The sequence below is a fragment of the Phocoena phocoena genome, chromosome 6 (genome assembly GCF_963924675.1).
Source record: "Phocoena phocoena chromosome 6, mPhoPho1.1, whole genome shotgun sequence".
Classification (NCBI taxonomy): Eukaryota; Metazoa; Chordata; class Mammalia; order Artiodactyla; family Phocoenidae; genus Phocoena; species Phocoena phocoena.
The window spans coordinates 24,734,465-24,877,295 of NC_089224.1; the positions used below are offsets into that span (position 1 = coordinate 24,734,465).

Here is a 142,831-nt window from a genome sequence, read left to right on the forward strand (position 1 = left end):
CAAATAAACAACCTAATTGTACACTTAAAGGAATTAGAGAAAGAAGAACAACAATAAAAAAAAACCCTGAAGCTACAAGAAGGAAAGAAATCATAAAAATCAAACCAGAAATGAAAAAGAAACGAAGAAAACAATAGCAAAGATCAATGAAACTAAAAGCTGGTTCTTTGAGAAGATAAACAAAATTGATAAACTGGTATCCAGACTCATCCAGGAAAAAAGGGAGAAGAATCAAATCAACAGAATAAGAAATGAAAAAGGAGACGTAACAACTGACACTGCAGAAATACAAAGGATCATGAGAGACTACTACCAGCAACTATATGCCAATAAAGTGGAAGAAATGGACAAATTCTTAGAAAAGTACAACTTTCTGGAACTCAACCAGGAAGAAAGAGAAAATATAAACAGACCAATCACAAGCGCTGAAATTGAAACTGTGATTAAAAATCTTCCAAAAAACAAAAACCCAGGACCAGATGGCTTCACAGGTAAATTCTATCAAACATTTAGAGAAGATCTAACAGCTATCCTTCTCAAACTCTTCCAAAATATAGCAAGGGAGGAACACTCCCAAATTCATTCTATGAGGCCAACATCACCCTGATACCAAAACCAGGCAAAGATGTCACACACACACACAAAACTACAGACCAATATCACTGATGAACATGGAGGCAAAAATTCTCAACAAAATTCTGGTGAACAGACTCCAACAGCACAATAAAAGGATCATACACCATGATCAAGTGCACTTTATCCAGGAATGCAAGGATTGTTCAATATATGCAAATCCAATCAATGTGATATGCCATATTAAAAAAGTGAAGAATAAAAGCCATATTACCAACAGTCAGCTCTACCCACCACCAGTCCCTCCTGTCAGGGAACTTACACAAGTCTCTTAGATAATCTCATCTACCAGAGGGCAGACAGCAGAAGGAAGAAGAACAGCAATCCTGCAGACTGTGGGAAAAAACCCACATTCACAGAAAGATGGACAAGTTGAAAAGGCAGAGGGCTATGTACCAGATGAAGGAACAAGATAAAATCCCAGAAAAACAACTAAATGAAATGGAGATAGGCAACCTTCCAGAACAAGGAATTCAGAATAATGATAGTGAAGATGATCCATGACCTAGGAAAAAGGATGAAGGCAAAGATCGAGAAGATTCAAGAAATGTTTAACAAAGACATAGAATTAAAGAACAAACAAACAGAGATGAACAATACAATAACTGAAATGAAAACTACACTGGCTGGAATCAATAGCAGAATAACTGAGGCAGAAGAATGGATAAGTAACCTGGAAGACAGAATGGTGGAATTCACAGCTGTGGAACAGAATAAAGAGAAAAGAATGAAAAGAAATGAAGACAGCCTAAGAGATCTCTGAGACCACATTAAGCACAACAACATTCGCATTATAGAGAAAGAATTATATAGGGAGAAAGGCCCCAAGAAAATATTTGAAGAGATTATAGTCGAAAACTTCCCTAACATGGGAAAGAAAATAGCCATCCAAGTCCAGGAAGCACAGAAAGTCCCATACAGGATAAACACAAGGAGAAACACACCAGACACACAATAATCAAACTGGCAAAAGTTAAAGACAAAAAAAAATATTGAAAGCAGTAAGGGAAAAATGACAACATACAAGGTAACTCCCATAAGCTGATTTCTCAGCAGAAACTCTAGAAGTGAGAAGGAAGTGGAATGATTAAGTGATGAAAGGAAAGAACCTAAAACCAAGATTACTCTACCCAGCAAGGATCTCATTCAGATTCGATGGAGAAATCAAAATCTTTACAGACAAGCAAGAACTAAGAGAATGCAGCACCACCAAACCAGCTCTACAACAAATGCTAAAGGAGCTTCTCTAAGTGGGAGACACAAGAGAAGAAAAGGACATACCGAAAATCCCCAAAACAATTAAGAAAATGGTCATAGGAATATACATATTGATAATTACCTTAAACGTGAATGGATTAAATGCTCCAACCAAAAGACACAGGTTTGCTGAATGGATGCAAAAACCAGACCCATATATATGCTTTGTACAAGAGACCCACTTCAGACCTAGGGACACATACAGACTGAAAGTGAGAGGATGGGAAAAGATACTCCATGCAAATGGAAATCAAAAGAAAGCTGGAGTACCCACATGCCATAACTATAGAGAAGCCTGTGTGCAGCAATGAACAGCCTGCATTGCAATGAAAGACCTGACTGCAATGAAGACCTGACGCAACCAGAAATGAAAATAAATAAATAAATGCATACATACATACATAAAACCTTAAGAAAAAAAAGAAACCATTAGTAGCAATATTCATGTCAGACAAAATAGACTTTAAAATAAATTCTGTTACAAGAGACAAAGAAGTCACTGCATAATGATCAAGGGATAATTCAAAGAAGAAGATATAAAAATTGTAAATATATATGCAGCCAACATAGGAGCACCTCAGTATGTATGGCAAATACTAACAGCCATAAAATGAGAAATCAACACTAACACAACAATACTGGGAGATTTTAACATCCCACTTTCATCAATGGATAGATCATCCACACAGAAAATCAATAAGGAAACAAAGGCTTTAAAGGACACATTAGACCAGATGGACTTATAGAGCATTCCATCCAAAAGCAGCAGAATGCACATTCTTCTCAAGTACACATGGACCTGTCTCCAGGATTGAATAAATGCTATACCACAAAACAAGTCTCAGTAAATTTAAGAAAATTGAAATTATAGCAAGCATGTTTTCCAACTACAACACTATGAAATTAGAAATCAACTACCAGGGGAAAAAAATGCAAAAAATACAAACACCTGGAAGCTAAACAATATGCTACTAAACAAACAATGGATCACTGAGGAAATCAAAGAGGAAATCAAAAGATACCTAGAAGCAAAGGAAAACACAATGAGCCAAAACCTATGGGATACATCAAAAGCAGTTCTAAGATGGAAGTTTATGGCAATACAATCTTACCTCCAGAAATAAGAAAAGTCCCAAATAAGCAACCTAACCTTATATCAAAAGCAACTAGAGAAAGAAGGACAAACAAAACCTAAAGTTAGTAGAAGGAAAGAAATCATAAAGTCAGAGCAGAAATAAATGAAATAGAAACAAAGAAAACAATAGAAAAGGTCAATGAACTAAAAGCTGGTTCTTTTTTTTTTTTTTAAGTTTTTTTTTTTTAATTAATTAATTAATTTATTTATGGCTGTGTTGGGTCTTCGTTTCTGTGCAAGGGCTTTCTCTAGTTGTGGCAAGCGGGGGCCACTCCTCATCGTGGTGCGTGGGCCTCTCTTGTTGTGGAGCACAGGCTCCAGACACGCAGGCTCAGCAATTGTGGCTCACGGGCCCAGTTTCTCCGCGGCATGTGGGATCTTCCCAGACCAGGGCTCGAACCCGTGTCCCCTGCATTGGCAGGCAGATTCTCAACCACTGCACCACCAGGGAAGCCCTAAAAGCTGGTTCTTTGAAAGGATAAACAAAATTGATAAACCTTTAACCAGACTCATCAAAAAAAGGTGGTAAGGACTCAAATCAATAAAAGTAGACATGAAGAAGGAGAAGTTACAATAGACCCCACAGAAATACAAAGGATCATGAGAGACTACAACAAACAACTATATGCCAATAAAATCGACAACCTAGAAGAAATGGACAAATTCATAGAAAGGTACAATCTCCCAAGACTGAAACATGAAGAAATAGGAAATATGAACAGACCAGTCACAAGTACTGAAATTGAATTTGTGATTTAGAAATTCCCAAGAAACAGAAGTCCAGGCACAGATGGCTTCACAGGCAAATTCTATCAAACATTTAGAGAAAAGCTAACACATATACTTCTGAAACTATTCACAAAAACGACAGAGGAAGGAGTAGTCCCTAATTCGTTCTATGAGGCCACCATCACCCTGATACCAAAACCAGACAAATATACAACAAAAGGAGAAAATGACAGGCCAATATCACTGATGAACATAGACGCAAAAATCCTCAACAAAATCCTAGCAATCTGAATCCAACAATGCATTAAAAGGATCATACAACATGACCAATTGGGATTTATCCCAGGGATGCAAGGATTTTTCAATATTTGCAAATCAATCGCTGTAGTACATCACACAAATAAATTGAAGAATAAAAACCGTATGATCGGAGACGAGGGGAAAATGGTGGAAGAGTAAGACGCGGAGATCAACTTCCTGCCCACAGATACACCAGAAATACACCTACACGTGGAACAACTCCTACAAAACACCTACTAAACGCTGGCAGAAGAACTCCCAAAAGGCAAGAAACTCCCCACGTACCTGGGTAGGGCAAAAGAAACAAGAATAAACAGAGACAAAAGGATAGGGACAGGACCTAAACCAGCTTGAGGGAGCTGTGAAGGAAGAAAGGTTTCCATACACTAGGAAAACCCTTCGCGGGCAGTGACTGCGGGTAGCGGAGGGGGAAGCTTCGGAGCCGCGGAGGAGAGCACAGCCACAGTGGTGTGGAGGGCAAAGCAGAGAGATTCCCGCACAGAGGATCAGTGCCAACCAGGACTCACAAGCCCGAGAGGCTTGTCTGCTCATCTGCAGGGGTGGCCGGGGCTGGGAGCTGAGGCTTGGGCTTCAGTCAGAGTGCAGGGAGAGGACTGGGGTTGTTGGTGTGAACACAGCCTGCAGGGGATTACTGCACCACGGCTAGCCGGGAGGGAGTCCAGGGAAAAGTCTGGACCTGCCGAACAGGCAAGAGCCTTTTTCTTCCCTCTTTGTTTCCTGGTGCACGAAGAGAGGGAATTAAGAGCGCTGCTTAAAGGAGCTCCAGAGACGGGCGCGAGCCGTGGCTAAAAGCACGGACACCAGAGACAGGCATGAGATGCTAAGGCTGCTGCTGCCCCCACCAAGAAGCCTGTGTGGGAGCACAAGTCACTATCCATACCCCCCTTCCGGGGAGCCTCTGCAGCCCGCCACTGCCAGGGTCCCGGGATCCAGGGACAAATTAATTCCCCGGGAGAACGCACGGCGTGCCTCAGGCTGGTGCAATGTCACGCCGGCCTCTGCCGTCGCAGACCCGCCATGCAATCCGTGCCCCACCCTAAGGGAACAGTAACACTGACAAAGTCATAGTGCAGCACAAAGCATAAACACAAAGCATAAACAATTTGGAAACAAAGAACAAATTAAAACAATGATTAGTATAACTAGCTGCAATCCAGTTGCAGTAAATCACCAAGTCTACAGGAGAACCAGCTGGAGCAGCCAAATTCTGGAAGGATCAGGCAGAGAGAGAGAAAAAACCAAATGTTTCATCTTTGTTTACAAAGGTATACTTTATCAACTTTGTGTAGGTCATAACATAAGAGGAAAGGTGTGTTTTTTTCTGGAAAACAAAAATTAAAAGCCACTATATTTGCCCAAAAGTCATAAAGTTATAAATTATATTTATCAGTTCATTCAGTCCCATGTAATTAATTCCTGTTTATCCTGATGAAGTCATCAGGTGTTCCATTAGAGTTTTGTCATTTGTTACCCAGTTCAGTGGTATTATCTAAAGGCTATCAGAAATTTGTATTTGTTTTTTTAAAATAGTTCTTTTTATAAGTCTTCTTGAAGATCTTCATTTGGTAAAAGCATCAGTGTAAAATAACGCTTGTCTATAAAAGACAGAATGGTTAAAGATTTTAGTACAAGGCAATTGGCAAGAAACTTGGATATATCTGTGACACATAACTCTTTTTTAACATGTTTATTAGAGTATAATTGCTTTATAATGTGTGTTAGTTTCTGCTTTATAACAAAGTGAATCAGTTATACATATACATATGTCCCCATATCTCTTCCTTCTTGCATCTCCCTCCCTCCCATCCTCCCTATCCCACCACTCTAGGTGGTCACAAAGCACCGAGCTGATCTCCAGCTGCTATGTGGCTGCTTCCCACTAGCTATTTTACGTTTGGTAGTGTATATATGTCCATGCCACTCTGTCACTTTGTCCCAGCTTACCCTACCCCCTCCCCATATCCTCAAGTCCATTCTCTAAAAGGTCTGCATCTTTATTCCCGTCTTGTCCCTAGGTTTTTCTGACCATTTATTTTTCCTTTTCTTTTTTTTTCAGATTCGATAAATATGTGTTAGCATCTGTTATTTGTTTTTCTCTTTCTGACACACTTCACTCTGTATGACAGTCTCTAGGTCCATCCACCTCACTACAAATAACTCAGTTTCGTTCCTTTTTATGGCTGAGTAATATTCTATTGTATGTATGTGCCACATCTTCTTTATCCATTCATCTGTTGATGGACAGTGATGTTGCTTCCATTTCCTGGCTATTGTAAATAGAGCCACAATGAATATTTTGATACATTACTCTTTTGGAATTATGGTTTTCTCAGGGTATATGCCCAGTAGTGGGATTGCTGGGTCATATGGTAGTTCTATTTTTAGTTTTTTAAGGAACCTCCATACTGTTCTCCATAGTGGCTCTACCAACAGTGCAAGAGGGTTCCCTTTTCTCCACACCCTCTCCAGCATTTATTGTTTCTAGATTTTTTGATGATGGCCATTCTGTCCAGTGTGAGATGATATCTCATTGTAATTTTGATTTGCATTTCTCTAATGATTAATGATGTTGTGCATTCTTTCTTGTGTCTGTTTGCAATCTGTATATCTTCTTTGGAGAAATGTCTATTTAGGTCTTCTGCCCATTTTTGGATTGGTTTTTTTTTTTAATATCTATGAATATACCTACCTAAAGAGACAAAAGACCTGTATGCAGAAAATTATAAGACACTGATGAAAGAAATTAAAGATGATACAAATAGATGCAGAGATATACCATGTTCTTGGATTGGAAGAATCAACAATGTGAAAATGACTCTACTACACAAAGCAATCTACAGATTCAATGCAATCCTTATCAAACTACCACTGGCATTTTTCACAGAACTAGAACAAAAAATTTCACAATTTGTATGGAAACACGAAAGACCCCAAACAGCCAAAGCAATCTTGAGAACGAAAAATGGAGCTGAAGGAATCTGGCTCCCTGACTTCAGACTATACTACAAAGCTACAGTAATCAAGACAGTATGGTACTGGCACAGAAACAGAAATATAGATCAATGGAACTGGATAGAAAGCCAAGAGATAAACCCACGCACATGTGGTCACCTTATCTTTGATAAAGGAGTCAAGAATATACGGTGGAAAAAAGACAGCCTCTTCAATAAGTGGTGCTGGGAAAACTGGACAACTACATGTAAAAGAATGAAATTAGAACACTCCCTCACACTGTACACAAAAATAAATTCAAAATGGATTAAAGACCTAAATGTAAGGCCAGACACTACCAAACTCTTAGAGGAAAACATAGGCAGAACATTCTATGACATAAATCACAGCAAGATCCTTTTTGACCCACCTCCTAGAGAAATGGAAATAAAAACAAAAATAAACAAATGGGACCTAGTGAAACTTAAAAGCTTTTGCACAGCAAAGGAAACCATAAACAAGACACATAACATTTTAAGATAATAACTAGAATTATGACTGACAACATTATATCAGAGCATATCAGATTTTAGTAATTTCATGTAAGTTTTGGAATATTTATATTAATGACATTTATCCATACACTATAACCTAAGGTTCATCTCCAGTCACTTGACAATGTTTCTCAAGTAATTTAAAATACCAAATAAACCTATTTGTTTAACATTCCTCTCTGAGGTGTCTCAGGATTCCTTTGAAGCATCCCAGAGTTAGCTGCAGGCTAAAGGAAATTTAGTTAGGGAATTCCCTAGTGGTCCAGTGGTTAGGACTCCACACTTCCACTGTGGGGGGCATGGGTTCAGTCCCTGGTTGGGAAACTAAGATCTTGCATGCTTCACGGTAGGGTCAAAGAAAAAAACTTTAGTTAGATTTTGATACTTAGATCACTGTGAAACAATACTTATTCATTTAACCAAAGTCATGAAATGATTTCAAAAAACCAATACAGATCACTTAAAGGCACAGAAACTCACACAATCTGTTATCAAAAAGGAGCACTCTAAGAAACTTCTCTTAAAAGAGAGAGAAATGAAACTCCAGTCTTGTACTAGCCTACTTAATAACAAAGTTCATTCGCTAAATTAACTTCAATCTAAATTTAGTTAACCTTGACCATGATAAAACTGTTTTTCCCTCAGGGTTCCTTCCCAAACGTTTCATCACCTTCTGAATCCACATTACTTTGTCCCTTATTTTGCCATGCAAAAACAACCAGCTCTGAGACATTCTTTCTTATCCCTCAATAAAATGCAATTTCATTCCTCATACCTTCTTTACTGAAAACACACATTGTACTTTCCTACTATATACTGAAATGCTTCCTCATTATTTCTATTAGCTTTATTTTTATTTATTTTTGGCTGCGTTGGGTCTTTGTTGCTGTGCGTGAACTTTTTCTAGTTGCAGCGAGCAGGGGTTACTCTTCGTTGTTGTACACAGGCTTTTCATTGTGGTGGCTTCTCTTGTTGTGGAACATGGGCTGTAGGTGTGCAGGCTTCAGTAGTTGTGGCACATGGGCTCAGTAGTTGTGGCACATGGGCTTTGTTGCTCCGTGGCATGTGGGATCTTCCTGGACCAGGACTCAAACCCATGTCCCCTGCATTGGCAGAAGGGTTCTTAACTGCTATGCCATGAAGGAAGCCCTCTACTAGCTTCAACTTCATGTTTAAATTAGAATCCTCAACTCTTCAAAACCTTCATTTTTAGTAAAAACTAAGAAATAAGTAATTATGAACTGTTAGCATTCTGTAGATTGGTGAGCATAAATACCAGTGATAATTTCTAAAAACATTTGTTTTCTTATAGAGAACATCTCAGGGTGGTACCAAACATATTCATTGATAGTACTAAATACCTTTAGTTTCTCTGTTTAGTAAATGAAGTCTCAGTATCTTATATTATTTGGGAATGACCTAGTTATTCAATAAACTTCCATCACTTAAACTAGCACAACTCTATAACTTTAAGTTGCCAAATATCTAGAGAGATCATTTTAACTAGACATTTCTAAAATGTAATTATTTTTAAAGAGTTTACCCAAAGCTTTTATCTCATTTACATTAAAGTTTCATCAATCAAGTTGTTTTCCTTGCCACAGATATAATAAGTCTTATTTGACTTCTATTAAACCTAAAGACATGTCTACATTAATTACATCAACAAACTAACTTTAATACCAGGTGTCAAATTATATTAAATATTTCCCAGTTAACGTGAACCTGAAAGCCATTTTGGCTGGTTTCTCTTATGTTTAATTTGTAAGTGCTTACTTTTAAATTAAATTGAGCTCTTTATAACTTCAATTTTGATAATACTTTCCAGAGGTAGTGATATCTCATATATATAATGTGTACACAGACATATGAACAGGAAAAACTAAAGATCTCATGGCTTCCCTTAAAGAAAAAAACTTAGTTATGAATCAGGTATTACAATATAAACTTAGTAGTTTACAATGAACAATTGGAATATGTTAAAGTTGCTTGCTCAGATGACTAAAGTTCTATTATGTGTAAAGCTTGGCAGATGGAGCATTCAGAGTGGTTTGAATTTTAAAATGGCCACTTTGTCATTTTTTCCCCTTGGTTTCAGGTTCTGCCTAATTGAGCTAATTAAGCTCAGCCTCAGGTCCTTGTGGCCTATATTTACATTTCTGTTTTGTAGAGATTTTGCTTTTAGTTCCCCCAAAGAACTGGTCTGTCATCTAAATGATGTTAAATGATTGATTTGCCCACTATATATTATATCAGTGAGAAGATGCCTAACTAAACTGAAATTTATGAGTTCTATGTTCTAGAACTTTAAAGTTTAATTTATCATGCATTCAAAATCTTGTATATGGCATTCAGCAAAGACTTTTATGAGTTTACAAGTTAAACCTGGAGCAAAATCACTGTTTTTATTTTTATTAACCCACCCTGAATGTTTATTGCCAGTTTTTACTTATTTGTATGGCTTAGGTAACCCTATTGGTTTCCTTTAGAATGTAATTTAATTCATATTTCCTGAGGGGCAGATCTATTTGCCTTGTCTTATAATACCATGCAGAGGAAGCATTCCCCCATGAAATATGTCTATCTTGCAATATAATTAAACAAAAGAGATATAACCATCTTATATAAAGCCCATTGATATATATATATATGAATTTTTATATACTTTATCACAATCCTATCTACTTTTATACCTTTAACTTTAGCCTTCATTAGGATCCAATCAACAAGTTTTGATCTTACAGAAGGAGTTCTAGAAGTTTTTCTTTCTTTTTATTCCTTGTCCAATTTACCTATTTTTATATAAAAGGTTTGGGGATCCCCAGAAGGGGTTTGAGCCAAGGAACTCAGACCCTTGGCCTAACTATTGCCCCAAGTAATTGCTGGTCAGGTATCTCATTGTAAAATCTTTTCCAGCCCCTTAAATACATAGTTTTAAAAACTGGAGTAAATAGAGCGAACTTGTTTGACTTTTAGTATTGTGGACCAGTAGGGGGTCCCTTCTGACCCATCTAACCTTAGGTAGTGTAATATCAAAACCTTGTGTTTTAATCTCATACATGTCCATTTTATTTATTCCATTTTAAATAACCGTCTGAAGATTTATTTATTTGAGATAAGTCATTTTTAAAATTTCTATCTTGTTAGAAAAGTATCTAGACTTTCCTTACAGGTTTTTTTTTTCCTGTTAACATTAATTACTCTGTTTTTATTAGCATCCATAAGACCCATTGAGGGGAAACAAAGACAACAAATAAAGCTTCCCAAAGTGGTTTTTCTTGCTTGTTTTAATCTAAAGATATTCTTAGGTTAACCTTTAGATATACTTCTTTTTTCTACCTTTAATTTAATTTTTTAAAATATAGATACCAATAAAACAGCTGTTTATAATAAGAGCTCTCTAAAAGTTTACCTGTTTAGAAGTTTCTCCAATTTAAAGGATCCATCCATCATTTGGCTATTAATGAAATAAATATTAATAGTGATTCAAACCAATAAGATGCAAAAGTCTTTCCCATAAGAGGATGGGGGAGAATCCCTCCTTTATACGAAAGTTTGCTCCCAAAAATAGTATGGCAGAGATCAATTTTCAAAACACATACATACACAAACAGAACACCCTAAGAAGATCATCAGGTAGAACATTTACATCTCAAAGACACAGAAAGAGAAATATAAGTTCCCCCTTGAAGGCCTTCGTTTAAAGTCAGAATTTTGAAAAGATATTTTTATCAAGCCAGCTTATTAAACTTGATTTAATTTAACTTAACTGTGTATGAAATAAAAGAGGCCCCTCATTTTTAGAGTGAGGTTTCCTTTCATTTCCAACTAAGTAAGTACTTGTAAGTGTAAGTTTTGTACATACATAAACCTGACTGGGATGTTAGTTGGAGGCTGGCAATCTGTTTTCTTTTTGTTTTTCTTTGAAAACTTTTATACCCCATTCAGAGGTTGGTTTGTTGAATTACCACCACTAGTATAGCCAACTCAAGGAAAAACAACAGGCCAGTCTTCCCACTAATTACCCAGTTCAACACCACTCAGCCTTTAACTGAGCAAAGTCTTCCCAGTCTTTCAACTGAGGATAAACCACTCAATGTCTAAACTGAGTAAAACCTTCCCAGTGTCTTTCACTGAGGATAACCCACTCAGTGTCTAAACTAAGCAAAAATCTTCCCTTGTCTCTTACACTGAGGATAACCCAGGTACCTCTTCTTGACACTTGACACTTCTTGACACTAAGTTTCAAGGAAGACCTACTCCTCCAGAGAGGAGTTTAACATAACTGAATAAAACTTAAGATCATCCACCTAGGAGATCTAGGAGATCCTAGAACCCGGAAAGATTCGCCCAAATTCATGGAAGGAAGTGGATGGGCCTAAGAGGCCTCTGCTGGTACCAAGGCTCTGGATACTCATAGAGTTCAGGCAAAGGAGAGAAGTTTGCTCTGGTCCCTTCATGGTTGCCAAAACACCAGAACTGTCAACTGAAAAAAAAAGCACAACCTAAAAGTTGAGAGTTATGTTTTATTCAGCAGACATTCTTAGGACTTCAAGTCCTGAAGAGAGCCTCTCATATAAATGCTGAGAAAACTGTTCTGAAGAGGAAGGGGGGAGGCTAGAATATATAGGAGTTTTTGCAACAATACCACATAGAACAAAATGTTATTGTCAATAAAACAAAACTAGACATCTCAAGTTAAAGAATTTGTTGCTTTTCTATGTATGGGAAGATGCAAGAGTCTAGGTTCACTGAAATCATTCCCTTGATATGCACCTCAGCTATATGGGGCCAGTATCCTGAGTTTTCTCATCCTGAGTTTCCTCAGGCTGCACTATCAGGGGTGGCTGCAGTCTGATGACTGCAAGATGGTGGGCATTCCTTTTTGCCATCCTGAATTCCCTCAGAGCCCACTGTTTTGGGTGTTTGTAATTGCTGCAACATCCTTTGTTTACTGATATGGCAGGCAATATTTCATTTATCATTTTTATTAGATGAGATTAAGAATATTAATGATTTCCTGTCAAAACTTCAGCATTGTCATTTCTTTTTTTCACTGCATAATAGAATTCCTTGTAACAAGTGACCCACTTTTGTTGAAAAGATGTTTCCATACCCCATTTCTGGTCATAACTGCAGTGCTACGTGGGAAGAACAGTTCTGCTTAGAAGCCACTTACAGTTTGTAACTCAGACAGTTTTACTTCCTCAGAAACTTCACAGAATCAATAAGCAGCTTATCTAAGAATGACATTTAGTGATCTGCATATGAAATTGTGACCAGGATTGATTGCAGCATCAGGAAGTTTCCCTGCCTCTGCAGAGTTAGGCAATGCAAAGGGTGTGGAGAGGCTAGTGTCTTGGGCCTCCAACTCAACAGGTTTCTCTGGGTCCCAGTTCTGTGAGCTTCACCAGTATCTAAGGTAATAAAGGCTGTAACAGAGGACAATATGATACAGTCTAAAATATATTTGGAGTTGGCTATTTTTCCCTAGTAATCAGGCTCATTATCCAGGATTGTGGGCTTACCATCTAGCTAATATTTGTGGATGGTTAGACTGTATTTCCTAGCCACTCTCAGAAGTCAGGGCAACCAAGACTTCTGTGGAAAAGGAGGGGGACTCTACTAAGACTCTGTCTTGTCTTAAGATTTTATGAATGAAAGGAAAATTTTTCTCCTTTTATCAGACCTTGTGGAGACACTTGGAAAGTCTGGACTCCTGAGGAGGAACATGTGGTCAAAGATCTCCTTTAAATTAAAGGGAGATCCTGGGTCTAGTATGCAGAATATATAAAGAACTCTTACAGGACAGAACAGTGGCTGCCAGGGTCAAGGGGTGTGGGAAATGGGGAGAGTTTGTCAAAATGCATAAACTTCCATTTATAAGATGAGTAAATTCTGGGGATGTAATATAAAGCATGATGATACAGTTAATAATACCACTTTATGTACATGAAGTTGCTAATAGAGTAAATTTTAAATGCTCTCACCAAAAAAAGGTAATTATGTGAGGTGATGGAGATGTTAACTAATCCAGCAAAATGGCAATTATTTTGCAGTACATACAGGCATCAAATCATCACCTTAAATTTACACAATATATATGTCAATTCTGGAAAAATCATATTTTAAGAATTAAAAAAAGAAAACTTTTACAACTCAACAACAAAAAGACAAGCAACTTAATCAAAATATGGGCCAAGGACTTGGATAGACATTTCTCCAAAGAAGATTACAGCCAATAAACACTAAAAGATGCTCAACATCATTAGTTGTTAAGGAAACTCAAGTCAAAACCTCAATGAGGTACCATCTCACACCCAAGATGATAACTATGACAAAACAAAGCAAAAATAGAAAATAAGTGTTGGCAAGGATGTGGAGAAATTGAAACCTTCCTACATTGCTGGTGGAAATGTAAAAATGGTCTCACCACTGGGGAAAACAGTATGAGAGTTTCTCAAAAAGTTACACATAGAATTATGATGCAGCAATTGAACTCCTAGGTATAAAGTCAAAAGAATTGAAAAGTGTTCCAATAATTTGTACACAAATATTCATAGCAGCATTATTTATAACAATCAAAAGGTAGAGACAACCCAAATGCCCATCAAATCATGAACAGATAAATAAATGTAGGGTATATATACAATATTATTCAGTTAAAAAAAGAAGAAAATTCTGCAATATGCTACAGCACAGATGAATCTTGAGGATATTAAGCTAAGTGAAATAAACCAGTCACACACAAAAAATACTGTATGATTCCACTTACATGAGGTTCCTAGAGTAGTTAAATTGATAGAGACAGAAAGTAGAATGGTGGTTGTCAGGGACTGGGGTGAGGAAGAAGTAAGGAGTTATTGTTTAGTAGATTCAGAGTTTCAGTTTCATCTTTCATTGGGAAGATGAAAAAGTTCTGGAGATGGATGGTGGTGATGGTTGTACAGAAATGCTAAAATACTTAATGGTGCAGAACTGTAAACATAGTTAAAATGATAAAATTTTATTTCATGTATATTTTATCACAATTAAAAAAAAGAAATGAAGTATGCTACATACTACAATGTTGATGAACCTCGAAAATGTTATGACAAGTGAAAGAAGTCAATCATAAAAGGTCATATGTTGCATAATTCCATTTATATGCAATATCAAGTAGGTATATCCATAGAAACAGCAGATTTGTGATTGCCAGAAGCTGGGGAGGAGGGATTGGGGAGTGACTGCTTGATGGATATGGGGGTCTCCTTTGGTGTGATAAACAATGTTTTTGAAATAGATAGAGATGATGATTGCACAACCTTGTGAATGTTCTAAATGCCACTGAACTGTATGCTTTAAAATTGTTAATTTATGTTACGTGAATTTCACCTCAATTTTTTTTTTAATGCAGGTGAGGCACCTTCAGGGTTAGCAAAGGCCTGTAGACCAGTGTGCAGATCATGAAAAAGAGGGGGAAAAAGAGACTTTCAATGCAATGCAAGTGATGCAGGTGTACAGGCTAGGAGCTTGACCGGCCAGCCTCCCTTAATAGCACAGTTATTGACCATGTCATCCTTATCCGAAACCCTGGTTTTATTTTGTTATTTTCTTGTCATAAGTACCAGTGTTACCTGCAAGCCTATACTAATGTTTTCTTAAATACTGCAACCAATATATTACCTTCAGAACCAAAATCCTTAGAAAACCACAGCAAAGAACTGTGTGTTGCAAACAGCATCAGACTGGAGAATAGGGAGCAAGAAGTGATATGCAGCAAATGGAGCAAGAGTTGAGAGCAAGAATGCAGAGCAAAAGAGAGCTTAGGCAGCCTTCAGGAAAGACCTGTGGGACAAGCACAGTTTCAGAGGCCTGATAAAGGGCTAGACTTCCAGCATTCACTCAAGGGGGCTAGACTCTTCTTATACAGAAATTAAAGACTAGAGATGCTGAGGTAATCTGGTTTATACTGAAAAACATACAGTGCCGAGGAACAGCCAGAGAAAGAGGATTTCACCGCCCAGGGTCAGAAGAGAAGGGGTAAGGAACTGAAATAGCACCGACGAATGGGGTCAGAAGGACAAAGACAACTGATGGTTGCAAGGCAAATTTTATTATGCTACAGTTGCAGATTATATAGACTAGAAAAAGGAAGGTTGCCAGATGATGGTTTACATTATCTACAGACTGTCTCGGCTCAAGGTTAACTTCCCTGGGAGAAAACTCATAAACCCAGAATCATTCAAAATAACCTGCACGTGCAGCGGGGAGACAGCTTTGCTTGTCTCATTTTACATTCTTTCTGACCTCTGGGCCCTGGTAATTTATCTCCCATGGAATGAAACAAGGAGGGGAACAAGTAGGCAGAGTCCCTTCGAGCAGCGGTGGTATGCCTGGCATGTCCACAGCTTGCTCTCAAGGCTGACCGTTTCCCACAATACAGAAGTTTTCCTGTGAAGTGGAATTCTGGAAAAGATCATGGCCCAAAACATAATGCATGCTCCCAGGCACAGCACCTGCCAACCCTGAAAGAGTGTCAATTCTCTATCTAGGCAAGGACTCTCCCATAACACCCAGGGAAGGGAATTCACATAAAGGTCAGACCAACTTCTCCAAATCTGCCTTAACCATCCTTGTCTATTGATGGTACTTGTGGATACAGGGTGAAATCCTAAAAGTTGCAGGGAAAATGGTACAAAAAGTGTCACAACAGGAGTTTCCTGGGAAGGTTGGGGCTTGGTATAAACTGTCATTTGTTCTGGTTGGAGGCAAGTATGGGATGACAGCTTGTCCCAGCACCAGGCACATGAAACTCTCCAGTGCCTGAAACCAAGCAGGACCCTGTGGGCCCCTCATGGATACAAAAGCCTTTATGTTTCCCCCATTTCTTGTTTGTAGCAAAAGGTCTGTCAGCCTCCTAGACCTTCCCTGAGTTCCAAAGGGCAGATTCAAACAGTTACCAATTAGCGAAGTTTGGGCTTTTTGAGCATGAGCTGCCTGTTCTCTTTGCTTGGCCCTTGAAATAAAACTTTTTCTGCTCCAAATGCCGATGTTTCAGTTTGGTATCACTCCACATGGGGCACACAATCTTGGGTTTGACAACATGCCCAGGACTTCTGATGATGACTCCAAAGCACAGTTGGAGAGGCACATGAAATGCAGACTCCATGTGGATAGGTCATTGGCTTTGTTTATGGCAGTGTTCCTAGTGCTGAGAACACTATCTGGCACATAGTAGCTGAAAAAAATTATTGTATGTATCTGAATGAGTGAGAGGTAGGGAAGAGGAATTGATCTCAGCTAGAAACTAAAAGACCTCATTAAAAAAAAAAACCCCTCCTGTGTAGAAACACTAAAAAGAAAGCTCCTAAGTCAGAAAGAACCCAACTCCATCTCAACACAAAATGGGGATCATCACTGCAGTCCCTTCACTTAAGTTGTTTTGGATTGCGTTGTATGTAATACCTCTGTTTTAAGATAGAAATCTCTCAAAATTCAGATTTTTTGTCATTTAAGTCCATAAAAATTTCTCTCACACAAAAAATATAGGAATCAGAAAAATATGGCTTAAGGAGTTTTACTTTGTGTGTCCCCTTCTAGCAGTTTCTAGTATACTCCACAAGGTGCAAAAATAGTTTACTTTAAATGTTGGATAAATTCCAGCTGTGGGATTGACTGGCCACACACCATGAAGGCGAAAGTGTGACAGAATGTTCTCAGTAGGTACCAAGTGCTATGAGCATAGTACAACACCATAGGATTAGCCCTAATTTTCACATGAAGGGGATCTTCAAGGAGGTTGAGAAATTCCTTTAAATAGTATGAAGGAGCTAAGTCCTCTTTGATGTCAAAGGTGAAACTCACGCACCAGGCAGTATGGTGTGTCAGCTTCTAGCATCCAAAGATATGGGATTCTGTGTCATATTCTGCTCCAAAACATCCTCTGCTCCCTTCTCAGCCAAAATATCTATATTTTTATTATTAAACATTGTACATAGAATATTGGTAAGTCCATAAGATTTCCATGACTACATTTCTGGAAGGTAACTTGACACTGTTAATTAATTATAACTGATAACATAAGCTTATACTCAGCCAACCATTTCAGGCACTCTAAAATTGTATGTGCAGCCTTACTGATTATGTCCTTCCCCCTCCACAAAAAAAACCCAAAAATAAAAATGAAAACAAATTGAAAATAAGTTAATGCCTACCCACAGGAGAAAGATGAGTCAGTCATGATTTATGCAGACTGTGAGATATGTGGAGGCTCCCAAGAATGGGTTGGGGCCATGTTGGCTGCCCAAGGCTTGCTGTTGAAAGTGTAATGACTTCACCAGGCTTTCAGATGACTTGGTGCTTGCTTCCTTGCTGAGACCATCCTGCTCTGACCTCCAGACTGTCCCTCATGTCCTGCTCACCTTTGTCATATCACAGGATCCCAGTATCCTCATACAACGCATATCCACGTGCTCTGTTCATGTACTCTGCTTTGTTCTGTCTCAACCTTATATCCCATCCATCAAACTTTTCTTCCACAACACTTCAGAATTCAGCCGCTCACAATCCCCATTACCACGTCTCATCTGGACTCTGGCGACAGCCTCCTAAGTGGTCTCAGTGTGTCCACTCTGGCCCCTACACTCTATTCACTATACTAGAATTGGAGAAATCATTGCAAAAAAAAATCATTGTGTCGCTCTTGAAACCTTTGATGGCCTCCAGCACATTTGGACATTGACATTGCCTCATGGAGGCTACACCTCTTGGCTTCATCTTTCTCTCTATTGCTCTTAGTTATGATGCTCCAGTCACACTGGCCTTTGTCTCTCAACCACCATAAACTCATTTCCTTTCTGGGCCTTTTACAACAGGTTGTTTCTCCTGTTCTGACTGCTTGCCTCTCAGATCTCCCCATTGCTGCTTCCTCATCATCATTCTGATCTTAACTAAAATGTCTGCTTTTCAGAGAGGATACCTCAAACAACAGGCAAAACCACGCTCATAAATTCTCTACTTTATCTTTTCCATGGTAATTATCAATATCCTTAATGATCTTATTTGTTTGTTAAAATGTTTATTCCCTATCTTTTTGGCACAATATAGGCAGGACTCTGGCCTATGATTAGAACAATGCCCAGCTCACAATAGGGAATCAATACACAGAGGAAGAAAAAAAGATAACACACCAAAGTGATCAAATTGGTCTCCCTGAGCACAGAGTGGGCAGGAGAGATAAGGGGGGAAAAGGACTGTAAAATAAAAAGAAAAATGTCCATTATAAGAATGCACACATAGTGAAAAATGTTTTTCACATGCATAAAAGTGAGCATGTGTGAGTTTGCGTGTGTGCGTGTGTGTTATTAAAGAAAAAATATTTATGACACTTGTTAAAGATAGTAGGGAAGACTTTATTCAAGGGAGCTACTACAATGAGGTTTTTTTTTTATACATCTTTATTGGAGTATAATTGCTTTACAATGGTGTGTTAGTTTCTGCTTTATAACAACGTGAATCAGTTATACATATACATATGGTCTCATATCTCTTCCCTCTTGTGTCTCCCTCCCTCCCACCCTCCCTATTACACCTCTCCAGGTGGTCACAAAGCACCGAGCTGATCTCCCTGCGCTATGCGGCTGATTCCCACTAGCTATCTACCTTATGTTTGGTAGTGTATATATGTCCATGCCACTCTTTCACTTTGTCACAGCTTACCCTTCCCCCTCCCTATATCCTCAAGTCCATTCTCTAGTAGGTCTGTGTCTTTGTTCCTGTCTTATCCCTAGGTTCTTCAAGACATTTTTTTCCTTATATTCCATATATATGTGTTAGCATACGGTATTTGTATTTCTCTTTCTGACTTACTTCACTCTGAATGACAGACTCTAGGTCCATCCATCTCATTACAAATAGCTCAATTTCATTTCTTTTTAAGGCTGAGTAATATTCCATTGTATATATGTGCCACATCTTCTTTATCCATTCATCCGATGATGGGCGCTTAGGTTGTTTCCATCTCCGGGCTATTGTAAATAGAGCTGCAATGAACATTTTGGTACATGACTCTTTTTGAATTTTGATTTTAGTCACAGTTTCAATTTCAGTGCTTGTGGTTGGTCTGTTCATATTTTCTATTTCTTCCTGATTCAGTCTTGGCAGGTTGTGCATTTCTAAAAATTTGTCCATTTCTTCCAGGTTGTCCATTTTATTGGCATAGAGTTTTTTGTAGTAATCTCTCATGATCTTTTTATTTCTGCAGTGTCAGTTGTTACTTCTCCTTTTTCATTTCTAATTCTATTGGTTTGAGACTTCTTCCTTTTTTTCTTGATGAGTCTGGCTAATGGTTTATCTATTTTGTTTATCTTCTCAAAGAACCACCTTTTAGTTTTATTGATCTTTGCTATTATTTCCTTCATTTCATTTTCATTTATTTCTGATCTGATTTTTAAATTTCTTTCCTTCTGCTAACTTGGGGTTTTTTATTCTTCTTTCTCTTATTGCATTAGGTGCAAGGTTAGGTTGTTTATTCAAAATGTTTCCTGTTTCTTAAGGTAGGATTGTATTGCTATAAACTTCCCTCTAAGAACTGCTTTTGCTGTAACCCATAGGTTTTGGATTGTCGTGTTTTCATCATCATTAGTTTCTAGGTATCTTTTTATTTCCTCTTTGATTTCTTCAGTGATCACTTCGTTATTAATTAGTGTATTGTTTAGCCTCCATGTGTTTGTATTTTTTACAGATCTTTTCCTGTAATTGATAACTAGTCTCATAGTGTTGTGGTCGGAAAAGGTAGTTGATACAATTTCAATTTTCTTAAATTTACCAAGACTTGATTTGTGACCCAAGATATGATATATCCTGGAGAATGTTCCATGAGCACTTGAGAAAATTGTGTATTCTGTTGTTTTTGGATGGAATGCCCTATAAATATCAATTAAGTCCATCTTACCATGTTTAATGTATAATTTAAAGCTTGTGTTTCCTTATTTATTTTCATTTTAGATGATTTGTCCATTCGTGAAAGTGGGGTGTTAATGTCCCCTACTAGGAATGTGTTACTGTCGATTTCCCCTTTTATGGGTGTTACTATTTGCCTTATGTACTGTGGTGCTCCTATGTTGGGTGCATAAATATTTACAATTGTTATATCTTCTTCTTAGATCAATCCCTTGATCATTATGCAGTGTTCTTCTTGGTGTTATTTTAAAGTCTATATTGTCTGACCTGAGAATTGCAACTCCAGCTTTCTTTTGGTTTCCATTTGCATGGAATATCTTTTTCCATCCCCTCACTTTCTGTGTGTATGTGTCTCTAGGTCTGAAGTGGGTCTCTTGTAGACAGCATATATATGGGTTTTGTTTTTGTATCCATTCAGCCAATCTGTGCCTTTTGGTGTGAGCATTTAGTCCACTTACATTTAAGGTAATTATCGATATGTATGTTCCTATTCCCCTTTTCTTAATTGTTTTGGGTTCATTATTGTAGGTCTTTTCCTTCTCTTGTGTGTCTTGCCTAGAAAAGTTCCTTTAGCATTTGTTGTAAAGCTGGTTTGGTGGTGTTGAACTCTCTCTGCTTTTGCTTGTCTGTAAATGTTTTAATTTCTCCAGCAAATCGGAAAGAGATCCTTGCTGGGTAGAGTAATATTGGTTGTAGGTTTTTCTCCTTCATCACTTTAAATATGTCCTACCAGTCCCTTCTGGCTTGCAGAGTGTCTGCTGAAAGGTCAGCTGTTAACCTTATGGGGATTCCCTTGTGTGTTATTTGTTGTTTTTCCCTTGCTGCTTTTAATATGTTTACTTTGTATTTAATTTTTGACAGTTTAATTAATATGTGTCTTGGCATGTTTCTCCTTGGATTTATTCTGTATGGGACTCTCTGTGCTTCCTGGACTTGACTATTTCCTTTCCCATATTAGGGAAGTTTTCAACTGTAATCTCCTCAAATATTTTCTCAGTCCTTTCTTTTTCTCTTCTTCTGGAACCCCTATAATTCGAATGCTGGTGCGTTTAATGTTGTCCCAGAGGTCTCTGAGACTGTCCTCAGTTCTTTTCATTCTCTTCTCTTTATTCAGCTCTGCAGTAGTTATTTCCACTATTTTATCTTCCAGGTCACTTATCCATTCTTCTGCATCAGTTATTCTGCTATTGATCCCATATAGAATACTTTTAATTTCATTTACTGTGTTGTTCATCGTTGCTTGTTTCCTCTTTAGTTCTTCTAGGTCCTTGTTAAATGTTTCTTGCATTTTCTCTATTCTATTTCCAAGATTTTGGATCATCTTTACTATCATTATTCTGAATTCTTTTTCAGGTAGACTGCCTATTTCCTCTTCATTTGTTTAGGTCTGGTGGGTTTTTATGTTGCTCCTTCATCTGCTGTGTGTTTTTCTGTCTTCTCATTTTGCTTATCTTACTGTGTTTGGGGTCTCCTTTTTGAAAGCTGCAGTTTCATAGTTCCCGTTGTTTTTGGTGTGTGTCCCCAGTGGTTAAAGTTGGTTCAGTGTGTTGTGTAGGCTTCCTGTTGGAGGGGACTAGTGCCTGTGTTCTGGTGGATGAGGCTGGATCTTGTCTTTCTGGTGGGCAGGTCCATGTCTGGTGGTGTGTTTTGGGGTGTCTGTGGACTTATTTTGATTTTAGGCAGCTTCTCTGCTAATGGGTGGGGTTGTATTGCTGTCATGCTAGTTGTTTGGCATAGGGTGTCCAGCACTGTAGCTTACTGGTTGTTGAGTGAAGCTGGGTGTTGGTGTTGAGATGGAGATCTCTGGGAGATTTTCACCATTTTATATTACATGGAGCTGTGATGTCTCTTGTGGACCAGTGTCCTGAAGTTGGCTCTCCCACCTCAGAGGCACAGCACTGACTCCTGGCTGCAGCACCATGAGCGTTTCATCCACACTCTCAGAATAAAAGTGAGAAAAAGTAAAAAGAAAGAAAGAAAGAAAAAACGGAAGAAAGAAAGAGGATAAAGAAACTAAAATAAAGTAAGGTAAAGTAAAATAAAGTTATTAAAATAAAAAAATAATTAAGAAAAAAAATTTTTTAAGTTAAAAAAAAATAACAGATGGATAGAACCCTAGGACAAATGGTGAAAGCAAAGCTGTACTGACAAAATCTGACACAGAAGCATACACATACACACTCACAAAAAGAGGAAAAGGGGAAAAAATAATAAATCTTGCTCTCAAAGTCCACCTCCTAAATTTGGGATGATTCGTTGTCTATGCAGGTTTTCCACAGATGCAGGGTACATCAAGTTGATTGCGGAGATTTAATCCACTGCTCCTGAGGCTGCTGCAAGAGATTTCCCTTTCTCTTCTTTGTTCCCACAGCTCCCAGGGTTCGCTTTGGATGTGGCCCTGCCTCTGCCTGTAGGTCACCGGAGAGCATCTGTTCTTTACTCAGACAGGATGGGGTTAAAGGAGTCGCTGATTCGGGGGCTCTGGCTCACTCTGGCTGGGGGGAGGGAGGGGTATGGAACGCAGGGCAAGCCTGTGGCGGCAGAGGTCAGCATGACGTTGCACCAGCCTGAGGCGTGCCTTGCCTTGTCCTGGGGAAGTTGTCCCTGGATCCTGGGACCGTAGCAGTGGCGGGCTGCACAGGCTCCTGGGAGGGGATGTGTGGATAGCGCCCTGTGCTCACACACAGGCTTCTTGGTGGCAGCAGCAGCAGCCTTAGCGTCTCATGCCCATCTCTGGGGTCCGCGTTTTTAGCTGCGGCTTGCGCCTGTCTCTGGAACTCCTTTAAGCAGTGCTCTTAATTCCGTCTCGTTGCGCACCAGGATACAAAGAGGGAAGAAAAAGTCTCTTGCTTCTTCGGCAGGTCCAGACTTTTTCCTGGACTCCCTTCCAGCTAGCCATGGTGCACCCACCCCTTCAGGTTGTGTTTACACTGCAGGTTGTCTCCCTGGGCTCCGAGCCTCAGCTCCCAGCCCCACCCGACCCGGCGGGTGAGCAGACAAGCCTCTTGGGCTGGTGAGTGCTGGTCAGCACTGATCTTCTGTGCAGGAATCTCTCTGCTTTGCCCTCTGCACCCCTGTGGCTGCGCTCACCTCCACGGCTGCGAAGCTCCCCCCCTTTGCCACCCGCAGTCTCCCCCCATGAAGGGGCTTCTAGTGTGTGGAAACCTTTCCTCCTTCATGGCTCTCTCCCACTGGTGCAGGTCCCATCCCTATTCTTTTGTCTCTGTTTATTCTTTTACGCTACCCAGGTACGTGGGGAGTTTCTTGCCTTTTGAGAGGTCTGAGGTCTCCTGCCAACGTTCAGTAGGTGTTCTGTAGGAGTTGTTCCACGTGTAGATGTATTTCTGATGTATCTGTGGGAAGGAAAGTGATCTCCACGTCTTATTCTTCCGCCATCTTCCCCCTCTCAACACAAAGTATTTTTTTTCAAAAATATAAAAGTCTACAAAGAAAGAGAGGCTGTTTGGTACAAAAATAATTGTAATAAGGATAATAAAAAAGAAGTGTGCACAAGGAAAAAGGTAGCAGACACAGGGAAATTGGCCAGGAAATCTAAATTTTATATCAATAGTAATATAATCCAAGCTACCTTGGTTGACCTGCACTTCCCAAACACATACCACAGGAAGCCAGGATGAGATCAGGTTTTAGGACCTTTCCACCCATTCAACTAGAGGTGTTAAGTAATGGGGACAGATATGTGAGTTTTGAGCCAACTTTCAGAGTGCTAAAATCAAATCAGTGGAAAAAAGATCAGCTGACCAGGCTGAAGGGAGAGGCAACACTAAACCAGTGAGGCACCACAATGCTCAGCAAGTCAACAACAAAAATATGAGGGTGTTGACTGTGGCTTCAACTGGAGTTCAGATGTCCAGAATTTTCTTCCTAGGCAGTTGTCTTCATTTTTTTGCTTGTTGCCTCTTAAAGCAATATTAAACAAACAAACAAATAAAACCTATTCAACCTCACATACATTTTTAGGTTGACATTTCAATTGCTTTATCATTAGTTTACAGATACAAAGGATATATTTTCCAGGATATTGCAGACAGGATTTTAAAATTTTTTGTAAAATTCTTGCGGTCAATTTGGCCTTTTCACTTTACGGAAAATAAACACCCTTTGACTTATTTGCCAAAACTAATCATCATTGTCAAATAAGTCAGCCAAATCCAACTCACATTCTGACAGAAATGTTCTCATTTTATTGTTTAATCCAAATAAACATGGTGTTAGGAGTCTCTGTGACTGGAGACTTGACAAGAGCCTGTTGCTTAAATGAAATGTCACTCTCAGGGATGAAGCTTTCTCAAACTGTCCCCTTGTTTGGCCCTTGGAAGTATTTAAAACCAGGGTCTGTGATCAGATTTGGAATGGGTGGAGAAGCTTTAGTGAAGTGGGTGAAGGATGACTATGGAAAGGGATGTGGGAAAGAAGAATATGCAAAGCAGTGACACTTTTTGGAGCAAGGTATCTGTAGTAAAGAGTACCTGCCTAAGGTGAGAATCTGGAAATTAGGTACTTAAAACTATCAATGGCCATATAACCCCTGGAAAGTCTTCCCATAGTCTGAATAACAATAATCTAAGTTCCCTCAAGTTCAGTGTGTGCCAGGATTGAATGAACTAAAAAGTACACTATCAAGGTAGTCAATAACAGTACTAAGAAAAATTACTCCAATCTTGGAAATAAAGCAAGGAGATGCCATATCAATACATCATGCTAGAAGACAATTGTTGAAAAAGTCCATCTAAGGGTCATCTGACTCTTTAGGGAAAAGTTTGATTATTTATTTTTAACTATTTATTATTGACTAAGCCCAGATGTTTTACAGCCCTGAAAAGTTAGAAGTTATCCCATAAGAAACTGGTGAGATGGTTTTCTTTATAATGGTGGGGAAATAAGCCCAAATGTTACATTTAATTACACTATAGGACATAAAGTAGGGCTGCATCTAATTTAGCAGTCTTAATTCATTATTCCTTTTTGTTCTCATTCATTGTAACAATCAGTTTTTCAAATTCTCTTTGAACTCATTTTATGGGTTCCCTTAATAATGAGATAATGAAATATTGGCATGAGAATAATGTTTTAACATTTAGAGAATTACATGTTGACAGAAAAAGTATACACAAAGTACAAACAAGTTGCAAGGAAAATGTATGTGATACAGAAGAAGACATATGAGGAAGACCTGGTAGAGATGATACCTGAGTTGAGGGAGAAAAGGAGGCTCTTCTACACAGGAAGAGCCTCAGGTTTGGGAGCACAGTGGCATGGTTGTAGAATGTACTAGATGATCAGGCTGAGAGGTGGGAAAAAGTTATCCTGGGCCATGCATATCATGCTAATGTGTTGGAGCCTTGTCTTGCATAAAAACAGGAGACCTTGAATAATTTTTAGCAACAAAGTGACATAAGATGGATTTGTATCATAAAGACCAATTCTGTTTGAGGAGAGCATGCATAGGTGGAAATAAACCAGATAAAGACACTAAACTACTGAGAGATGAGAAGGTTATGAAGGTTATGAGAAGGTTATGGCAGTGTCAGTAGGAATGAGCAGGTACAGAATAAATAGGACACGATCATTGCTTCAATGTGGGGATGGGGAAAGAGAGATAGGAGGTGAGAAAATGCATAAGTATAAGTAACATTTGATAATTGATTATGAGGGGGTGCCAAGGAGCAGGAGGAGCTGACCCATATCAGCAATAATTAGTGCTTGAGGCATAGAATTGTATCAGGTGGCAGGAACACAAATATCTAGCATGTGAAACACATAGAAGTAGGGCAAGGGGAAAAGGCTTTAAATTTCTAACTTTTTGCATAGTTCATATACATTGTAGACTAAACTCTTTGTCTGCCTGGATTACTCAAAATTCCATCCCTCCTTATGGAATGTTTGCTTAATTGATCTGATTCTGAATCATCTCAGTATGCATAACAGCATAACTTTTGTTTTTTCAGAAGGTAAGTCACATTTGCCTTTTAGCCAAATTTGCCAAATAGAATGCTTTGCTGGATGGAATGTAAGGAATTGAAAAGATTAAGTAAGTATAGTCCTCCATGAGAAAAAAAGCCAACTAAAGTGAATCCTTTCAAACAAATATAAAAATATAGATTTGTGTATAAATTAAATGACCTAAAAGCATTGACACCTCAGTGACAATGAGCACACCCACCACCCAAATCTTGGTTTCTAAGAATCATTCTGTAATAAAAGAAACCAGAAATGGCCGATCCTAAGGCTGGGCTGAGAAAATACTAAATGAACCTGGAGCATCCTGTAGTGTCAGAAAGTAACAAAGTTCTAAAGAAAAAAAAATTCTCAAAAGGACACAGGAGAAAAACTGAAAGAGCTCCCAATGGCCAAAGATGGAACAATTTGAACAACAAAATAAATAATGATAGAATTCTAGGGTGAGGTTGACTTTTTTTCTTCTTTCAGTACTCTACAGATGTTGCTCCACTGTCTTCTACCTCGCATTGTTCCCAGTGAAAAATATGGTCTCTTTCTTAACTTTGTTCCTCTGTACATAATTGTACATAATGTGTTTCTTTACTTGGGCTGATTTTAAGATTTTCTGTTTACAATTAATTTTAAGCAATTTGATTATGACGTACTTTGGTGTTTTCTTCATGTTACTTGTGCTTATGTATTATTGAGCTTCTTGGATCTATGGCTTTATAGGTTCATTAAATTTATACAACTTTGGTCATTATTTTTTCAAATACTTTCTATGCCCCTCCCTATTCTCCTTTGGGGACTCAAACTATAAATTAGACCAGTGTGTGTGAAGTTGTCACACAGTGAGGCACTCTATTTATTTCCAATCTTTTTTTCACACGGTATTTCATTTTGCATAGCTTCTATTGCTGTTAACAAGTTCACTAATCTTTTCTGCCAGGTCTAAACTGTCATTAATCCCATACAGTGTACTTTTTATCTTAGATATTGTATTATATTACTAACTCCATTAAAAACCACACCAGCATCCCTATCAAATTACCAATGGTATATTTTACAGAACTAGAACAAAAAATCTTAAAATTTGTATGGAGACACAAAAGATACAAATAGCCAAAGCAATCTTGAGGGAAAAAAATGGAGCTGGAGGAATCAGACTCAAATATAGACTTCAAACTATACTACAAAGCTACAGCAGATTCTACAAATTGTTAAACTTGTAGAATAGGTAGGTCAAAGGAATATTTATGTAAAAATTTGCTCATATTGTCCAATTCATTACCTCCAAAAAGTTGAACTAATTTACACTTCACCAGTATTTACACCTTCACCAACTTTGAATATTATTATTCTGTTTAATCTTTGCTGTTCTTAAAATGGAAAGTGATGTTTCATTATTCTAATTTACATTTCTTTGTTTACTAATCAGAATGAATATATCTTTTTATGTTTTTTAACAGTTTGTATTTCTTATTTTGAAATTGCCCTGTTCATGATTCTTTGCTCATTTGGGGGGAAGAGAAGATTATGTGTCTTTTTAAAATTGATATATAGAACTCTTAGTAAAATACAGATACTAACCTTTTCACTGCCCTCTATGTTACATATTTTCTCCCCCAAATATATTTTATTGCTGCCTTTATTTATTATTTTTTATACTAAGGATCCAATAAAGGTTGTTTATATTTGGTTGTTAGGTACCTTTAGTTTCTTTTTAATATAGAAGAGTCTCTCAAAAATTTTTGTATGCATATAGTCTCTTACTTCTCTCTGTTGCATAGTGTTCTATAGTATGCATCTGTCGCATTAAATTTATCCAGCCATGGAGGCCTAGATTGTCTCCAACACCCTCATCCCACAGATAATGGTACAATACAAATTCCTGCCACTATCCTTTTGTGTGTTGATGTGAGAATTTCTCTGAGATACACAAGTATGGTTTGTTTGGTTGCTGAGGAATGCATATTAACATCAATAAGAATTACCTGATTTCTTTCCAGAAAGGCCTTACCAGCCTAAATTCCCACCAGCAGTAGACTACCAAGACTTGTATCTTGTTTAACCATTTACTGGCAGCAAAGCAAAGGTAAGTTTCTAAATATATCTCACTTGGTTTTATCCATATGTAAATGAAGATTAAAATGCCTACCTTATAAAGTTAAGATGAAGATGAAAGGTAATATATAAATCACTTATCACCAATCACTCACTAAATGGTAGCCAGTGTTATTATCACGTCTCTTCTGTTAGATTGTCCGCTCTTTGATAGCATGCATAAGTCTTCAGCTATTTCTGCCTGTCTCTCTTCTCCCATTCCGAATTCTCTGAGTTACAAATTGTGATGGGGGTATCCTTATTAACCTGACAATTTACTTCTAGAAGTCACAAATTGAGTAGCAAGAGTCTTGGTTCTAGCACACATTATAAAACATTTTGGTTTGGAGAAATCACATTTAAGTTGTTTATTTTATTAGATTGTGTTCAGTGAAGGACTAACTCAGCAGGCCTGGCTCACCTAAAGCCTACATATTCCAAACAAAGGTTTGGCCTGGAGGAGCTTCAAGATGGCAGAAGAGTAAGACATGGAGATCACCTTCATCTCCACAAATACATCAGAAATACATCTACATGTGGAACAACCCCTATAAAACACCTACTGAATGTTGGCAGAAGAACTCAGACCTCTCAAAAGGCAAGAAGCTCCCCACATACCTGGGTAGGGCAAAAGAAAAAGAAAAAACAGAGACAAAAGAATAGGGATGGGACCTGCACCAGTGGGAGGGAGCTGTGAAGGAGGAAAAGTTTCCACACACTAGGTAGCTGTGGGTGGCGGAGGGAGGAAACTTCAGAGCCATGGAGGAGAGCATAGCAACAGGGGTGTGGAGGGCAAAGCGGAGAGATTCCCGCACAGAGGATTGGTGCGGACCAGCACTCACCAGCTTGAGAGACTTGTCTGCTCACCCACTGGGGTGGGCGGTGGCTGGGAGCTGAGGCTCGGGCTTCGGAGGTCGGATCCCAGGGAGAGGACTGGGGTTGGCTGCATGAACATGGCCTGAAGGGGGCTAGTGTGCCACAGCTAGCCGGGAGGGAGTCCAGGAAAAGGTCTGGAGCTGCCGATGAGACAAGAGACTTTTTCTTGCCTCTTTGTTTCCTGATGCGTGAGGAGAGAGGAATAAGAACACCACTCAAAGGAGCTCCAGAGACGGGCGTGAGCCACGGCTATCAGCGCGGACCCCAGAGACGGACATGAGACACTAAGGCTGCTGCTGCAGCCACCAAGAAGCCTGTGTGCAAGCACAGGTCACTATCCACACCTCCACTCCCGGGAGCCTGTGCAGCCTGCCACTGCCAGGATGCCGTGATCCAGGGACAACTTCCCTGGGAGAACACACGGTGCGTCTCAGGCTGGTGCAAGGTCATGCCAGCCTCTGCTGCTGCAGACTCACCACGAACTCCGTACCCCTCCCTTCCCCCAGCCAGAGTGAGCCAGAGCCCCCGAATCAGCGGCTCCTTTAACCTCGTCCTGTCCGAGTGAAGAACAGACGTCCTCTGGCAACCTACATGCAGAGGCGGGGCCAAATCCAAAGCTGAACCCCAGGAGCTGTGCGAACAAAGAAGAGAAAGGGAAATTTCTTGCAGCAGCCTCAGCAGCAGCGGATTAAACCTCCACAGACAACTTGATGTACACTGCATCTGTGGAATACCTGAATAGACAACGAATCATCTCAAATTGAGGAGGTGGACTTTGAGAGCAAGATTTATTATTTTTCCCCCTTTTCCTCTTTTTGTGAGTGTGTATGTGTATGCTTCTGTGTGAGATTTTGTCTGAGATAGCTTTGCTTTCACAATTTGTCCCAGGGTTCGGTCTATCCATTTTATTTTTTATTTTCCTATTATAATTTTTAGCACTTGTTATCATTGGTGGATTTGTTTTTTGGTTTGGTTGTTCTCTTCTTTCTTTCATTTTTTCTGTTTTTAATTACTTGAAAAATTTTTAAATAATTATTTTATTCGTTCATTCTTTCTTTCTTTTCTTCCTTTTATTGTGAGCCGTGTGGATGACAGGCTCTTGGTACTCCAGCCAGGTGTCAGGGCTGAGTCTCTGAGGTGGGAGAGCCAAGTTCAAGACACTGGTCCACAAGAGACCTCCCAGCTCCACATAATATCAAACGGTGAAAATCTTCCAGATATCTCCATCTCAGTGCCAAGACTCAGCTCCACTCAACGACTAGCAAGCTACAGTACTGGACACCCTATGACAAACAACTAGCAAGACAGGAACACAACACAATCCATTAGCACAGAGGCTGCCTAAAATCATAATAAGGACACAGACACCCCAAAAGCTACCACAAGAAGTGGACCTGTCCACTGGAAAGGCAAGATCCAGCCTCATCCACCAGAACACAGGCACTAGTCCCCTCTACCAGGAAGCCAACACAACCCACTGAACCAACCTTAGCCACTGGGGACAGACACCAAAAACAATGGGAACTACGAACCTGCAGCCTGTGAAAAGCAGACCCCAAATGCAGTAAGTTAAGCAAACTGAGATGACAGAGAAACACACAGCGGATGAAGGAGCAAGGCAAAAACCCACCAGATCTAACAAATGAAGAGGGGATAGGCAGTCTACCTGAAAAAGAATTCAGAATAATGATAGTAAAGATGATCCAAAATCTCGGAAATAGAATGGACAAAATACAAGAAACGTTTAACAAGGAACTAGAAGAACTAAAGTGCAAAGAAACAGTGATGAACAACACAATAAATGAAATTAAAAATTCTCTAGAAGGGATCAATAGCAGAATAACTGAGGCAGAACGGGTAAGTGACCTGGAAGATGAAATAGTGGAAATAACTACTGCAGAGCAGAATAAAGAAAAAAGAATGAAAAGAATTGAGGACAGTCTTGATACCTCTGGGACAACATTAAATGCACCAACATTCGCATTATAGGGGTCCCAGAAGAAGAAGAGAAAAAGAAAGGGGCTGAGAAAATATTTGAAGAGATCATAGTTGAAAACTTGCCTAATGTGGGAAGGGAAATAGTTAACGAAGTCCAGGAAGCACAGAGCCCCATACAGGATAAATCCAAGGAGAAACATGCCAAGACACATATTAATCAAAGTATCAAAAATTAAATACAAAGAAAAAATATTAAAAGCAGCAAGGGAAAAAAAATAAATAACACACCCGGGAATCCCCATAAGGTTAACAGGTGATCTTTCAGCAGAAACTCTGTAAGGCAGAAGGGACTGGCAGGACATATTTAAAGTGATGAAGGAGAAAAACCTAAAACCAAGATTACTCTACCCAGCAAGGATCTCATTCAGATTTGACAGAGAAATGAAAACCTTTACAGACAAGCAAAAGCTAAGACAATTCAGCACCACCAATCCAGCTTAACAACAAATGCTAAGGGAACTGCTCTAGGCAGGAAAAACAAGAGAAGGAAAAGACCTACAATAACAAACACAAAACAATTAAGAAAATGGCAATAGGAACATACATATCAATAATTACCTTAAATGTAAATGGATTAAATGCTCCAGCTGAAAGACATAGACTGGCTGAATGGATACAAAAACAATATACGCTGTCTACAGGTGACCCACATCAGACCTAGGGACACATACAGACTGAAAGTGAGGCGATATAAAAAAATATTCCATGCAAATGGAAATCAAAAGAATTGGAGTAGCAATTCTCATATCAGACACAATGTACTTTAAAACAAAGACTATTACAAGAAACAAAGAAGGACACTACACAATGATTAAGGGATCAATCCAAGAAAAAGATATAACAATTGTAAATATTTATGCACCCAAGATAGGAGCACCTCAATACATAAGGCAAATAGTAACACCTATAAAAGGGGAAATCGACAGTAACACAATCATAGTAGGGAACTTTAACACCATACTTTCACAAATGGACAGACCATCCAAAATGAAAATAAATAAGGAAACACAAGCTTTAAATGATACATTAAACAAGATGGACTTAATTGCCATTTACAGGACATTACATCAAAAAACAACAGAGTACACATTCTTCTCAAGTGCTCATGTAACATTCTCTAGGATAGATCATACCTTGGGTCACAAATCAAGCCTTGGTAAATTTAACAAAACTGAAATTGTGAGAGGCTCGTGTACCACACAAAAAAGAAAAATATTCAACATGCATTTATGACAAAAAAAAACCCCTCCAGACAGTAGGCATTAGAGGGAACCTACCTCAACATAATAAAGGCCACATATGACAAACCCACAATCAACATTGTCCTCAATGGTGAAAAACTAAAACCATTTCCACTAAGATAAGGAACAAGACAAGGTTGCCCACTCTCACCACTATTATTTACATTGTTTTGGAAGTTTTAGCCACAGCAATCAGAGAAGAAAAAGAAACAAAAGGAATCCAAATTGGAAAAGAAGAAGTAAAGCTGCCACTGTTTGCAGATGACATGATACTCTACATAGCGAATCCTAAAGATGCTACCAGAAAACTACTAGAGCTAATCAATGAACTTGGTAAAGTAGCAGGATAGAAAATTAATGCACAGAAATCTCTAGTATTCCTATACACTAATGATGAAAAATCTGAAAGTGAAATTAAGGAAAGACTTGCATTTACCTTTGCAACAAAAAGAATAAAATACCTAGGAATAAACCTACTAAGGAGACAAAAGACTTGTATGCAGAAAACTATAAGACACTGATGAAAGAAATTAAAGATGATACAAATAGATGGAGAGATATACCATGTTCTTGGATTGGGAGAATCAACATTGTGAAAATGACTATACTACCCAAGACAATCTGCAGATTAAATGCAATACCTATCAAACTACCACTGGCATTTTTCATAGAACAAAATAGTTCACAATTTGTATGGAAACACAAAAGACCCCGAATAGCCAAAGCAATCTTGAGAAGGAGCTGGAGGAATCAGCCTCCCTGACTTCCAACTATACTACAATGCTACAGTAATCAAGACAGCATGGTAGTGGCACAAAAACAGAAATATAGATCAATGGAACAGGAATGAAAGCCCAGAGAGAAACCCATGCACATATGGCCACCTTATCATTGATAAAGGAGGCAAGAATATACAGTGGAGCAAAGAGAGCCTCTTCAATAAGTGGTGCTGGGAAAACTGGACAGTTACATCTAAAAGAATGAAATTAGAACACTCCCTAACACCATACACAAAATAAAGTCAAAATGGATTGAAGACCTAAATGTAAGGCCAGACATTATAAAATTCTTAGCGGAAAACAGAGACAGAACACTCTATGACATAAATCACAGCAAGATCCTTTTTGACCCACCTCCTAGAGTAATGGAAATAAAAACAAAAATAAACAAATGGGACCTAATGAAACTTAAAAGCTTTGCACAGAAAAGGAAACAATAAAGAAGTCAAAAAGACAACCCTCAGCATGGGAGAAAATATTTGCAAACGAAGCTACTGACAAAGGATTAATCTCCAAAACATACAAGCAGCTCATGCAGCTCAATATCAAAAAAACAAACAACCCAATCGAAAAATGGGCAGAATACCTAAATAGACATTTCTCCAAAGAAGATATATAGATTGCCAACAAACACATGAAAGAATGCTCAACATCATTAATCATTAGAGAAATGCAAATCAAAACTACAATGAGATATCATCTCACACCAGTCAGAATGGCCATCATCAAAAATGCTGGAGAGGGTTTGGAGAAAATGGAACCCTCTTGCACTGTTGGTGGGAATGTACATTGATATAGCCACTGTGCAGGACAGTATGGAGGTTCCTTGAAAACCTAAAAATAGAGCTATCATACGACCCGGCAATCCCACTACTGGGCATATACCCTGAGAAAACCATAATTCAAAAAGAGTCATGTACCACAATGTTCATTGTAGCTCTATTTACAATAGCCAGGACATGGTAACAACCTAAGTGTCCATCGGCAGATGAATGGATCAAGATGTGGCACATCTTGATACAATGGAATATTACTCAGCCATAAAAAGAAACGAAATTGAGTTATTTGTAGTGATGTGGACGGACCTAGAATTTGTTATACAGAGTGAAGTAAGTCAGAAAGAGAAAAACAAATACCATACGCTAACACATTTATATGGAATCTAAAAAAAAAGGTCATGAATCTAGGGGCAGGATGGAAACAAAGACACAGACCTACTAGAGAATGGACTTGAGGACATGGGGAGGGGAAAGTTAAGCTGAGACAAAGTGAGAGAGTGGCATGGACATAGATACACTACCATATGTAAAACCGATAGCTAGTGGGAAGCAGCCGCATAGCACAGGGAGTTCAGCTGGGTGCTTTGCGACCACCTAGAGGGGTGGGATGGTGGGGCAAGGGAGACGCAAGAGGGAAGAGATATGGGGATATATGTATATGCATAGCTGATTCACTTTGTTATAAGGCAGAAACTAACACACCCTTGTAAAGCAATTATACTCCAATATAGATGAAAAAAACACCCCAAGAAACAAAGGTTTGGCCCGTGACTATCTTCTGGGAGATAACCTCTAAGCCCTTGGAATTTCCCTATAAGCCTGATAATAATGGCTTTGTTTACCTGGGGCCTTGGAGTATGCTAGGAAGCTTATGCTAACATGTGATTTATGATGGGGTCTTTGGGCCACTTGGTATCAATATCATCCCTGGAGGGGCTGGGGACTGAGTACCTAAGGTCAGTCACTTGGTGCTCCATGCTATGTGACTGACCCCCAATAAACACCTTGGATACCAAGGCTTAGGTAAGCTTCCTGGGCTTCATGCATATTGTCACACATCATTGCTGGGGTAATTAAACGATATCCATAGCCTCCACTCAGAGAAGACAACTGGAAACTTGTTGCATGGTCTCTCCTGGACTCTGCCCTATGTGCCCTTTAACTTTTCTGATTTCAATCTGCATCCTTTCACTGTAATAAACCATACCATGAGTTTAACAGCTTTTCCTTTTCTTAATTAAAATGTTTATTAAATTATTTTTTATTAATTATTGCTCCAGCTTTATTGAGGTATAATGAATAAAAATTGAAAAAATTTATGGTGTTCAGTTGATGTTTTGATATTCATATAGACTATGAAATAGTCACTCCAACCAAGCTATTAACATATCTATCGCTTCACAGTTGCCATTTTCTTTCGTTTTTCTTTTTGTAATGAGAACACTTAGGATCAACCCTCTTAGCAAATTTCAAGAACACAATACAGTACTGATAATGACAGTCACACTGCTGTACATTAGGTCTTCAGAACTTATTTTGCATAACTGAAATTATATACTCATTGACAAACATCTCCCATTTCTCTCTTCCTCAAACCCCTGGAAACCACCATTCTACTCCACTGCTTCTAGGAGTTTGGCTATTTTAGATTCCACATGTAAGTGACATCATGCAATACTTGTCTTTCTGTATTTGGCTTATTTCATTTAGCATAATGTCCTCCAGGCTCATCCATGTTGTCACAAATGGCCATATTTACATCGTTTAAAATGATGAATTATATAATATTGCAATATACATATATATATATATCACATTTTCTTTAAACAATCATCTGAAGATAAATATTTATGTTGTTTCCATATCTTGCCAACTGTGAATAATGCTGCAATAAACATGGGAGTGCAGATATCTCTTTGAGATTCTGATTTTATTTCTTCTGGATATATACCCAGAAGTGGGATTGCTGGATCATATGGTAATTTTGTTTTTTTACTTTTGGGGAGAAGCTCTATACTGTTTTCCACATTGTCTGTACCAATTACATTCCCACCAGCAGTGTACACATGTTCACTTTTATCAAAATTCTTGCAACACTTGTTATGTTTTGTCTTTTTTATAACAGCCATTCTAACAGATTTGAGGTGGTATCTCACTGTGGTTTTGATTTGCACTTCCTTGATGATTAGTGAAGTTGAGCATCTTTTCATATACCTGTTGGTCATTTGCACGTCTTCTTTTGAGAAATGTCTATTTAGGTCTTTTGCCCATGTGGTTTCTTTTTGTTTGTTTTTTGCGGTACGTGGGCCTTTCACTGTTGTGGCCTCTCCCTTTGCGGAGCACAGGTTCTGGACGCGCAGGCTCAGCGGCCATGGCTCACGGACCCAGCCGCTCCGCGGGACGTGGGATCTTCCCAGACCTGGGCACGAACCCGTGTCCCCTGCATCGGCAGGCGGACTCTCAACTACTGTGCCACCAGGGAAGCCCTTGCCCATGTTTTAATCAGGCTATTTATTTATCTATTTGCTATTAAGTTGCATGAGTTCCATATATATTTTAGATATTAACCCCTTATTGGATATATAATTTGAAAATATTTTCTCCCATTCAGTAGGTTGCTTTTTCATTTTGTTGATTATTTCCTTTGCTGTACAAAAGCTTTATATGCAATCTCACTTGTCTAATTTTGCTTTGTAGCCTGTGCTTTTGGTGTCATATCAAAAAAATATTTGTCCAGTCAGATTTTTTCCCTGTTTTCTTTCAGTAGTTTTAGAGTTTCAGGTCTTATGTTTGAGAATTTCATCCACTTTGAGTGATGTACGGTGTTAAGACAAGGGTCCAATTTCATGGATTGCATATGGATATCCAATTTTCCAGATACCATAACACACGTATCCTTCAGTGAGTGCCATTATTTTCCTAGAGCCTAGGATGTTGAATTAAATTATGTGGAATCCCAGGTCTTTGACATTGATTAGTGCAGAATTAATTAGAAGGTAAGAATAAGGGTCTATTTAATTCCTATGGTATAACTATCAACACAATGCAATAAATAATTCATCTCCTAAAATTTACTTTTATGACTCTGCAAATCAAGGGACCAGACCTCACAGTGCCATCATCAAATATTACTTCCAGTGTTACATTTCTGGCAATGCATTTTAATTGGGATTTTCACAAACTGGTATGTATTTAGAATATAATCAAGAAAGATGACAAGTTCATCTTGGCATTTCAAACAAATGGAATTAGACATGTTTGTACAGATATAGAAGGCAGAACCAGAATCAAAGTATGGATGAAATAGTTTTTGGCTTAATAAAAAGGACATAATTCCAAAATATGACAACTATCCATAAATGGATTGGGCCTATTTAACATATCCTCTTTTCTGGCTATATTTAAGAATAGGATAGGGGACAACTGGTCTGAGGTATCGTTGGGGGAATTTCCTACTCACAATTCAAGGCTGGTGGCTTCTGAAATCCTGTCAGTTTCCTAGTGCCGACTAAAAAGCCTTCAGTCAAGGATAAGTAGCAGTAAAGTCCCTGATAGAAGGGGCAGTCTAGGTAGATGAACTGAGCTCAATACAAGAATTTCTATGTTCTTTCAGGATAAACTGATTTTGGACATCAATACGCTTTGGGAAGCAATGTCTGATCAGTGAGTGTAAATGAAGCTATAACTCAGTACACCAAGTGCTATGGACTCAAGCCCTGGAAGGGACCTAAGCCAATGGATACACAATAGCAAATCAAACAAAAATCTTTAGGATTGTACAAGACCCATTTAAAACAACAACAATAATACAAGATGCAAATCAATAGTGAAATGACTGGACTTACTCCATTCTTCAATTAAGTCCACCTGGGTCTCTTTAATAAGGAGGAAGACATAAGTTCTTCAGAGTTTCAGTGTTTGTCTTCTTTCAAATAGGCATCGAATTCTCAAACACCTAATAAAAAATATTCTGACTATATTTGTTCCCCAAATTCGTGGAGCAGGTCCTATCTATCCCATTAACTCTTTAACTAGCCAAGCCACTTTACTTTTGGAGCTTAGGTTGGCATCTGCAAAGTAGGAAGTAATATCTCACAAGGTCCTTTCCAGCCAGTAATCATAACATTTATAGAGCCACAGTTAGTGTTAGCTGATTTCTGTACATCAGCACTTTACCCAAACATGATCTGAGATTTTGAGTAATCAGTTAATATACACCGTGTTGGTACCATCAAGTAGCTCTGGATTGGAACAGGAACCTGTATGTTTCCTAAGACTGTCCTTCCTATGAATCCCACAGCCCAGGTAAGCTCTCTGTCAGCTTCTTTATAGACTTTGAAGAGGAACAGAATATCGTAGTTATAGCATACGGCACTTCCCCAGTTCGGGATTCCAGATCCCGGGGCTCTGTATCCGTGTCTGAAAGTGCCCATCCATATACTTGTTGGGGGAACCAAACCAAGACCAGAAGTGCAGTCACTAACAAAACCCCCTGCACCTGACACCCTCAGCTCCCCAGATCCGGTTCTGTCCCAGAAAAAGAAACTACTCTTGGGGGCCTTGGGAGATGACGCATTTCCGGCGTGCTGCGGAGTCCTGACGCCAAGGTGGCCCCGGAAACGTGGAGGCGGGGCCTGGGGTGGGCGGGCGCTGTTGAGGCTTTGGGCGCAGGCGACGAACTTGTGGCGGGAGCTGAGATCCGGGGCGGGGCTTCCTGCCCCTCGCCGGCTTGTGGGGAAGCGGAGCGGGGTTACCTCGGCCGCTGGAGACGCTGTTGGCAGCTTTCTGAGTTGAGTTCTGTTCGTGGCTGTGGCTTGTGCCCGCTTTTAGCTGCTCTTCTCGCCTCGTTTCTCTTGCTGCTCCGGCCTCGGCAGCGCTCACAGCCCTCGGAGTCGCCACTGGCGCCGCCGCCTGAACCGCAGGCCGCTTTGGGCCGCGGAGCCCATGAGAGCGCGGGCCCAGCCGCCGCATTTGCGGCGTAGCTGTAGTCCCGGAACACCCCCAGCCGGCGCGGGCATGGCAGCGGCATGAACGCGGAATCTCCACTGGAGAGGGAGGTGAAGGCGGCGTCGGAGCCCGAGGCGGGAGCCATGCTGGAGAAGCGCGCGGGCGCGCGGGCCGCGAGCGGCAGTTCGGTGAGCGCGGGCTCGGAGTTCGGACGCTTTACTCAGCCCGAAGCCCCAAGCCAGGGGAGGTTGGGCGGCGTCGCGGCCGGAGTCCGGGGACGCCTGATGCGGGGCTGGGGCCTGGGTCGCCTGGGGATGAGGATACACTGATCCTCCGCGTCGGCTCGAGGGGCTCTGGCTGTCGGAAAGCCTGTCCTTTTCCGTGTCAGCCAGCCGAATTCATTACTGCTAGGCTTTCCTAGCGCTGCTCATCGCTAGACAAAAATGTAGGCGACTTGGTTATTGATTCAAAAGACACCCGACGTGGGACCGTGAATATAAGTAATTTGGTTCTTTCAGAGTTCTCCATACACGTGACAGTGGATACTATTTTCATGGTGCACTTTCTGGTTTGAGCCTACTTAGAAGATGTATGGAGAACCTTTAGAACCGGCATTGGGCCCTGGACCGGGAAGCTGGCGGTGGAGGCTGGGCAGCGCCTTCCTGTTCCTTCATGGTTCTCTAGGCGGTCGCAGAAGCGGTTGGTGAGCAGGCTTTCAGAGGAAGCTGCCTATCCCAGGGCCCAACTGTAGAGCGTATTCAGGCTAATCTCTTTTAACAGTTTCACGTGAGATTCAGATGGCTTCCGAAGCAGTGGTTTAATTGGCCTGGATTCAGCAGAACAGGCTGTCAGTGGCGCTTAAGTGTCTGACGTTGGAATTCTAAGCATAGAGTGTCATTTCTCAAAGATATATTTTTTTCTTTTTTGCTCTGTTTAGGACAGGGAATATAGAAACAGTACAATGAATAGAAACTAATGCCAAGGAGACTTTTCCCAAAGAAAATAGAAATTTTAGGGAAATTAAATTATATGCAGTCGGCTTCAGATTTAATTTGCTTTTAAAGAATGCTAAATGATGTTGAAGGCCCCTTCCTGCCCAAGTGCCTTCTTATTTTTGAGAAAAAAAAATTAGGAGTTCTTCATTTCGAAGATAAGATTTCTGGAAAGTGGGAAAGTGTTTTTGGTAGGAGGAGGGAAATTCTATAGTATTGGTTTTTCTCGTTTTGTTTTTGATTACATAAAATGCAGACTTATCTTCCTGCCGACTAAGGGAAACGAAACTGCCAGTTCCTCCTCCTGTCTTTGAATTGATAGACCATAATTACCAGTGGCCAAGCTAGTAACCTGAGAGGTAGACTCCATCCTTTCCCGTCCCTTCATCCAATAAGTTAATAAGTCTAGCTAAGTTTACCAGGTAAAGATTTTAGGTTTTTTATCCTTTCTGCATTCCTGTGGTTCAGTTCCTTAGCATTTTTGACCTAGATTTTGACTATCTCTTGAGACCCTTGCTTACTTCATCATCATGCTGCTCTCCACAGTATTGATTAGTGTAATCTAACGTGTAAATATGATCATTACTGCTGTCCTTAAATATTTTCATTGGCTCTCTTTGGCTTATAGGGTAAAAAAAATAACCTGGCAGGTTGAAGCATTAAAGCATAGTGATTAGGTGAGCATGCTTGGAATCCCAGTTCCCACTTTTTATTACCTGTATAACTTTGGGCAAGTTATATAACCTCTCCACATTAATGATAGTGTTTACCTCAGAGAATTGTGAGGGTTACTACAACCTGGCACCTGGTAAGTCCTCAATAAATATTAGCTTTTAGTGTTATTATTTCTCAATATTTTAAGCATGAATGATTGCTCAGAATGTATGGTGATCCTTGTCTGATAAAAAGCATTCAGTTCTCTCCCATTTACTAATCTATAGAGGAACTAGACCCCAACCTAAAAGTTAAAGTTGCTGATTTTATATGCTTAGAACAGGAATTTTTGAGGAATGTGTACTCAAAGAAACTGAGACAGTTTATTCCCTGATTGCTTTCCCTGTGAGTTGATGGTAATTTAGGCACAGATTCCTGTCCAGTCTTTCCTTACCTCTTAAGGTGTGTCTAGTCAGTATTGATAAATTGCAGTGAATTCTGACAGTGAGTTTTAGTGCTTGCTCTACTTAGATGACTATAGCATGGGTAGGTAGCAGGGTTCAGCCACTGGTGCTTTTTGTAATGTGTGTTGCCTGGGAAAGTAGTGAATGTCTTTAATCATATATGTTCGTGTCATATGCCAGTACCCCCAAATTATACATCTTTCCTGTTTGCAGTTTCTTTCTAGTATTGCTTCCAGGTGCTACATTCTTTGGCCTCCAAGACTTGACTTCATTTTAATGTGTTGGAATTTCCTTATAGCTTGATTCTAGTGTATCCATGGTTTCAGTTTCGATGCTACTAATAAGCACAAGCAAGACTGCCCACATACAGGGAATCAGCTGAAACTTTTTTCTACCTTGTTTGGCAAAGAGATGTATTGACCTGAATAATAGAGGGAATCACATATTTATTCAAAGAGATGATTGCAATCTAGAAAAGGGAGTTTTGTATAGTAAATAAGTTCTTGTTTTATTGTCCTTTCTTTGCTCTATCCCTTCCTAATTGTGCGTGTACATACACCTTGAAATGTTGTGTCAGAATTATTTGCATTATCATTGAATGCATATCCTTTTGGAATCATTTACCTTTGAGCATCTGAAGAGAATTAAGGATTTTCTGCAAAGAAAACACAACTGAGTTTAGCATACTCTGTATTTCAGAATGTTCATTGACTCCAAAAAGCCAGTACTTAGATACCAGTTAAGATCTCTGATGTAGGGCCTCTCAGGATCAATGCCATTCTGGTGACATTTGATGTGTTTTTAGTTGATTTTCCTCAGACCGTTTCAGAGGGGCTCCTGTAAAGACTAATTTTGATTTATAAGGACAAGAGTATTATATACTTTATAGGCAAAATGGAAATAGTACTCAAGAGCAGCTTGTTACCCCCCAAAAAAGGCTAAAATGACTAGATATGTTTTGTTTGTAAAAAGGTGAAAGAGGGGATTTCCCTGGTGGTCCAGTGGTTAAGACTCCATGCTTCCACTGCAGCGGGGCACGGGTTCCATCCCTGGTCAGGGAACTAAGATCCCACATCCCACGGGTGGCACGGCCAAAAAAAAAAAGTGAGAGCGGACCTAGGGACATTTTAGGGGAATTTTTTTTTTTTTAATTAGCTTTCAATTCTTAACACTGTTAGGAATCAGTATGATCATTTTAGTAATAAAATAGTACTGGACATTAGCACAACCAAACTCTGTTAAGTAAATTATAGCAGATAAAAGAAATGAAAAGTATTTGTGAGCAGTTGATCTATCGCAATTTATAAAAGTAAATGCATTGTGCTTTCATAGCAGAAACATTTATATTTCATATTAAGAATTATGCAGATCTCTAGTCAACTTTCAAGCCTTTATCAGAACACAGACGTTGTTGCTGCTGTTATGTTGTTCTTAGGCCTAGTATAGGTAGGATTTTGTAAAACTTGCTTCTTAGGATATCTGAGCATCCTTTCCCACTGGTTTTCTTACTAGATTAAGTCTTTGAAGACAGGAACTACAGCTGTGTATCTTTTAATCTAAAATAGTCCTTTAATCTAAAATAGTCTAAAATGAATGTGTGTTAGAGAAGTAAATTAGTCTAGTTTAAACCAGTAATTATGCTTATCAATGAAATTAGCTTGTTGCTTTTATATAAGTTTTGGTTGGACTTATAAAACAGATTGGAGAGTTCTGTTTTATTCTCTGAAGAGTTTGTGTAAGATGGTAATACAGTTGTAGAACTTTATGGTTCTTCAGTTTTTTTGGCTAATGTAGTTCTAGAACAATGTAGATTTTCCGTTTGATTTTCTGTTTCTTTCTGTCAACTTTAGTAAGTTGTATTTTCCTAGGAATTTGTCCACTTCATCTAAAATTTCAAATTAATTGGCATAAAGTTGTTCCTAACAGCCTCTTAGGCTCTTTTTAATTACTGTAGGATCTTTAGTCTATTTTTTTTTTATTGCTGACATTGGTAATTTTTACCTTATCTTTAAAAAATATTCTTTAGGGTCTTCTGGATAAATATTCACGAATTTTTCAAGTGGCATTAATTTCATGTCTTATTTCTGTATTATATGAACTATATCCAGGAAAATGTTCAGTAGTAATTGTAAAAGTGCACAGCCTTCTCTGCATAACAGGAATATATACTTTTTCCACTGTCAAGGATGATGTTAGCTATACAGGTGAGATAAACATGCTTTATTACACTATGGAAGCGTCTTTTTATTCCTCATTCTCCTTCTTGCTGGTGTTTTCTCTCTCCTTTCCCCCTTCTTTCTCTTTCCTTCCTTCCCTCTCTCCCTCCTTCTAGTGTAGTGTCTCATAGAACCTTCACAAGTGGTTTATGAAATCTGAGATGTGCCCTGGGGAAAGAGGTTGTGGCGTAGCAAGGGCATTGTTATATGAAAATTGGAAGAGAAATTTGTCCTTAGTATCTGTAATCAATTATAAAAAGTAAGAGTTTTTAACCCTGCAAAAAACATCATATTTGTGAGGTTTGGTCAATTTCCTATCTAGATGCCTGACTTTTTTATATGTAGCTTTGTATTTGCTTGTCTTTTAAAAACAGCTTTATTGAAATGTAATTATAAAAACTATATATGTTTACAGTGTACAGATTTGTGTTTTGACACTTGTGAAATCGTTACTGCAATCAACATAGTGAACATATCCATCACCCCTAAAAGTTTCCTTGTGCCCATTTGTACATCTTCTATCCACCTCCACCTTCCCAGGCAAGCATTTATCTACTTTCTGTTACTATATATTAGTTTTAATTTTTTAAGGTTTTATATAAATGGGCTCATACAGAATATATTCTTTTTGGTCTGGCTTTTTTCAACTCAGATAAATTATTTTGAGATTTATTCATGTTGTATAAATCAGTAGTGCATTCTTTTTGTTGCTGAGTAGTGTTCAGTTGTATGGATGTATCAGTTTGTTTATCCATTCATCCCTTGGTGAACATTTGGTTTATCACCAGTTTTTGGCGGTTACAAATAAAGCGGCGATGAGCGTTCATGAACCAGTCTTTGTATGGAGTATACTTTATTTTCTTTTAAGTAAATAAGTGGAATGGCTGGATCATATAGTAGGTGTATTGTTTAACTTTTTAAGAAACTGCCCAGCTGTTTTGAAAATTTTTAAATTTTAATTTTGCATTGGCACTAGCACTATGAGAGTTCATCTACATCCTCATCAACACTTGGTCAGTCAATTTTAGCCCTTCTAGTAGGTCTGTAGTGGTATCTTACCATGCTTTTATTTTGCATCTCCCTATGGCTAATTATGTTCAACATCTTTCCATAAGCTTACTTGCCATTTGTATATCCTCTTGGTGAAGTGTCTGTTCGCATCTTTTGCCTACTTATTTGTTGTTGTTGGGTCGTTTATTATCTTATAATTGAGTTTTAAGAGTTCTTTATATATTGGGGTTGTAAGTCTTTTATCAGATATATGTTTGCAAATATTTTCTTCTCAGCAGAAGTTTTCATGAAATTTAATTTTATCAATATGCTCTTTAGGGATTGTGTTTTTGGTTTCATATCCAAGAAATCCTAACTCAGTATCAAAATAATTTCCTTTTATATTTTTAGAATTTTTAAAAATTTTACAATTAGGTTTATGACCCATTTTGAATTAGTTTTTTATATGGTGTACAGTATCAGTGGCATTTCTTTTTTTGCATATGGTAACGTGAATTGTTGCCTCTTCTGTTGAAAAGACTTATTCACTGAATTGCCTTTGCACCTTTGTCAAAATTCAGTTATCCATGTATGTGTCAGTCTATTCTGGATTCTTTATTTTGTTTCATTGATCTGTTTATCTTTACATCAGTACCATTCAATTGCTATTACTGGAGATTCATAGTAAGGTTTGGAACGAATAGAGTTTGTCCTACAACCTTGTTCTTCTCTTTTAAAACTGTTTTGGCTATTCTGGGTCCTTTGCATTTTAGAATTATAGAATCAGCTTGTCAATTTCTACAAAAAAGCCTGCTGATATTTTCATTGGGCTTTTGTTGATCCAGAAGATCAGTTTAGGAAGAATTGAAAACAGTATAGTCTTCTGATCCATAAATGAGGTATTTCTCCATTTATTTTAGATCTTTAATTTCTTTCAACTGTGCTTTGTAAGTTTCAACAGGTCTTTTGGGTCATTTGTCACATTTTCCCTATATCACACGTTTTAGGTGCTATTGAACATGTAAATGTAATATAAATGTAAATTATTAAGAAATTTTAAATTCACAACTGTTTGTTGCCAATATATAGAAATACAGTTGATTTAAGAAAAAATTTAAATTGTGATATAATATACAAAATTGTAAATTGTAACAAAATTTACAATTTAATTATTTTTATGTGTTTAGTTCAGTAGTGTTAAGTATATTCACATTGTTGTGCAACCAATCTCCAGAACTTTTTCATCTTCTAAAACTGAAACTCTATATCCATTAAAGAGCAACTTCCCATTTACTCCAGCTCCTGGTAACCACCATTCTGCCTTCAGTTTCTGAGTATTGACTACTCTAGATACTTCATATAAGTGGAGTCATATACATAATTTGTCATTTTCTGACTGGCTTATTTCACTTAGCATAATGTCCTCAAGACATGTTGTCTTCAAGATTGTTGAAGGCATGTATGGCATGTGTCAGGATTTCCATTTTTTTAACAAAAATAAATTATTTATTTATTTTTGGCTGCGTCAGGTCCTTGTTACTCCGCGCTTTTGGCTGCGTTGGGTCCTCATTTCTGCTCACGGGCTTTCTTTAGTTGAGGCAAGTGGGGGCTACTCTTCTTTGCGGTGCATGGCTTCTCATTACTGTGACTTCTCTTGTTGCAGAGCACGGGCTCTAGGCACGCGGTATTCAGTAGTTGTGGCACACAAGCTCTAGAGTGCAGACTCAGTAGTTGTGGTGCATGGGCTTAGTTGCTCCACGGCATGTGGGATCTTCTTGGACCAGGGCTCGAACCCATGTCCCCTGTGTTGGCAGGTGGATTCTTAACCACTGTGCCACCAGGGAAGGCCTTTTCTTCCTTTAAGGCTGAATAATATTCCATTTTCTGTATGTGCCACATTTTCTGTTTATCTTTTGATGAGCACTTAGGTTGTTTCTATCTTTTGGCTATTGTGAATAATGCCACTGAACATGAATGTACAAATATTGGGTTGACCAAAATGTTAACATATTATGGAAAAACCCGAATGGACTTTTTTGCCAACCCAATATTTCTTTGAGATCCAACTTTCAGTTCTTTTGCATATCTACCCAGAAGTGGAATTGCTAGATCATTGGATAATTCTATTTTTATTTATTTATTTATTTTTGGCAGTACGCAGGCCTCTCACTGTTGTGGCCTCTCCCGTTGCGGAGCACAGGCTCCGGACGTGCAGGCTCAGCGGCCATGGCTTATGGGCCCAGCCGCTCCGCAGCATGCGGGATCCTCCTGAGCTGGGGCATGAACCCGTGTCCCCTGCATCGGCAGGCGGACTCTCAACCACTGCGCCACCAGGGAAGCCCTATTTTTAATTTTTTAAGGAACCATTATACTGTTTCCCATAGTGGCTGCACCATTTTACATTCCCACCAACAGTGCACAAGGGTTCTAGTTTCTCAGGTGGAGAAACTCCTCATCAACACTTGTCATTTTCTTTCTTTCTTTTTTTTTTACAATACAGAATACAATTAACTTTTATTTTTTTAATAAATTTATTTATTTTATTTATTTATTTTTGACTGCATTGGGTCTTTGTTGCTGCCCATGGGCCTTCTCCACTTGTGGCGAGCAGGGGCTACTCTTCATTGCAGTGTGTGGGCCTCTCACTGCGGTGGCCTCTCCTGTTGCGGAGCACGGGCTCTAGGCACGTGGGCTTCAGTAGTTGTGGTGCATGGGCTTAGTTGCTCCACGGCATGTGGGATCTTCCTGGACCAGAGCTCGAACCCATGTCCCCTGCATTGGCAGGAGGATTCTTAACCACTGTGCCACCAGGGAAGCCCAACACTTGTCATTTTCTGTTTTGTTTTTGTTGTGGATAGTAGCCATCCTGATGTGTATGAAGTGATATCTCATTTTGATTTTGCATTTTCCTAATGATTAGCATGTTGAACATCTTCTCATATGCTTGTTTGGCCATTTGTATATTTTCATTAGAGAAATGTATATTCAAGTCCTTTGCCCATTTTGAATTGGATTATTTGGATTAACTCCTTATCAGATACATGTTTTGCAGATATTTTCTCCATAGGTTGCCTTTTCACTCTGTTGATTCTGTCCGTTGATGCACAAGTTTTAAATTTTTATAAAGTCCAGTTTATTTATTTTTACTTTTGTTGCCTGTGTGTTTTGGTGTCATTGCCAAGAAATCATTGTCAAATCTAACGTTGTGAAGCTTTTCCCCTATGTTGTCATCTAAGAGTTTTAGAGTTTTAGGTCTTATGTTTAGGTCTATTTTTTTTCCCCGCTAATCCCAAACTCCTAATTTATCCCTCCCCATAGGTCTTTGGTTTATTTTAAAAGTTTGTAATTTTGTTGAAGCTCGATATATGTTGTTTCTTTTGTTGCTTGTCATTTTGGAGTCATGTCTAAGAATCCATTACTAAATCTAAGATTTATCTCTGTGTTTTCTTCTAGGAGTTTTATGGCTTTTAGCTTAGTTCATTCATCTGTTTTGAGTTAATTTTTGTGTGTGGTGTGAGGTAGGGTTCCACCTTCATTCTTTACATGTGGAAATTGAGTTGTCTTAGCATCATTTGTTGGAGAGACTGTTCTTTGCTTATTGATTGAATGGGTTTGGCACTGTTGGCAAAAATCAGTTGGACATAGATATATGGATTTCTTTGTGGGCTTTCAGTTTTATTCAGTTGGTATATATGATAGACTCTCTCTTGCTTCTATGTCGACAAGTCGCTGGTGTTTACTGTGTACTGTGATCCTTGAGTTGGGGGTTATGTGGGGGACAAAGGGAGTAGCTTTCAACCTTATCTTTTTCCAGTTGGCAGCAGATGACCTGATTGACAAAAGCCAGATGTCCTAGTTCATCTGAACTCTTCAGGTCATGTTGAGAAAGCAGGTGGGTTGGTGAAGATTGTCCTTTGCCTTGATACACACTATCCAGGCCAGACTTCTTGGTGTGGGTAAGGGATAGGTGGGTAAGTAAAGGTCTGTGCTTTACTTTGCCTGAGACTCCTTACCACTTAACTCAGGTTGCTGCAGTCCAGGCTACCTGCCATACATATGTGCTGATTCTATTTGTGGAGAAATTCGGGCTCTCTAAGAAAGGCATTGTAAGTAATACAAGTGGTTAGTAGCACATACTCTGGAGGTATGTGACTCCCTGGATGTAATACCAGCTTTGCCACTTACTAATCACTTGAATCAGGCAAGTACTTAAGCTCTGTGCATCTGAGTTTTGTCATCTATAAAGTGGGGATAATAATAGTTCCTGTGTCAAAAGATTGTAGTGAGGATAAAATGATAGTAATGTGCTTTGATCAGGGCTTGGCATGGTGTCTATTGCTGCTGCTGTAAAAGGATAATTTTTGCCTGTGTGTATCTCAGAATCCTTTGTAATAGACTGTCCCTGACCTGTGTCCTTGTCCTTCAGAGTGTTTATTTCCATTTAAAATTTTACATTTCATGAAGTGGGAGCCGAGATAGTTTCTTCTATTGCTGCCATTGTTCCCAGCATCTAGCTGACATACAGTAGAGCTCAACAAATATGTGTTGAATGAATTGATCCCTTGGAGTTGAATTTTTTTTTTTTTTTTTGGGCTGCGCCACATAGCTTGTGGGATCTTAATTCCCAGACTAGGGATTGAACCCAGACCACGGCAGTGAAAGCGCCAAGTCCTAACCACAGGACCACCAGGGAACGCCCTGGAGTTGAATATTTTTATTGTTAAAGAATGTTGATAGAAATAGGAATATTTACAAAGACAGTTCTTGGGATCTTAGTTTGCTTTAAGTTCGTTGGTAGTTGATAAATTAAGTTTGAAAACTTGAGTGAGGGAAAAGCAGTTCTTTTACAAATATTTAATGAACGCTTGGTCTATCTTACATGATAGCCATGTCATTTATTCAACTATTTAATGTGAGACTGACAAATTTTTTTTTTTTTTTGCTGTACGTGGGCCTCTCACTGTTGTGGCCTCTCCCGTTGTGGAGCACAGGCTCCAGACGCGCAGGCTTAGCGGCCATGGCTCACGGGTCCAGCCGCTCCGCGGTATGTGGGATCCTCCCGGGCCGGGGCACGAACCTGTGTCCCCTGCATCGGCAGGTGAACTCTCAACCACTGCGCCACCAGGAAAGCCCGAGACTGACAATTTTTTTTTAAGTTTTGCAAAAAAGTCATTTCATCTGGAGAAATAAGCAGTAAAATTGTTTTTCTGACTTGCATTCCAATATTGTTAGGTAGGAGGAAGAAAAGCAAAGCCTTTAGGTATAGTCATTTATTTGCTTTTTAAAACCATTTGTGTTCTCCTCGTGTTTATATTTAAAAGCTTTCTAATAAAAAATTTATTTTTGATGGAGCATTTTACTAACCAGGTATATATGATATAAGCAGAAAGTACCATAAGTATGAATTATTAAAATATTGAGGGCTAATAGTGAAACATACTTTTCCTACATGTCTTTTATAGTAAAGCAGAGATGACTGACTGAATCTTGTGGCAATACTTTCCAACTATGGAGTACCAATTTTCAATTAGAATGTATTTTAAAATAATTTTTTTTTCTGTCCAGAAGTATGATGGAGCCAACAGTTTACATAGTTATAGACTTGGTTCCTTAAAATATCAAACTCAAATATTTCATTTTAACGTTGTGCATGACATAATAATGTATTTGATAAAGAGATTTATTATTGTACATAAGAAATCCAGGAATAGTGTGCTTAGCTTAGCAGTTTAATATCACCAAGGACCTGGTGGGCTCATTACATTCATAAGCTTCACTCTTCTCAATATGTTGGCTTTTGGTCTTTAGGATTGATCCCTTGTGGTCTCTTAAGTTCAAGTGCATTTTAACAACCCTACATTTTTAGTCTTGCCACCCCACATTTACTGTTTTTGACATTCTATTTTACATCTTTTTGTTTTGCGTATCCCTTAACTGCTTATTGCAGATATAGATGATTTTGCTACTTCTTTCTTTATACTTTCCCTACTAGCTTTATACATGGCTGATTTATCACCTTTACTGTATATTTGCCTTTACCAATGAGATTTTTCCTTTTATAATTTTCATGTTTCTAGTTGTGGCCCTTTTCTTTTTTTTTTTCCGCTTAGAAAAGTTCCTTTTAACATTTCTTGTAAAGTTGGTTTGATGGTGCTGAACTCTTAGCTTGCTTGTCTGTGAAACCTTTGATCTCTCCATCAAATCTGAATGAAATTCTTTGTTGTAGGTTTACCCCTTTCATCACTTTAAATATCATGTCCCTCCCTTCTGGTCTGCTGAGTTTATGCTGAAAAGTCATCTGATATTCATGGGAATTCCCTTGAATGTAACTTGTTGCTTTTATTCTCTCTTTAGCTTTTATTTTTGCCATTTTAATTACTGTTTATCTTGGTGTCGTTCTCTTTGGGTTGATCCTGTTTGGGATGTCTGTGATTCCTGGACCTGGAGGTCTGTGTTTCCTTTCCCCAGTTAAGGAAATTTTCAGCTATTATGTCTTAAAATATGTTTTCTCTCTCTTCTCCTTCTGGGACCCCTATAATGCAAATGTAGTATGCTTGATGTTGTTCTAAAGGTCTCTTAGGCTGTCCTCCTTTCTTTTTTTTCCTTTTGTCTGTTCTGCTACAGTGATTTCTACTGTCTTCCAGCTTGCTGATCCATTCCCTTGTATCATTCAGTTTGTTGTTGATTCCTTCTAGTGTATTTTTCATTTCACTTATTGTATTCTTTGTCTCTGTTTGGTTCTTCTTTATATTTGCTTGTTATATGTATTATATACGCACAAAAGTTTAACTCTTTGTTAAACACGAGTTTTTAACTGTAATGGAGTCCAACATAACTTTTTCTTGCATGGATGGTGACAATAGTGTTGTGTATACAAACTCATCATGAAACTAAGGGACCTAATTTTGGGGTCTATGATCTGCTTTGAGTTACTTGTTTTTTAGTGTAGCAATATATACATAACATAAAATTTATCATCTTAGACATTTTTAAGTTCATAGTTCAGTGGCATTTAAGTATATTAAAATTGTTGTGCAACCATTACCATTGTCCATCTCCAGAACTTTTCATTATCCCAAACTGAATTCGGTACCCATTAAACTATAACTCCCCAATTCCCTCTCCTCCCAGCCCCTGGCAACCACCATTTACAATCTATCTCTGTGAGTCTGACTACTCTAGGTACCTCGTATAAATTGAATTATACAGCAACTGTCCTTTTATGACTGGCTTATTTCACTTAGCATATTGTCTTCAAGGTTTATCTGTGTTGTAACATGTCAGAATGTCCTGTCTTTTGTACTGCTGAAAACTATTCCCTTGCATGCATATACCATATTTTGTTCATACATTCTCCACCAATGGACACTTGGGTGGCTTCTACCTTTTGGCTGTTGTGAATAATGCTGCTGTGAACGTGGGTGTAGATACCTCTTGGAGACCCTGCATTCAATTCTTTTGGGTATATACCCAAAAGCAGAATTGCTGGACCTCTAGGTAATTCTATTTTTAATTTTTTTTTTAGGAACCTCATACTGTTTTTCACAGTGGTTGTAGCATATTACATTCCCATTAACGGTGCACCAGGGTTCCAGTTTCTCTAAGTCTTTGTCAACATTTGTTTTTTCTGGTTTTAATTTTTTTTTTAGTCATGGCCATCCTAATGAGCACAGGTAATATCTCATTTTGCTTTTGATTTTCATTTCCCTAATGCTTAGTGATGTTCAGCGTCTTTTCATGTATTTATTTGTTCTTTGCCCAATTTTTTTTTTTGTCCTTGAGTTGTAGGATGTTTAAAAACTATACTCTGTATGTTAATTTCTTATCAGATATGTGATTTGCAAATGTTTTCTTCTATTGTCTTTTCACTCTGTTGGTAATGTCCTTTAATGCACAAAAGCTTTCTATTTTGATCAAGTCCAATTTATCTATTTTTTTATTTTGTTGCTTTTTCTTTTGGTGTTATATCCAAGAAATCATTGCCAAGTCCAGTGTCATGAAGCTTTTCCCCTGTGTTGTCATCTAAGAGTTTTATAGTTTTAGCTCTTATGTTCAGGGCTTTAATCCATTCTGAGCTAATTTTTTGTGCATGATGTAAGGTAGAAAAGGTCTACATGTGAATATCCAACTTCCCCAGCACGTTTGTTGAAGAGACTGTCCTTTCTCCATTAAATGGCCTTAGCACCCTTGTTGCAAATGATTTGACCATTATGCAAGTGTTCATTTCTGGATTCTATTATACTCCTTAGGTCTATATGTCTGTCTTTATGCCAGTACCATACTGTTTTGATTAGCTTTGTACTATGTTTTGAAATCAGGAAGTGTGAGAACTACAGTTTTGTTCTTCTTTTTCAAGATTGTTTTGGCTATTCAGGATTCCTTGAGATTCCATGTAAGATCATGATATCCTCAAACAAATAATTTTACTTCTTCCTTTCCAGTTTGGATGTCTTTTATTTCTTTTTTTCCCTAATTAGTCTGGCTAGAACTTCCACTACTGTGTTGAGTAGAAACTGTGAAAGCGGGCATCTTTTTCTTCTTCCTGGTCTTAGAGGAAAAGTTTTTTCAGCCATTGACTATTTTGACATTAGGTGTGGATTTTTCATATGTGGCCTTTATTATATTGAGATAAGATAATTTCCTTCAATGCTAGTTTTTTGGAACTTTTTTTTTTTAATCATAAAAGGGTGTTAATTTTCTCAAATGCTTTTTCTGCATCAGTTGAGATGGAGCATGTGGGTTTTCTCCCCCCTTCATTTTAATGTGGTGTATTCCATTGGTTGATTTTTATACGTGAACTATCCTTAACATTCCACGAATAAATCTCACTTGGTCATGGTGTATAACCCTTTTCATATACTGCTGCATTTGGTTTGCTGGCGTATTGTTAAGGACTGTTGCATCAACAGCATAAGGAAAATTAGTCTCTAGTTGTCTTTTCTGGTAGGGTCTTTGTCTGGTTTTATACAGGTAATGCTGTTTTCATAGAGAATGTTGATAAAATGTGGTCAGTTGTGAGAAGAGTTTGAGAGGGATTGGTGTTCTTTAAATGTTTGCTTTAAAGTGAAGCCATCAGGTTCAGGGCTTTTCTTTGTCAGGAGGTTTTTGATCACTGATTCAATCTCTTTATTAGTTCTAGATCTGTTCATATGTTCTGCTTCTTTATGATTCAGCCTTAGTAGATTCCTAGGAATTTGTCTCTTTCATCCAGTTAATCCAATTTATTGGCTTACACATGTCCAAGTACTGCCTTATAACCTTTCTTTCATTTCTGATTTTAGCAATTTAAGTCTTCCTCTATTTTTTTTTGGTTTTCCAAAGATTTGTCAATTTTTTCATATTTTCATAAATATCAACTTGATTTTGTTGATTTTCTGTGTTGCTTTTCTGTATTGCGTTTATTTCTGCTTTAATCTACTGTTTCCTTTTTCTTGCTTTGTGTTTAGTTTTCTCTTTTCTAGTTTCTTACAGGGAAAAGTTAGATTGTTGATATCAGATCTTCTGTAATAATCAGGCATTTACAGCTGTAAGTTTCTCTCTAAGCACTGCTTTAGCTGCATTTAACAAGCTTTGATATGCTGTGTTTTCCTTTTCCTTCGTCTGAAAGTTTTGTAACTTTCTTTGTGATTTCTTTTTTGACACATGGCTATTTAGGAGTATGTTGAATAATGTTCATATTTATGAATTTTGCAAATTTTCTTATGTTACTGATTCCTAGCTGCATTGTGTTCAAGAACATAGTGTGATTTTTAATTCTTTTTTTTTTTCCGGTACGCGGGCCTCTCACTGTTGTGGCCTCTTCCATTGCGGAACACAGGCCCTGGACGAGCAGGCTCAGTGGCCATGGCTCACGGGCCCAACCACTCCGCGGCATGTGGGATCTTCCCGGACCAGGGCACGAGCCTGTGTCCCCTGCATCGGCAGGCGGACTCTCAACCACTGTGCCACCAGGGAAGCCCCACCTCATTGTGGTTTTGATTTGCATTTCTCTAATGATTAATGATGTTGAGCATCCGTTCATGTGTTTGTTGGCAATCTGTATATCTTTGAAGAAATGTCTGTTTAGGTGTTCTGCCCATTTTTGGATTGCATTGTTTTTTAGATATTGAGCTGCATGAACTGCTTGTACATTTTGGAGATTAATCCTTTGTCAGTTGCTTCATTTGCAAATATTTTCTCCCATTCTGAGGGTTGTCTTTTCATCTTGTTTATGGTTTCCTTTGCTGTGCAAAGGCTTTTAAGTTTTCTTAGGTCCCATTTGTTTATTTTTGTTTTTATTTCCATTACTCTAGGAGGTAGGTCAAAAAGGATCTTGCTGTGATTTATGTCATAGAGTGTTCTGCCTGTTTTCCTCTAAGAGTTTTATAGCATCTGGCCTTATATTTAGGTCTTTGATCTGTTTTGAGTTTATTTTTGTGTATGGTGTTAGGAAGTGTTCAAATTGCATTCTTTTCCATGTAGTTGTCCAGTTTTCCCAGCACGATTTATTGAAGAGACTGTCTTTTCTCCATCGCATATTCTTGCCTACTTTGTCAAAGCTGAGGTGACCATGTGTGCATGGGTTTATCTCTGGGCATTGTATCCTGTTCCATTGATCTATATTTCTCTGTACCAGTACCATACTGTCTTGATTACTGTAGTTCTGTAGCATACTTTGAAGTCAGGGAGGCTGATTCCTCCAGCTCTGTTTTTCTTAAGATTGCATTAGCTCTTTGGGGTCTTTTCTGTTTCCATACAAATTGTGAAATTTTTTGTTCTAGTTCTGTGAAAAATGCCATTTTTAGTTTGATAGGGATTGCATTGAATCTGTAGTTTGCTTTGGGTAGTATAGTCATTTTCACAGTGTTGATTCTTCCCATTTAAAAACATGGTGCATCTCTCCATCTGTTTGTATCATCTTTAATTTCTTTCATCAGTGTCTTATAGTTCTCTGCATACAGGTCTTTTGTCTGCTTAGGTAGGTTTATTCCTAGGTATTTTATTCTTTTTGTTGCAGTGGTAATGGGAGTGTTTCCTTAATTTCTCTTTCAGATTTTTCGTTGTTAGTGTATAGGAATGCAAGAGATTTCTGTGCATTAATATTGTATTTTGCTACTCTACCAAATTCACTGATTGGCTCTAGTAGTTTTCTTGTAGCATCTTTAGGATTCTCTATGTATAGTGTCATGTCATCTGTAACAGTGACAGTTTTACTTCTTCTTTTCCAATTTGGATTCTTTTTATTTCTCTTTCTTCCCTGATTGCTGTGGCTAAAACTTCCAAAACAATGTTGAATAATAGTGGTGAGACTGGGCAACCTTGTCTTGTTCCTGATCTTAGAAGAAATGGTTTCAGTTTTTCACCATGGAGAATGATGTTGGCTCTGGGTTTGTCATATAATGGCCTTTATTGTGTTGAGGTAGGTTCCCTCTGTGCCTACTTTCTGGAGGGTTTTTATCATAAATAGGTATTGAATTTTGTCAAAAGCTTTTTCTGAATCTATTGAGATGATCATATGGTTTTTCTCTTTGAATTTGTTAATATGGTTTATTACATTGATTGATTTGTATATATTGAAGAATCCTTGCATTCCTGGGATAAAACTCGCTTGATCATGGTGTATGATCCTTTTAATGTGCTGCTAGATTCTGTTTGCTAGTATTTTGTTAAGGATTTTTGCATCTGTGTTCATCAGTGATATTGGCCTGTAGTTTTCTTTCTTTGTGACATCTTTGTCTGGTTTTGGTATCAGGGTGATGGTGGCCTTGTAGAATAAGTTTGGGAGTGCTTCTCCCTCTGCAGTATTTTGGAAGAGTTTGAGAGGGTTTGGTGTTAGCTTTTCTCTAAATGTTTAATAGAATTTGCCTGTGAAGCCATCTGATGCTGGGCTTTTGTTTGTTGGAAGATTTTTAATCACAGTTTCAATTTCAATGCTTGTTCTGTTTATACTTTCTATTTCTTCCTGGTTCTGTCTTGGAAGGTTGTGCTTTTCTAAGAAGTTGTCGATTTTTGTCCATTTTATTGGCATATAGTTGCTTGTAGTAATCTCTCATGATCCTTTGTATTTCTGCAGTGTCAGTTGTTACTTCTCCTTTTCATTTCTAATTCTGTTGATTTGAGTCTTCTCCCTGTTTTTCTTGATGAGTCTGGCTAATGGTTTAACAATTTTGCATATCTTCTCAAAGAACCAGCTTTTAGTTTTATTGATCTTTGGTATTGTTTCCTTCATTTCTGATCTGATATTTATGATTTCTTTCCTTCTGCTAAATTTGGGTTTTGTTTGTTCTTTCTCAAATTGCTTTTGGTGTAAGGTCAGGTTGTTTATTTGAGATTTTTCTTGAGGTAGGCTTGTATAGCTATCAACTTCTCTCTTAGAACTGCTTTTGCTGCATCCCATAGGTTTTGGATCATCGTGTTTTCATTGTCATTTGTTTCTAGGTATCTTTTGATTTCTTCTTTGATTTTTGTCAGTGATCTCTTGGTTACTTAGTACGAATTGTTTAGCCCCCATGTGTTTGTATTTTTTACAATTTTTTTCCTGTAATTGATATCTAGTCTCATAGTTTTCTGGTCGGAAAATATACTTGATACGATTTCAGTTTTCTTAAGTTTACCAAGGCTTGATTTGTGACCCAAGATATGATCTATTCTGGAGAATGTTCCATGAGCACTTGAGAAGAAAGTGTATTTTGTTGTTTTTGGATGGAATATCCCATAAATATCAATTAAATTCATCTTGTATAATGTGTCATTTAAAGTCTGTGTTCCCTTTTTTATTTTGTTTTGGATGATCTGTCCATTGGTGAAAGTGGGGTGTTAAAGTAACCCTACTATTATTGTGTTGCTGTCAATTTCCCCTTTAATGGCTGTTAGCATTTGACTTATGTATTGTGGTGCTCCTATGTTGGGTGCATAAATATTTACAATCGTTATATCTCCCTATTGGATTGACCCCTTGATTATCATGTAGTGCCCTTTTCTGTCTCTTGAAATAATCTTTATTTTAAAGTCTATTTTGTCTGATATGAGAATTGCTACTCCAGCTTTCTTTGATTTCCATTTGCATGGAATATCTTTTTCCATCCCCTCACTTTTAGTCTTTATGTGTCCCTAGGTCTGAAGTGGATCTCTTGTAGACAGCATATGTACAGGTCTTGTTTTTGTATCCATTCAGCTAGTCTGTGTCTTTTGGTTGGAGCATTTAATCCATTTACTTCTAAGGTAATTATCGATATGTGTGTTCCTATTACCATTTTCTTAATTGTTTTGGGTTTGTTTTTGTAGTTCTTTTCCTTTGTGTTTCCTGCCTAGAGAAGTTCCTTTAACATTTGTTGTAAAACTGGCTTGGTGGTGCTGAATTCTTTTAGCTTTTGCTTGTCTGTAAAAGTTTTAATTTCTCTGTAAAATCTGAATGAGACCCTTGCTGGGTACAGTAATCTTGGTTGTAGATTTTTCCCTTTCATCAATTTAAATATGTCCTGCCACTCCCTCTGGCTTGCAGAGTTCCTGCTGAAAGATCACCTGTTAACCTTATGGAGATTCCCTTGTATGTAGTTTTTTGCTTTTCCCTTGCTGCTTTTAATAATTTCTCTTTGTACTTAATTTTTTTTTTTTTTTTTTTTTTTTTTTTTTTTTGCGGACCTCTCACTGTTGTGGCTTCTCCCATTGCGGAGCACAGGCTCCGGATGCACAGGCTCAGCGGTCATGGCTCATGGGCCCAGCCACTCCACAGCATGTGGGATATTCCCAGACCGGGGCACGAACACGTGTCCCCTGCATCGGCAGGCAGACTCTCAACCACTGCACCACCTGGGAAGCCCCTGGATCATCTTTACTGTCATTACTCTGAATTCTTATTCAGGTAGACTGCCTATTTTCTCTTCATTTGTTTGGTCTGGTAGCTTTTTTACCTTGCTTCTTCACCTGCTGCATATTTCTCTGTCTTCTCATTTTGTTTAACTTACTGTGTTTGGGGTCGGGGTCTCCTTTTTGCAGCCTGCAGGTTCGTAGTTACCGCTGTTTTTTGTGTCTGCCCCCAGTGGGTGAGGTTGGTTCCGTGGTTTGTGTAGGCTTCCTGGTGGAGGGGACTGGTACCTGTGTTCTGGTGGGTGGGACTGGATATTGTCTTTCTGGTGGGCAGGGCTGTGTCTGGTGGTCTGTTTTGGGGTGTCTGTGAACTTCTTACAGTTTTAGGCAGCCTCTCTGCTAATGGGTGGGGTTGTGTTCCTGTCTTGCTAGTTTGGCATGGGGCATCAAGAACTGGGGCTTGCTGTCCATTGGGTGGAGCTGGGTCTTAGTATTGAGACAGAGATCTCTAGATGAGCTCTCACCAACTGACATTATGTGAGGCCAGGAGGTCGCTGGTGGTCCAGTGTCCTGGTCTTGACCTGCCACCTTGGAGGCTCAGGCCTGACACGTGGCCGGAGCACCAGGACCTCTCAACCACACTGTACTCTTGTTTCCAACACACCCTGCAGGCAGAGATACAGGAGACTGAATGATGTGGTAGGAATTCTCACCTTCTTCTGGCTTCCGTCCGGTGTCCCAGCATCTCTTACTGCAACAGCTTTGGGGCAAGTAGTGTCCAGCCACTAAAGTTGCATCCCATTCTCATCCCAGCTGTTTGGTAGGAAGAAATTGCCCTCTACCCTTCTAGGTTATTCTGGCTGGTCAAAATGGCTGAAACTCTCACCTTAAATACCATCTTCTACTAAAGATAAAAGTATCTTTTATTTTTAAAGGGTATGGGTGCTAGTGGATGAGAGAGAATGATTTAAGGTTGCACAATATAAATATCTTTGATATTGATTGTAAACAGGTCCTGTAAATAAATATGAAAGATTATACTCTTTATGAAAAAAAGTGTGCGAAGAATGAACAGACAATTCATAGAAAAATAAATATAAATTCCTAATAATCATGGAAAGAAGCTCAACCTCACTTGTAATCAGAGAAATGCAAAATAAAATGATAATCATTTTAAAAATCTAACAAAATTTTAAAAATTATTTGTAGTCTTAGAATATGGGGAAACAGGTATTTTCAAACACTATTAATGAGACAGGTTCTTTTTAAAATTTTTGGTAACTTTTAAAAAGTTTTTTTTTGTTGTTTACTTATATTCAGTTGTGAATACACTCATATATTCATCCCTCTACTCCACCAGTTGAAACAGTCTTATTTCATCTGCATTTTGTGTAAACTGGTCCTTAAGTATCAGCTGAGTTGAATCCAAGCTTTTGTTTGTTTTATTTTATTTTGGCAAGAATAATTTATAAGTGGTGTTATTTCTTGTTGTAGCACATGATGCAAGAAATAATCTTTGACTCTCTTAGTGATGTTATGAATGATCAGGTTTCAGGTGTTAGTCTGATTATTCCTTCATGAAGTACCTTGTTCACTTTTACCTAATGACTTTAACGGCCATTAATAGTTATTGCCTAGATTTACTATTTAAGTGAGCTTATTACAAAGTGTGAGGATTATATGTTAATCATTCCTTCTTCATTCATTATTGAAATTCTTAAAAAGGAGAACTTTAGCTAATCAGTATTGGGTTACCCTGAGATATGGAAAAGCAGAATAAGTGCTTCTCTCTCTCTCTCTTTTTTTTTTTTACTCCACATTTACCAATTTTCAGAATAATGGCTTAGTTTTCTAGCATCCACCAAAGATTGATGGACTTACAAATTTGCATATATGTATGTTTCAATCTGTGGCAGACATTACTCTTTTTACTCAGTCTTTGCCCAGTGAGGTTTCCTTCAGGTTGGCTCCTGAATCCTTTTGATATGACTGTAGTCTGTGATAGCATCTTTGCTTTTGGAAAGATATGTTCCAGGATCATGTACATATTTTGCCCCAAACCTGGAATCAGCTCATTGTCTAAAAAGTTCAATTTTCTTTTAGTGGGAAATGATATTTCAAGACCACAGTCTGGGCTCTAGGAGATGTTTGCTTCTGTTGGGTTGCTCATTTTTTTCTAGGTCTTTTCAGTGAATAGAATTAGGAAATCCTAACTATTTTCCTTTAAGGTAATGTGTATCATAATCTATACTGATATTTTTAAACCAGATTTAGGATTTCAAGTATTTACTTCTTTGATTTTATATTTATGTCTTTTTCTCTTACAAAGAAAATCTTGGTTCCTAGAGACAATAGCATAGTACCTTATTTACTCTGTTCTACTAGTTACATTTGAAAGTTTCAGGAAATAAAAACAATGTTATTAGTACTAACATGATTACTTTAAAACAGTTCAAGATTTTTTTGACCCTTAGAATGTAGCCTCTAAGGATGTGCATTCAAATTCTGTGTTTTAAAGCAACTAAACAACACCTTGATACACAGGTTGATTTATTTCATTTGGATTTAATTTTGTTTTAGAATTAGGTAAAGCATTTACATGGTTCCAAAGTCAAATATATAAAACAAGGTATGAAATCTTGCTACCATCTCTGTGGCCTCCATTTCTCTCCCTCCTTCCTTCTGTATGTAACTGCTTTTCTTTGGTTGCTTATTTTTCTTTCCACCTGTGTTTTGTTTTTTAATATAAGCAAATACATGTGTGTGCATAGGTACTCATATTATTTGATCATCTCTTAGATTAAAAAGTTCTGTACATTGCACCGTATTGTGTGCCTTGCTTTTTTTTTTTTTTGCCTTGCTTTTTTTTACTTAACAACATATTCTGATCATTGCTCCAAAGCAATATGTAGACATCTCCTTTTATTACTGTATAATACTCCAGTGTGTGGATTTACTATAGTCTATTCTGTCAGTACTTTACTGAATGAACCGAGTCCCTTGTGAAGGCAGAAGCACTATCAGAGTGTTCCCAAAGCCTTGTGCGTATGACACCTCATATTTTGGCCGTTTTGTCTTTGGGACAAATCCCTAAAGTGGGATTGTTTCTTTGGAGGATAAATATGTAAGTAATTTTGCTAGATGTTGCCACATTGTACCATTTTTCATCCCATTAGCAGTGTAAGAGAATATTGTGAAACTTCGGAAATTTTGCTATTCTGATAGTGAGAAATTATCTGAGTAAACCTCAGTTTTGCATTTTTCTTATTATGAATGAAGTTGTTGAAGTGCTATTTGATACCTTATTCTATGAACTGTTTGTGCTTACCTTTTGCCCATCTTACTATTGTGTTGTTAGTCTTTTTCTTCTTGATTTTTTAGAAGAATTTTATGTTAGAGATATTAGTTGATTAGCTGACGTAAGTTGAAGTGTATTTTTTTTTACCCACAGTTTGTACAGCTTTTTGATTATAATTGGTTCTTATTATAATTTAAAGTGTGTATATAACCTTTGGCGCAATTCTACTTCTAGGAATTTATCCTAGAATGCTGTACATTTGTATATATGAAAGGATATTAATTGTCCCAACAATTCCATTCCTTGGTTATAGCCAAGGGAATTGGAAATCTATGTTTCTACAAAAACTTGCACATCAGTGTTTATAGCAGCACTATTCATAATAGCCAAAGGTAGAAAAAACTCAAGTGTCAATTAAACTGATGAATGAATAAACAAAATGCAGTATATCTATACAATGGAATATTGTTTGGCCATAGAACTGAAAAATGAACATGGATGAACTTTGAAAATATTGTGCCGAATGGAAGCAGCAAGACACAATAAGCCACACGTTTTATGATTACGTTTGTGAATTCTATTTATATATGATTCTAGAATAGGCAAATCCACAGAGACAGAAGGTAGATTAGCAGTTACCAGGGGATGGGGTGAGGAGAAAATGGGGAGTGAGTGCTAATGGATATGAGATTTCTTTTTAGGTGATGGTTTTAGAACTTTGTAAATATATGAAAAACCACTGAATTGTATATTTGAAAATGGTGAATTTTATGGGATATGTATTATATCCCAATAAAAAAAATTTAATGAATATTTCCAACCTAATCATGAGAGAACATTAGACAAATTCAAACTGAAGGGCATTCTACAAAATAACTGGTGAAGTATATACCAGAACTCCTCAAAAGTGTCAAGATCATGAAAAATAAAAAATAAAAATCTTAGGAATCATCTCAGATTGGAAAAGCCTAAGGAAACACGAGACCTAAATGCAGTGTGAAATCCTGGATTAGGTCCTAAACTAGGAAAAAGAAAAAATTAGTGGGGAAAATAGTGAATTCAAATAAGATTTGTAGATTAGCTAAAGTAGTGTAGTAATGTTAGTTTCCAGGTTTGAATAATTGTACCATAGTTATTTAAGATGTTAACATTTGGGGAAGCTGGTAAGGGGTATACAAGGACTCTACTGGTTTTACAGCTTTCTATAAGTTTAAAATTATCTCAGAAAGTTTTAAAATGAAAATTATTAATTGCAACAACATTGAAAAAGTAGAAACTCCATTGATATCGATCAATATGGAATGGTTAAAATAATGCTATATTCATACAGTGGAATACCATGTAGCTATTTGTATACAGTGACATGGAAAGATATAGAATAAGGTAAAAAAAAATAATAATATTTATATTCTGTTACCATTTATATAAAAGGATGTTTTTACCTGTGAATGTACATTCATAAAAATATATGACAGATTTCTAGCATTGTGATTGCCTATGGAGAGTAGAGCATGTATATTCCCTTACTTTAAAGTTTTATGACTTTCATTTGTTCATGTAACAGTTATAATGCTTTTAAGTGTATATATTCCATAAAAAGGAATGCAGAAAAATAATAAACTCATTAGTCTTTACTGTTATATAAAACATTAGGTGGAAGAGAAGTGCTAAGTCCAAGTATGTAGTTCCCTTAATACTGCCTTTCATGTATTTGATATTTTGGTTCTTTGTATTAAAGCTCATCAGCTAACTTTTAGGAGTATATGTGCAGTGATTTCATTGGTTTGTTGCTGTGTCCTACTTTGAATGAAATCCATGGAGTACTTGTTTTGCACCATGTCTTGTTTTGATGACTAGTTACAAGCTTCTATACTATAGCCAGAGTGATGTTAAACCCCTTGTCATGTCTCCTTAGGAGAGAAGCACAGTAGGCTTAAGAGAGCTGAGACTAGGGGCTTCCCTGGTGGCACAGTGGTTGAGAGTCCACCTGCCGATGCAGGGGACACGGGTTCGTGCCCTGGTCCGGGAAGATCCCGCATGCCGCGGAGCGGCTGGGCCCGTGAGCCATGGCCACTGAGCCTGCGCGTCCAGCGCCTGTGCTCCACAACGGGAGAGGCCACAACAGTGAGAGGCCCGCGTACACACACACACACACACACACACACACACACAAAAAAAAGAGAGCTGAGACTAGAAGTTGTTTTCCTTCTTAAGCAATACAATGTAAATTCCTCATACTAAAAAAATAAAATCAGTGCTTACTGTTTCCTATGACGGGTAATATACAGTCTTTTAAACAGAATGCTATGGACAATGCCTTTTATTTACCTATAAGCTAACTTTCAGTATGCTAGGAAAATCATCACTGAGTTAAAAACTTCCTGCATTTAGCACCCTGGAGTACCCTACATGTGAGAGGAAGCTCAAAGACAAGTCTAGACCTACAACTGCTCTTGGCTCTTTCTATTTGAAGTTTATGTTTGAAAGAAATAGGTCTTAATCCATATGGATGCCTCATCATTAATCACACAGGCTTCCTTTCCTTCTGTTGAAGAGTGTGCTTTTGGGGTCCCTTACATGATTTTGAATATTCCACATGCTTATATATGTAAATGTATGTATATATACATTTTTCTTTAATTGTGGTAAAATACACATAATATAAAAATGGATAAGATGGTAAATTTTAAGTGTACAGTTCAGTAGTATTAACTATATTTGCATTGTTAATCGACAGAACATTTTCATCTTGCAAAACAAACTTATACCCACTAAACAACAATTTCCTCTTTCCTCCTACCCTGGCCTGTGGCTTTGGCATCCACCATTCTACCTTTTGTTTTTGTTTTTTTAAAAAATTTTATTTATTTTTTGGCTGCTTTGGGTCTTCACTGCTGCACACGGGCTTTCTCTAGTTGCAGCAAGCAGGGGCTACTCTTTGTTGCAGTGAGCGGGCTTCATTGCAGTGGCTTCTCTTATTGCGGAGCACGGGCTCTAGGCACGTGGGCTTCAGTAGTGGTGGCTCACGGGCTTAGTTGCTCCGCGGCATGTGGAATCTTCCTGGACAAGGGCTTTAACCCGTGTCCCCTGCATTGACAGGTGGTTTCTTAACCACTGCGCCACCAGGGAAGTCCCATACCTTTTGTTTCTACGCGTTCTTCTACTCTAGATACCACATATTAGTGGAATCAAAAAGTATTTGTTTTTTTTGTGACTGGTTTATTTCACTTAGCATAGTGTCCTCAAGGTTCATTCATGTTGTAACATGTTTCACATGCTTATATTTTAAGTCATTTGTCACCCACGTTCCCCTGCTTCCGAACACCACTGATACTGTGAAGTGTTGTTTTTTTTTTGTAGTCTAGCGTTCAAAAAATGATTTCTCAGACATTTGTGTTTGCTCTTTCTAATCACAAATGTCTATAACACATATAGTGACTACACAATCTACTCTTTTAAATAAAATAGTAAAAAATGATGTTTGTGATGAAGGGTAATCTCACACATTTTTCATTGAGTTATGTTTGGACTAAGGATGATATTGGAGAGCTACAAAAGAGACTCAAAAATAATCTTAAGAGTTTAAAATTAATCATGAGGGCAATGGGGTGGGGAGTTGTATCAGTTACTATTTGCTACATAAGAAACTACCCCAAAATTTAGTGGCTTAAAACAAATATTCTTTGGGTTAGCAGTTTGGGCTAGGCTCAGTGTGGGGTTCTTCACTGGATTTTTTTGGAGTTACTCATACTTCTTTAGTCATCTGCAGGCTTGATTGGAGTTGGATGATCTCAACTGGCCTTGCCCCTGTATCAGGCAGTTGGCAATGGCTATTCACTGGTTGGTCTGGAGGGCCTCATATGCTCTCATTCTCCTGTGCCTAGATGGTATTTCTTCATGTGGTCTAGAAGGCCTCTGGAGGCCTATGTCAGAAGTCCGTGTTGTTACTTTACCTATCTGTTGGTTAGATCAAGTTGTTAAACCACCCCAGATCTAGGGGAGTGGAGAAATAGACTGTACCTTTTGATGGAACTGACAGCACAGTCATGTTGTAAAAAGGTTTTGTGTACAGGAATGGGAGGAACCTATAGCTCATTTTTTGCAGTCTTCTACAGGAGTAATAGAATAAGATTTGTATTTTAGAATGATCACTCTGAGTGTAGTGTCAAGAAAGATTTGGAGGGGGCAGTGAAGAGGAGTCAAGGCAGGATCATCTGTGGGAGAGATGGTAATGTGAGTGTGTAAAAACATCATCACACACTTTTCATCCTCTGCTTCTAAACATCTCAAGATGTTCCATACTGATTTATAAAGAGGCAAAATGGAGAGGGGAGACATTGAACTGATCCACAGAGGCTGCACTAGATAATGTTCAACAAGAAATAATCAGTTAAGCTTTGATAAATACTTTCTAATTAGCTCATAATTTAAAGGAGAAGCCTGTGTCACTTTTTTCATTAGCATACTAGCCACCAAGAGCTTAGGAAGAGTTGGAAGGAAAGCAGATTTATTTTTGTCACCATTTCATATCCAGTTGCCCACACAAAGTTCCCATCATACCAGGGCCCGGCTGTCATGCCACATTGGTATTTGCTAGGGATGAATGATAATTCAATTGAAGTAGTTTATGTAGAGGTGAAAGAAAGTGTTTGCATTTTAGAAGAGGTGTTTGTTAATTTAAACAATTTCTCACTGACAGGTGTAAGCTTTTAATGTTTGAACAAAAGATGGGTTGTCTGTTTTTTGCAAGGTGTTAAAAATAGCATAATTATATAATGATATGTGCACACAGACAAAAGTGTGTACCTGTTTTTATATTTAATCAGCATTGCAGCCACATGGATCTCTTTTCCAGTGGTCTCCATAAATAGAGCTTGCCTGGGAAAGAAGCACTAAATCACAGAAATTGCAAATGAGAAATAGGGTGGCCCCCCTATGCTTTCTACTGTGAGTGGTTTTCAGAGGGTTTTTTTGTTTTGTTTTGTTTTGAATTCTTGTGTGCATGATGCTTGATAAACAAAATGATTTAAAAGGAATAGTTAGGCTATTTGTTGACATATTCACTCGCAGTTTGAGAGTAGTTTCTTTGCAGTGTGGGGTGGGTAACTATCAGAATTTCCACCCAAATAATTTGGAAATTATTAGTAAATGCATATAACCCATTTACTTTTTTAAAAGTTATTTTTGCCACCACTTCTTTTGTTATCATGCTGTAGATTTTGAAACAGATTACAGATATCTTCTTATTTCAAAATTTAATACATTAGCATGTGGCTCTAATGTGTGAGGATATTTTAAAAAATCTTACTTCAGTACCATTATTACAATGAGTATAAGTCTTGAGTATCATTTAATATTCCATTTTCAAATTTCCATGACTGTGTTGATGAAAAATTAATCAGTCGATCTAAGAAAGAAATGGAAAATTTTGAGCCAAATTTGAGGATTATAACTGGGAAGAGCATCTCAGAAAACTCTGAGAACTGTTTGGCCCATCAGAAGTCAAGACACAGTTATATTAAGCTTTTTTGAGACAGAGGGTTGTCCATCAAATGACATATTATTGACAGTTCACACAATCCAGATCTGAGTGCCATGTGACACCTTATCAAGAAAAGATGTTATCTTTAAGGAGTTGACTTAGGAGAATGTTGTTCTTCATGGTTGAGGGGAAATTTCTGCTGAAGGGGAAGGTTTGGTTGATGCATAATGCAGATACACAATCCACACTGGGGAGACAGGGGGTGCCAAATGGAAGAGAAAATTTTTTATGTTTAAATTTTTCTTGTCTTGGCATAAAATATGAATTTTATTTCACAGTTGACTCAATTTTTTTCCAGTTAGTTTGAGTCAAAACCCAAAGTGCACATATTGCTTTTGGTTAATATTTCTTAAATTTGTTTTAATCTATATACTGATGTAGTATATTGTTCCTCCCCTCCACCCCATACTGTTTCTTTGAGGAATATGGGTCATTTTTTTCTACATTCTGGGGTTTGCTGTTTAAAAGACCAGAGAAAAGACATCAGTATCAGAAGAGCTCCTTCTTCTATATCATGTGTATTTTGTCAAGTGCTTGTTATATAGAGAGAAGAGCTATTTGGGATACATCTCTGAACAAAACAGACAAAAAATCCTTTTCCTTCATGGCATTTACATTCCCATTCCAGGGGAGGTAGACAATAAACAGAATGAAGTTTGTTAGACATCTTCTAGAAAACAATAGAGCATAACAAGGGAATAGGGACGTGTAGGACCAGTTGGATGTGTTAGATGTGTGGCCAAGTGCAGTAGGAGCTAGGGAGGGTGGAGCAGAGGAGTAACATCTGATTTACATTTAAATGGTTGCTCTGGCTGCCCTGCAGAGGGTGAAGGAGCTAGGATGGAAAGCTACGCTGTTATTGGCACAATTACAATGGCAGTTTCTGACTCCAGTGGCTGGAACAACTGATGCAGAAGGTCTCCTCACAGGCAGAGGCTGATGAGTTGCTACCATTTCCATTCACTATTCTATTGATAAAGAACTGATGAAACTGAAACCTCACAGCTCAGATGGGATTTGAACCCACAGGCTGGGATTCGAACCCAGACTTGAACCCACTGTCTTTTAATTGAGGTCACACACCGGGTCTCAGGATTTAATGATGCTCAGGTTCTTTATGTCTTGTCACAGAAAGAATTCAGTGAGAGACAAAGTGATAGGTAAGAAGTAGATTTATTTAGAGAGATAGCACATTCCATAGACAGAATGCAGTTGTCTCGGAAAGTCAGAGCGACCTAGGGAGAAACACTGCACAGACAGAGTGTGGGCCATCTAAGAAGGCAAGAGGCCCTGAAATATGGGGTGGTTAGTTGTTAAGGGCTGGGTAATTTCATAGGCTAACGAGTGGGAGGATTATTCCAACTATTTCAGGAAAGTGATGGGGATTTCCAGAAATTGGGCCACGACCCACTTTTTGGCCTTTTGTGATTGGCCTCGGAACTGTCATGGCGCCTGTGGGTATGTCATTTAGCATGCTCATGTATTACAATGAGTGTATACTGAGATTCAAGGTCTAGTGGAAGTCGAATCTACCACCATCTTGGACCTAGTTGGTTCTAACTAGTTTATGCTGTATCCAAGGCTATGTCATTCTTTTAAAGGTTGTGCTCTACCCCCTTCCCTCCTTGTTTCAAAACATGGTTTGAAGCCTGGGTTATATTAAAGATCTTTTTTTTTAGTTGTTTGACGCTTAATTGCTTCTTTTTCTTTTAAATTTTGTAAAATGCTTTCTGTTTTTCAAATGTCTTATTTAGTGACATTTAAAACTACTTATTATTAGACATTGCAAAAATCTAGAAATTTACAAGTTTGGATTTTTAATAACAATTGTTCTTGGCCCGTTTTGAAAATTTTCAAAACTATAAAAATTAAAAGAATAGTAAAATGAATAGTCATTCCCTTCATCTAAATTCATAACAAAATTAAATTTTGTGACATTTGCTTTAGAAAGTATATATGTTCCTTTTTTTTTTTTTTTTCCAAATCATTTGACAACAAGTTGCAGTAACATTAAGGCTGTTGCAGGAAAGATAGCGAGGAGTGAGAGGATGGTCACCTCCTATCTCAGGCGAGTCCCTGGGACAGCCACCAAGTGTGGGTTCTTGGCTTTGCACGGAAAGAATTCAAGAGCAAGCCATAAAGTGAAAGAAAGTTTATTCAGGTAGAAACACACTCCATATACAGAGTGTGGGCCATCTCAGAAGGTGAGAGAGGCACCAGGGTACGGGGTTGTCAGTTTTTATAGGGGTAGGTAATTTCATAGCCTAATGAGTGGGAGGAGTATTCCAGCTATTTTGGGGAAGGGATGGGGATTTCCAGGAATTGGGCCATTTCCCACTTGTTGACCTTTTATGGTCAGCCTTGGAACTGTTATGGCACCTGTGGGTGTGTCATTTAGTGTGCTGATGTGTTACAGTGAGCATATACTGAGGCTCAAGGTCTAGTGGAAGTCGACTTGTGCGCCATCTTGAACCTAGTTGGTTCTAACCAGTTTATCGTGTCCTCAGGCCATGTCATTCTTTTAAAGGTTGTGCCCTGCCCCCTTCCTGTCTCAATGCCAAATGATTATCTAATATATAGTACATATTGAAATTTTTTCCTCTTGTCTCCTTTTTATCCAGGATCCAGTTCAGGATCCCCCATTTGTTTTCTATGACTCTTGTTTCCTTTAATTTGTACAAGTCTCCTACCTTTACTTTGGTCTTTTATGACATTGACTTTTTTTTTTTTTTTGTGGTACGTGGGCCTCTCACTGTTGTGGCCTCTCGCTTTGCGGAGCACAGGCTCCGGACGCGCAGGCTCAGTGGCCATGGCTCACGGGTCCAGCCACTCTGCGGCATGTGGGATCTTCCCGGACCGGGGCACGAACTCATGTCCCCTGCATCGGCAGGCGGACTCTCAACCACTGTGCCACCAGGGAAGCCCCAACATTGACATTTTTAAGGAGACCAGGCCAGTTGTCTTGTAGAATGTCTCATAATCTGAATTTGATCATTTCCTCATGATTAGATTCTAATTAAACCATGCAGATGTGCTTTTACCTTTTGAAGTCTTGAAAATATAAGCTTAGGAATAATGGGGATTTTGCAAAGTCTTTTGTAAGTATCACTTCCAGTTATTACAAAATGCTAGTACAGCACTTGATTTTGTAAAAACCATTGGCACAAAGAACATTAAATTGAGTGGACTTTCAGGTTTTAGCTCCAGAAGTCATAAACTGCAGAAAACTAGCAGAATAGGCACAGTTTTCAAACAAAACAGAAACAGAAAGCTGGATTTTGACACCTTGAGGTATCAAAGTGTGTTTTCAGATTTGACCTAGTCCTTATTGTTCTTCCCCCACCTCCTATAATTTTACATCATCTATGCTGCCTCTGAAGCTTTTGAGCATATGACCCCCTGCCTACCAGTCTTGTGTAGCAAGGGAAACTTCAGGCTTAGAGAGGCCAAATTGCTTAGGAACACATAATTAATGTGTTCAGACAGAATATTCAGGTCCTGGAACTCCAGTCTCTTGAAGACGCAGTTGATTTCCTACCAAAGTTCCAGTGATTTGCATTGATGGGACAAGTAGAAAGTCTCATCAATGGCACCTTCCATGATTAGGGAAGATGAAGAAATCAGAGATACCACAGAATTAAGTTTTATCTTAAATAATATAGGTAGGTCCTAAGTTTATTTTATACAGTTTGTGTGTGTGTGTGTATGTTAGATACCATTTTAGGATAATGAGTTTCTTATAGCTGTTTACTATTTTTCATAATAATTTCCTTCCTTTTTTAGCTACAAGGCTTTGGCCGACCAAGTGTACACCATGCTGCTATTGTCATCTTCCTTGAATTCTTTGCATGGGGCCTATTGACAACTCCAATGTTAACTGTAAGTATTGACAACTCCAGTGTTAACGGAACTAGGTCCTTGTTTATGAGAGCAGAGACATTGTTAAGCATATGTCCCCAGAGCTATATGTCTAGGTATGTATTTGAGAGTAGCTCTTGACAATAATTTAAGACTGTTTACTATTGGGTTGTTTCCACTGTTGTAGACTGTGAACCACCTGCAACTAAATACCTGCTTATTAAATATTCCTGGGTAGCAGGGCCACTCCCAGAATCTTGGGAGTGCTGTGAATGAACTACAGTCTGTATATCTAGGAAAATCTTTAAGAAGTCTTTAAGAAATTATTGCAAAGCTTTGTTAAAGTTTGTAACTTCCTTTGTATGGGTGTAATGACCTTTGATTTAAGAACATAGTAACAGGAGATTAGTAAGTACCGTTTAACAATGACAGTGATGAATGTAAGAATGCCCCGATTTCCGCTTTTGATAGCTGACCTACAGCCATTTCTTTGTAGAAGCCATTGAATTTCTTAGTAAGAACTTGGATGTTTGATATATAGTGTGGTTAGAGGGAAGGGAGATGCTGAAGAAAAGATTGGGGTGCAGATTTTAGGTGCCTAGTAACTACTTAACACAGTTTTAGTAAAGATATTTTTTAATTGGCCTTACAGTTCAGTTGACTTAAATTGTTTTTTAAAAATCGTTGGTTAGGGCTTCCCTGGTGGCACTGTGGTTGAGAGTCCGCTTGCCGATGCAGGGGACGCGGTTTCGTGCCCCGGTCCGCGAAGATCCCACATGCCATGGAGCGGCTGGGCCCGTGAGCCATGGCCACTGAGTCTGCGCGTCCGGAGCCTGTGCTCTGCAACGGGAGAGGCCACAACAGTGAGAGGCCTGCGTACCGCAAAAAAAAAAAAAAAAAATCTTTGGTTAACCCTTCCCAATCACCATTTTGCCTTACCAGAGAATCCCTTTGGGTTCAGATAAACTTTGTTCCCAAATTAGGTTTAGAAAATAGAGAACTTTAGAGGATGACTATTAGCCTTACATATGACTTTGCTATACCCTTTTTAAAGTTTTTAACTCTTTTGGCACAGTTAAAATTACATTTTGGATGGAACAGGTTAAAAAACTGCCTGTGTTTTTATCCTCTATTTTATTCTTTTTCATTGCATTTCCTTTTTCTTCATAATGCTTTACTGCAGGAGGTAACTGGTTATTAGTTAATGGGGGATAAGTGGTCTCCATTTTAAGTTTCATGAAATCCTGCGTGCTGTGTGAATCACAGTCTCTAGTGCCTAGGGCTGCCTGGAACACAGTTGATGCTCAACGTGTATTTTCTTTGAACAAATGTATGTGTTGTGGGCACACACATAATGTGGTGTCAGGTTATTGCTTCTCCAAGACATATTTTTAGTGTAAATATAGACACACCATGCTGCTCATTTTAATAAACTGTTATAATATTTTTTTTTTTTTTTCCGGTACGCGGGCCTCTCACTGTTGTGGCCTCTCCCGTTGCGGAGCACAGGCTCCGGACGCGTAGGCTCAGCGGCCATGGCTCACGGGCCCAGCCGCTCCGCAGCATGTGGGATCTTCCCGGACCGGGGCACGAACCCATGTCCCCTGCATCGGCAGGCGGACTCTCAACCACTGCGTCACCAGGGAAGCCCATATAAAAATAATTTTTAATTAATTTTTAATTTTTGGCCCTAGTTCTCTAAATTTTTCCCCACAGTTTCTTTAGCTTACAAAGTTAAGAGTTTCAAACTAGTATTTTTCTGATGCAACCCGTTGCCTATAATTGCTAAATGTAGAAGTAATTCTGTAATCATTCTTCATTTGGTAAGAATTCAAATTGAAATGAAGAATGTTGTAGTGTTTTTGATACCATGTGAGAAATTCTAAAACCTCCTTCCAGATGGTTAAAATCCTTGGGCCTTTTTGACCCTAGACCAGATTATCAGATCCCTTTTAAATTTAGTTAATAAGTTAATGGACTAATTAATGCACCTTCTTCCTTCTTACTGCCCAAAGCAGATAATTTTCTTAGGGTTACTGTGTCCCTGTTAGACCCTGCAGTGCAGTCTTAGAAACCAGCTTAAGTGCTGCTTACTGCCTCTTTGCAGTTTCTGAGCAATTTTGCTTCTTGCAAAGATTTGGTTAAAAAGAACATTTATGTGAGGAATACAGGTTACTAGCGTCACTCTACAGTGTCATAGAAGAAGTGTTGTTGAGTTAGTAGATGTGCTTATTCTCTTTCTCTAAGCTCTTGGTGTTGCTAAATTAAGCTAAATGTCCTTTACTTTCCTATCTCCCCCAGATTTTACACCACAGTTTAACTCTTTTTCTTTTTTGACATGGGGGGGCTGGTTCACTCCTCCTTTTGAAAAGAAAGATTTCTTTTTCCCCCCTTGCTGTAGCTAGTGGGCAGCACTCTGTCCTGTTTCCAAAGCAAGAAAATACAGTCTTGAGATGAGGATTTGGAAATACAGAACAGTACATACATATTCATATATTGTCCAATCTGACTATCTCTTCATCCTAGCATTCATTAGGACCCTCTGTTTGAAGTAGTGTAGAACAATTTCTTCTTCTTAGTCATTTTCTCTGAGATTTGTTGCCTGTCTCATGTGGCCATGTCATAGATTACAACTTTAGTTTGCTAATTAAGCACCATCAGAAAGGTCTCCACCCCTAATACACTGAAGCAAAACTGCAAAGTTGGCCTTACACAGTGACCTTAACCTTCTAGTAGTACTATTAGTTCTTCGTACATAAAAATGACCTTTCTCTTGTCTTACATCCCTGCCTGACATTCTACCCTCTACTCAAAATGTGCATCCTTTTAGAGGGCCTGATCTCATTTTAATATAAATAAAGTAATCTGATTAAATTTATTTAAAAGTCTTTAGGTATATTTAAATAGAACACTTATTTCAATAAAGATATACTTAATATTCTTGTGAGTGAAGAATTTTAGTTTTGCAATTTGCAGATTTTCTTTTATAAGCTCACCTTCCTGGAATCCTGATAGAGATTCAAGGACTCAATATTCCTTACTATACCATCTTCTGTCTGTATGGTGATCTAATAATCCAAAGAATTCTCTTTAAACACTTCCCTGCTGCATTCAGTTTTCCTATCCCTTCTTACTTACTCTCAAAATACGTTTTCATTTAACAAACATATATTCTATCTCATCAGCCCCTTATTTGCTCCACAGTCCAGCGCTTCTGCTTCCTTTGCTTTAATCAGTGTTTCCTCTTGGGAGTTGAGGTGGATGGAATGGATAGGGCTGTTTGTCAGGCATTTTGGGCATAATACACAGGCACTTTGAGGCATGATTTGCTCTGCACATGAAAAGGAAGTAAGTTCTAACTATAGTCACATGGACACTGTTTGCTTTCTGGATTCATAAGATTTTCCAGGCTCATTTTTATGGTTTTGACAGGTTCCTAATGGTGTTTTGACCAAAGTACCCAGAACCTACCATCTTGTGTGTCATATAATTATTAAAATAAGTAGCATTCACTAAAGGTATCCATAATATATGATGACAGTGTGTTAAATCTTTGCCTTCTTTTGCCAAGCTGACCGTTATGATATCATGAGTATTAATTAGACGCAGTGACCTTTGTTTGGCATTTATTTCTGACCTATTTTTGTGTGTTGTATGTTGTAATCTGTAACATGCTTTTATATCTATAAACTTGTGAATGCTTAAAAAAAAACAATGCTGATTTCCAACTTACCTAATTAATACAGTTATAAGAAGAGTTGACATGGAAATACAAGGAAACTGTTGGTGGGTCTCTTCGGCTTAAAATTTGGTATATAAAATATTTAGTGTGCATTCTGTTTTTTTCATAGATTTTTCAGCATTTTAATATGTCATTATATTGTCTGGCATCCATTGTATCTGACAGGAAGTCAGCTGTTAATAAGTATTATTGTTCTCTTGATGTCAGGGGGTCTGCAGACTATGGCCCACAGGCCTAATCTGGCCTACTGCGTGTTTTTATGTGGTCTGTATACTAAGAATGTTTTTTACATTTTTAAAAGGTTGGAAAATATCAAAAGAAGGTGTTTGGTGACACATGAAAATTATATGAAATTCAAATGTAAAATTTTGTTGGACCATGACAATGCCCATTGAACGTGACAGCTTTTGTTCTACAATGGCAGAGTTGAGTAGTTGCACCACAGACAACCTTACCTGAAATATTTACTATGTACTGTATGTTCCTTTATGGAATAAGTCTGTCAGTCCCTGATGTAAGCGGTAATTCATTTCCTTTTTCTTGCCGCTTTAGAGATTTTCTCTTTGTCTTTCAACAATTTGACTATGCTATAATGTGTCTAGGTGTGGATCTTTCTGTGTTACATTTTTTTTGGCCATGCCCCGCAGTTTGTGGGATCTTAGTTCTCTGACCAGGGATTGAACTTGCCCCCTCGGCAATGAATGCTGAGTCTTAACCACTGGACTGCTAGGGAATTCCCTTTTTGTGTTACTTTTACTTGGGGTTTGTTTGGCTTCCGGGGGTCTGTAGATTAATATTTTTTATCAAATTTGGGAAGTTTTTGGCCATTTTTTAAATATTTTTGCTCCCCTTTCTCTCCTTCTCTTTTGGGACTCTCATACTTCATAATGTTTCACAGGTCTTGGAAGCAAAGTTCATCTTTTTTTTTCCCTCAAAAATTACTGTCAGACTTTTGACTTTTGATATTACAGGAGGTCAACAAATTCTGTCCTAATAAAGCTGGACAAAACAGTCAAAAACAACCATTTCAGTGCTCTGGGATTCAAAAGCACACAACAAACTGAGAAGCATTTATTTATTAAGCTACTGAACTTCAGGCAAGAATAGTGAGTTTGCAGTTCTGAGCTATATCCTTTTGCTATAATTATAACTGTGAGTATAACAGTTTCTGAGTCCTGTGAATCCTTTTAGCAAATCTCTGAAATCCGTTCTATCATTGATGGACATTTGGGTTTACTGTGTTTGCCTATTACAAATACTGCTTTTGTGATATTTCTTGTATATGTCTTATCAGTTAAGGTGTAAACATTTTTTCTTGTTTCTTGTAATACATACCTAGGAGAAAAATTGCAGGGTTTTGTTCAATTTAGGTATATACTGCCAAAAGTTTTCCAGAGTGGTTGAATCAATTTGCCCTCCAACAAGCCAGGCTCTACATCTTCACTCACAGTTGGTGTTTCATTTTAGTCATTCTGATGGGTACAGTGTGGCCTTAATTTGCATCTTCCTAATGATCAATGAAGTTAACCCCCTTTATGTATATTTATTTGCCATGTGAATATCTGATCATATTTCTTTTCCCTCCTTGGATTGCCTTTTCACTCTCTTAATAGTGTCTTTTTATTAACAGTAGTTCATAATCTTTACATAGTTCAGTTAACTGATGTTTTTCTTATGTTTGGTTGCTTTCTTAAAATCTTGCTAAAGAAACTTTCTTCTTCCCCAGAGCTTTATTGGTTTATTTTACACACACAGATCTACCATACATCTAGAAAAAAATCACTGTATTTTATAGTGGTCAAGATTCATTTTGGTTCATATTAATATATAGTTGAACCAGCATCATTTATTTTAAAATATCTTTCTTTCCCCACTGTATGTGTCAACTTTGTCATAAAGCAGGCAGCCATATTCATATGGATTTGTTTCTAGGTTTTGTATTCTATTTGTGTATGTATCCTGTGTCGATACTATGCTGTGTTGATTTCCATAGCAATATCTTGATATCTTATATAACTTTCATAACTTGGTTCTTCTTCCTCAAGATTACCTTGGCTATTGTAGGCCTTTTCTATACCCATATACATTTTGTAGTCAGCTCTTCAATATTCACAAAATATCTTGCTGGGAATTTTGATTGTGATTGCATTACTACAGATTAATTGAGGGAGAACTGACATCTTTACACTATTGAGTCTTCTGATCTACATGGTATATTCTCCTTTTATTCAGTCTTTAAAACTTTCTCTGAATAATGTTTTAGATTTCTCAGCGCATGAATTTTTCACGAGATTTATTCCTAGGTATTTGGGTTTTGATGCTATAGTAAATAATGTAGTTTTAAAGATTAATTTTCTAATTGTTGATGGTACATAAAACAATTTGTTTTTGTGTCCTGACCTTGTGTTTAGTAATTTTTCTAGATTCACTTATTAATCCTTATAGTTTATCTGTAGGTTTTCTACACATTCATATCTTTTGTGAATAATGACAGTTTTTAACTCATTCCAATCTTTTTTATTTTCATTTCTTTTTCTTTCTTTGTTGTATTGATTATGACATCCAGTGTAAGGTTGAATAGAAGCAGTCATAGTGGGTGTCCTTATCTCATAAATGATATGATATTCTAAAATTCACCACTAAGTATGATGTTTGCTGTAGATTGTTTTTATAGACACTCGTTATCAGAGAAAGGAAGTTCCCTTCTGTTTCTGTTTTGCTTATTGTTATAATGAATGGGTGTTAACTTTTATCAGATGAAGTTTCTGCATATAACCAGATAATTAGATTTTCCCCTTTATTCTGGTAATGTGGTCAGTTATATTGATTTTTGAATATTAAGCCACCCTTGTATTCTTGTAGTAAATTCCACTCAGTTATGAGAAATATATAATTTTAAAAACTATCACTGGATATGATTTACTAGTATTTTGTTCGTGTCTTTGCAATTATGGGCACAATAGAGATTGGAGTGTAATTTTCTTTTCTTGTGATGTCCTCATCATGTTTTAGTATTAAGGTTTTGTTGGCCTTATAAAAATTAATTTGGAAAAGGTCTCCTCATTCTCTGGGAAAGTTTGAGTGAGATTGCTGATATTTCTTCTTTAAATGTTTGGAAGAATTTGGTGAGGCTGAAGTTTTTTGTTCTTTTGTTTATTTTAGCAAAGATTTTTAATAACATTTCATTTTTTTACTGAGATGTGACTATTCAGATTATGTATATTTTCTAGTGTCTGTTTTGGTAAGTTGTGTTTTTCAAAGAATTTTTTCACTAAACGTATAAGAGTCTAGTTTATTAGCAAAAAGTTCATGATATCTTCTTTCCTTTTTTTTTTTTTTTTTTTTTTTTTTTTTTTTTTTTGCGGTACGCAGGCTTCTCACCGTTGTGGCCTCTCCCGTTGCGGAGCACAGGCTCCAGACGCTCAGGCTCAGCGGCCATGGCTCACGGGCCCAGCCGCTCCGCGGTATGTGGGATCTTCCCGGACCAGGGCACGAACCCGTGTCCCCTGCATCGGCAGGTGGAGTCTCAACCACTGCGCCACCAGGGAAGCCCCTCCTTTTTTTTAAATTGAGGTCTAATTGATGTATAACATTAGTTTCAGGTTTACAACATAATGATTTGTTGTTTGTATATATTGCAGAATGATCACCACAGTAAATCTAGTCAACTTCCATCACCATACATAGTTACAAGTTTTGTGTGTGATGAGAACTTAATTTTAAGATATACCTGCTTAGCACTTTTCAAATATGCAATACAGTATTATTAACTAAAATCAGCATGCTGTACACTACATCTCTATGACTTATTTGTTTAGGGTTTTTTTTGTCTTTTTTATTATTAATTTTTATCGGAGTATAGTTGCTTTACAATGTTGCATTAGTTTCTGCTGCACAGCAAAGTGAATCAGCTCAATGTATACATATATCCCTTCTTTTTTGGATTTCCTTCCCATTTAGATCACCACAGAGCACGGAGTAGAGTTCCCTGTGCTATACAGTAGGTTCTCACTAGTTATCCATTTTATACATAGTAGTGTATATATGTCAATCCCAACCTCCCAGTTCATCCCCCCTCCCCCCTTGGTATCCATACATTTGTTCTCTACATCTGTTTCTGCTTTTCAAGTAGGTCCATCTGTGCCATTTATCTAGATTCCACATATAAGCAATATCATACGATATTTGTCTTTCTCTTTCCGACTTACTTTACTCTGTATGATGGTCTCTAGGTCCATGACTTATTTGTTTTATAATTGGAAGTTTGTACCTTTTGACCCCCTTCATTAATTTGCCTACTCCCTGCCCCCTTGCCTCTGGCAGCCACAAATCTATGAGCTTGGTTTTTTGCTTTTGTTTTTTTAGATTCTACATATAGGTGAAATTATACAGTATTTGTCTTTCTCTGTCTGACTTATTTCACTTAGCATAATGCCCTCAAGTTCCTTCCATGTTGTCACCAATAGCAAGATTCCATTCTTTTTTTTTTTTTTTTTTTTCGGTACGCGGGCCTCTCACTGTTGTGGCCTCTCCCGTTGCAGAGCATAGGCTCCAGACTCGCAGGCTCAGCGGCCATGGCTTACGGGCCTAGCCGCTCCGCGGCATGTGGGATCTTCCTGGACTGGGGCACAAACCCATGTCCCCTGCATCAGCAGGTGGACTCTCAACCACTGCGCCACCAGGGAAGCCCTCCATTCTTTTTTTATAGCCGACTAATTAATGTTCATATATATGTGTGTGTATATATACACACATACATACACACAGCACATCTTCTTCATCCATTGATGACCATTTCAGTTGCTTGCATATCTTGCCTACTGTAAATAATGACGTGATGAACACAGAGGTGCATAAATCTTTTCAAATTAGTGTTTTTGTTTTCTTCAGCTAAATACCCAGAAGTGGAATTGCTGGATCATATGGTAGTCCTATTTTTAATTTTTTGAGGAACATCCATACTGTCCTCCAGTAGTTGCTGCACCAATTTACATTCTCATCAACAGTGCACAAGGGTTCCCCTTTTCCCACATCCTCGCCAACACTTGTTATTTCTTGTCTTTTTGATAATAGCCATTCTAACAGGTGTTAGATGATATATCTCATTGTGGTTTTGATTTGCATTTCCCTGGTGATTAGTGATAGTAAGCATCTTTCATGTACCTGTTGGCCATCAGTATGTCTTCTTTGGAAAAATGTCTGTTCAGATCTTCTGCCCATTTTTTAGTCACACTGTTCTGTTTTTTGCTATTGAGTTGTATGAGTTATTTATATATTTTGGATATTAACCTATTATAGTTACATGATTTGCACATATTTTCTCCTAGTTAGTAGGTTGCCTTTTCATTTTGTTGATGGTTTCCTTTGCTGTGCGTAATCTTCATTCTTGTTATTAGTAATTTGTGTTTTTTCCCTTGGTTAATCTTATTAATAGTTTATCACTTTTACTAAGCTTTCAAAGAAGTTATTTTTGGCTTTGTTGATTTCCATTATTGAATGTTTGGATTTTATTTCATTGATTTCTCTTTTTTATTTTTATTTATTTATTTATTTTTTTGGCAGTACACGGGCCTCTTACTGTTCTGGCCTCTCCCGTTGCGGAGGACAGGCTCCAGACGCGCAGGCTCAGCGGCCATGGCTTACAGGCCCAGCCGCTCCACGGCATGTGGGATCTTCCTGGACCGGGGCATGAACCCACGTCCCCTGCATCGGCAGGCAGACTCTAAACCACTGCGCCACCAGGGAAGCCCCTGATTTCTCTTTTTTAAAACATTACCTCATTTCCTTATTTCTTTGGGTTGGTTTTGCTGTTCTTTTCCTAGCTTCTTCATAAAGAAGCTTAGAACATTGGTTTCAGCCCTTTTCTGGTTTTCAGTTATATGTATTTAAAACTAAATTCCTTTCAAGCATTAATATTGATATACATATAACTCATGAGGTTTAATTTATTGTATCTTTATTATCATTTAGTTCATTCTTTTTTCTAATATTTCTTATAACTTCTTTGAATCACGGATTATTGGAAGTATATTTTCTAATTTCTAAACATTTGGGATTTTTCTAGCTTGCGTTATTAGAGAACATATTGTGATGAATTGTTTCGGTTCTTTGAAATTTGTTGAAGTTTGCTTTATATTCTGTGTTCTTTTTTGTGCCTTCCAGTGGTTTTTTTCAACTTCTTTTGTTGAATTTTATACATATTTATATTTACAGATGAGGGGGTAGGTCAGGGATTGTGAAAACAAACGTCTTCTGGGGCTATGCAAGTGTAGTAAATGTGAGAAGTGGGGGTAAGAATGGGTTGGTGTTATTGGTGGAATACATGCTCTTTCTACTGCAGCAGCCACTATCTACTTAGCCAGTCGGTGACATGGCTGTTCAGGCCCCATGTTTTGAAATCTTCTGACTTCCTATGAAATACTAGAAAACCATATGGAGTTTGGTGAAATTTCCTGAAATCTACACATGACAGCCAGCTCACTTTGGAAAATATGAGTCAGAAAGCATATCATTTTACCAATTTGCCACCCATGTTCTAGACACCTCAGGTAGCTTATAGAGTGTCATTCTCCAGCCCAGGTGGAAATCCCTGTTCTGTAGTACCGAATGCAAGCACTGCTTGTAGGAGTTCTGGAGGTCTGGGTGCTCTGGGATTTCCTCTATAGTGCTGAAGTAGTTTCTCAAGTGATTGTAAGGCTTTGTGGCACTCTTGGCAGCCATAAGTGACCTGGGAAACTAAGTTTTGAATCCCACCCCCATTCAGTTCTGCACGTATCCCACTTACAAGCCCCACTTCAGAGAACTATGCTTGTGATTGTTATCTTGGGGACAAATATAGAGGTCAGCAGCATTGAGAGCAAGATAGCAGGGGCTTATTTTGTAACCTTTTAATGACCTATTCAGTTATGGATGTTCTTCCTCCTCCTCCAGTTCTGTTTTTTTGTTTTTTCCTTGGATTCTGAAAAATTTACTTCAAGGATCTTTTTCACCTTAACATGTGACTATTTTCTTCAACTCGTTTAGGGTTCATTTTCAGCGTTTTCCCATCTCCTCTGTATCATCCAGAAGTGTTTCACTATTCTTCCAAGTAAATAGTGAATGCTATAAATTGGTTTCATATTTTTTCTGTCATATCAGTGATACTTTAGGTAGAAGTGGAGAAGAACAGCTGTATATGTGTGTATGTTTGAATGTAATATATATACACACACAGATATTTATTAGCTTCATTGTACTGGAAGTCAATTCAGTTCTCTGAAGTTTCTAAATTTTTTTTTAAGTGATAAGCAAATGCCATTGTATTTTATGTTTACTGTATTCCTTCTCAAGAAAAAAGATAATATCTTTCTTGAAGTTTTTAGTATAGAAAGATATTTAAAATGAAAGCTTTGATCTTATCTGAGATATTTAATATACTTTTTATCATTAGGTTTACTTTATTATGGTAACAGTTATTGTCTTTTGTAGTAGAATTATATACTTTATTTTAATTTTTTTGAATTTATCATAAGTTTGGAACGTTGCTGTTTTCAGCTGCTTTATTTTGTGAACGTTTAGTCCTTAGCTTTGTAAAAAAAATTTTATTGACTTGTTTTGTTTTACGTACTTGTTTAATAAAACTTTACTATTTCTTTTTTTTTAAATAGGAAAAAGTAGGAAAGTTTTAAAAAGCACAGATTGAAAAATTTTAGAGGAACTTCCTGCATCATGGCTCTATTACCCAGAAACAGTCTCTCATACTGCCAGAAATTCCATTAGATCTTTATTTTAATGTGCAGTTCAGTAAATCCAAGTTCTGTCATTCATACATGGGTATGGTTTTGCCAAATTAAAGAGGTTATCTCTTATTCCTAGATTGTATCACCTGCATAAGTGAATGCATGTTTGGGTCATGTTGAGTGTAGAATTGTTTTAGGAGAGGTCAGAGGTCTGGAGGGTGAGGACGAAGCAGGGGGCAGCAGAGGAGAAGCATTGCTGCCCCTTTGACAGAATGAAGACAGCTCTGAAGTTATTGGTGTAGTGTTCACCAGCACTACCCCAACCCTATTGTTTCCCACTGGCAAAAACTGTGAAGAAATCCATGGGCAAAGGGGAGTTTGAAAAATATGTGTAAGCTCTCAGCCTTGGTCTGACAGAGTATAATAGGGAAAAAGTGGGGCTAAGAGACAATGGATAAATAACTGGCACACCTAGGATCAGAGAAACTTTTTTTAAAATATACTGACTCTGGTGTTTTGCTATTGTACCATATTTCGGTGGTGCATATGACAAATTATTAAACAGTTCTAATATTGATTTGTATTCCTTTTTCTTTAAAGAAAATTTCTGTATCTCTGTATCCTGTGAAATTTGTTATTCAAGGAAGATTTTTCTGAAAACTTTGATGATTTTCTGCTTGAGATATTTGGTGTCCTTCATTTACTTTTCTGTTTTTTTCAGTACAGGAAGTAGAGTTCAAATGCCACTAGCTTAGATGACAGATATTTTCTAAACCTTAAAAATTATGTGTTAGGAGATAGATTGGAAGTAATTTTTCTATGGATACATTTTAATTTCATATTTTGAAGAACCTGTGGAGATAAACTGTCTAAAGTTAGAATACAGTTGCTCTATCCTGCCCCCCTTTTTTATAATTCATAGGACTTCAGGTGCATAGAATTAGATTAATCATAACTCTTTTTTTGTGATACATAGATTTCATTGTTTCACTCATGGAATGAAACATTCATCCCCCCTTATTTTATGTTTTATCCTTCTTTGTTTTTAAAATTTATTTCTATAACATATTTTTTAAGGATGTTTGGAACACCTGTGAACCCATGCTTAACCCAACAACAATTTATTTCTGTGTCCTCTTTGCCTACTCTTTCCCTGCCTCCCCCACAAAGACAACCACAATTCTGAATTTATTTATTTATCATTTATTTGATTATTTTCTAGTTCTAGCTCACATTATTATATATATATATACACACACAAAGATATATCTATGTTATTTAATTCTGACTATTTTTGAACTTCTAAAAAAGAGTATATAACATGTATAATGTTCATGTTGTCTTCTGGGGCTTCAAGCTTTTTTTTCTATTATGTACTTTTAACACAAGTTATTTTTCTGTTCTCCTGGTAGTGAACATTTGTTTCCAGTTGTTCCATTGTCTATACAGTGCTGCTATAAACATTCTTGTACATGTCCTGGTGTTCACATGCTTGATTTTCTTTGGTGGTTAAACACTGCTGGATCATAGGTATTCAAAAGTTCAGTTTAACCAGATTTTGCTAAATTGTTTTGCAAAGTGATTATTACTAATTTAGATTTCTACCAGCAATGTATAAGAGATCCTGTGGTTCCAAATGCTGTGGTTCAGTTTCTGTCTAAAATTTGGTTTTAGAGTGGTATACTTTTTGCCTTTTAACTGGTGTATTAAGTCTACGTGAATTCAGTTACCTCATTATTTTGTTCTGTGTACCACAGTTCTCAGTTGTCATTTTATTCCTTTTTGCCTTCTTTTGCATTGAATAGTTAGGCTAATTTTTCTCCTATTATATTAGAAGTATTCTACTCTATTCCTGTCATTTTTGGTTACCATGGCATTACATGCAAACTTATCAAAGTCTAATATTAATATCTTTACTCTCATCTAGGATAATATTAGCATAAATGAGGTAAATGAATTTAACACTTCATAGTCATTTACCTCATTTATGCTAATATTATTAAGTATTTTAATTCTGTATAATTGAAAATAAAACCTATAAGACCCATTATTTTTGTTTTGTAGCATCCCTGTTCATTTATATTTACCATTTTCTTTGCTCTTTATTTTGTTTTGCATCTTGAACCTTAATTACATCTGGATTATTTTCCTTCTCCTGGAAGTATATTTTTTATATTTTATTAATTGGGGTCTATAAGTTAGTAAACTCATTACTGTAAGTTAATAACCTAGTTTTTGCTAGGTCAAAAATGTTATATTTGCCTTTGTCCTCAAAGGACATTTTAACTGGGTATAGAATTTTAGGTTGGCATTTGTTTTGTTTTTCTCATTATATTGATGATAGAATAGCATGCTCCTTGTCTGGGTTCAGTTGTTACAATTATGAAACAGTTTAAGTGTTGTTCTTTTGAAAGCAATCTGTATTTCTCTGGCTGTTTATAGGTATTTTTCTTTGGTTCTCTATAATTTTAATTGTGAATGTGGATTTCTTTTTATACTGCTTAAAAGTTGTTAGGCTGCTTTAATCTCTGCATTGATATTTGTCATTGGTTCTAGTACATTCTCAGCCATTGGCTCCTGAAATATTGTCTCTGCCTCATTCTCATTACTGGACAAGTTTAATTGTCAGACTTTCTTACTGGACCCTCTGTGTTTCTTACGTTTTCTCTTATATTCTGTCTTTTTGTCTCTCTATGCTGCATTCTGAATGAATTCTTTTGACCTACTTTTCGGTTCAGTTATTCTCTTTAAGCTGTGTCTAATGTTGTTAAACATATCCATTGAGTTTCTAATTTAAAGTTAATGCATTTTTTCTCTTCTAGAATTTCTTTTTGTTCTTTTAATCTGCTACAGAGTTTCAAGCTTGTTTTATATATCTTGCAACAAAGTAAACATGCTAATTTTAAAGTCTGTTGAGTAATCCCAAAATGTGAGGTCTTTGAGAGTCTGTTTCTGTTTTGTAGTTTTGTTTGCTTGTTGCTGTTCATGATGTCTTATTTACTTTTGTATCTGATTACCTTTGACTATGTGCTTGTCATTATATTTGAAAAATACACATACAGTTGATTTGAAGCCAAGGTGATGACCTTTTCAGAAATGATTTTAGATATTTTTCTTCCTAGACATCTGGAGGTGTTACCAATCTGGATCACTGTAATCCAAATTTAAGGCTTGAGGTTTCCTGGACTTTGTAGGTGACATGAAGCTGGGCTGCAGGTTCATACCTGAGTTTGTATAGCTGCTTGTAGTACATACTTAAAATTGTAGGTGGTTGAGGGGGTAGCCAATTTAACAGTTTATTTTTGCTACAAATGCTTTTGTAGCAAAAGCAGCTGAATGTTGGGCATAACCTTTTTAGGTTACTGCTTTATTTAGATTTCTGCCTCACTATCTTGTTACCTTTTCATAAGTCATTGTTACCTAAATTTTTTTCATTCCAGGGTTTATTTTGTTTACCTAGTCTGCCATTAACAGAGGCAGAAATCATTCCCTTTAATTTGCTTTTGAATTTTTCTTGATGTTTGTTTGCTTTTTGTAGGTTCTGCATGAAACATTTCCTCAACACACATTCCTCATGAATGGTCTCATTCAAGGTGTAAAGGTAAGAACAATTTCTGTGTGGTTCACAGTGAACCAAAGCCAGGAACCCTTAGTAGTTTAACTCTGGAAGTTTAAACGGAACATAGGGAAATGGTTACCATTAGTAAATTCTATAAATCAAAATTTTAGCTGGATTATCAAAGTCAAAATAAAATATAACCCAAATCCATAAGACACTGGTAAGAACAGTATTTTTATTAGCATGTACAGAGCAGTATAGGAAGGGTATAATTATGTGAACTTTTTTTGTTTGTTTGTTTTTGTTTTCGTTTTTGCGGTATGCGGGCCTCTCACTGCTGTGGCCTCTCCCGTTGCGGAGCACAGGCTCCGGACGCGCAGGCTCAGCGGCCATGGCTCACGGGCCCAGCCGCTCCATGGCATGTGGGATCTTCCCAGACCGGGGCACGAACCTGTGTCCCCTGCATCAGCAGGCGGACTCTCAACCACTGTGCCACCAGGGAAGCCCTATGTGAACTTTTAATTGCTGTATCAACAGAATAAAATAGGCAAGTATTAATATCTTCTTTTGAGATAGACTTTGAGATTGAAGAAGAGGAGCAATCAGGATTTAGTTGTATGTATAGTCTTTCGGCAAGGCTGGTGTTCTAGCCATAACTTTCTGAGCTCTCAACTACTTGACTTAATTAGGCTTAATTCATTGTTTAAATTTAATGTGATATTTGTCAGAAAAGCTTATAAATAGGGGTTAAAATATGATGTTATGTTCCGGTCGCAATTTGTAGTAAAGTATATGGGTATAGCATGTAATTTGTCCTTTTCAACTTAGATAATATCAACCTACTTAATTTTACTTTGTGCTGAACAGCACACTTAAAATTATACCCTAGTAATTTGCTGAATTCATAGCTTTGAGCAGCATTAATTGTCATAAATACTATTTATTCTTTGCCTATTTTCAAAAAGCATTTTGAGAATGCTTACAATAATAACATAAGTAAACCAGGGCAATTTAAACAAAGTAAAACAAGAACTTTTTAATACTCATTGAACGGAGGAATATTATCAAGAATCTGATGTGTGTTCATTTAAGCACCAGTTTGTGAGCAGTTTTTAACTACATGATGAAAAACTAAATGAGAGGGCATTGATTAAAAATACAACATAAGCTTATCCTTACAGTAGATTCTTGTGGAAGTTACCATGGATCTTTTTCTTTTGTCTTGTGGAGCTAATAAAATGTGTTTTAGTCTGGTTCTGCTAAATAAAACCAGTTAGGTCTGCACCCTAAAGTCAAGTGGCATGCTTATTACACTTTCACTTAGAGACATCCACAATATTATTCTAAAAAACCATAGAACAAAAAGTATTTGATTCAAGGGTGTGGACAAGAATTTATTTAACCTTCAATGACTATTGAACTTCAATTTATTGAACTTAAGTAAGGAGTTATGTACTTTAATGATTGGCTATTGTTTCTGGGGTGGGGATATAATAAGAGAACCCAACAGCAAAGCACAGCTCTATTAAGATATCTTAATATGGATATGCGCACAGTGGCATGAATATGGCTTTGGATTGCTTTAACATTAAATCTCTGTCTACATCTTATTAACTGTTACCTTAGTCATATAATTTAATCTCCCCTTCATTATGAAGTAATGAGAAAAATTTTAAAAACCTCTAGTAGGGTGATTATGAGGATTAAATGAGCTAGTAGATGTAAAGCTATTAGCATAGTACATTCATTCATGTGCTAAATACTCAGTAAATTTTGCAAAGAAGAGTACATAAAAAGCAAAAACTATTAGAAGGACATCTTGGTGACCATTTTTCTTACCAGTTTGGGGAAAGATTTTCTTTTTTTAGAAAAAGAATTCATAAAGGAAAAAAATTGAGTCATTTACATCAATGTTTTAACTTTAGAAAGTCAAAGCCACCATCATCAAACTGAAAATGCAAATGACAAAATGTTATTGGTAATAGAAGGAGGAATACATAAAAGCACTCACAAAGTAAAACCATAGGAAAATGACTGATATCCCAGAAGGGCAAAGAAGGGTGTAACTTGGCAGTTTACAAAAGATGTCAGTGTGAAAATAAGTTTATCACTAATAAGCAGTAAGTCCCAAATTAAATGAGATAATAGTTTTACATACACACTGGAAAAAATTTTAAACTGACAAGAACTACTTCAGTTTGTGGTAAATTGGGTCCCCGTGCACTGTTGATGACAGGATAAATATAGCTCTTCTGTAAGGCAATATTTTAAGAGTTAAAAATGTTCACATATTTTAACAAAGTAATTCCATTTCTAGAAAGTTGTTCTTATCAAATAGAGTTATTCAGAGGTTTGGATAAAGGGCTATTTGTAATAGTAAACATAGAAACTTTTTAAATGCCTTAAAATTAAAAGAATAAATATGTTGTGGGGGCTTCCCTGGTGGTGCAGTGGTTGAGAGTCCGCCTGCCGATGCTGGGGACACGGGTTTGTGCCCCGGTCCGGGAAGATCCCACATGCCGCAGAGCGGCTGGGCCCATGATCCATGGCTGCTGAGCCTGCGCGTCCGGAGCCAGTGCTCCGCAATGGGAGAGGCCACAACAGTGAGAGGCCCGCGTACCGCAAAAAAAAAAAGTAAGTTGTGGTATAGCAATATAATGTAATACAGGCATATAAAGAACATGTTTTTGAAGAACACCATGTAATGTGTGAAACAAAAAGGATATACAACTATACAGTATGGTTTCAAGTGTGTTTTGACCAAAATAAATGTAAATAAGCAGGGGGAGAAAATGATATCAAACCTGAAATTTGAAAGTATGTGGATTTTTGGATGATTTTTAATTTTCTTCTTTATGTATTTTGTTTATCTTTGTAGATTTTCTACAGTTAACTTTTACTTTTTAAGTTTACTGTCATAATGCTTGGAAGAGAAGGTTTAGATTTGGGGTGAGCATCAATTAAGGATGCAAGAGTAACCAGTTCTGTTTTGTGAATTCTCCAGTTTTAGTTTTGGAGTTGCTTGTTTTTGTTTTTGGTTATTGCAGCAGCTTTATTGAGATATAATTCACCTATCATGCAAGTCACCCACTTAAAATGTACATTCAGTGGTTTTTAATATATTCACAAAGTTGTGCAGCCATCAGCACACAATTTTAGAACATTTTCATTGCCCCTGAAAGAAATCCTGTACCGATTAGTAGTCATTTCTCATTTCCCCCTAACCTCTTCAGTGTTAAGCAAGCACAAATCTATCTTCTGTCTCTATAGATTTGTCTCTTCTGGACATTTCATGTAAATAGAGTCATACAATATGTTCTTTTGTGACTGGCTTCTCTCACAATGTTTTCAAGGTTCACCTGTGTTGTAGCACATATTAGTACTTCATTCTTTTTATGGCCAAATAATATTTTACTGTATGGATATACCACAGTTTATCCATTTATCAGTTGATAGACATTTGGGGTTGTTTCTAGTTTTTTGTTTGTTTGTTTTTGCGGTATGCGGGCCTCTCACTGCTGTGGCCTCTCCCGTTGCAGAGCACAGGCTCCAGACGCGCAGGCTCAGCGGCCATGGCTCATGGGCCCAGCCGCTCCGTGGCATGTGGGATCTTCCCAGACTGGGGCACGAACCTGTGTCCCCTGCATCGGCAGGTGGACTCTCAACCACTGCGCCACCAGGGAAGCACTGTTTCTAGTTTTTGATTATTGTGACTAATGCTGCTGTGAACATTTGTGCACAGGTTTTCATGTGGACATATGTTTTCACTTCATCCTAGGTACATGCTTAGGAGTAGAAATGCTGGGTCATATGGTAACTTGAGGTTTTTTTTAATTATGTTTTTAAATTAACTTCTTTCTTAACCCTGTTTCTGGCAAGTAATATACGTTCCTCATCTCCTAGACTTCTGACAGATGGGTGGCTGAAGCCATGGACAACAATTTCTTTTATCTCTACACTTACTCCCTTGGTGGTATCGTCAGACTTACTCACTTTCAACTCTCAAATAAATATCTTCCTCGACCTTGGGCCGGAACTTCAGACTTGTCTATCCAGTTGCCTAATTGACATCTCTATTTCCTTGCCTAATAAGTATCTCAAAGTTAACAGCTCCAAAACTAAGATCCTGGTCTTCCCCTCCAGCCTGACCAACCCACAAGTCTTCCTCATATCAGTTACTGGTCATGCCATTCTTGTTCACGCCAAAATTCCTGGAATCAGTCTTCTTTCTCTTCCATATCCCAAACCCGATCCATCAGCAAGTTCTGTGATTCTACCTTCAAAATAGAACTATAATCAAAACAGTACATGGTCTCCTTTCAGTAGAGATCATGATAAAATATAAACCAGTTTGTGGCACTCTTCTTAACCCCACCCACACCCTGTTTTCTCCTTTGGTGTCATCCCTGTTCTCTCCTCCACTTCCTGCTGACCTTGCTGCAGCCACAGCTTCCTCAGCCAGTGCTTGCCTGAGGGCTTTGCAGGTACTGTTTTTTCTGCTTGCTTTTCCCAGATTTTGGCAGGCTTCACTCCTTAACCCCTCAGCTCTTCACCCAGATGTCATTTTTCAGTGAAGCCTTCACTGACTACCATCTTGAATAATGTGTCCAGTTCTCATCACTCCCAATCCCCCTTCTCTGCTTTTTCTTCAAAGCATTATCTTACCTCTGACATGCTGTATATTTTGCTTTATCTTATCTTGTTATTATGTGTTCTCATCACCCCTCCTCTTTTAGACTGGAAGTTTCTTAAAGACATGAATTTTTGTCCACTTTGCTCATTGTTGTCCCCAGCACCTAGAACAGTTCTTGGCACATGGTAGGCACTAAGTAAATACTGTTGAAATAACGTTTCTTTCCAGTCTTTTTCTATGCATTTTTATATAGTCAAGATCCAGCTTACTCAGAGACTTTAACTGTGTATCTTTTTTTTCTTGTATCAGCGGTCACTAATTATATCATAGTAATTTCCCCATAACATTAAAACTACATAAAATACAGGCAGCCCCCTCTTGCATGTTCCAATATGCACAAATTTCAGTTACCACAGTTCGGTTATATAACATGAGTCTCCCAATTCAGCATGATTCAGAATTCCGTTACCTGGTATATTAACTGAGTAGCTGCATAAAATACAAACTGCTGCTAACTCCTCAGTCCACAAAACACTACATAAATAACAGATGCACATCATAACCAGTCACGCATTTCAAAGTGTTGGTGACCAGTCACTGTGCATCTTAGTTCATGCACATACAGCAAAACATGCCATTGTGTTGCCTCCTTGATCCAGTGAGAAACCCACATGACAGTTTACAAAAATGGATCATCGAAAGAAGGAATTGGCCAACAAGGATGAGAATGCAGTAAAGAAATAAATAATGATAATGCTGGAAGTGGGATTCATATAGAACCTCAGAGGAATTATAGAAGAACCAGCTGGTTGGAGAGACTCTAGATGTGTAGCCAAAGGAACTTAGTGAAGATAAACTTATCAGCATAAATGAGGAAAATGGTTGTGATAAAAAGGATAAAGATGTCCCAAAGGAAGTGATGCCAGCAAAAAGCTTGGACTTATATACACTACCAAACGTAAAATAGCTAGCTAGTGGGAAGCAGCCACATAGCACAGGGAGATCAGCTTGGTGCTTTGTGACCACCTGGCGGGGTGGGATAGGGAGGGTGGGAGGGAGGGAGACGTGGGAGGGAAGAGATATGGGGCCATATGTATATGTATAACTGATTCACTTTGTTATAAAGCAGAAGCTAACACACTATTGTAAAGCAATTATACTCCAATGAAGATGTTTAAAAAAATAAAAGAGGTCTCAGAGATGATATTGCATGACACTGAAAGCACAAACGATAAATGTTGGAAGCTGATCCAGACTTAAAAAGGCGTATGACAGTTTTCCGAAGCAAAGAAGATACTGTGCATCATACATTATATGCCTTACAAAGAAGACAAGCACTGTTCAAATGACTCTTGATAAGTTTTTTACAAAGAAATAAAACACTTTAATTCTTTAAATTACAGTGTACTAAATAAATACTATTGATAGTTTTACTATTTTTTTCATTTCACTAAACATGTATAACTGATAGTAAAAGTTTTCAGTGTTCTGACAAAAATTTCTAAATGTCATAGAATAAATCCGTTTTTCCCATTGATTAAAATCACTTTACATGGTTTCAGCTTGCACATTTTTTTTCAGTCCTGTACTACCATGCAAAGCAAAAACTGCCTGTATTTGAAGTGGTTATACGTATACTATTCTATTGTATGAATATGCCATAATTTATCCATTTCCTTATATAAGTGGTTTCTAATTTCAAACTACTGAAGATAATTCTGTGACAAATTATTTTTTATTTTTATTTTTTTGCGGTATGCGGGCCTCTCACTGTTGTGGCCTCTCCTGTTGTGGAGCACAGGCTCTGGACACGCAGGCTCTGCGGCCATGGCTCACGGGCCCAGCCGCTCCGTGGCATGTGGGATCTTCCCGGACCAGGGCACGAACACGTGTCCCCTGCATCAGCAGGCGGACTCTCAACCACTGCGCCACCAGGGAAGCCCCTGTAACAAATTTTTTAAAATAAATCTTTACATTTTTTATTGTTTCCCAAAAAAATAGAGTTGTAAAGGTATAACTAGTGAGTAGAAAAGTTTGGGCATTTTAAAAGATCTTGAATATATAGTACCACATTATCTCCTAGAGCAGTTGTGCCATTTCACACGTCCATCAACAGTGTGTGTATCTGTTTCACCATGCTCTAATACAAGTATTACTTTTCAGATCTTCACTAATCTGATAAGCTTGAAAATGATGTCTCAATGTAATTTTATTTCTTTGATTTCTAGTGAGGTTGGGTATTTTTACATTATTTGCTGGCTACTTTTATGAAGTGCCTTCAAGTTCTTTGTTTATTGTTTATTTTTCTAATGAGGATTGTTCAGTTCTCTATTTTTAAATGATGTACTTCATTTTATGATAATCCCCTCATTTTAATGATTATTAGTTTAAGTACCTGTTCATCTTAACAATTATAAAGGGAAAAACTCACACTTGATCCCTCTTCTCAGATTTTGAAAGTCCTACTCTCCAAACATTTTTCAATAGCAGTTTTTATTTTTATGGAATTGAAACATATGGTAGACATTGTTATGTGACTAGCAATAAGAAGTTGTGTTAGCGTTCTCCAGAGAAATAAGACCAATAGAATATATATAAAGAGGGTTATTTTAAGGAATTGGCTCACATGATTGTGGGGCTGGCAAGTCTGATATATATACGGCAGGTTGGCAGGCTGGAAACTCAAGCAGGAGTTAATGCTACAGTCCTGAGGCAGAATTCTTTCTTCTACTGGAAACCTCAGATTTTGCTCTTAAGGCCATCAGCTGATTAAACAAGACTTTCATATTATTGAGGGTAATACCCTTTACTTTAAAGCCAACTGATTGTAGATGTTAGACCACATCTACAAAATACTGTCAACAGCAACACCCACACTAGTATTTGATTAAATAACTCGGTACTATAGCCTAGCCAAACTGACACATAAAATTAACCACTAAAGTATTATAGTTTTGGCTACATTTCATTGGAAGTATAACCAGACTGAGATGCTGTGGTTTGACTTAGTAGATGAAGTCTAGGTATTACTGCTGGTTAACATGAGCAGATAGAGTGACTGTAATCATTTTTTCATGAAGACCAGCTGGTCTGATTGCCCAGTGTCTACCTTGAAACTTCTTGAAGCTTCCTTCTTTAGCATGTTTTATATTTAATACAAAACTAGATATCTTCATCAGTGTCCCAAACTAAAACTAAGTGGGCCAGATGCCCAGGGTTGATTTACACCTGGATCAATTGATATGAAGAAGATGCCTCTGTAGCATGCAGCTTTAATCTTGTCTAGCTTTGACTTCACAGCAAGGGGTGGGAAAGGCGAAAAAGTAGAAGACCCAGCAGTCCATCCCAGGGCTTGGCCACAGAAGTTCACATGCAGTGCTTCTTAGCCTAGACTTGATGGTCAAGTCTGATCAAGGAGATGGCCATGTAGATCTACCAGGACACTCATCCGGGGACATTTAATATGTTAAGAGTTTCTCTAATCCTGGGAATTGCTGCTGAGCTATCTCATCCTGCTATTTAATGAATTAAATTATGAAGCAGCGCATAGCATAAGCACACAGAGAAACTGTTGGCTGATGTTTCTAAGAATTAAAAATATAAAAATAAAAAACAAGATACCTTTAAAGTCCTCTTATAGCTACTCTTTAGGATTACTAAGTACCGAAGTGCTTTGCACGCACACACACACACACACATAGTAATTCTTGCTTAATTTGGACAGGAACTTGTCCTTTTAATATCCTTTTAATTATCTGTAAATAAAATAGTTAAAACAACCTACTTGAGAGAGATGACTTCATAAATTTTAAATAGTTTTTTATAACAAGCTGCTAATTTATCCATTTATTAAAACATGTTTAAGAGAATTCATAAGTCTAGTACTTTATATGCTTCAGGATAGAGCCACTAAAATGTCAGTAAAAAAAAAAGTGTAATAATTGGTTTGAATTATGGGCTTATGGGTTAGTCTCAGGTCCTAGAGCCACCTCACACCTGAGTTGAATCTCTCTTCTACTGCTTATGAGCCCTGAGCCTTAGGCTACTTACCCTAATATTACCCATCTCAGAAGGTAAGGCATTTGTGTGAAAGGCATAAAACAGTTTGGCATATAGGAATGCTAGCTGTTATTCTTTCTTGTAATCAATTTGAAGTAATGGCCCTACTACTTCTAAGATTAAGGGAAAGCCTGTGACAGTCTGTTTCTTTATATTTTAATTAAATTTAATTGCACTTTCATATGCTTTTCTTTCTGCTTTCAGTGGATCTTCCCTACATCCATCCCCTTTTCTCCCCTTATCGAAAGAAAACACTCCAGCCCTCTTGCCCATATTGTTCTTTCCTTGAAGTCTCAGGATTACCAGCTGTTCTTAGACCTTCATGCTTCACAAATTCCCTTTCCCGGACTTCAGTTGAACTAAAGTCATTTTGTGGATCATATTTCTCATTTGCCCCGTTAAACTGATTGTTATGCACCCTGGGAAGGGAAGCTGTGTACTGTACAGGGTCTTACTGGGTCCTAGGTCTGAAAGGTGACCCCTGTTTTAGTACGGTTATTTTATGTGAAAGGATTTGCATTTGTCAGTTATGTAAATAAAAACCACAATTCCATTAGTGTGAAATTTTCTCTTTGATGTCCTTTTAAGAAGTGAAAGAGATAAAAGTCATTATTGGTAAAATACTGTATGAAAAATCAAAGTGAATGAATATAATTTGGGGGTAAACTATGTCTATATGTTGCAGGTTCCTTGCGGCTTATAAAGGATACTTATAAAAGGATACTTGTTATAAGATGTGAACTTTTTCATGGAAAAATGAAAATTTTCAGAAGTAGTTAAATAACTGTACTTTATTCTTCATTGGTGGTACCATTGCCCCCTCAAACTCAGTTGTAAATTAATTAAAATATTTGAAGGAAAACAAAAAAAATTTTTTAGTTTTAAAACTTGTTAAGGGTATTGACCTAATTATTTTAGTCAAATGTTTGCCAACTGCATATGTTAAGGAAAACTTACACTTAAAACTTTTATGATGGCTATATAAAGTATAAAATTCATGTACTTCTGCTTCAGATGAGTTGTATTTGCTATTCTTTGTATGCTCTAAAAAGTTTATTGGATAATTGTATTTAATTGAACAATAAGCTTTAATTGCTGTTTTGTCAAATTAGAGCCTGTAAGGCCATGTCAGAATTACTGGCCAATTAATTATGCCACCTTAAAAACCTGTTGGACTGGGAAGCTAATTTACAAAAGTGACGTATTAACTGTTGGTTAATTTTGCCATCCACACCTAGGCTCCTACACACCATGTTTTATCCAGTATTCGTTGGGCCACGATAGAATGGCTTAGTAGATTCGGTCCTCATTTTTCCCGGATTTCATATTTGCAGATCTGCCTACTCGCTAAATTTATTTGTAACCCCCAAATCAATACAGTGCTTTCGTGTTCATTTATGTATGGCATAAGGAGGGAATTTGAGTTGCCCAACTGCGAGTTTCCAGCTGAGGTTGAACAAGGGGACATTCTCTTTTCTTGTTTCGGGTCTCATACTATAAACATGTTCTTTTTGCAGTCCATGTAATGCCATATATTTTGCATTTTTGTTCCTTTTGTTGACAATTTCTCTGTTTAAAATGGCCCCAAATGTAGTGCCAAAGTGTTGTCAAGTATTTCTAAATGCAGGAGGGCCTTGATGTACCTTATGGAGAAAATACTGTTAGATAAGCCTCATTCAGACATGAGTCATAGGGCTGTCAGCTGAAACTTCATTGTTAATAAATCAACAATATACATATTAAATAAGGCATCTTTAAACAGAAACACACATTAATCAATGTTATGTATTGATCAGTTAATGAAACTATGTGACCAGAGGCTTGCAAGAACCCAACCTTGTGTTTCCTCTATCAACAATGGTGCCATGTTCTCTAATTCTGTGAATAATGAGAATCAACTGTATTTGTGTTAAAGGCTAGGGCCTTGATGTCAGTCTGGTTTTAATTTTTAAACATTTTGTTCTCATTTGCAAAATTGTGCTCTGCATCTTTAGGACTGATGAAGTACTTGCCTAATCAAGGTACAAATATCCTTCTTAATCTACTGTTGTAATAATGTGGCCTGATAGGATCTAGGGCTAGATTGGGTAGTGAAGAAATAACTCTGGGACAGGAGAAAGTCTTTGATTTTTAAGAAATACAAGTTTTCCAAAGAGGCAGATATTTATTAGATTGAATTTTAGCATCTTAATAAAAATGTAGGTTCTCCCAGAGGGTATTTTCAACATCTGTTGTCACTGAGAATTTTATTTAAATAATAATTATTTAATGAATAGATTAAATTACAACTTAAATGCAGAATCTAGATAGCAGTATCTTTTATCTGTACTTGGCCTTCTCATATCCTTTGTTGTTTTTTTTTTTTTTTTAATTTTTCCGAACACGCAGGCTCAGCGGCCATGGCTCACGGGCCCAGCCGCTCTGCGGCATGTGGGATCTTCCCGGACCGGGGCACGAACCTGTGTCCCCTGCATTGGCAGGCAGACTCTCAACCACTGCGCCACCAGGGAAGCCCTCCTTTGTTTTAATGGCATGCATTCTATATCTTAAAGCATTGTATGAAATCTAAAATCAGAACTGTCCAAAAAGTTTTCCAGGGTTCTTTGTGTTTAGAGTTTTTGTTACTGTTTTTGTGGTGGTTGTTACTTCAATTGCCTTGTCCTCTTAAATTTCTTTACGTATTTTTCTTGACCAGTTCTATACTGAACTGGTATTTGATATGCCAGGAACTCAGGCATTTGATATTTTTTAATTTTATTTATTTATTTATTTATTTATGGCTGTGTTAGGTCTTCGTTTCTGTGCGAGGGCTTTCTCTAGTTGCGGCAAGTGGGAGCCACTATTCATCGCAGTGCACGGGCCTCTCACTCTCATGGCCTCTCTTGTTAAGGAACGCAGGCTCCAGATGTGCAGGCTCAGTAATTTTGGCTCACGGGCCTAGTTGCTCCGCAGCATGTGGGATCTTCCCAGACCAGGGCTCGAACCCGTGTCCCCTGCATTGGCAGGCAGATTCTCAACCACTGCGCCACCAGGGAAGCCCTGATATTTTTAGAGAATTTTAAAGCAATGTAAAAGATTTTCGTTTCTAAAATTTATGAAACTGATAGTTGCAAGTCGTGAATTTAAGCCCTGCTTCTGCAGTCGTTTAGCTCTTAGTTAAAGGAGATCATTTAACTGTCTTGATGCAAGAACAGACCAAACGCCCTGGAAATCCACTGTGGCTTATAAATTACAAGGTTTGATGCCTGGGTAGGGTTAATATTTTATTTCAGAGGAGCCAAAATGCTTTTCTCCTCAACTTGCCTGCCCTCCACTGAGTCTTCTCTCACCTCCCCTTACATCAGTTTACTGGTGGCTGATAAGGGATTAGAATCCTATTCTTCTTCTTCTCAGCCATGTGACCTTGGAAACTACTGTGAGTTGATTTGCTCTTAAAAGTTCTATTCAGTTTACCAAACCTCTTTGAAAGCCCTTATTACCAGACCCTGTGATAGGCATCCAAGGGTACAGAGAAGGAAAGAAACATTCCTCTGACCTTAATCTCAATTTCTAATCCAATAGAGAAGACAGACAATAACAAGTAATTGTAATAGAGTGTTACAGTTATAATAGAAGCAATATGTACCAGGTTGGGGGGAGGGTTGTTTGTTTTGCACCCCTCAAAAACCAGTGTGATTAATTCTGTATGAGTAGCTAAGAAAATAGATAGAGGAAGAGGTGCTCCTTGCTCGGAGTTGAGAAGAATGACTAGTAGTTTACCAGGTCCAAGTGTGGGAAGCATACAGGCACAACAAGGGCCTTTGCAATGCCTGTTGGCACAAAGGAACACGGTATTGTATATGTTCAGAAAACTAAGAAGTATTGTATATAGACAAAACATAGAGGATGTGTGTTAGGTGATAGATGTTGGAGTGTTCTATCTGTATGCTATGCTGAGGAATTTTTTAAATGTATTATGAAATTCAAATACCCAAAAGGAGAGAATAATGTAATAAACGTCCATATACTTATCACCTAGTTTCTATTTGTAGTATTTAAAAGCAAAGTTCAGACACTCATTATTTCACCTATTAAATACCTGCTAAAGAATTTCACCTCTGCACAGTGGAGAGTTTTAAACAAAGGATCAAAGAACAGAAGTCTGCAGCTCATCAAGGTTCTCTTGAGGGTATGTGGAGGACAGATTGGAGGGAACTAGGACCAGGGGCGGGAAGCAGTTAGAAAGCAGTTTAATTTAAATCCAGGCAAGAAATGCTGAAGAGTGTCACACAGCAGGGGATGGATAAAGAGAACTCATTACAAGAGAATGGTCTGAAAAATCGCCTTGGGGAGTGGAGGGATGATGGGAAAGCTTTGGACAGCTTCTTAGCAAAGATGGGAAGTGTGGGTGTTTGGTCAGGTTTATAGGGAACAGTGTGCATGTTAAATGTCGAAATAGGGAAGTCCATTTGGCTGTAGGCACAGAGCTCAGAAGAAATATTGCAAAGCTGTTCATAATGTAGGTGGTGGTGGCCATGTGTGCAGACAGAGCATGTAAAGGGAGGATGATAGCACCAACAGGGTCTGAGAGGCAAGCCTGTGGCCACCTCAAAGGGCCCTGATTTCAAAAAGGAAATAGATATGGAAGTGGCCAGCAGGCAGAGTGACTGGCAAATTGTGAGGAAGTGGTAAATGTGAGTTTCTTCCTTTGCTTATGTGTGGTGTTCTTGCTTCCCCTTAGCCTCAACTCTTTTTTCAAATCTTATGCAACTTGCATTATCTCTGTCCTAAGTTCACCAGGCAAATGGAACTTTAAATTTGATGGCAAGAAAATTTGCTTTTCTTATGGACATTTAGTATATGCATACTTATCCTGCTATCCCTATTAGTTTATCCCTTTGACAGCAGAAGGTGTGTATTCATTTGAGTGTCTTCACTTCAGTTAATTCAGAGCTTTGCACGTGATAGATATGGTATACATATTTATTAAAATGAATTAAGTGTCTGGCTCCTTTCCATACACTTGGTGTGTGTTCACGTTATGGGCCAACTGTGGGTGTATATATTTTACATCACCTCTCTTTTCCAGTTTCTCCCAGAAAATAAGCTCTTAACCCTTTCTTCCCCTCTCAAACAGCACGCTTAAAAATTTTGTTAGTTTGTTTTTTTTAATGACAGGTTATATTTAATGTTTCAAATTACTCTGTTTTGGAGCCACTGAAATGAATTGGAGCATTTAGAAATACATTTAGAAAATAAGAATTACAAGTAGTTGGGGGATCACATTATAAATCTCACCTTTGCTTCTGCTTTTTCTCCAGGGCCTGCTCTCTTTTCTGAGCGCCCCACTCATAGGTGCGCTGTCTGATGTGTGGGGAAGGAAGCCCTTTCTCCTCGGCACCGTCTTCTTCACCTGCTTCCCAATTCCACTGATGAGGATTAGTCCATGGTGAGTGGCTAGGTCCTCCATCATGACTGTCTGTTTTGGGTCACATGTGGACAGTACACCTGCAGTGTGCTTTTTAACCTTTGCAAAACAGTTGTACCTGTGTTTTCATTTGAACTCTTCGGTAATACTGAAAGCTAGTAGGCAGTTGCCATCATGCCCACTTAAGTTCTTCACTTAGGTGAAGAAATAGAAAGAAAAGATGTCTCTAAGGGCAGCTATTGTTGCCATGAGGTACGTTACAAGATTAGGTCCTAGGAGGGAACAGACAATCCCTGTACTCACTCAGTTGTGGCTCATTTGACTTTGAAAATGTGTTGTTTTTGTCAGCTCATTGCTCTAGGGCACTGACATGAACATAGTTTATATCAAAAGGCAGGAGTCACTTTTGTGTGTACTGTATTAAGACCAATAACTTATTCTAAATCATAATGTGAATTTTAATTTGATCTCATTTTTTCATGATAAATAAGGAGAGAATAGTTAGCATGTAACCAAGGCTATTTAGTTAATAAAAATGGGTTGGAATTTGCACCTGAGCAGTAACTTAGTTTTTCTGGAGTACAGAGGATGGTATTTTGGCCACAATTCCTGTTGCTGAGATGCTATTCCTATGTGAAGAACATACTTTAGAATGGAGGGTTTTTGTGTTTCAGTTTTTTGGGTTTTTTTAAAAAATTCAATTAATAGTTTCGGAGGGGGGTGCTCATGTGAAAATACTCTCATTTGATTATTTGATAGAAATTTTAGGTCAACATTTGTCATGTTCCAAATGTGTTGGCTATCTATAATGAATCATTTTATTTCCTACCAGATAAATTTTTATAAAATACTTTTTGGTATTGAGTCTTTCTGTCCAAGAACAAGTCATGCTTTTCTGATGAATTAGGGTTTTTTTTTAATGTCCTCTCAATACCTTAAAATTATTTTCTTCAGATCTTTAAATGATTTTACCTCTTCTCTTCCAGTTTTCATGCTGCTGCTTCTGCTACATGTGTAGACTAATGAATAATGTTAAATAAAAGTAATGATTATGGACCTATCTAGGACCTATCTACCTCATATATATGAAGGAAATATAATGTTTCATCATTGAGTATTAAGCTGCCTTTTGGGTTTAAAAATACTTGTTCCTATTTTATTTAGAGATTTTCTTTTTTAAAATCAAGGTTGAATGTCAAATTTTATTTGATGCCTTTTGCATCAGTGGAGATCATTTGAATTTTCTTCTTAGATCTACCAGCATGATGAAGCATATTAGTAGACTTCTAATATTGAAACATCCTTACCTCCTAGGATTAAACCCTACTTTTTGTTCTGTGAGATTCCGTTTGCTAATATTTTAACTAGATTTTTTAAGCATCTATGCATATGATAGAATTTTTTTGTCTTAATTACATTAATTTTTTAAATGCTTCCTGCTTTTGTGTATATGTATTATTCTTAGCTAAAGCTAGGAAGTTTAGAAATTTTTAATTTCTGTTCTGGCTACCTTTAAAAGTATAACTTTACTGCATACCCTCACTCTTTCATTTTTTTAAACTGCATTTACTGAAACCCCTTGAACAATGACAAAATTAGTATGTTTCTCCTTCCTCTCCATCTAGATTATAATTTTATTAGTTGTCCTCTATATCTTTAAATATACATGTATTTTTTAAATTTATTTGTTGGTTTATAGTCTTTACATGATATCTTTGGCTTTGGTTATAAAAGTGTGTATACACTACTTCTCTCATGGGTGTTTAAAATAATCTTTTTATAGGTGGTATTTTGCAATGATTTCCATGTCTGGAGTCTTCTCAGTCACGTTCTCTGTGATATTTGCCTATGTAGCTGATGTTACTCAGGAGCATGAGCGAAGTACTGCTTATGGATGGGTAAGATAATAGATTGTTTTTTAATCAGAGAAATAATGGACATTCTACTAAAAATTCACTGGAAAGTGAGATTTTATTAAAATAGTGTTAAATATTGACTTATGTAAAAGAAAATCCAAAGCAATTGAAATGAAAAAGGAGACTTATGAGAAGTTAAAAATAGCAAGATAGAAATTGCTAGTAATTTATTTTCTGGTTTTAGTGTTGGAAGATTGGCAGGATGTGTTGAGTTGTCAGTTGCAAAGTTTTTTTAAAGTTGGTTTGATTTGTTTCTTGTTAGCTAATCTCTTGAGGAAACATGACAGTAAACAAGTGCTAGGATCATAGGTCTCTGTGTACCTAATTAGAATTGGAGAGGTGATAAAACCTCAGCCATGTTAATCCATTGTTACTGTATTGCTAGTTGTGTGACTCAGGCACTTATTTGGGACATGGTACTACAGGAAAAGGACTACATTCATTCAGCAAATAATTGCTGAGTGTAAAACAAAAGTTATAGGAGAACTTTTTTGGGTAATTGACAATCATTTCTAATTTTCTTAGGCAAGATAACGGCACTGTGGTTACATAGGAGAAGAAAGACCTGTAGAAGATGGCAGGCTGAAGCCATTTAGGTCAGAGTGTCACAACTCTGAAAATTACTTAAGTGGTTCAAGGGGAAAAGATGACAGGCGAGCATTTGTGGGTATGTGTTCAGTGTGTGAACCTCTTGGGGTAATTGGGTGTGGACAGGAAAAATGTTCCCTTCTTCCCTTTTAGGTTCTTTGGCCAGCATAATAATTAAATTGACGTAAGACAGATTAACAGGAGAAAAACAAATTTAATTTCATTTGTATGGGAGTCCCACAAAGATGTGAGATACTCAAGGAAAGTCAGGCAATTGAGGCTTATATACCATCCTGAGCTAAGGAGAAAGAGGGTAGGGGTCTGGGGCTTCAAAGGGAAGGAAGACAATTCACAGGAAGATGAGAGCAAATATCTGGTAAACAAATGTTTGCCATTCCATGCAGATAAGTCTGATATAAAAAGTTATCTTTACTATTTGCTCTCTTCCTGGCATAGGCCTCCTGTCTAAATTCTTTTAGTCTGTTAAGGGAAAGGTAAAAAGCTTTTCCTGAGTCTCCTGGGTCTTAATTGCCTTCAGCTAAAAACAATCTACATGCCAAAGTGGCACATTTTGGGGTGGCTTATTCTGCTCCCCTTCAGTGTGCAGTGTGCTCTTCTCTCCACCCTCATGAAGCTGTTGTGCAAAGCAGTCGTACTTAGGAAAGATTTCAGAGAGAGAGAGAGTTCTGGAACCAAAGTGATCATGACTTAGTTCCCCTGTCTCCAGCTCAGTTCTTCATCTGTAAAATGGCAATTATAATAATGGCTGTTCGTAGGTATGTTGAGAGAAGTTAGTGAGAGGAGCGCCCTACTGAAGTGTGCCCTCAGCCAGCATGTAAGGCTTCCTGGACTTGGTCACAGGACCCAGGATTTGGCCAGTGGCTAACCTTTACATTTACCTCTACATGTCAGATGTTGAGATGACAAACCTGAAAAAAGTAAAAGAAAAAAAGCTTGCAGGCTACCTTACAGATATAGGAGGATTTATTGCCAGTTAATTATAGGATTGTCAATCAAGTCTAGCTGAAATTCTAAGAAGCATTTTGAGATCTGTTAAAGAATATATATGTATATCTTCCTTACTGAAACTCCTCCAGTAAACAAAGAAAAGTGGTATTTTCTTTCAATGGCTGCAATAATGAATTTAAGTTAATGCTCATTGAGAGACTGTTGTGGTGAAGTCATCCTTTAGATTTACTCACCGCTGTCGTATTGAGTGTTAAAGAGGGATTTTAGATAAATACACAAACTAAGCAAGTAGGCTGCTTTAAGTTTTAAGAAAGATGCAACATTTTACATAGAATTTCATGGGGCCATAGATTCTCAGAAACTCATTCAACAAATATTTATTGAGCAATGTAACTAATCAAATAAAACAATTAGGAAACCACTGCTGCTCCCTGTCCCCTTCTGATATTTGAAATTTGGTGACTAACCTTTTTATTTTCATTTCCATATTCCACATGATTAAATTGGCTCTCAGAGTATTCATTATTAAATATTTTAATAACAGATTTTTTCCCACTAAATTCCTATTGTTTCTCACTATTACTACATGTATATAATAATTATGTTTTACTTTTTGCATACTTGGAAGAAATTAAACTGATCTTTAAGTGTTATACCTGCTTCAATGGACCACTAAGGGAATGGAGGGAGGAAGATTAGGGTATTATAGGTGGGCATTAGTAGACAGAGAGATGGGAGGAGGAAATCCTGAGCACTGTAGGACCTAAACAAATTGGGCTGTGTTAGGAGGAGGGGATAGGCCTGCCCCTCTGTGTCTGAGAGCATTTGCCTTGCGGTACCATCTAAATCAAGTTATGAAGCTTTCAGGTCTTCAGATACATAGACTTGTAAATAATAATGCTCATGTCTTTTTCATGGTTTGCAAGACTTAAAGATTCTCATTAAGATTTCTGCCTTTGGTAATTTCTCCATGGCAGTGTACAAATGTTTGAATTATGGAAATACCAGAAAATAGAGCACTTCTCCCTTAGAGCAGTGTTGCAGGATACATCACATGGATGGGAAAGATGAATTTAAAAGTTTACCATGGTTTGGAGTGCATCATTTATTGATAATGAGCATTAATCTCATAATCAATCATTCTTTATCCCTCTTGTTTATATCTGAAGTAGTTACTGTATCCCCTTCAAATTTGTGGGGAGCTTAGTAAAGAAGGCAGTCATTTTCTATTCAAAACTGATGTATCGTGTATTCTTATATATTAAATTATTGTTACATAGATAATAATTTAATTCCATTGTTCTTTTTTTTTTGCGGTATGTGGGCCTCTCACTGTTGTGGTCTCTCCTGTTGCGGAGCACAGGCTCTGGACATGCAGGCTCAGTGGCCATGGCTCATGGGCCCAGCCGCTCCGCGGCATGTGGGATCCTCCTGGACCGGGGCACGAACCCGTGTCCCCTGCATCGGCAGGTGGACTCTCAACCACTGCGCCACCAGGGAAGCCCAGTTCCATTGTTCTTAATGACCAAATCTTGAGTTATTGAACAGTCTTTATCTTAGAAAATGTCCAATTGGCTAGAATAGAATTATGATAGAATTAGAAATGTCTTTGACAAATAACAAAATAAATGATTGAGTGTTTTCTTCTGTATACTCCATGATCTTTAGATTCTTTACACTTGGAATGCTGTGGAATTATAGAAGCAGTTTTAGCTGAAATTTAGGTCTAAGTCTGACTGTGCATTTTAGTGAGAAAGATTAATTTGAGAAATTGGAAAATGGCTTCCAGTTCTTGCTCATCTATGTGAACTTAAGACATATATTGTTTCTTTATTTGTACATTGAGTTGTAGAATATCTTCTCAATTTACATACAGTAATTTGATAAGGATTAAGTAGTGGAAAACTGTTATGAATAAATGAATGAATGACCCATTTTGTGCAGGTATGATGTTGTTAGTATTAGCACCTGAGGACCCTGCAGCAGTGCTTCCGTAGCACGTGAGGATGCTGCAGGAGCGCTCACATAGCTGTTTGCATGTCATTGCAATTTATAATATAAAGTTACATGATTGTCTTGATCTTCTTAAATAAAATGAAAAACCCTGAAGGGCAGGAGCTCTGTCTTCTTATTTATCTGGCACATAGTAGATGCTCAATAAATATTGAACCAGGGAATTCCTGTTCCCCAAATTAGAATTCTCTATATTCCCTTTTTTTCTCCAGAAATTTTTTTACTTTTGGCTTTTATAATATTTTTAGTATAATACTAATTTCCAATACGTTGTATTATCACATTCAGTTGGGGGGTGATAGATGAAGAAAAAATGTTATTGGCTACCCAGGAGTCATAATTTCAATCATAGATAATGATTTCTGTAGTTTCTGTTAAAATCCATTAGAAGTTTAAATAACCAACTTATTATAAATGTGCTTTTGACACTCAGTCTGGTTATAATTTGGAGACTGCCCATTTAAGCTTCTGAACATTCAGATTACATTTCAGAATAAAGGGAGCTTTCTACGTGCTTGTAGGAAAGCAGTGTGAAGAAGCTTCACATGGATTCAAGTTGCAAGGGTGATCAGTTGAGTCAGTGGTTTCTGGTATTACATGGAGGTTGGGGATGACAGCATGACAAAAGTCCCTAGCTTGGGGATTTCTCCATTTAAAAAGCTTTGACATCTCCCTCAACAAATCTTTTTGGATTTTTTGTTGTTGTTATAGCTTTTTCTAAGATTACCAGAGATTTTTCCCCCTCTCAGTGCTAATGAAATGGTGAAACAGTACATGTTTTTGGAAGATGAAATCAAGCCTAGTCTCTGAGTAATTTGTAGATTTTATCATCAACCCTGCAGAAATTTATTTCATACCTTTTTCTCTACATCCCCATTCCCCAAATAAAGAAGATTAAAACATGTATATTTTATTTATGGGGAAGGTTTTACAATTTTTATTTCTAACAAATCATTATTTTGTATTCTTGTAGCTTTCTAGAATAACTCCACTTAGTTAATAGCTTATGAACAAGTCCTTAAAACAAAATTACTTTCATTCTTTTTCATTCTTAAAAGTTGTGTGCAACACAATCCTTTTGTCTTTTTAAAGCCAGGGATGGATGGCTTTAGGTATGTACCTGTGGGAACCTGGATGAGAACAGGAATATAGCTGTGCACCTGCAGCAGATGGGACCCTGGGTGAGAGTGTGCTTTTTCCATAGGTCTCAGCCACATTTGCAGCCAGTCTGGTCAGCAGCCCAGCCATTGGAGCATACCTGTCCGCCAGTTATGGAGACAGCCTTGTTGTGCTGGTGGCCACAGTGGTGGCTCTTCTGGACATCTGCTTCATCTTATTGGCTGTTCCAGAATCTTTGCCAGAGAAAATGAGACCTCTTTCCTGGGGAGCTCAGATTTCTTGGAAACAAGCAGACCCTTTTGCGGTAAATAAAAACATGAAAACATTTACTTTCCTAAATATCTTTCTAAGCCATGCAAATAAAAGAACATTCCTGCAGCCTCAAGCATCCTAGCAGTTGTTGATCTATTTTTTTTCTCCAGTAAAAACAGAAAAAATGTATTTGCAAGTAAGGGACTGAGGTAGACTGTATACCAAGGAATATATAGAATTGCTACTTCTTAAGTCAAACGTGGTTATCCTGTGGGAAGAGACAAGAAATGTCCAGTTTATCCCTGATGAAGACTTGGGAAGGAAGGTTTTTTTTCTTTTTGCATAGTTGTTTTCATCCTTCTTTTAACAAAATAAATGAAAGTGGCCATTTGAAGCGGTTGTTTCGATTCACTTCAATTCAAAAAGGTTAAATGCATTTGGACCGACTAAAGTAGTTATTATCTAAGTTGTTAATATACACCCATGTTGAACAGAGGCTTTGAACTTGTCTTTTGCTGATTGAATAGAGTCTTTGTTTTCTCTTTTGTCATGGGGGAATCCCATTAACAACTAGAAAAAGTACTGAGAAGAATCTTCTCTCCCCACCTTCTCTGGTTTGAAATTGTTCTTGAAGAAAATATGTGCGGAAAAATATAACCAGAGATTTGATATTTGCATTCTTCCCTTAAGTTTACCTTTTAGGAAAAATACATATAAAAAAACTAACTCATGAGAAATTCTTTTCTAAAAAGCTCCCTCATTGTATGACCTGGGGACCCTGCTCATTCTGTTTGTGCTGTAATGTCAGATATCAAGAAATAGGTGTGGAGAAAAGGAAACCAGGAGTGGAGCCAGTCAGACCTCCCACCTTGTCAAGCTACACAGAGAAATTCCTCTGTGAAGTGGAACTATTGTGGCTTACTTTTCAGGGCTGTTATGAGGATTGCAGTGAATGTATATAAATTAACCAGTCTAGTGTCTGGTATATAGCAAGGTCCCAATAGACATTAGCTACTTTTGCTTTTAATTATATGAAGGTTACAGTTACGATCACCTAGAATGCACTGCAGAACTCTACACTCTGTAGACAACTTTTGGTGCACCTTTTGGTCTACTCAAATATCCTGTGTAGAGAGGAGTATAGGATTTTGGACAAGGTTGTAACATTCAAAAAGTTGTTACTGGTCAGAGAATCTTGTCGTCACTGACCCCATGGCTGGAGCATACTTTTTCGTCTACCAATTTTAAAGGCAAATTTAATGCTAACATTTAAAAATACAGAGTAAATTTATGTATAATGAAAACACTGTACTGTTTATGGCTTTAAAGGAGTTGTATTATGAATGAAAGAGAGATGAGATTTTCTTAAAAGGTTCTGGAGCAGTGTTTTTTCAGGGTCTGTTCATAGGACATTCAGGGTCTGTTTCAGGATGTGAACCAATATTGTTAACAAAGAGAGAAAGCTGTAATATTTGAAACATACCTCTGAAATTAGGACTTGTAACCTCCTTAAAGAGATGGTGTTTAAGATTTAATGTTTTAATGTTAAGGCTCAATTCCTTTTATAATCCATTCATCTTTTGTTATCCACCTTAATAGATCAAAACAGTACAGCCAATATCCCAGAATATCAGTGACATCAGTATCTATTTGCTTTTTATATGTTTCTGTTTCTGCTTATTCCTAGTCCCTGAAGAAAGTTGGAAAAGATTCTACCGTCTTACTAATCTGTATCACCGTTTTTCTTTCATACCTTCCTGAGGCTGGACAGTATTCAAGTTTTTTCCTCTATCTCAGGCAGGTGAGTAGTGAGTGCCTAGTAGCTTTTGAACATGAGGAAAACCAGAGATTGGGATCTGGCTAGAGGTATTTTGTGGGAAAACACTGTAGAGAAAAAAAATGTGTTAACTTGCTTCTAGTTATAAATGTAGGTGCTGACATATAATTAGTAGTCAGGAGACCTTTAGTGCAGTAATTTTAAAAACACAATAAAATGTTTACTGTGGAAAAAATTTCTTTGAGAGTTATACAGAAAGAGAATTAGTAAAAACAAAATTTATTAAATCTTTAATAATACCCATTAAATTTCACAGAGAGGTAAAGTTTATTTCAGAAGTGCCCTGACCCCTGGGTCTGATCACAGCCAGCTTGCTTAGCCATCTGTAGTAGGCCATAGCTCAACACCACTGTAGACTTCAAGGTGGCTCACAAACAATAACCAAAATAATCTTTTCTCCCTTCTGATTTTTCTCTTTAAAAATTTACACTTTGGGCTTCCCTGGTGGCGCAGTGGTTGAGAGTCCGCCTGCCGATGCAGGGGACGCGGGTTCGTGCCCCGGTCTGGGAAGATCCCACATGCCGCGGAGCGGCTGGGCCCGTGAGCCATGGCCGCTGAGCCTGCGCGTCCGGAGCCTGTGCTCCACAACGGGACAGGCCACAACAGTGAGAGGCCCGCGTACCGCACAAAAAAAAATTATACTTTGTCCTCCCCAAAAGGCAATTGACTTACAGCAATTAAAAAAAAAAGTTCCCTTTTCCAACTGTTGTTTTAGGTCTCTGGGATTGCTAAGACCTGAGTTGCCTTCCATTGCAATCCTGTCTTGGTCTTTTACTGATTTCACTAGAAGTCCTCCTCCTAATGGTTTACTCCACTTTGTCAGAGCAAGCCTCCTCCTAAGATAAATTCCTCTATTTTTTAGAGATATTTTTAAATAAAATTTGTTAAATTCTCCATTCTCATAGTTTTCCTGAGAGTATGAGACTATAATATTTTATATGGTGGCACGTTTAAGTAAAACTTTTTTCAAGCAGTTTTATTTTTGCTTTGCTCATTATGGTGGGTGGATGCTGGAGATTCGGACGGAAGAGTGGTGAGATAGTGTGGTTAATGTAGAAAATTATATATGCATATATTAAATTACATTAAATTTGCATTTAATATAGAAAATAATGTAGGAAAAATGGGAAAGTCCAAGGAAGAAAGTGAAAAAACATGTCTCCTTTTCAAAGTGTTCAACATAGAGTTCCCAGCAAATCTATTTCTAGGTATATAGCCAAGAGAATTGAAAACATATACCTATACAAAAACTCTTACACAAATTATTATTCATAGTAGCCAAAAAGTAGAAACAACCCATATGCCTATTAACTGATGAAATGGATCAACAAATGTGAAGTATCTATACAATGGAATGTTATTATTTGGCAGTAAAAAGCAATGAAGCACTGATACACACTACAACATGGGTGAACTTTGAAAACATTATAAGTGAAAGAAGCCAGACCATATATAGTATGATTCCATTTGTATGAAATGCTCAGAATAAATAAGTCCATAGAGATAGAAAGTAGATTACTGGCTAGGTGGTAGAGTAGGCTGGGGGAATGGGAATCCTAAGGGGTTATGATGTTTCTTTGAGGAGTGATAAGAGCTTTTAAAATTGATCATGGTGATAATTCCCAACTCTGTGAATATAAAACTAAAACCATTGAATTGTACACTTGTAATGGGTTAATTGTATGGTATTTTAATTCTGTCTCAATAAAGCTGTTTTAAAAAGTATATTTACGGGGGGTGTGGGGAAGGATGGACTGGGAGTTTGGGGTTAGTAGATGCAAACTATTACATATAGAATGGATGGACAACAGGGTCCTACTGTATAGCACAAAGAACTATATATTCAGTGTCCTGGGATAAACCGTAATGGAAAAGAATATAAAAGAGAATGTATATTATGCATAACTGAGTCACTTTGCTGTATAGCAGAAACTGATGCATTTTAAATCAACAATACTTCAATTAAAATATATATATATATTTACAAATTAGACTGAGAAATAGATTCCAATTTTTAAAAATTGCATTTGATTAGAGAGTAATAGGATATTATTAATGTCAGCAGCACTGGTTTGGGAACCAGAGGTTCTAGCTCTAACCCTTTTTATTAGCTAGTTGTGTAACTTGAAGCAAGACGGTCATTTATGAAATGTGAAGATTGTATACAATAATTTTTAAAGCTTTTTTTGGAATTTTATAAAGTTTCAATAGATAGGGCAAATAAAAACTTGATATATAAAACTTAAAAGTTTTAGTAGGCATTTCGGAGCTGCTGTTAAGGTTAAGAGGCTTAGAAATCATTACCAGCTAACTTTGGCTGCTCATTAGAATTAGAATCACCATGGAAGCTTTTTAAAACATACCTGTGTCTGGGCCCAGAGAGTCTGATTTAATTGGTCTCAAGTGGATTCCAGCATCTCATTTCTCCTCTCTCCCTTCTTCTCTTCTCCCCTTCTCTGTTGCTCACATGATTTTAATGTGCAGCCAAAGTTGAGAGCCACTGACTTTGCCAGTGAGCATACTCTGTGTTGGCAGCATCAAAAATCGAATCATTTTCTTCATGTTCTCTCCAACGCTTGATAATGTTATGTTTGTCTCTTGGTGGGTTGCAGATGGGGATGGATATGAAAAAAATAGGTAGGCCTACAATAGAAAATATTATCTTAATACTTAATATTTGTTAAATTAAGTTGTGCCACTTATAATGATTTCTTATGACAGATTTAGATATAAATTATTGGTTAAATAGGTTCAACTTTGAGCACTGCCTAATTTGCCATTGTCAAGGTTTTATGAACTTTCCTCAACTATTTTATTCTATGGCTTTAATGGAACATAACATTCCTTATTTTTATAATATCTGTATTACAAAGTGTTTTCATTTCCACAGGTCATAGGTTTTGGATCTGTTAAAATTGCAGCATTCATAGCTATGGTAGGAATTCTTTCTATTGTGGCTCAGGTGAGTGTTATTTTACTCATCCTTTTTTTTTTTAGTGTTTTTAATCTGAAGTAACTGTAGATTCATAGGAAGCTGCAAAGAAATATTCATGGAGATCTCCTGCACCACTACCTCAGTTCCCCTCCTCCTCTGCCATGGCAACATCTTGTGTCCTGTGGTACAATATCAAACCCAGTAAACTGACAATGAATACAGACCATAGAGTTATTCCATTTTTAATAGAACCTTAAGGTTATGATTTAGGAGGAATTTAACACAACTTTTCAATACTTTGTAGAGCATGTGTTGTTACCTCTAATGGATCAATTCAGCAAATAGAAATTTGCTTTTACAACCACCAGCCACAATCTAACTCCAGTATTGCAAAATTAACCAGAAAAATGTTTCAATATTATTTTAATATTGAAAAGTAATGAAGGTGAAAAGCAGAAATGAAATTTTGTAACTATTACAATCCTTGGTATCCCCAGGACTGAAGAAATGGTGGTAAGTCAGTATGTTAGGATATATGTAATGAGTAAAGAGTATTTATTAAACGTTTCCCCATCTATTATAGGACCACAAAAGACAGGGCATATGTGCTTTAAATTAATTCATTGATATGCTTAGGTGCATTCACTATATCATATGGGACTATTATGAGGCTATTTTCCTGGAACAGCTATATGCTGCTTTTAAAGCATGGTAGGCCAGGTGGAGCATTCTTCTGTGATAACTCTTTCAAAGAGAAATGAGAAGCCTGCAAAACTGCTTTGCCCAAATATTAGAATTGACAAGGCTTATAGGAATGCATCAAACCAAGGGTCTTTTATTTTTTTTAACTGTATCAGCAAATGTAAATTATGTTAAACTTTCAAGTTGCTTATGATTTTTATATTAACTCTGGTTAGTCAGTTAGCCCAGATTCACCTTTTATCCTATGCCTTTTCAGGCTATATCACCTAAGTTTTTAGTAGAGTATATATTTGTTAAAATCACATTTGTATCAGTCCAACTTTGTGAAACTGTTAACCCCCACCAAAATCCCACATACTCTGTAAATGTTCATCAGGGGTTTGCTATTCACTGGTGGTTAAATTATTGGCATTTCTCCAAAGAGACAGAGGCATTTTCTTCTCAATCACAGTAACTGTTGAACAGCTGTGATGACCTTTTGGGACGTGATAAGCACCAGATAAACAGGTTTCTGGGGAGGAGGCCGAAGGCCCTGAGCCCAGGTTAGTCTGGAAAGGCCCCGAAGTTTCACCCCTTTTGAGCTACATCAGTACTGCACGGCCTCCAAGGTCTTAGGTCAGGTGGTCTGCCATTTTGAGATTCTTGGTCACCATTAATGGGCTTCCCCACAGAACTTGCATCAGATCTTGTGCTTGTGTTCATATGATTACTCAGGATTATCCCCTTTGCTTTGCAGACGGTCTTTCTTACCATCTTGATGAGGTCATTGGGAAATAAGAACACCGTTCTCCTTGGTTTGGGTTTTCAGATGTTCCAGTTAGCCTGGTACGGTTTTGGATCTCAGGCATGGTAAGCCTCTCCCATAGATTCTTATGAACTAATAGATGTATCTTTTAGAGGAGCTCGAATTAGTTGAGTGTGATGTGAAGGAAGCAGGACTTATTTTACTGGCATAGTGTATTCAACATTTCAAAAACTGTTTAGACTTAATTTGGGGAAGGGTAGAGCTGGTAATTTAGGATTATTTGGATAGATTGCCTTCACCTCAGCAGGCTTTCAGTGAGTTGTTACTTCTTCCAACCCTCCAAAAAAAGTTTTATGCCTAATTTTTAAACACATTTGTCAATTTTTGGAGACAACACATTATAGGCAAAAACAAAACAAGAAGACAAGGAAAAATGACTGATTATGGTGGGATTTATTACTATCATTAGCTGAGTGACTTTGGACAGTGACATAACCTTTATAATACAAAGCATATGAGTTAGATGAACACTGAGATCTCCTCCAGAATCTTGTATATCCTGATCAGTTATTACTCCTAATGTATTAGATTCCCATTAAGAGGAAGGAAGGTCAAATTAAGCCCTGTGGAATAAGAAGAAATAAAAAGAAATTTGAGTGCTATTTTGTTGTGTGGCAAGTTTCCCTATGTGCTTGGCTACCAAATACTAGAGTCCATATCTCCGTTTTAGATATTTGAGTTGGTCCCCATTTTGCAGTCATAAATGGATGACACAATTTAGAAGAACTCGAAATGCTTTAGGTGATCAGTGGTTGATTCTTTTTGTTCTTGGAAATCTTAATTTCAGTCCCATGAACTTTGGTTCAGTAGCTGATTCAGTCAAACTCATGCTACCTTAGAAAGATTCTGTCGACCTAAAGGGTTTTTCCTTTTAAGTAAGGACGTGCATGTCATCCCCAAGAGAGTCTGGCCAAGCAGGTTTTAAGCCCAGTTGGGGTCTCACTTTGCTCACACTCAACGCCTAATACTGACACACATGTAGGTCCCTTTCATTGAGAAAAAAACAAAGGTCTAAAGGAAGCACACTTGGAAGTCTGCAGGATGTCATCCTGAACTTCAGGTCTCTGAAGTGTTATGTGCCACCAACTTTTTCTGTAGGTGACACACAACACTTTATTGAGGGGTAGAAAACTGAGCAGCTCAAAGACAGTATGGAGGTGTGAGCCTTTGAGAAGTACAAAGAAAACAGTGGAAAATTCGTAGTGAAAATGTGGTATTTATAGGAACAAGAAATCCTTTTGTATTTCATTGAGCTTGCATCTAAATACGGTAATAGGGAAACTAGGAAGAAGAACAGATTTGACAGAGGTAAAATAAAGAAATGAAACTTTCCCAGCCCGTGAAGTGATCAGTATAAACAGATGCATAACCTTCTAGGTTAAAAAAAAAATCCATTTTTAAAGAGGAATAAAATAAATGCAACTTAACACAAGAAAACAGAAAGCATTTAGTGCTTTTGCCATTGATTGTACTCTGAACAGCAAGCTCATTGGGGCTGGCCTGCTCCCTGACCGCAGCCTGTCCTGTCATTGCAGGATGATGTGGGCAGCAGGGACCGTGGCCGCCATGTCCAGCATCACATTTCCAGCAGTCAGTGCCCTCGTCTCTCGGAATGCAGAGTCAGATCAGCAAGGTGAGGTCACTGTTTTCCTCCTTCAACGGAGACGTACCTGCCATAAGCATGAGCAACTCTGAACCTCTCTTCACATCAACAAAGCAAGAGGTTACAGCCATGTGGTCCCTGCTCAACAATCATACCTATTTACTTTGGCAAATAGGAAAATTCTGTTTTCCTTCCTACTTTGATCTTTGATCATATTTTTGAAATCTGGACTCAGCAGGTCAGAATACTAAGACAACTATCCATTTTCTCTTTTCAGTTTTGACTCCTCTTTTATTTGTCACCGTTAGAATTTACTAGACTTTAATCGACTTTAATCATATTTTAACAGACTAGTTAGTAAAACAATGAGTTCTTTATTTAATCACTGAAATTTCTTTAATTTGGAATCACTCAAAGTCCATTACTCAATTTAGGAAATGATTCTTTGAGTGGATAAAGAAAAATAAATTGAGTAGTTCTTGATAATTGGATGCAGAGTGAGAGACAAAATTAAGATGACTGTGTAGAGTAGCACTCTGTCTAGACGCTTACTTCATCCTTCTTGTGCCTCTGGCTTCCCTATCAAGCGGTTCCTACTGCCAAAATTAGTCCTTTTCTTTCACCATCACTTAATGGCTTACCTGACTGTAGTCAGAAAGTAGTGAATTTTAGAAGAAAAAAATTTTAATGCCTTAGAGATATTTCTAAAGTTTCAATAAAAAACTAGATTGGAAAAGCTAGTTTATTCATTGCAACTATTTTTCTGCATCAGAAATTAGCCATCTTATTCATATCTACTTTTTTTTTAATCTTTTTTTTTTTTTTAACAGTAGGTCCTTGTTGGTTATCTATTTTAAATATAGCAGTATCATTTGAAGACCACAAATTCTGTGTGTTACCCTGGTTATATTAACTTAGCTGACTGCATCCTTGGGGAGGTGTTGTGCTTGAAGTAAAGGCATGAGCTATCTGTGAAGGATGGGCATTGCCTTGGCATCTAAGAGACACTATCCTGTCTCTCAGGGCATGAATTTTCTTTGACTTTTTTTATGCTTACATGTATTAATACAGATGTTTCTAAATGTTAGCATATAAACTTATTAGAACACACTGTATTAGGTTGAATTATATTTGACCATTTTTGATTTACAGAAACATTCATCTCATGATTCAAGCTAATTTTTGACCTGCCACATTAGATACCAGAGATATCTAGAAATTAGCACTTGGATTTTTCAGTAGAGGTGTACAGGGAGATGGACCTGGAGTATGGAGGTCACTGTGAGGAACAGAATCTGTCTGAAGGTGCTGGGAGCACACAGCATCAGGACCTCTGTGGACTCACACATGGGCAGGGATACAAGAGGCAAAGGGCAGATTTTTATTGTGAAAGTGCCATTAAATGAGTAGAAAAGGAAACTCTCAATCCACAGAAAAGTGTAAATTGCCTATAAATGGAGAATATTAAAACTTTTTTATTATTCCCTGATTATAGGAAGATCTGCTGTTAGGGAATTCAGCCTCAAAAGGATTTTAGAAACATCACTGTCATTTCATACCCTATAGATCATTGAGTGAGGACAACATTAAAAGGACATAGAAAACCAAGGAAACATTTGTGCAATGAATGAAAATATCATGGGTAAAGTCCCTAAAATCTCCTTTCCACAGCCCAGACTACTCAGTCCAGCAGAAGCAGTATTTCATATTAGTAAGAAAGTACTGTTAAGTCTCCAGTCTTGAGACGCTTATCTGAGAAGACTGGCTCCCTTCTCTTTTTTCTGACTTAGGAGTTGCCCAGGGTATCATAACTGGAATAAGAGGACTGTGTAATGGCCTGGGGCCAGCCCTGTATGGCTTCATATTCTACATGTTCCACGTGGAACTGACTGAGTTGGAACTGGAATTGAATTCTAACAATGCTGCCCTGCAGGTAATTTGGTAATAAGTCTAGGTTTACAATAGCAGTTGTGTCTGATTATAGCAAAATCTTCTGACCTTAAATTTGGAAAGTGTTCTTATTTTTATAATACTATTGTATTTGACAGTAGTAAGTGCTATGTTCATTGCTTCCTGGGACTAGGGAGGGATCATTTCAGTGATGTAATATCTTATGTAAAACATTTGTCTTTACTTTGTTCAGATTCTGTTTTCACCTATATAATTATTCTGATCAGAATGCTGTCCTCTGGTGAAGCTCAGGCCAGATAAAAGATGAAATGACCTAAAATTCCAGCTAGAATTTGAGCTAGAGTGCTTTTTCTACTATTTATTTGCTATTACTTCCCTCCTTCCAAGCTATATTTAATATAGATTTCTATACAAAATTGGAATTACTGTTCATGTACATAGTTCATGATCTCAGGTCACAGGGCAGGATTAGAGATAAATAACTTGTTTACATGTTTACATGTTTACATGTTTGGTTAAGCTGTTGGAAAGTTTGGTTAAGCTGTTGGAAAGTGGTGCACAAAGCAGTGATTAGTTGCCCTCCATCATATTCCAGATGCCAGGCTCTGTTAGAATTTGCTATGACACTTAATGAACATTTGCTTATGAGAAAATAACGCACTTTTCAGTGGTGTGCTTTTTTGGGGTCGTCCAGGACTAATTTTGACTAACCAAATCTTCATTTGTTTCCCACACCCATCAGGGAGCTGTCATCCCAGGCCCACCGTTTTTATTTGGGGCATGTATAGTTCTTATGTCTTTTCTGGTTGCCTTATTCATCCCTGAATACAGTAAAGGCAGTGGAATTAAAAAACATAGCAACAGCATCAGCGGCAGCCTGACCAACACAATAGAACGAGGCAGTGATGAAGACATTGAGCCACTACTGCAGGACAGCAGCATCTGGGAGCTCTCTTCCTTCGAGGAGCCTGGGAATCAATGCACTGAACTATAAACTGCAGAAACTAGAATTCTGTAGACTCCATCTCTGAGAGCCATGGAGGAGCCACACCACACTGGAGACTTCATGGTGCTGGAGGGGAGATGCTAGTGGCATGCTTCAGGCCGAGTTTGAGAAGTAACCACCTCCATCCCTCATCTCCCGCCCCTTTCTCCTCCTGTTCCTTTTCTGCCATTCTGTTTCTTTCTCTTTATATGTTAGAACAAGTTAAGGATTGAAATACTTTTCTGCAAATAATATGCAACTCTCAAAGTTATCTGGAGTCCACACTTCGAAACTCAGAAAAAGTCATCTCTGGTAGAAAGGATGACTTTCCTTTAATAACTCCAGAGTAAGAGTGACCATGTCCTTTTCAGTAGAAGGTGCAGGATTATAGGACAACTGCCTTCTCTGGCAAAATTTGAGATAAAGAATCCCATATTTTCTTCCCTCCTGTTTCTCTGAACTGTGCCCGTTTAGCCCATAGGTGTTTATGAGTGGCTGCTCAGTATCAGGGATCTATTGCCTTTGTTCAAAGGTCAAGCAAATAACTAGTCTTACTCTCCTTTCCTTATCTCTACTTCCTATTCTTGGCTAGAATGAAATTCAGCATATACACATCTGGACAGTAATAATATTGATTAGTGATAACCTTTACCGGATGAAGGAAATTTTTTTAATAAATTTAAATCATGAAGAACTAGCAATTCAGATTCCTGGGCCTAATGTTTTGGTTAGATCCAAGGTGATTTTACAGAAGAAAAACATACATCAGCCATTCTGGTGGCAACATAGAAATTGGAGGGTGCTTGTAAGAAAGTTTTCAACAATGTAAACATTCCTAGGTGAGAATGAAAGTTAGTAACTGGATACCAGTGGAGTTTATATCCAAGTTTAGACTCATGTAATGCATTCTTACTATATTTGCTCCCACCCACATCTCCTGTGTCTTACTTTTCAGTGTTTCTCATTCATCACACCCCTGCCTTAACTGCTCTATGTAGGCATTTGTTTTCAGTCAGTCTTTATTTTCATCTATGTATCTGCCACTTGAATCTCATGGGAATATGCACAGTAAATTCCTTTCTAAAATATGATGGTTTAAGAAGCTCAGTTTCAAAATAAGTGTCTTGCTAATTTTTCGAGATGTTTTATGGACAAAGAAAACTTTAGATTATATGTGTTTTCCTGCACCAGTAGGTGGACCATTAACTAGGGCCCATCTTTAACACAGCACTCCTTTGAAAGTTTTATAGGTATGAAATATATGTAGATATTCATAAGGAGTTTTAATTTTTTTTGATGGGGTGCTATGTAAATCTTGTATTTATAAATGTAATGAAGGTATTGACAGAAAAAAATATATACAACTTTTATAAAGGATTGTGTACTGACTGAATACATTTAAAAGAAAATATATTTTGAAACCTGTTCTGCTGCGAACAAAGATAACATATCTTTTTACTATGCTGTTGGTTTTTAAGTTAAGCTTCCTAATGCATAATAAATTTGCAATGGATACTTTTATGTCTTTTGTGTTTCTTTACAGTGAACAGTACCATTGATCTTTGCGTTCTCCTTTGGGTGACTTTCAACTGAAATAAGTTTTTAGTCTTTAAGCTAATGAAGAAGATATGTGTATTTTCAAAATAAGTTTCATTTCAAAATCTCCCTTCAAAAAGTTGTGATCTTCAAAAAGAGATCACAACTTTTTTTTTTTTTTTTTTAAAGCAGGGATACAAACATACTTGTACACCCATGTTTATTAGCAGCATCATTCACAGCAACCAAAAGGTGGAAGCAACCCAAGTGTCCATTGTTGGATGAATGGATAAAGAAAATATGGTATATATTATACATAAATGGAATATTATTTGGCCTTTAAAAGGAACGAAATTCTGACATATGCTACAATGTGGATGAACCTTGAAGATATTATGCTAAGTGAAATAAGGCAGTCACATGACAAATACTATATGGTTCAACTTATATGAAATATCTAGTCAAATTCATACAGAAAGTAGAATAGTGGTGGCAGGACTAAGGGGAAAGGGAAGTGGGAAGTTATTATTTAATGGGTAGAGTTTCAGTTTTGCAGGTAAAGTTCTGGAGATGGATGGTGAGGATGGTTGCACAACAATGTAAATGTACTTAATGCCACTGAACTACTTAAAAATGGTTTAAATGATCCATTTTATGTTAGGTATATTTTGCCACAATTTTTAAAAGATGCTCTCGTGGAGTCTTTGTTCTTTACTACTGCTTATCAAAATTGTAGTTTGGTTTCTTTTTTTTTTTTTTAACCCAGTATAACAAATGTCATTTTTAAAAATTAGGTAGATTTTTAAAATTGAGATAAAATTAACCATTTTAACCATTCCAAAGTGTACAATTCAGTGGTTTTTAGTTTATTCACAAGTTTGTACAGCTATTATCTAATTCCAGAACATTTCCATCATCCCAAAAGAGAAACCCCATACCCATTAGCAATCACTACCAATTCCCCCTATCCCCATCCCCTGGAAACCGGTAATATACTTTATGTCTATAGATTTGCCTATTTTGGACATTTCATATAAATGGAATCATACAGTATGTGACCTTTTGTGTCTGGCTTCTTTCACATAGCATGTTTTCAAGGTTCATCTATGTTGTAGCATGTGTCAATTTTTATTCCTTTTTAAGGCTGAATATTCCATTGTGTGGCATATACCACATTTTCTTTATTTAGTTAATTGATAATGTATCAATCAAATGTCAGTTGGCATTTGGATTGTTTCCACTTTTACGTTATTATGAATAATGCTGCTGTAAACATTCTTGTCTAAGTTTTTGTGTGAACATGTCCTCCTAGGTGTATGTCAGGGAGTAGAGTTGCTAGGTCATGTAGTAACTATGATTAGCCATCTGAGGAACTGACATAGAGCTGCACATTTTACATTCCCATCAGTAATGTAAGAGGGCTTCAATTTCTCTGTATCCTTGCCAACATTTATTATTTTCTGTTTTGTTGTTGTTTATAGACATCCTAGTGAGTTTAGAGTGGTATCTCACTGGTTTTGATTTGCATTTCCCTTATGATGATGTTGAGCATCTTTTTGTGCTTATTTGCCATTTATATCTTTTCTTTGGAGAAATGTCTATTCAAGTCCTTTGCCTATTTTTGAATCAAGATGTTTGTTCTCGTTGAGTTGTATGAGTTCTTTATATATTCTGGACACTAGACTCTTACCAGATGTATGATTTGCAAATATTTTCTCCCATTCTGTGGGTTGGCTTTTCTGTTTCTTTATGGTGTCCTTTGATGCACAAAAGTTTGTGTTAATTAGGTCCGATTTATCAGCTTTTTTTCTTTTTGGTGTTTTGTATGGTGTCATATCTAAGAATCTGTTATCAAATCCAAAGTAATGAATTTATCCGTATGTTTTCTTTTTTCACACATCTTAAAAGTTACCATTTTAACCACTTTAAAAGTACAATTCAGTGTTTTTTAGTATAGTCATAATATTGTTTAGCCATCTGTACTATCTAACTCCAAAATCTTTTCGTGTTCTTGCTGGCCATTTGAATATTCTCTTTGCAGAAATGTGTATTCAAATCCTTTGCCCATTTTTAAAATGGATTATCTTTTGTTGTTGGCTTGTAAGTGATCTTTATATATTCTGGATGTAGACTCTTATCAGATATACTGTTTATAAATACTTTCTGTCATTCTGTGGTTTTTCTTTTTACTTTCTTGATAGTGTCCTCTCATGCACAGATTTTGATAAAGTCCAGTTTATTTTTTTCTTTTGTCAGTTTTGCTTTTGGTGGCATATTTGAGAAACCATTGACTAATCCAAGGTCATGAAGGTTTACAACTATTTTTCCCTTCTAAGAGTTATATAGTTGTATCTCTTACATTTAGGTCTTTAATCCATTTGGGTAAATTTTTTGTATATGGTGTGAGATAGAAGTACTAATTTATCCTTTTTCATGTAGTTATCCAGTGCCCTATACCATTTGTGGTTGTCTTTTTTTAAAAAAAACATCTTTATTGGAGTATAATTGCTTTACAGTGGTGTGTTAGTTTCTGCTTTATAACAAAGTGAATCAGCTATACATATATCCCCATATCTCCTCCCTCTTGCGTCTCCCTCCCTCCCACCCTCCCTATCCCACCCTCCCTATCCCACCCCTCTAGGTGGACACAAAGCACCGAGCTGATCTCCCTGTGCTATGTAGCTGCTTCCCACTAGCTATTTTACATTTGGTAGTATATATAAGTCCATGCCACTCTCTCACTTCGTCCCAGCTTACCCTTACCCCTCCCCGTGTCCTCAAGTCCATTCTCTACGTCTGCGTCTTTATTCCTGTCCTGCCCCTAGGTTCTTAAGAACTTTTTCTTTTTAGATTCCATATATATCTGTTAGCATACGGTATTTGTTTTTCTCTTTCTGACTTACTTCACTCTGTATGACAGACTAGGTCCATCCACCTCACTCAATTTCATTTCTTTTTATAGCCGAGTAATATTCCATTGTATATATGTGCCACATCGTCTGTCGATGGAAACTTAGGTCACTGCCATGACCTGGCTGTTGTAAATAGTGCTACAATGAATATTGGGGTGCATATGTCTTTTTGAATTATGGTTTTCTCTGGGTTTATGCCCAGTAGTGGGATTGCTGGCTCATATAGTAATTCTATTTTTTGTTTTTCAAGGAACCTCCATACTGTTCTCCATAGTGGCTGTATCAATTTACATTCCCACCAACAGTGTAAGAGGGTTCCCTTTTCTCCACACCCTCTCCAGCATTCGTTGTTTGTAGATTTTCTGATGATGCCCATTCTAACTAAGTGTGAGGAGGTGATACCTCATTGTAGTTTTGATTTGCATTTCTCTAATGATTAATGATATTGAGCAGCTTTTCATGTGCTTCTTGGCCATCTGTATGTATTCTTCGGAGAAATGTCTATTTAGGTCTGCCCATTTTTGGATTGCGTTGTTTTTTTGATATTGAGCTGTATGAGCTGCTTGAAAACTTTGGAGATTAATCCTTTGTCAGTTGATTCGTTAGTAAATATTTTCTCCCAGTCTGAGGATTGTCTTTTCGTCTTGTTTGTAGTTTCCTTTGCTTTGCAAAAGATTTCAAGTTTCATTAGGTCCCATTTGTTTATTTTTTATTTTATTTCCATTATTCTAGAAAGTGGATCAAACAAGATCTTGCTGTGATGTATGTCAGAGTGTTCTTCTTATGTTTTCCTCTAAGAGGTTTATAGTGTCTGGTCTTACACTTAGGTCTCTAATCCATTTTGAGTTTATTTTTGTATATGGTGTTAGGGAGTGTTCTAATTTCATTCTTTTACATATACCTGGCCAGTTTTCCCAGCACCACTTATTGAAGAGACTTTCTTTTCTCCACTGTATATCCTTGCCTCCTTTGTCATAGATTAATTGAACATAGGTGCGTGGGTTTCTCTCTGGGCTTTCTGTCCTGTTCCATTGATCTGTATTTCTGTTTTTGTGCCAGTACCACATTGTCTTGATTACTGTAGCTTTGTAGTATAGTCTGAAGTCAGCGAGTCTGATTCCTCCAGTTCCATTTTTTTTCCTCATTACTGCTTTGACTATTCGGGGTCTTTTGTGTTTCCATACAAATTGTGAATTTTTTTCTTCTAGTTCTATGAAAAATACCATTGGTAGTTTGATAGGGATTGCATTCAATCTGTGGATTGCTTTGGGTAGTAGAGTCATTTTCACAATGTTGATTCTTCCGATCCAAGAAACATGGTATATCTCTCCATCTATTTGTATCATCTTCAATTTCTTTCATCAGTGTCATATAGTTTTCTGCATACAGGTCTTTTGTCTCCTTAGGTAGGTTTATTCCTAGGTATTTTATTCTTTTTGTTGCATTGGTAAATGGGAGTGTTTCCTTAATTTCTCTTTCAGATTTTCCATCATTAGTGTATTGGAATGCAGGAGGTTTCTGTGCATTAATTTTGTATCCTGCTACTTTACCAAATTCATTGATTACCTCTAGTAGATTTCTGGTAGCATCTTTAGGACTCTCTATGTATGGTATCATGTCATCTGCAAACAACAACAACTTTACTTCTCCTTTTCTGATTTGTATTCCTTTTATTTCTTTTTCTTCTCTGATTGCTGTGGCTAAAACTTCCAAAACTATTTTGAATTAGAGTGGTGAGAGTGGACAACCTTGTCTTGTTCCTGATCTTAGAGGAAATGGTTTCAATATTGCACCATTGAGAATGATGTTGGCTGTTGGTTTGTAATGTATGGCCTTATTATGTTGAGGTAAGTTCCCTCTATGCCTACTTTCTGGAGGGTTTTTATCATGAATGGGTGTTGAATTTTGTTGAAAGTTTTTTCTGCATCTATTGAGATGATCATACGGTTTTTCTGTCTCAATTTGTTAAAATGGTTTATCACATTGATTAATTTGCGTATTTTGAAGAATCCTTGCATTCCTAGGATAAACCCCACTGGATCATGGTGTATGGTCCTTTAAATGTGCTGCTAGATTCTGTTTGCTAGTATTTTGTTGAGGAATTTTGCATCTGTGTTCATCAGTGATACTGGCCTGTAGTTTTCTTTCTTTGTGACATCTTTGTCTGGTTTTGGTATCAGGGTGATGGTGGCCTTGTTGAATGAGTTTGGGAGTTTTCCTCCCTCTGCTATATTTGGGGCGAATTTGAGAAGCATAGGTGTTAGCTCTTCTCTAAATGTTTGATAGAATTTGCCTGTGAAGCCATCTGGTCCTGGGCTTTTGTTTGTTGGAAGATTTTTAATCACAATTTCAATTTCACTGCTTGTGATTCGTCTGTTTATATTTTCTATTTCTTCCTGGTTCAGTCTCGGAAAGTTGTGCTTTTCTAAGAATTTGTCCATTTCTTCCCATGTTGTGGGAAGTTCCCCTCTATTCCTAGTTTGTTGAGTGTTGTTTTTGTTGTTTGTTTTATAATAAAACGATGTTGGATTCTGTCACATGCTTTTTCTGCATTGAGATGATTGTTGGGGGGGGGTTCCTTCATTCTATTTTGTAGTGTATTGCATTGGTTGATTTTCACATGTTGATCTACCCTTGCGTTACTGGGATAATTCCCACTTGGTCATGTTGCACAAACCCTTTAATATGTTGCTGGATTCAATGAAATTTTTTTCTTTTTAAGGATTTTTGCATCTATATTCATAAGAAATATAGGTCTTGTGATGTCTCTGGCTGGCTTTGGTAATGGTGGCCTCATATAAATGAGTTGGGAAATGTTCCCTTTTCTTCTATTTTTTGGAAGAGTTTAAGAAGGATTAGTGTTGATAACTACTTTAAACATTTGTTAGAATGCTACAGTATTAGGGTATCACACACCAGTTATTTAAACAGAGAGTTTAATATAAGGAATAGTTAACTATACTGTTAACTAGGCAACCAAAAGAGTGAAATGAGAACTCTGAGGCAGTGGGCAGTGATTCCCAAATTTCAGCATGCATCAGGGTCAACTGGAGTGCTAAACAGATTCCTGCTCACACCATCTGAGCCACTGACTCAGTAGGTTGGGTGGTGCATGGGAATCTGCATTTGTAACCAGTTCCCAGGAGATGCTGATGTTGCTGATCCTGGGACCACAGTTTGAGAACTGCTGTTTCAAGTATCATGGGGGTAACAACTGTAGTTTCCCCAGGCTGAGGGAACAAAGAGTACAAGTTTGAATTATTAAAACATAGAATCTTAGGGAAGGGTCCCTGTGTGGTTTGATCTCAGATTTCTGAACAGGGATTGCCAGATGGTCAATGGTGGTGTTTCTAGGCCTGGAGGTAAGGTCTGTGGGGGTGGTGTATGGAGCTGGCACAGTGTACCTGGGGTTCTGCTTGTGTTGGGAAAACTGCAAACTGGGTTTAGCTGCTGCTATGGGAAGGAACCACCACTGTCAGGGTAAAGAAATTGTTGGAATGTGGCTGTGAGAAATGAGAACATAAGAAGGAGTAGTCAGTCACTCACTCTTCCTCTTCAGTTTGCAGTTTCCTTCTAGCATCCTTTATTGGCAGAGCTAACAGCCTGCTGGCAAAAGCAGAATGGGTATGCCAGCTAAAGGACAAGTTGGAACTGAGAGACAATAATTGAACCACTGGCACCATCAACATACCTGCTACACCTGTGTGAGCTCCTATGTGGCCCCCAACCAACTCCATTTTTCTATTTAATGACGTGTAACTGTCTTATTTGCAATTGATGCACCCACCCTCTCCACAAAATTGGAGACACAAAGTCTTAGCAGTCAGTTATCTGTCACTGGACTATGTAGATTACTCCCTCCAAATCAATCATAGTACCATTTGAAAATTCTCTTACAAAAAGGTATAATTAATCTCCAATAAAACTTGTATAAAATAAGGAGGAAAGAAAAGAAAATGCTTACTCTCTCTATATAAACACATACCAGCAAAAGGAAGGAGATGAAATATTTAGCTGCTCTGTCCTCTTTTCTGTGACAGGTCACATGGCCTTAGCTAGTATTTATAACTTCTACTTTTACCCATTCCATATTTCCTTGGCCTTCACTAGCACTTCATCTCGTTGGGGTTTTCTACCTGACCGGTGACCAAGATCTTCATCAAGAAAGGATCTGCAGCCTCAGCAGTCATGCCATTTTTCTTGGTAGCTGTAATTTTCTACTAACCTTTCTACTAGGCATGGAGTACTATGAGACACCTCAGAGAATCCCCTGGGTTCCAGACATAGCTCTCCTTTCCCCATTGTCAGTACAACCCATTTGTCTCCTGCCTCAGTGACATGAGGAAGCCAAGTGGCAGTCTCATCTTCCAGTGCAACGGAGGGGAGAGGGGGAAGATGGCGGAAGGGTAAAACGCGGAGATCACCTTCCTCCCCACAAATACATCAGAAATACATCTGAACACGTGAAACAACTCCTACAGAACACCTACTGAACGCTGGCAGAAGACCTCAGACCTCCCCAAAGGCAAGAAACTCCCCATGCACCTGGGTAGGACAAAAGAAAAAATAAACAGAGATAAAAGAATGGGGACGGGACCTGCACCAGTGGGAGGGAGCCGTGAAGGAGGAAATGTTTCCACACACTAGGAAGCCCCTTCGAGCGTGTAGACTGCAGGAGGCAGACGGGGGGAGCTTCAGAGCCGCGGAGGAGAGCGCAGCAACAGGGGTGCAGAGGGCAAAATGGAGAGATTTCCGCACAGAGGATCGGTGCCGACCAGCACTCACCAGCCCGAAAGGCTTCTCTGCTCATCCCCCGGGGCAGGCAGGGCTGGGAGCTGAGGGTCAGGCGAAGGTCCGAGTGCAGGGAGAGGAATGGCGGCGTGAACGGAACCTGAAGGAGTTAGTGCACCACGGCTAGCCGGGAGGGAGTCCGGGAAAAAGTCTGGACCTGCTGAAGAGGCAAGAGACTTTTACTTCCCTCTTTGTTTCCTGGTGTGCAAGGAGAGGGGATTAAGAGCGCTGCTTAAAGGAGCTCCAGAGACCCGCGTGAATCGCGGCTAACAGCACGGACCCCAGAGACGGGCATGAGACGCTAAGGCTGCTGCTGCCGCCACCAAGAAGCCTGTGTGCAAGCACAAGTCACTCTCCACACCTCCCTTCCAGGAATCCTGTGCAGCCCACCACTGCTAGGGTCCCGGGAGCCAGGAACAACTTCCCCAGGAGAACGCACGGCGCACCTCAGGCTGGTGCAACGTCACGCTGGCCTCTGCCACGGCAGGCTCGCCCCACACTCTGTACCCCTCCCTCCCCCAAGCCTGGGTGAGCCAGAGCCCCCTAATCAGTGGCTCCTTTAACCCCATCCTGTCTGAGCGAAGAACAGACGCCCTCTGGTGACCTACATGCAGAGGCAGGGCCAAATCCAAAGCTGAGTCCCAGGAGCTGTGCAAACAAAGAAGAGAAAGGGAAATCTCTCCCAGCAGCCTCAGGAGCAGCAGATTAAATCTCCACAATCAACTTGATGTACCCTGCATCTGTGGAATACCTGAATAGACAACAAATCATCCCAAATTGAGGAAGTGGACTTTGAGAGCAAGATTTATGATTTTTTTCCCCTTTTCCTCTTTTTGTGAGTGTGTATGTGTATGCTTCTGTGTGAGATTTTGTCTGTATAGCTTTGCTTTCACCATTTGTCCTAGGGTTCTATCCGTCCATTGTTTTTGTTTTGATTACTTTAAAAAAATTTTTTTTTCTTAATAATTATTTTTCCATTTTAATAACTTTATTTTACCTTACTTTATTTTATTTTATCCTCTTTCTTTCTTCCTTTTTAATTTCTCTCCCTTTTATTCTGAGTCGTGTGGATGAAAGGCTCTTGGTGCTGCAGGCAGGAGTTAGTGCTGTGCCTCTGAGGTGTGAGAGCCAACTTCAGGACAGTGGTCCACAAGAGACCTCCCAGCTCCACGTAATATCAGATGGCAAAAATCTCCCAGAGCTCTCCATCTCAACACCAACAGACCCAGCTTCACTCAACGACCAGCAAGCTATAGTGCTGGACACCCTATGCCAAACAACTAGGAAGACAAGAACAAAACCCCACCCATTAGCAGAGAGGCTGTCTAAAATCATAATAAGTCCACAGACACCCCAAAACACACCACCAGACGTGGACCTGCCCACCAGAAAGACAAGATCCAGCCTCATCCACCAGAACACAGGCACTAGTCCCCTCCAACAGGAAGCCTACACAACCCACTGAACCAACTTTAGCCACTGGGGACAGACACCAAAAACAATGGGAACTACGAACATGCAGCGTGCAAAAAGGAGACTCCAAACACAGTAAGATAAGCAAAATGAGAAGACAGAAAAACACACAGCAGATGAAGGAGCAAGATAAAGACGCACCAGACCTAACAAATGAAGAGGAAATAGGCAGTCTGCCTGAAAAAGAATTCAGAATAATGATAGTAAAGATGATCCAAAATCTTGGAAATAGAATAGAGAAAATGCAAGAAACATTTAACAAGGACCTAGAAGAACTAAAGAGGAAACAAGCAACAATGAACAACACAATAAATGAAATTTAAAATACTCTAGATGGGATCAATAGCAGAATAACTGAGGCAGAAGAACGGATAAGTGACCTGGAAGATAAAATAGTGGAAATAACTAGTGCAGAGCAGAATAAAGAAAAAAGAATGAAAATAACTGAGGACAATCTCAGAGACCTCTGGGACAACATGAAACGCACCAACATTCGAATTATAGGGGTTCCAGAAGAAGAAGAGAAGAAGAAAGGGACTGAGAAAATATTTGAAGAGATTATAGTTGAAAACTTCACTAATATGGGAAAGGAAATAGTTAATGAAGTCCAGGAAGCACAGAGAGTCCCATACAGGATAAATACAAGGAGAAATACGCCAAGACACATATTAAACAAACTATCAAAAATTAAATACAAAGAAAACATATTAAAAGCAGCAAGGGAAAAATAACAAATAACAGACAAGGGAATCCCCATCAGGTTAACAGCTGATCTTTCAGCAGAAACTCTGCAAGCCAGAAGGGACTGGCAGGACATATTTAAAGTGATGAAGGAGAAAAACCCACAACCAAGATTACTCTACCCAGCAAGGATCTCATTCAGATTTGATGGAGAAATTAAAACCTTTACAGACAAGCAAAAGCTGAGAGAGTTCAGCACCACCAAACCAGCTTTACAACAAATGCTAAAGGAACTTCTCTAGGCAAGAAACACAAGAGAAGGAAAAGACCTACAATAACAAACCCAAAACAATTAAGAAAATGGAAATAGGAGCATAACATATCGATAATTACCTTAAATGTAAATGGATTAAATGCTCCCACCAAAAGACACAGAGTGGCTGAATGGATACAAAAACAAGACCCATATATATGCTGTCTACAAGAGACCCACTTCAGAACTAGAGACAGATACAGACTGAAAGTGAGGGGATGGAAAAAATATTCCATGCAAATGGAAACCAAAAGAAACCTGGAGTTGCAATTCTCAAGTCAGACAAAAAAGACTTTAAAATAAAGACTATTACAAAAGACAAAGAAGAACACTACATAATGATCAAGGGATCGATCCAAGAAGAAGCTATAACAATTGTAAATATTTATGCACCCAACACAGGAGCACCTCAATATATAAGACAAATACTAACAGCCATAAAAGGGGAAATCAACAGTAACACATTCATAGTAGGGGACTTTAACACCCCACTTTCACCAGTGCAATGGAATCATAGTTGTGTCACATTGTGGCAGCATTATCCACTTATCTCCCCCTGGCAGCTCTCAGAGTTGCAAAGATGGGTTAATGTTGGTACGTGTGATGGTAAGAGGAGCCAACCCACTTCCTCCCTTGAGTCCTACCTAAATCCTTGTATTCTGGCTCTGAGAGACAATACCCTATATTGTTTCTCATACAAAACTATGGAGGTTGGATTTTATTCTTTTTATGCTTTTTTTTTTCTTTCTCAGTTCTTTAAGGCAGAGGGAGTGAGCCTCTTGACTAGATCTCCTTGTCTCTTTCTGGCTTGCTTGTGTTTGAAAGCTTCTTTTTCCTCCTTTCTTTTTATTTTCTATGTGTTTGCCTGATCTTCCTTGATGTTGGGCCCAGAAATCTATCTCACAATTCCTCCGATTAGCAGTGCAGCTCCACTGCTGTGGCCTGAGCTATGACCTTCTCTGCAGTGACTCTCACATGGCCTCATGTGCCAGCTGGGAATCATTGCACATTTAGGTCCTTGGAATACTGAAATACATTGATATCTAATACTGATTGTTACCATTTTAGTTCCAATAACTTGATTTTATATTTTGGTTATTTGGGGTAAGAAGAATAAAAAGGTTTACATTAAAGGAACATAACTTCAAAAAAATGTTATGAAAAACCCCATGATATTTGGGGGACATCTCAAAGAACTGGAAAAAAATAAGGAATTAAGCTCAAGGTTAGCAGAAGAGAGGAAATAATAAAGATTAGAGTATAAGTAAATGAAATAGAGAACAGAAAAACAATAGAAAATATTAACCATAGTTTTTTCTTTGAAAAGATAAACAAAACTGACAAACGCCTAGCTAGACTAACCAAGGAAAAAAGAGAGGAGACCCAAATCAGATATAAATGAAAAAGGAGACATTACAACTGATACCACAGAAATACAAAAAATCATGAGTCTACTCTGAAAAACTATTTGTCAACAAACCAGACAACCTAGAAAAAAATGGAAATATTCTTAGAAACATACAACTTACCAAGACTGAATCAGAAAGAAATAGAAAGTCTGAATAGGCCAAGTACTAGAAGGATATTGAATCAGAAATCAATACTCTACCAATGAAGAAAAGCCCAGGACCAGATAACTGGTGAATTTTATCAAACACTTAAAAAATTAACACCAATGCTTCACAAACTCTACCAAAATATCAAAGAGGAGAGAACACTTCCAACACTTCCTTATTTTACAAGGCCAGCATCCTGATACCAAAGCCAAATAAGGATACTACTAGAAAAGAAAACTAGAGGTCAATATCCCTGATAAATATAGATGCAAAAAAATTTCAACAAGATACCAGCAAACCAAATTCAGCAGCACATTAAAGGGATCATTCACCATGATCAAGTGGGATTTATCCCTGTGACGAAAGGATGTTTCAACATATACAAATCAATGTGATATATAAATAGAATAAAAGATAAAGTCATATGATCATTTCAATAGGCACAGAAAAAGAGCTTGAGAAAATTCAACATCTTTTCATAAAATTTTTTTTTAGAAAAGCTCAAAAAATTGGGTATAGGAAGAATGAACCTCAAGACAACCAAAGCCATATATGACAAGCCCAAGCCCACAGTAAACGTTATCCAATGATAAAAGGTTGACAGCTTTTCTTCTAAGGTCAGAAACAGCACAAGTGTGCCCACTCTCACCACTCCTATTGAACACTGTACTGAAAGTCCTAGCTAGAGCAATCAGAAAAGACAGAAAAAGAACAGACATCCATATTGGAAAGGAAAAAGTAAAACTCTTTGCAAATGACATGATTTTAATATAGAAAACCCCAAAGACTCCACCCCCCCAAAAAAAACTAACAACAAATTCAGTAAAGTTGCAGGATATAAAATCAATGCATAAATTTAGTTGTATTTCTATACAATAGCAACATACTATCTGAAAAAAAAAAGTCCCATTCACAATAGCATCAAAAACAATAAAGTAGTTAGGAACAAATTTTACAAATGAATTGACATCTGCACAATGAAAACTATAAGACTTAGATGAAAGGAACTGAAGAAAACAAAAACAAATGGAAAGCTATCCCATACTCATGGATCAGAAGAATTAATATTGTTAATATCTCCATACTACCTAAAGCAATCTACAAATTCGATGCAATCTCCATCAGAATTCTAAGCCATTTTTCACAATGGTAGGACAAACAATCCTAAAATTTGTATGTAGCCAAAGTAATCTTGAGAAAGAACCAATAGCCAAAGTAATCTTGAGAAAGAACAAAGCTGGAGGCACTATAATTACTGATTTCAAACTATACTACAAAGCTATTGTAATTTTTAAAAAGCAGTATGATATTAGCATAAAAGATGACACATAGACCAATGGAACAGATTCAAGAGCCCAGAAACAAAGGAGCCAGGAATATACAATGGGGAAATGATAGTCTCTTCAATAAATGGTGTTGGGAAAACTGGATATTCACACGCAAAAGAATGAAACCAGACCCTTCCCTTACACCACTCATAAAATATTACATTAAAGATTTAAATACAAAACAAGAAACCATAAAACCCCTAGAAGGAAATGGGAAAACTCCTTGTTATTAGTCTTGGGAATGAATGTTTTGGGTATGACAACAAAAGCAAAAATCAACAAGTGGGTCTACATCAAACTAAAAAAACCTAAATCTGATTTAAAAATGGGCAGAGGATCTGAATAGACATTTTTTCCAAAGAAGACACACAGATATCTTGGCCAGAAAGTACATGAAAATGTGGTTGACATCACTAATCATCAGGGAAATGCAAATCAAAACCACGATGAGGCTTTTCTCCATGTCCCTCACAGTGGGCAGCAGATCTGAGGGGAGCTATCTGCTGAAGGTTCTGGGCCAATTCCTTTTTTGGGGCCCCACTGCCACCCACCCCACTCCTCCGTGGAGAGAAGATGGTGGGCCAGAACAGCACCATCTTGGGTGGAACACTTTTCATCAGGTACTACATTTACTTTGACCTCGAGACAGAGTGACCCCAAATTCAAGAACAGGCTGTGAGAATGAAGAAAGAAACAAAAGCTTGACAAGGAGAGAGTTGGCTTTCCAAGTTACCTGACCTTAAAGATGCTGAAGCTATTCAGAATTTCTTCTTCCAATAACTATGGCTTGGTGAAGAGTTACTAGCCCAAGGTGAATATGAGAAGGGTATAGACCACCTGACAAATGCAGTTGCTGTGTGTGGACAGTCACAGAAGTTATTGCAAGTGTTAGGGCTAACAATTCAACGACCAGTGTTCCAGATGCTTTTGACTAAGCTTCCAACAATTAGAGAATTAATTATAAATGCTCAGAGCTTGACTGAAGGTGATGTGGAATGAGAAAAAATGTCAACATAATTATCTCAATTTAAAATATTTTAAAAATCTTAACTCTGAAGATGAGCAGCTCTGGGGGTGGGGTGGGGGACATAAGGGCAAATATGCTTGTTTCTGACTGTCCTACACTGAAATCTACCAAAGTTAATTTTTACTTTGTGTAGAACCATTTGTCTGTTTTATTTATTTTTCCCAGTAAAAAGCATATTTTGAGAGAGATTTTCATTTTATAAATACACTGTGTGTTACTGAAATTTAGATTTTGTTTATTCCTAAAACATGCAATTAAAATATACATATCACATTGTTTACATTACAAATAGTGCTCAGTTTTGAAAGATGGCCAAAAAAGTGTAGAAGAAAGCTGAAGAATGCACATTTTTTTAAGCAAGTACATTTTGCTTTACATCAGAAAACTGGATGGAAACTTGATTGTGTTTATCAAAGGTGAACATTAAAATCGTTTTTTTTTTTTTTTTTGCTGTACGCGGGCCTCTCACTGCTGTGGCCTCCCCCGTTGCAGAGCACAGGCTCCGGACGCGCAGGCTCAGCGGCCATGACTCACGGGCCCAGCCACTCCACGGCATGTGGGATCCTCCCGGACCGGGGCACGAACCCGCGTCCCCTGCATCGGCAGGCGGACTTTCAACCACTGCGCCACCAGGGAAGCCCCGTTTAATCTTTTATACATGTGAGATGTGCTGCTGTACTGTAGTAACAATTTCAGCCTCCACTATGTGTATTAATCTTGACATGTTTTGGTTAAATCAGTGGGCTTAATGTGTTCTGGATAGTTATCTCCTTAATAACTATCTAACTCATTTAGATATATGTAGTTGTAAGTAGCACTGGAAATTAGATCTACGTGCATCCCTAATCTAGATGAATGAGCTTCAGCAGTTAATGTCTGCCCACTTACCTCATTTATAAAATGAGAGAATTGGTCTGCTTATTCAGAGAAGCCTCCCTTTCAGCTTCTAATTCCTTTGGTTCTGTTCAGCATCTTCAAATCTTCTTCTGAGGGATATATCTGTGTGGGCAACCACACTTGCATTTTTTAATACTCTGAATTTTACATGCTTGCCTGACTTGGTATTTCTGAACTGTTTTTTTAAGGTATAAATTGTGTTGATTTTCACTGAAATCATGGTTCTATCACTACTTCTTTAAATTAATCTGAAACTTAACCTTCAAGTTAAAAACAAAGCAAAACAAAAAAACCATGAGATATCACCCCACACCTGTTAGAATGTCTATAATCAAAAAGACAAGAGATTACAAATGTTGACAAGGATGTGGAGAAAAGAGAACTCTTGTACACTGGTGGTGGGAATGTAAATAGGTACAGCCACTATGGAAAACCACATGAAGCTTCCTTTAAAAATAGGGCTTCCCTGGTGGTGCAGTGGTTGGGAGTCCGCCTGCCAATGCAGGGGACGCGGGTTCGTGCCTCGGTCCGGGAGGATCCTGCATGCCGCGGAGCGGCTGGGCCCGTGAGCCGTGGCCGCTGAGCCTGCGCATCCGGAGCCTGTGCTCTGCAACGGGAGAGGCCGCGGCAGTGACAGGCCCGCGTACTGCAAAAAAAAAAAAAAAAAATTAAAAATAGAGCTACCATATGATCCAGCAATCTCCCTTTGAGGTATATATCTGAAGGAAATGAGATCACTATCTTGAAGATATAGCTGCGTCCTCATGTTCATTGCAGCATTAACCTAAGTGTCTGTCAACAGATAAATGGATAAAGAAGTTGTGGTATATATGTACAATAGAATTGTACAATTCAGCCATAAAAAAGAAGGAAATTCTACCATTTAAGACAACATGGGGCTTCCCTGGTGGCACAGTGGTTAAGAATCCACCTGCCAATACAGGGGACATGGGTTCAAGCCCTGGGCCAGGAAGATACCACATGCCATGGAGCAACTAAGCCCTTGCACCACAACTACTGAGCCTGCCCTCTAGAACCAGTGAGCAACAACTACTGAATCCCCTACACCTAGAGCCCATGCTCCACAACAAGAGAAGCCACCACAATGAAAAACCTGTGCACCACAATAAAGAGTAGCCCCTGCTAGCCGCAACTAGAGAAAGCCCACATGCAGCAACAAAGACCTAACACAGCCAAAAATAAATAGATAAATAAATATTTTTAAAAAGACAATATGGATGGACCTTGAGGGCATTATGCTTAGTGAAGTAAGTCACACAGAAAGAAAAATACTGTATGACAGCATTTACATGTGGAATCTAAAAAAAAAAAAATCTAAAAAACCCCCCAAAAACTAAAAAGCAGATTGTGGTTACCAGGATTGGAGGGGTTTGGGGAAGGGAGATGGAATATGTGAAGATAGTAAGAGGGTGCAAACTTTCCATTATAAGATGAATAAATTCTGGGGATCTAATTTATAGCATGGTGATTATACTTAACAATACTTTATTGTGTGATTGAAAGTTGCTAAGAGAGTAGATCTTAAAAGTTCTCACCACACACATAAATTAACTATGTGAGGTGATGGATGTGTTAACTGACTTTAGCATGGTAATAATACCACAATATTTATATATATCAAGTCATCATGCTATACACCTTAAACTTATACAATGTTATATGTCAATTATATGTCAATAAAGCTAGGAAAAATAAATGTCAAAAAAAGATATTTGTTCAGTAGAGCAAGGCTGAATAGAGTGATACCCACTTGCTCTTTAATAGATTTTTCCAGAGGCCTCAGGCAAAGACACTTGATCTTCTCTAAGAGGTGTTTTTCTCTTATAGAAAGGACTATTTTAATGTTTTGATTGATCTTTCTGACCTAAGGTCTTAGTTTTGCTCATCCATTGGAATAGAATTTTTTTTTTTTTTTTTTTTTTTGGCTGCGTTGGGTCTTCGTTGCTGCGCGCGGGCTTTTCTTTGGTTGCGGAGAGTGGGGCCACATCTCATTGCAGTGCACGGGCTTCTCATTGCGGTGGCTTCTCTTGTTGTGGAGCACAGGCTCTAGGCACGCGGGCTTCAGTAGTTGTGGCTCGCAGGCTCTAGAGCACAGGCTCTGTAGTTGTGGCGCACGGGATTAGTTGCTCCGCGGCATGTGGGATCTTCCCAGACCAGGGATCGAACCCCTGTCCCCTGCATTGGCAGGCGGATTCTTAACCACTGCGCCACCAGGAAAGCCCTGGAATAGGATTTTTAAAGTATTTTAAAACTCTATCTTCAGTATACTTTAATGTATTCTGCTTCAGATATTTGAAACTAATAATGTCATGTGAGACTGTCAGCCAGGGTGACTACCAATGTCTTTTCCAGCATAGTCAGCTTATATGGCTGCTCAAGACTTAAGAAAGAGTGTTCCCAGGAAAAAGGCCAATGGCCTTTTAAGACCTAGCCTTTAAAACACAAGGCATTACTTCTGCCATATATATTGTTTGAAGTAGTTACAAGCCCACCTAGATTCAAGGGAGGGGTCATGAGAGATGTATCAAAAAATTTGCAACTGGGTTTGAAAACCACCATGGGTGGTAATGAGAAGGTTTTAAGATGGGAACACTTTAACTAGATTTGCATTTTAATTAGATCCACCTGGCTGGAATGAGAATAGATGTGGTGAGACCAGTTGAGAGAAAGAAATGGTAGTAGTGGAGATGTGAATGGATACAGAGGTGTGAATGGATTCAGGAGATATTTAAGAGCTAAAATTTATGGGATATAAAACAATAACTGTAACACTACCATTTGGCTTATAACATATATGAATGTAACATACTGACAATAGCACAAAGGAGGAGGACAGAAATAAAGTTAGGATGGAATAAAGTTTCTACATTTTATTGAAATTAAGTTAGAATTAACATGAAGTGGATTGTGGTATAAATTAAGATGCATATTGCAATCCACAGAGCAACCAGCCACTAAGAAAATAACAAAAATTGTTTAAAAATCAACACTTGAATTAAAATGGTACAGTATAGAATTTTATTTTGAAAAATAGTAAAGAAAGAAGAATAAAAGAGACATGAGGCATATAGAAAATAAATAGCAAAGTGGAAAACATAACTTCCACCATATCAGTTACATGAAGTGTGAATGTATTAAACACTCCAAATATAGAGATTACACAACAAACAAAAATCCAGGACAAGATGACTTCACTGGTGAATTCTACAAAACATTTAAAGAATACCAATCCTTCTCAAACTCTTCCAAAAAAATAGAAGAGGAGGGAACATTTCCATACACATTTTACAAGACCAACATTACCCTGTTACCAAAACCAGAAAAGAATGCCACAAGAAAAAAAATTACAAGCCAATAGCCCTGTTGATGAACATAGATGCAAAAATCCTCAACAAAATATTAGCAAACTGAATTTAGCAATACATTAAAAGGATCATATATGATCATCAAGTGGGATTTATTCCAAGGATGCAGCATGGTTCAACATCTGCTAGTCAATCAGTGTGATTCATCACATTAACAAAATGAAGAATAAAAAATGGTATGATTATCTCAATAGATGCAGAAAAAACATTTGAAATTTTTCAACATTCATTTATGATAAAATCTCTCAACACACTTGGTATAGAGGGAATGTACCTCAACATGATAAAGCCCATATATAACAAACCTACAGCTTACATCATACTCAGTGGTGAAAAGCTTAGAGCTTTTTCTCTAAGATCAGGAATAAGACAAGGATGCCCACTCTCACCAGCTTTATTCAAAATAACATTGAAAGTCCTAGCCAGAGCAATTGTGGCGGGGGGGAAGGCATCCTAATCAGAAAGAAAGAAATAAAACTGTCACTATTTGCAGATGACATGATATTACATATAGAAAACCCTAAAGATTCCACAAAAAACTATTGGAACTAATAAACAAATTCAGTAAAGTTCCAGAACACAAAATCATTGAACAGTTGACCCTCTGTCTATATCCTTGGGTTCTGCATCTGTGGACTCAAACAACTGCAGACTGAAAACGTTCATTAAAAAAATTCCAGAAATTTTCAAAAAGCAAAATGCAAATTTGCTGCATGCCAGCAACTATTTATATAACATTTACATTGTATTAAGTATTATAGGTAATCTAGAAATTATTTAAAGTATATAGGAGAAAGTGTGTAGGTTATATGCAAATACTGTGCCATTTTATATAAGGGACTTCAGCATCCGTGGATTTGGGTATTTACAGGGGTCCTGGAACCAGATGCCTGAGGATACCAAGGGATAATTGTACAAAAATCAGTTGCAGTTCTGTACACCAATAACAAACTATCGGAAAGATAAATTAAAGAAACAATCCCATTTACAATTGCATCAAAAAGAATAAAATATCTAGGAATAAATTTAACCAAAGAGGTGAAAGACCTGTACACTGAAAACTATAAGCCATTGATGAAAGAAACTGAAAAAGACACAAATATATGGAAAGATATTCCATGTTTATGGGTTGGAAGAATTAATATTGCCAAAATGTCCATACTACACAAAGCAACCTATAGATTCAATGCAATCCTGATCAATGTTCCAATGGCATTTTCCACAATAATAGAACAATCCTAAAATTTGTATGGAACCACAGAAGACCCTGAGCAGCCAAAGCAATCTTGAGAAAGGACAAAGCTAGGGCATCACATTCCCTGATTTCAAACTATATACAAAGATATTATAATCAAAATGTATGATATTGGCATTAAAACAGACACACAGACCAATGGAACAGAATAAAGAGCCCAGAAATAAACTCACACAATTAATTTACAACAAAGGAGCCAAGAACATACAATTGGAAATGGACCATTCTTCAATAAGTGGGAAAACTGAACAGCCAGATATATGTGTGTATACACACACACACACACAAGAATGTTATTCAGCCATTAAAAAAGGTAATCTTGCCATTTGTAACAACATGACTGAAGCACATTTATGCTAAGTGAATAAATCAGACAGAAAAACAAATACTGTATGATCTCACTTATATGTGGAATCTAAAAAGCTAAAAAAGAAAAATCAAACTCATAAATAAGAGAACAGAGAGAAAGATTGGTGGTTTTCAGAGGTGGGGGTGGCAAAACTGGGTGAGGGTGGTCAAAGGTACAAACACCGGTCATAAAATAAATAAATCATGGGGATGTTATGTACAGCATGGTGACTATTGTTAATAATACTTTGTTGTCTATTTGAAAGTTGCTGAGAGTAAATCTTAAAAGTTCTCATCACAAGAAAAAAATTACTGTGTGGTGATGGATGTTAAGTAGCTGATCATTTCACAGTAAACACACACACACACATATTAAAGATTACAGTCACTCTGGAAAACAGTTTGGCACTTTCCTATAAAATTGAACATGCAATTACCATATGACGCAGCAACTGCACTCTGGGACATTTATCCCAGAGAAATGAGAACTTATGTTCACACAAACCCCTGTACATGAATGTTCATAGCAGTTTTATTTGTAAGAGCCAAACCTGGAATCAATCTAAATGTTCTTCAATAAGTGAATTGTTAAACTCTATATCAGAAGCACTAGTCATAAGTAAAGGGAACAAACAAAAATTCCAGTTTCTAGTTCTGCATATAAGGAGCTCCATCCTAATAACAAGTAAAAAGCTGGAGACTGAAAACTCAAAAGCTATTCTTGTGTCCATAAGAGATGGGAGAACAAATTGCTGCCCTCAAGATTGGAGACACAGACAGATGAATATATGAAGTCACAGCTTATGGGAGCAGAGACTCATGAACAGAAACTACCTTAGGAACCAGTGCTGGGGTAGGAAACACTGAATCATAATTGATGAATTGCTGGAGGCTCAGTGTGAACAACTTTGAGAGTTAAAAACTGCAGGAAGACCCAGTCTTAGGAGGTTCCCCACAGTTTCATGAGATTTACCACCAGGAGCTTGACCAGGTCCTCATGGTAAATACTGGGGGGAAATCTTATGTTTCTAGCCCAGAGAGTGGGGGGAGGGGTGGAGGAGGAACCATTTCAAAATACACCAGAACATTCTGTTCTTAACAAGACCTGCCCTTAGAAGAAACTAGTTAACCATAGCCTAACCTTCTGGGGTATTAACAGCCTGACTGATCCAGAGGGAAGGGAAATAACCCTATTCCAACTCACTCTATTTATCCTGTCCTAGCTAAGGAGGAGAAAAAGACCTGAGAAACACTTGTGAACTTCATAGCAGAAGCATAGGCTCAGAAAAAGACCGAGACCTCATCATAAGACTATAGAACTTCCCTCTACACCTTACAACTACATTACTAAAGGCCTATTTACAACAGTTCCTTTTACCCACCATTTCACATCCAGCTATCAAGAAAAAATATTAAAGGGCATATTAAAAGGCAAAAATTAAAATTTGAAGAGAAAGAGCAAGCATTAAACCAGACATGGCAAGATGTTGGAACTATCAAACCGAGAATTTAAAATCAATATGATTAATATGGCAAGGACTGTAGTGCATAAAGTAGACAACATGCAAGAACAGATGGGTAATGTAAGCAAAGAGATGGAAGAACTAGAAAGAAATGACAGAAGACCAAAAACACTGTAACAGCAACAAAGAATGCCTTTGATAGGCTTATTAGTAGACTGGACATGGCTGGAAAAGAATCTCTGAGCTTGAGAATATCTCAATCAGAAACATATAAAACAAAAATCAAAGAGAATAAAGACTGAAGGGGGGAGAACAAAATATCCAAGGAAAATGGGACAAAAAAAGAAGTTGCAACATACATGTGGTAGAAATACTAGAAGGAGAAGAAAGAAGAAAGAAAGAGAAGGAAGGAAGGAAAGCAAGCAAGAAAGAAAGAAAGAAAGAAGGAGGGAGGTAGGGAGGAAGGAAGGAAGAAGAAGAAATATTTGAAAAAATAATGACTATTTCCCCAAATTAATGTCAGGCACAAATTACAGATCCAGGAAGTTCAGAGAACACCAGGATAAATTATGAAATCATTACACCCAGACATATCTTCAAACTAGAAAATCAGAGATAAAGAAAAAATCCTGAAGAAGCCAGAGGAAATAAAACACACCCCTATAGAAGAGCAAAGATAAGAATTACATATCATGAAAGAAGGGAGTGGAGTGAAATATTTACAGTGTTGAACCAACCCAGAATTCTGTACTCTGAAGTTATCCTTCAAAAGTGAAGGAGATATGGAGAACAGTATGGAGGTTCCTTAAAAAACTACAAATAGAATTACCATATGACCCAGCAATCCCACTACTGGGCATATACCCTGAGAAAACCAAAATTCAAAAAGAGTCATGTACCAAAATGTTCATTGCAGCTCTATTTACAATAGCCCGGAGATGGAAACAACCTAAGCGCCCATCATCGGATGAATGGATAAAGAAGATGTGGCACATATACACAATGGAATATTACTCAGCCTTAAAAAGAAATGAAATTGAGCTATTTGTAATGAGATGGATAGACCTAGAGTCTGTCATACAGAGTGAAGTAAGTCAGAAAGAAAAAGACAAATACTGTATGCTAACACATATATATGGAATTTAAGGGAAAAAAATGTCATGAAGAACCTAGGGGTAAGATAGGAATAAAGACGCAGACCTACTGGAGAACGGACTTGAGGATATGGGGAGGGGGAAGGGTGAGTTTTGACAGGGTGAGAGAGAGTCATGGACATATACACACTAACAAACGTAGTAAGGTAGATAGCTGGGGGGAAGCAGCCGCAAGGCACAGGGATATTAGCTCGGTGCTTTGTGACAGCCTGGAAGTGTGGGATGGGGAGAGTGGGAGGGAGGGAGATGCAAGAGGGAAGACATATGGGAACATATGTATATGTATAGCTGATTCACTTTGTTATAAAGCAGAAACTAACACACCATTGTAAAGCAATTATACCCCAATAAAGATGTTTAAAAAAAATAATAATTAAAAAAAAAATAATAATATCAACACAATGTATTTGATTATGTATGATTACATATCTTATGTAATGTATAAACATACATAATGCTCATGTATATATGCTTATATATAAATGAAACGAATGGCAGCAATGACAAAAGGGACATGAAGGAAGAATTAGGATTATTGCTTTTATTACAAGGTACATGTGAAGTGGTGTAGTGTTATTTGAAAGTGGACCTTGATTAATTGTAAATGTATACTGCAAATTCCAGGGCAACCAGTAAACAAACAAACAAAAAAGTAATTCTTTAAAAGGTGAAACTCACGTACTAAAGAGAGAAAATAGAATCATATGAAATAAACTGTGAATGGAAGAAGAATAGTGTAAGACAAAAATACAAAGAATGAGGGTGACAAAAAACAGTAACAAATATGGTAGATATTAATCTGACTATATCAATAATCACTTTAAATGTCAATGGTCTAAATGCACCAATTAAAATACAGAGATTGTCAGAGTGGATCAAAAAATAAGACCTAACTATATGGTGTCTATTTAAAGAAACCTACTTTAAATGTAAAGACACATGTAGATTAAAAGTAAATAGATGGAGAAAATGA

At 37.7% G+C, this 142,831-nt stretch overlaps 1 protein-coding gene and 1 pseudogene across 1 annotated transcript; both read left to right on the forward strand.

Annotated features, from left to right (window-relative positions):
- The first annotated feature begins 39,266 nt into the window (after positions 1–39,266).
- On the forward strand, positions 39,267–119,259 carry MFSD14B (major facilitator superfamily domain containing 14B). The gene is made up of 13 exons (XM_065878701.1): positions 39,267–39,369; positions 41,374–41,378; positions 70,911–71,006; positions 85,984–86,046; positions 99,997–100,124; positions 101,887–102,001; positions 106,794–107,012; positions 108,648–108,761; positions 111,688–111,759; positions 113,171–113,283; positions 114,775–114,872; positions 116,633–116,775; positions 117,496–119,259. The coding sequence occupies exons 1-13, from the start codon at positions 39,267–39,269 to the stop codon at positions 117,745–117,747; spliced, it is 1,521 nt and encodes a 506-aa protein (XP_065734773.1). The 3' UTR covers positions 117,748–119,259.
- Positions 119,260–132,901: 13,642 nt separating this feature from the next.
- On the forward strand, positions 132,902–133,327 carry LOC136124910 (mitochondrial import receptor subunit TOM20 homolog; annotated as a pseudogene).
- The last annotated feature ends 9,504 nt before the right edge of the window (positions 133,328–142,831 follow it).

What these genes read in the sequence shown, in the direction of transcription:
- MFSD14B (XM_065878701.1), top strand. Translation starts at nt 39,267, where the DNA reads ATGAACGCGGAATCTCCACTGGAGAGGGAGGTGAAGGCGGCGTCGGAG. An exon ending in TGACAACTCCAATGTTAACT is followed by an intron (nt 71,007 to 85,983) that starts GTAAGTATTGAC and finishes TGCTTTTTGTAG; the next exon opens with GTTCTGCATGAAACATTTCC. An exon ending in TGCAGAGTCAGATCAGCAAG is followed by an intron (nt 114,873 to 116,632) that starts GTGAGGTCACTG and finishes TTTCTGACTTAG; the next exon opens with GAGTTGCCCAGGGTATCATA.